Source organism: Carcharhinus amblyrhynchos, chromosome 3 (assembly GCF_965287045.1).
Source record: "Carcharhinus amblyrhynchos chromosome 3, sCarAmb.v2.hapA, whole genome shotgun sequence".
Lineage (NCBI taxonomy): Eukaryota > Metazoa > Chordata > Chondrichthyes > Carcharhiniformes > Carcharhinidae > Carcharhinus > Carcharhinus amblyrhynchos.
This window is the reverse complement of record NC_137326.1, coordinates 44,150,720-44,294,898: the sequence shown is the minus strand read 5'-3', so window position 1 is coordinate 44,294,898 and position 144,179 is coordinate 44,150,720. Positions and strand designations below refer to the sequence as shown.

The 144,179-nt window shown below is 41.2% G+C and overlaps 1 protein-coding gene across 2 annotated transcripts; it reads right to left on the bottom strand.

Annotated features, from left to right (window-relative positions):
- Positions 1-65,586: 65,586 nt before the first annotated feature.
- On the bottom strand, positions 65,587-124,377 carry LOC145339240 (serine/threonine-protein phosphatase 4 regulatory subunit 2-like). Of its 2 annotated transcripts, none has more exons than XM_080183645.1 (9): positions 124,221-124,377; positions 123,999-124,083; positions 100,084-100,254; positions 76,487-76,580; positions 74,636-74,673; positions 74,463-74,543; positions 73,108-73,248; positions 69,061-69,311; positions 65,587-67,430 (listed from the first exon to the last, which is right to left on the bottom strand). In XM_080183645.1, exons 1-9 carry the CDS (start codon positions 124,252-124,254, stop codon positions 67,144-67,146), a joined length of 1,182 nt encoding a protein of 393 aa, XP_080039771.1. In that variant the 5' UTR covers positions 124,255-124,377; the 3' UTR covers positions 65,587-67,143. The 2 variants fall into 2 exon arrangements, with proteins under 2 accessions (XP_080039771.1, XP_080039779.1); XM_080183653.1 differs by having other exon boundaries at positions 123,999-124,080; positions 124,221-124,376.
- Positions 124,378-144,179: the final 19,802 nt, after the last annotated feature.

The following is a 144,179-nucleotide window of genomic DNA, read 5'->3' as shown; positions in this document are numbered from 1 at the left end:
TGTTGATTATTTAGCCAAAGTCCTGACTCACTCGTTACATGAGAACTCTTATTTAAATGAAAAATTCCTGAAGGTAGCAGTGGCTTTAAAAGCTTTTAAGGTTTGTTCTTAAAGCTTCGATTTGTAATTTTAGCTAAGAGTAGAGATATTGGAGAATTGAACTCTAAGGGCAATGCCATGGTACTGTCTTAAACAGATACTGCTATCTATTCAACAATCATACGTCAAGGGGTGCACAATCACATGTTATTAATATTGTGAGTGTTGAACCTTAACTTTCAGAGACAAAAATTGCAGTTTTTACAGACTGGATTTAAAGCTAATCTGCCGACCTAGCTGGGCATGTTGGGATCAGACCCCACTTCATTCCACATCCAACCCATCTTGGGAGAGAGTAAACTTGGGTGGAGAGGTGGGTTGTAATGGGCATTCGATCCAAGTCCACCCAGTTCCCCTGGACAGGTTAGTTCAAAATCAAGACGAGGGGTGGCACGGTGACACAGAGACGCAGTTGCTCTGTTAGCAACTAACTGCAAATTCTTCAGTGTACGGACAATGATTCATTATCAAGAGTTTCTGCAGACATTAGAACAAGACACATTCAAGAACAATGTTGATTTTATGTAACATCCAAAACCAAAAGTTAGTTACTGATTTGAGTTCAAAAGGGTTTTTCTGTAAAATCTAAGTTTGGTAATGGTTATTTCTTGAAGACAAAGCATTTTTGCAGTTAACTGTGACTATTCAGTCTATACTTCTCATCAGCATTTTCACACAAAATTGCACATTTTTCAATATTCTTTACGTGCTGAAACTATAATTATTTACTAAGGAACATGGTCAGTGAAGGTGGCTTGCTGCCGTTTACAATCTCCATCACTGATACTCACAGAGAGTGTGAAGCTAACAAGACCATCCTCAACTATACCTTTCACAAAGGACAATGTCTTCTTCACATCTTTCTGTAGTGGTATAATGGACACAATGCTGCAATCCACATAGCACTTATAAATATTACCTGTGGTGCAATATTCATTTTCCTTGGTCAAAATGAAACCTTGTAAATTGCATTTTTATTAGTGCCCTTTTCAGGATTTACTGCTGGACGCGAGGAACCATTTTCTCCACAAAAGATTTAGAAAACCCTCAATGCAGTAATAAACCAAACCTTTCAAAAGGATTAATAGATTCTGTACAAATGTGCAAAAGGCTGTTTATGGTGTTCTCTTGCTCAGCTCTACTCAAGTGTTGTTTTTTCCATTTCCTATCCGCTGAAGAAAAATCTTCAATGCTGTAGCTAATAAAGACAGCCGGATTGAACACATTTTCAGCTGACACATGATTTGCAAATATAATTCAAATAATTACAGTGAAGAGATGATATCTTCCTTTTCCTGGTGCACAGAACAAATTGCACCTTTACCAAATACAATTGTCTTCTAGACAGACAAGCAGGCCTTGTTATTAAGGCAGATCCAAATTAAAATTGCATTTTCTTTCATACTTCTGACAGTGAATGAGACAGTTTCAAACCCCTTTTTCTATAAAATCTAATTGATTATATTCACTCAATAGACTACCAGACGCTTTGTCAGAGGCAATGTAATGTGGCTATTCTGTCGCTGCATAATTTAATGCGATATCTCTGTAACAGTCCACAGTAAACACAGATTGGAGCAATGCATGAGTCTCCATTTGTTTGTAAATAGCCTCAAGACTATCTCTACGTGAAAATAGAAAACACATGAAAACATCATTACTCGCATATTTCATAACCTCTGGGTACCTGCTGCTCTAGCTCAGTAGAAAACGTAATGAAACGGTTTCCACCAACTTTTTGTTATTTTCTATGCCAAACAATAGAATTGGTTTGATCCACTAAAATGCATAGTGTTAATGCTGAAAGTAATGGAAAGTAGCTGCTTATTGCAAAGATTTAAAACCACATTCAGTGTAATTGAGTGACATATTCAGGAAAGGTATACATGGCTGCCTAATGATGTTTGGCATATTATACAAGTGCAGCATTATCATAAAATTTAAAATGCTCAGATCTAAAAATATCTATGTTTTCCAATTCCATTTCTACTTTCAAGCCCTCACACATCCTGGGAAATTACCTGAATTTTACAGGTTTGATTGATGAGAGGCACAGAAAGTGAGAGACGAGGGGTGCACAGATATGAAGTTCAATTACAGAGCTATAAAAAAACACAGCAGCAGCACGACTTTATTGTCTAAATGCTGGTTCCAATCTCTCGTCTCCACAGCTTCATGGCTCTCAGGGATTCTATTTGCTACTGTTTTTTATCCGATTATTTAGCTTCATACAGAGTGCATACAACCCAGAAACAATTACAGAACATCAATGTCACGTCTTCAGCTGTACTAAGAAAACCCTTTCAATTGATTTCTTTTTTAAAACAAAAACTTAAAGTTTAATTTTAAAAAATCTTCAAAACAATGGAATCTTAAAAAATGCACCTTGCTTTTAAAGAAATGGTGTCCCTTCTGTTATCACATGTGAAAGACATAAAGGCAATCTTCAGCACTCCGAGTTGCGAATGGTGAATCATATTGAATGCTTTACAAAGGCAAAAACGTTCAGCGGCTTAAAGTGGAATTGATCAGTTGCCACATGAGTTTTACTTATACATTTTGTCCTGTGTCAGTAGTGGTGATGCATGAATGCTGTGAACTCCACTTTCAAACACCAGAGCAGCACTGTTAACTGACCACATTTGCAAGACATTGGAACAACACAAGTAATACAGTGTTAAACAAAAGCACAAACATAATTAGCATAATATTCCAGAGAAATCTCATAGGGAACTACTCTGCAATTAGTGATAAAAGGTGATGGAATTGTATAATTGAGACAGTTGATCTATCTCCTAAATCTGTTTTTTGGTACGTGTGCTAAAACAATCTCAGAATTTCTTGTGCATCTCCTCTCCCTTTATCCCTGGTGACCATATTTTCAACTAACTAAGTCAAACTTTCAAAAGTTTACACCTTAAACTTTTCCACCTCATGCTCCTCAAATACTCTCCATAAAACATAACTTTTAAGAATTATTCCTCTTAATCCTTCCTTCTTTCATTCAGCCTCTACTTTTCTTGTGCCACTTTGTAATGCTTTCTTCTTACATTAAAGGTGTTATGGAAATGAAGTGAATGTTGCTGATTACATTCTTGCCAGTTAGTTGATCTTTGGTACAATCATGAAGAGTTCCACATGCTCACTTATTCACTTACTCTCAGAAATAGGAGGCTTCATAACCTTTGCAACCTAGTTAGACTTCAAACTTGAAATGTTACCCGCAGATATCCAAAACATACATGCATCTGTTATTTATTTTGAAATTGTGGATTTGAGTGAGCTACCCACTCAAGTACAATCTAGGAATTCAGATTAATGTATAACTGTCTTGGGCACTGATTTCACATGTTACAAGTAACCAAATCAGGATTCTGTTCAACATTTCAATGTACACCAAACTATGCTAGTTATAATCTTTATGTACATAATACAATTTTCTGTATATGTACGAGTCTAGCATTCCAACTTATTTTTAATTGATCCCAATGGTGACCTGGCTAATAAACTAGTAAATATGAATCACAAGCTAAACATGTAAATCACTCCATCCACTAAAGATAATGCAGCTTTTTCTCAAAACATTCCATGATGTTTCTGATCACTACTATATCCATAAATCTGCTGGAAATTTAATCACTCTTTGCATGAAAGGGAACTTCTTGACACCAGTCCTAAATATCCCCTTCACTCTATCCCCACACAACAATTTTGTTTCCAAGTCATTTTCCAACTCTAGCTTTGAACCTGTGTATTATCTTAAACGCCTCTCTAAGATCACAGCATGAATTTTACTGCCCTGCCCACCACAGGAATCACAGCGGGTGAGGGGGGGGATCAAGGAAAGTTCCGAAGACCTCAGGTGAGATTTTCCGGTTTCAGGACTTGAAACTGGGAGTGTTTCAGGTCCGACTTTTAGACCCATTCTCAGGCGCCCCCATATGCACTCTGCCTGTAAAAATATCAGTGAGTCCGAGTCGCACAACACAAGCCTGTGGGCGGGGATTTCCGATTGGTGCCTCCAACTACGCGCGTGCAGAAAAAAATGATGGCTGCTCCCCTGCCACATCCCTCCTGGGCTGGATAATGCCTCTCCCTGGCCCCCACAGACATTGTCCCATCTCACAACATTACTGACCCCCTTATCTCCCCCAGCCCCTGCACCATCCAGGCCATTTGTGGGCCCCTCCCCCTTTCTCCCCCACCAATCTCAGTAGAATGGCAGCAGACCCCTCGCCCCCACTGATCACAGGCAGAATGGCAGTGAGTGCTCCTTTCCCCCCACTGATCACAAGGAGAGTAAGTAAGTTTATTTATTAATCACAAGCAGGCTTACATTCATACTGCAATGAAGTTACTGTGAAAATCCCCAAATCGCCACACTCCAGCACCTGTTCAGGTATACTGAGGGAGTTTAGCATGGACAATTTACCTAACCTGCACGTCTTTGGACTGTGGGAGGGAACCAGAGCACCCGGAGGAAACCTACACAGACACGGGGAGATTGTGCAAACTCCGCACAGATAGTGACCCAAGGCAGGAATTGAACCCGGGTCCCTGGCACTATGAGGCAGCAGTGCAAACCACTGCACCACTGCACCACCCCGAGTGGCAGCGCTTTCCCCCCACTGATGTCAGGCAGAGTGATAGCAGACTTCCTTCTCCCCCCACCAATCTCAAGCAGAGTGGCAGCAGACCCAGTCCCCCACCCCCCCAACGATCTGAAGCAGAAAGCCATCCGACTCTAGGCATCTACCTCCTCACTAACTGGAACACCCAAATAGGACTCCTGTGGATGTTTTGCGCTGATTCTGGATAGGTGAACGTGATAGTAAAGGGGGAAGTGCCAGTAAAGTTAGGTGGGCAGCCTATTAAGTCAATTTAAATCCATGCAAACGCTGTTAAATGGCGTCATGCCCACTTCGGATGGGATCCTCATCGTAACATTTTCGAGCTTGGTAAAGGGGGAACTGGCATGGAGGCGAGTGTGGATTGTACCACTCGCCTCACGCCCAACTTTACCAAGTTTGCGCCCCTGAAAACGGGTGCAACATATTGTAAAATTGGGCTCTTCATCTCTGGTCAAAATTGCATTTGCAACATGAATGTTTCTGAATAACCTTCCATAAAATTTCAGCCTCACAATTAACTTCTTTCTGTGAGAATGGATTAAATGAATCCTGCAATGATATGTCTCCATGATGTATTAACTGTACATTAATTGAGTGTTTAATTATATTCCAGTGGTGGGCATTAACTGGGCATTCACTTGTGCTCCTTTACATGGGAACAGATTTAAACTGTAGATGTGGGGTTGGGGGTGTACATTTATAACATGTAACTCTTTAAATAAAAACTTTTAGAAACAGATGAGGTGCTGGAACAGAAAGGAGAAATAAAAGCCTTATAAAGTGTTTTAAGACTTGGTTTGACTTCTCACTGCCTGGTTTTCTAGGATAAATCATAAAAGGGGCTAACCTTCAGTATCGGTAGGGAGGTAAATCTGACAAATCAGATTGGCTGCCTAGTATACATCAAAATGACTTTCCCTTCCATTCAATGGGGTGTATAGCAGGCAATTAATCTGACACTACCCATTTTATGTTCATACCCAAAGCTGAAGTACTGTGGATTCATTCATTATAAGCACCAATAAACCATTACGTAGATTCAGTGATAGATTATAAGAAGCTGCGGTCACAACCAAGGGATGTGACCAATCATGCAAAGGTGCTCATGCAGTTTTTTAGATATTTTCAGAAGGCGTTTGACAAGGTACCTCACAAGAGGTTATTGCAGAAGGTCAGGGGGCATGGAGTTGGGGGTAGGGTATTAGCATGGACAGAGGACTGGTTGTCAAATAGGATAAAGTCTGTACGCCAGTCCAACGCCGGCATACCCACATCATGTCAAATAGGAGGCAGAGAGTGGGGGTCAATGGGTGCTATTCGGATTGGCAGATGGTGACTAGTGGAGTGCCCCAGGGGTCGGTGCTGGGGCCTCAGCTATTTACCATTTATATAGATGATCTGGAGGAGGGAACCGAGTGTAGGGTGTCGAAATTTGCTGATGACACCAAGATTGGTGGAAAGGCAAATTGTGCGGAGGGTGTGGAGAGTCTACAGAAGGATCTAGATAGGCTGGGCGAATGGGCCAGGAAATGGCAAATGGAATTTAATGTTGGCAAGTGCGAGGTGGTCCACTTTGGTAGGAATAATGGTAGGAAGGATTATTACTTACGTGGAGAAAAACTGCAGCAGGCGACGGTGCAGAGGGACCTCGGGGTCCTTGTGCATGAGTCGCAAAAACCCAGCTTGCAGGTGCAGCAGGTGGTCAGGAAGGCTAATGGGATGCTGGCCTTCATTGCGAGGGGGATTGAATATAAAAGTAGGGAGGTCTTGCTGCGGCTGTATAGGGCATTGGTGAGGCCGCAGCTGGAGTACTGTGTGCAGTTTTGGGCGCCGTACTTACGCAAGGATATTTTGGCCTTGGAGGGAGTGCAGAGGAGGTTTACTAGGCTGATGCCGGAGTTGAGGGGGTTGAGCTATGAGGAGAGGCTGAATAAATTAGGCTTGTACTCGTTAGAGTTTAGAAGAATGAGGGGAGATCTCATTGAGACGTATAAGATGATGAATGGGATGGATAGGATAGAGGTGGAGAGACTCTTCCCGCTCGGAAAGGATAGTAGGACTAGGGGGCACAGCCTCAAGATAAAGCGGGGGCGGTTTAGAACAGAGTTGAGGAGGAACTTCTTCACTCAAAGGGTGGTGAATCTCTGGAATTCTCTGCCCGTTGAAGTGGTGGAGGCTACCTCGCTAAATATTTTTAAGACGCGGGTTGATGGGTTTTTGATAAGAGAGGGGATTAAGGGTTATGGGGAGAGGGCGGGAATGTGGAACTGAGCCACGACAGATCAGCCATGATCTTACTGAATGGCGGGGCAGGCTCGAAGGGCTAGTTGGCCTACTCCTGCTCCTATTTCTTATGTTCTTATGTTCTAACTTACACCTGTTCACTGCCCCCAAACAAAGAAGATATTGTCCTATCTACTTATTTGTTTGACTTTCCAGCGTGCTGATGAGAAAGCTTTTACTTTAAAAATTAGGTGAGTATTTTGGCTGCTCCAAAGGTCAGTGGTGTGGAAATCAGCTCAGGGCAGGAATTAAACAGTAAATTGACTGTCCTATTGTAACTCATGCACTATTCAACTTCTGTCAGGTTTGATGGGAGACAGAATTCAAATTTCTCCTCCTGTTCCACATGTATAAGAAGATTCCGACTTTTCAGTTTGCCAGCATGATTTTGTATAACAATTTGTTATGGATGAAGTTTAAAGCATAACCATTGCACAATTTAACTTGTAACTTTTACAGAACTAGTAGCTCCATCTAGTGATAATATGAAATATTACTGCACCTTCATAAAAGTTTCATCCATCCAGTAGCATGCAGAATAATGAAGAGTTTTTAATCAAACTGTGCTTAAATGATTATTGATAGCTTATGATAACATACTGGGTTTATTTAGTGTTTACATGAAATGATCTTTACTTGCATCTCTACATCTTACATAGTAAGCTATGATCATTAAGTATTAAAATAATCAGATGGTTCCCAGCCAGTGAGGCATTCTCACATCTCAGCCAGGGAAACAGCAGGAATTCAACAATTAGATCCAGTGCTCCTGGCCTAGTCAGGCAAAGAAAGCAGCCAAGGATGAGCCTCTGATCACTATCCAATAGCAGTCTGCTTGAAAGTCCCTATATGAGGACTTGGCTATAGTACTGCCTCTGGCTGTTCAGTGGTAGTTTGCAAAGCCAAGCAGCCATTTCTCATTGCTGACCACACAAATGTGCTACATGTCTGCAATATTCATTGATTTGTAGGGAAGCTTGTAACCCGATCCCAAAAAAAGGATCTTCCACTGCATTCATCCCTATGGCAAAATATAATACATTAGCCTTGCATCCAGCTAGAAACGCTGATTAGTTATTCTTGATTCCAACTCTCTTTCACCATAGAGGTAAATTGACAGTTTATATTACAACTGTTTACAATCCAATACTTTCAACACCTTTCTGGGGCTTTGATAGATGAGTTTCCATATGTACACACCAAAATACAAACTTGGATAAGGTCACTTGGCCCTTTAAGCCTGCTCCACCATTCAATAAAATCATCATTGATTTGATTGTAACTTCAGCTCCACATTCCCACCTACACCTTCTGCCTTTGCTTATCAATAATCTATCTAAATCTGCCTTAGAATATTCAAAGATTCTGCTTCCACCTTTTGAGAAAGAGTTCTAAAGACACAACCCTCTAGAACAAAAAGATTCTCCTCATCTCTGTCCTAAATGGGTGACCAATTATTTTTAAATGATGTCCCCAAGTACTAGATGCTCCCAAAGAAGAAACATCCTCTTCACATTGACCCTGTCAAGACCCATCAGGATCTTATGCATTTCAATCAAGCCATCTCTTACTCTTCTAACCTCTAGTGCATAGCCTGTCCAACCTTTCCTCATAAGACAACACTCCCAATCCAGGTATTAGTTTAGTAAATCTCTCTGAACTTCTTCCAACTCACTTACATCTTTCCTTAAATAAAGAAACCAATACTATACATAGTACTCCAGATGCGATTCACCATGTTTTACACACAAGCTGCTACCATTGTCTCCATTGAAGGAGCCACAAATGGTACTGAACATGGTGCAATCATTAGCAAACATCCCCACTTCTGACCTTATGATGGAGGGAGAGTCATCGTTGAAGCAGCTGAAGATGGTTGGGCCTAGGACACTATCCTAAGGAACTCCTGCAGGAATATCTTAAGACTGAGATGTTTGGCCTCCAACAACCACAACCATTTTCCTTTGTGCTGGGTATGACTTCCCCTTGATTCCACTGGTTTCAGTTTTGCCAGGGCTTTTTGAAGCCAAATTCAGTCAAATGCTGTGTTGACAGGGCAGTCACTCTCACCCCACCTCACCTCAGTTCTTTTGTCCATTTTGGACCAAAGCTGTAATGAGGCCAGGAGGAGAGGGCCCTGGTGGAACGTCAGGGAGAAGACTGGGTGTCAATTTAATGTCATTTTGAAAGACAACGGGTGAAACGTTTATTTTTGTAGTTTCAAGGTTCGATTCTCAGAGGACCACACTATTGGCGCTGCATGCATGACCCATATCAGTTTCATCATTAAAATCATTGCCAAACAGTGCTTGACTCACACAAATATTGTGTTGTGGCACTGTCTGCCTTCAGGAAATTGGTATGGTTTGTTTAGGCCTATTTGAAGTGGCGCTGCATTAACAAATGTTTCACCAATGTCTGTGACAATAGAACATTCTATCCAAAGTGTCCATATAAATGAAATGCTCAAGTTGTCAGGTTTGAACATCTAACACGGAGGTAAGTGGTCCAGCACTGAGACATGCTCAGCACTTTGGCCAAAATTTCACCACCCCACCTGCCATGGCAAGGGGTGGACCATGGCAAGATCCTTTGACTTTGGGTAGGATTTTATGGTTTTGGGACAAGCGAGGCAGTAAAATCTTATAATTTATTGTACACAGATGCATTTTTTTAAATATAAAATTACCAATTTTATATTTAGTATTACCAAAATGAACCGAACTGTAAAACCTCGGTGATGAAATGTTTCTAGAATCTTCAGGATATTGAAAACAAAATACAATATCACAATTGAGTTACCAGGCATTCATTTCAAAATGTGTTCAAATGATAAAGCTTATGAGGAGAACCCTTGACAAGCAGTTGCTCTTAGCAGAACAGTATAATCGTGCTATCTTCTGAACAAGCAAAGAATAAGCCAATAATTCTATCTTCTTTCCTGTCACCTTATGCTCTGGAAGATGCATAATTTTTGTTCGTTAGTCAGTCATTCAACTCCATGGAGTAATCATTTCCAAGCAATGGTGAGGCAAGCGTGACAGGAAAAATGTGAAGAGTGTGCATACTAGAAAATTTATTCATTTGTCCTTGTCAGTAACTGCACTGATCAACCAAACTCATTTTTTTCCTGGTGATGGAATTATGCAGCCAAGTGTCAACTTGTTTCACTTGGTTGTACTCTTATCCCTGAGTTAAAAACCTAATCCCTAATCCAACATTTGACCGAATATTCTAAATTGACATAAAGTATAATACTGAGGTCATACTGGATTTTCTTTCAGGTGCCTACAAAATACAGGCTGTATTCTAAACTACAGTAATAAATGAACTGGCTGTGAAACCATTTGGGATATCGTAAAGGTTTGCAAGCTCCTTAGAACAAAGAACAACACACAACACAACACAGCACAGCACATGAAACAGGCCCTTCGGCCCAACAAGCCCACGCCGTCATTTCAACATTGTGAGCCCTCTCTTCCACCCATGACCCTTGTCTGCACTTGTGGCATTCCACATTGGAAACCAGATTGAGGGGAGACTAATTTAGGGACAATTTGTTACACCAATCAGTCTAAGAGCACATCTTTGGGGTGAGGGAGGAAACCGGAGCGCCCGGAGGAAACCCATGCTAGCGCAGGGAGAATGCGCAAACTCCCTCAGACACTGGCCCAAATCCATGTATCTGCACAGCAAACAGTGATAGTCACTGAGCTGGCGTGTTGCCCATCAGCTGGTCCAGTTTAAGCACACACTAACGACGTGAAGCACTAGGCAACTCTCGAAACATCCAAGAGCAGCCCTCGCACGACCCACCTCATGTATACCCCTTGTTGGACAACAAGGCGGACCGAAGCACCTGTGGATTAAAAGAGAAAAACATCAATAACATGCACATCTTACCCAAACATTCAAGGGGATCCCCAGAAGCTCAAAAGTAGAACAAGTGAGCCAGAAAATATGTTGGAAGGTCCATAGGAATCAATAGATTCCCAGGGGTGTCCCAAGGCTCTTGATCCTTATTTAAAACAGTCTCCTATATCCCTCCACCTCAATTCCGCTCATGTGCCTATCTAATTATCCCTTAAACAACTCCAGCGTGCTTGCCTCCACCACCTTACTTGGCAGTGCATTCCATACCCCCACAACCCTCTGTGTGAAAAACCTCCCTCTAACATCCGAATTATACCTCGCCCCCCTCACCCTAAGCCCGTGGCCCCTTGTAGTATTTGTTTCCAATCTAGGAAAAAGCTTACCACTGTTTACTCTATCTATACCCTTCATAATCTTCTACACCTCCTTCTTTCTTGTTTTTGAATTCAATTCAATCCAAAATCAGACAGTTCAATCAACTGCCAGCTTTTGGAGCGCTGGCTGCCCCTTCTTTAGGTGAGTGCATTCATCATAAGGTCAGAAGTGGGGATGTTTGCTAATGACTGGTTAGGTGCAGCCAGCACTCTGAAAGCTAGTGGCTTTTGCTACCAAATAAACCCGTTGGACTTTAACCTGGTGTTGTGAGACTTCTTACTGTGTTTACCCCAGTCCAACGCCGGCATCTGCACATCATGGACCCAACTGTTACACAATTAATCACACAAACATTATTTGAGCCTCCATAGTTGAGTCATGTGCCTTAAAATGCTGTACTGATCAGTTTTATTGTGAATAACTGCATTTGATCAAGTCCATTTCCCACAAATAAATGGAAGGACTATTGTTGTTGACTCCCTGAGGAGAAATTGGTAAAGCAAGTTAGTTAATGAATGTTTCTATGGCCATTTATTGAAGATAATGAGTAGAATGGGCTTTGGGGATTTTCTCACTGGGGAATAAGTCAACAATATGTTTAAAAGAGCAGTTTTATGATTTTGCCACATCTAATGCATGTTGAAAACTCTCCTCTGATGGTAAATTTATTTTCTCTCCCAAGGACAGATCATCCTCCTGCATTTTTCTCCAAATGACCCTTACTCAAGCTTGAGCCTTGACAGTATGTTTTAACAGGTCATGGGGGTGATCATGGATGAGTCCAATTGTGTCTCCTCCTGAAGTCCACATACGTGCATTTCCCCTAGAAGGGATTGGATAAAAATTGGGAGCACACTAAATGGGCTGATGGAATCACCTGGGAATTTGAGCTTGAGTTTTTCCAATGAATTGATAGTGCTTTTCACAAACCATTGAAAATGGTGCTGCAGATGAGGGATGCCCTCATAAGGTTGAGATGCTAATGGTTGAAATTTGACCTTAAGAATGCACTTTTAGCATTGAGAATATTGGGCAGCACGATAGCACAGTGGTTAGCACTGCTGCCTCACAGTCCCAGGAATCCGGGTTCAATTCCTGGCTTGGAACACTGTCTGTACAGAATCTGCACATTCTCCGTGTCTGCGTGGGTTTCCTCCACGTGCTCCAGTTTCCTCCCACAGTCCAAAAGACATGCTGGTTAGGTGGATTGGCCATGCTAAATTCTTCTTCAGTGTACCTGTACAGATGCCTGACTGTGGCGACTAGGGGGTTTTCACAGTAACTTCATTGACTAAGAAATGGCGGAGCATCTGGATACATACTTTGGTTCTGTCTTCACAAAAGAGGACACAAATCAAATGGCAGAAATGTTGGAGAATGCAAGATTTAGTGAGCGGGAAGAACTGAGGAAGATCGATATTAGTAGAGAAATGGTGCTGTGAAAATTGGTGGCATTGAAGGCAGATACATCCCCAGGGCCTGAGGATTTAAGGAAGTTTCTCCAAAAATAGTGGATGCACCTTCCAGGATTCTATAAACACTGGAACAATCCCTGCAGATTGGAGGGTAGCTAAAGTCAATGCAATATTCATAAGGGAGGTAGAGAGAAATTATAGACCAGTAAGCTTTAACATTGGCAGTGGGGAAAATTCTCAAATCCATTATTAAGGACTTCATAGCCGAGGTTTTAGAAAGCAGTGGCAGGATCAGACACAGTCAGCATAGATTTATGAAGGGGAAATCATGCTTGACAAATTTGTTGGAATTCTTTGAAGATGTAACTAATAGAATTGACAAGGGGCAACCAGTAGATGTGGTATCTTTGGACTTTCAGAAAATGTTTGACAAAGTCCTGCGCAAGAAATTATCGAGCAAGATTAAAGCGCATGGGATTGGAGGAAGTGTATTGAGATAGATAGAAAATTGGTTGGCAGAGTGGAAACAAAGAGTAGGAATTAATGAGTGCTTTTTCAAATGGCAAGCAGTAACTGGTAGGGTGCCACAGGGATCGGTGCTGGATGCTAGCTATTTAAAATATATATTAATGATTTGGATGAGGGACAAAATGTGACATCTTAATGTTTGCAGATGATACCAGTATGGTGGGAGGGTGAACTGTGACATAGATGCAGAGCTCATTCAGAATGATCTGAACAGGTTGGGTGAGCAGGCAAATCAATGGCAGATGCAGTATGATTTGGATAAATGTGAGGTTATTCACTTTGGAAGCAAAAACAAGAAGGCAGGTTCTATAGCTGTAAATTGGGTGAGGGAGTGTGCAGTGAGACCTGGATGCCCTTGTGCACCAGTCACTGAAAGTAAGCATGCAGGTACTAAAAGAGGCGAATGGCCTGTTGGTCTTCATTGCGAGAGGAGCAAGGATATGTTGTTGCAATTATATGTGGCCTTGGTGAGGCCACACCTAGAGTATTGTGTGCAGTTTTGGTCTCATTTTCTAAGGAAGGATGTTCTTGCTGTCGAGGGAGTGCAACGAAGATTTACCAACTGATTACAAACGGGTATGGCAGGACTGATGTGTGAGGAGAGATTGACTATGTTAGGGTTTTTTTCGCCAGAGTTCAGATAAATGAGGGGGGATCTCATAGAGACTTATAAAATTCTAGACAGGGTAGATGCAGGGAGTATATTCCCAATGGTGGGGGTATTCAGAACCAGGGGTCACAGTCTGAGGATTCGGGGTAGACCATTTAGGACGCAGGTGAGGAGACATTTCTTCACCCAAAGACTGGTGAGCCTGTGGAATTCATTACTACAGGAAGTAGTTGATGCCAAAACATTGAACGTATTCAAGAGGTGGCTGGATACAGCACTTGGAGCGAATGGGATCGAAGGTTATAGGGAGAAAGCAGGATTAGGCTATTGAGTTCGATGATCAGCCATGCTCGTAATAAATGGCAGAGCAGGCTCGAAGGGACACATGGCCCCTTTCTGCTCCTATCTTCTATGTTTCTATTGCAGTATTAATGTAAGCCTATTTGTGACTAATAAATAAACCTTTAGAAAAGCCTCTATTTGTCAGCAGGTACTGCAGAACACTTGCAACAAATAACTGACTTCACTGCTGGGTTTCATCATTTTGAGAAGCAACAAAGATTGTAGATACTTAGCTATAAACACTGAATATTTCACACATGATAAATGATGATTGCACACCAGCAAATGTTCTATTTGTTCTCCATTGTCCTATCAAGGAATTGCCTCCACAGGCACCAGCAGGAAGTTGTGCTCAAATTGCTGCTGTAAATGTGCCCACCTGATCAAGATAAAACTGTGCACAAGTTTCTGCATAAGGTTCAAATTTAAAATTATCCTTAAATCAATGTGACAAACATAAATAGATCAGAATTCATGGATCCTGGTCAATTTTTAGTTTCTTATTTTGAATAGAAATGTTAAAGTTTAATAAAAGCAAAATACTGCGGATGCTGGAATCTGAAACAAAAACAGAAAAAGAACTGACCTAGGGTCATCTAGGCTTAAAACATTGGCTTTATTCTCTCCCCACAGAGGCTGTCAGACCTGCTGAGATTTTCCAGCATTTTCTGCTTTTGTTGAAGTTTAATGTAAGTTTTGCACATTTTTTAAAAAGTTTAAGCCATTGGGTTTTACAAATCATCAAATTAAAAATTTGCGCTTGTACAAAATGAAATTTTGCCGACAAGATGCTTACACGTCATTGTATCTGATCTCATTCTCACTCTATAACACCCCAAAACAGTATGTAGCACTTGATGTGAAACGGTGCTTTAGATCAAAAAAAGGATCTTTGAATTTATTAACTGGAAACCCTGACTGATTATTTTTAAGCCTAAAGCCACATTCCAGTAACTTGGAGTCACAGTCAGAGAAGGTTGCACATTTTTACCACTACACTTTCTACATCCTCAAAATAATTGAAATGCAGACAATTTGTTTGCTAAATTACGCAGGAAGAATGGATGAATGGGGAGCAGGCCAAGGGGAGATCTCATATCCCATTGTCAAAACATTCAGGCAATCACCAGGGTACTCAACCCAGTGGAGACAAATTATTAGACATGGTCACTTGAACAATGGGACCTTCTGAAAAAAGAAACCTCAGCCATGATCCAATCAGGCTAAAGTCCAACAGGTTTGTTTGGCATCACGAGTTTTTGGAGCACTGCTCTTCATCAGGTGAGTGGAGAGATAGGTTCACAAACACAGCATATATAGGCAAAGACACATTTGCAAGATAATTACAGACTGGAATGTGAAGACACTCGCACTGTCTGTACCTGTATAGACTTGATTACATGTAAAGACTTGCACTCCAACCAGTATCTTGCAATTGAGTTTTTGCCTTTTTACTTGCATGTGAACCTACCTCTCCACTCACCTGATGAAGGAGCAGTGCTCTGAAAGCTCGTGATTCCAAATAAACCTGTTGGATTTTAACCTGGTGTTGTGAGACTTCATACTGTGCCTAGCCCAGTCCAATGCTGGCATCACCACATCATGATCCAGTCAAGTTCCACTGGAGTACACAAGCCATATTTGGATCACAGGGCAGTGGGAAAGAGAAACTATTTGGTAAGTAAATCCTTTCTCTGTTTTAACCACCACTTATACTGTAAGATAGGGAAACAACTGAGATGCTAAATGAACAAGACTCTGCCTGAGTTCCACCCAGTGGAAGCAGTTGGGCCACCCAGTGGAATCAGCTGGATCACCCAGTGAACTCAGCTAGACCACTCAGTGGACACAGCTAGACCACCCAGTGAACACAGTAGACCACCCAGTGAGCATAGGTAAACCACCAAGCGAACACAGCTGGATTACCCACTGCACACAGCTAGACAACCCAATGAACACAGCTGGATAACCCAGTGAACACAGCTAGACCTCCCGGTGAAGACAGCTAGTTGATCCAGTGAACACAGCTAAACCACGCAATGAACTCAGCTGGATCACCCAGTGAACACAGTAAGATGTCTCACAACAACAGGTTAAAGTCCAACAGGTTTATTTGGTAGCACAAACTTTTGGAGTGTCGCTCCTTCAGCTCACTCACCTGAAAAAGGAGCGACACTCCGAAAGCTTGTGATACCAAATAAACCTATTGGAATTTAACCTGGTGTTGTGAGACTCCTTACTGTGCTTATCCCAGTCCATCTGCACACCATGTCACTTAGTGAACACAGCTAGACCACCCAGTAAACACACCAGGATCACCCAGTGGAAACAGGTGGATTATCCAGTGGAAGCAGCTGGATTACCCAGTGGAAGCAGCTGGATCACCCAGTGGAAGCAGCTGGATCACCCAGTGGAAGCAGCTGGATCACCCAGTGGAAGCAGCTGGATTGCCCAGTGGAGAGTTGAATTCAGTCAACATGCGAGAGCCATATATTTCTTTAATTGTTGTTGAACTCAAAATTACATCATCTATCCTCCCCGCTTCTCGTTTACATGTGAACACTCACAGAATTAGTAAATATATCCTTTTGTTTAAAAAATCCACCGGCAGTCAAAATAGGAGGAAGAAAAGAGGAGAGCTGTACAACCCCTCACCTGATCATCACAGCGGAGCACAGATCTTGTTGCCAATGATCCATCCGTCATCAGGTTCAGCTTAATTCAAGCATGGAGAGGAATTTCTCACAATGAAGGCACCATGATATTAATATTTATGCTGCCTATTCACATGCTGGATATAGAGATGGGCATTGCAGGCAATCTGCCCATTAACGGAGTAGAATTCCATTTTATTCAGATAGTTCTGTGCATTTTGGAAGGGAGCCCTCACGCATCTTACCAACACTCCAAGTATCTTGGAAAAGCCACTGATCCGATCGAAGGATAGTGCTCTCCACTTTTGCTCCCCTGGTAACACCTCGAATTCCATGATCTCTCCAACACTACAGGACAGGTCATCAGTCACCTGCCAGGCCAGGTCCTCCATAGTTTTCTGGAATGTTCTACACTAACAAGTTAATGATGAATTGGTCTCCTCCAATAGGCATCTGGAATGATCTACAGCCATTGGGAGCCTTTGGCGCCTCTGCACTGCCTCTGCATCTTGGCAATGCTGCTGGAGAAAATTTCACTGCAATTTACACATTTACACAGTGGAATGGCCTGCCTCGACCTCCTCTCCCTTGCCCAATGGCAGCCCCAGGCTTCCAATTCCACCCCCTCCCACCACCAATGGCCCTGACTCTCCCCGGAATCCCAATCCCCTCGGCAGGCCATGCACCCCCCTACCCACCCCAATGTCCAGCACCAATCGCTGGCCTCCCTCCCTTTGTCACTGATCCCAATGCAGAACGACATTGGTCCAGCAGCCCCACTCTGCCCTTTGGCCCACCCCCAAGTATAGATCCCCACTTGCGGGGAGCTGGTGGCCCGACCCTGCTGGAGTGAAGGGGGACCATGGCGGCCCACAAAGAGGTCGGGGGTAAGGGAGCGTTGCTCCCTAGGCATTGCCACTTTGCCCCTTGGACAGTGTCAGGGGGTCATGCTGACACCACCAAGCTGGCAATGCCCCCTTACTCCCGACCTCCATGATCCCTGTCACTCCAGCAGGGTTGGGCCGCTAGCTCTCCACCAGTGAAGAGCTATACTCAACCATGCTGGAGTGAACAACGCTTGGCGGGGTGGGAGAGGCTAATGAGCCATGGAGACTTCAGACCTGGGCCAGCTAATGATACGTTAATTATATTGAAAGCAGCATTTCCATACCAGCTTCGCACCAATTTCTGGCATGGAGTGACGAAACCGGAATTCTGGCAGGCGGAAACATGTGGAGGCCATGGCACCTGGCGGAAAGTTCGCTAAACGGCCTCTGCATGAGCCTCCCAGCCCAATGCGCTGCCCCCCCCATCCTCCCTAATCTCCACCCAGATTATGAATATATCCAGAGTGGTATCAGGAAGAAACTAACTTTGATTTCTTGTGATTTGATTTATTATTGTCACATGTATTCGTATACAATGAAAAGTATTGTTTCTTGCGTACTATACAGACAGAGCATACTGTACATAGAGAAGGAAAGGAGAGGGTGCAGAAAGTGGTGTTACAGTCACAGCTAGGGTGTAGAGAATATGAGGTAGATCCATTCAAAAGTCTAATGGTAGCAGGGAAGAAGCTGTTCTTGTGATTCCGTCAAAATGCTGTTTAAACTATATCACCAATTTACCATTCTATTGCTATTTGCACTCAAGGTTTTCACTTTTAAATACCATGATTTGTCCATCAAAGTCTGATTGAGCAGCATTTATACACACTACAACCATTCAATGTGTAGCTTCAATATTCAAATCACTCAACCATTCATCAGCAGTCCCAGGTGAAGTGGGAGAATCAGAAAATCATTCCTACTCTCAATCTCTCAAACAATCCTGATCTACATGCAAATATAACTGACATTTGGAATACAAAATTAGATGATAAGCATTGTTTTGACTATCCTTAACACGGAAGCACCGACATGCAGAAACAACATGGACCAAGCACTGTTTATTCCAGAGAGGCTGCTTCTGAGCACCTTGTCCAGGCAATTGCTAACATAAGGCTATCCCAGCAAAGACTACACATCTGTTTTATTTTGTGCTAATGTGAATTGGTTTTGTGAGTTTCTTGGGTGCTATAAAAAGGTGCATTGTGGAGCCCGAACATATGTCATCACAGCAGTAAACAGCTTGAAATTTCACACCATAACTTTTATCTATTCTCAATATACCGAGAAGTCACAAAGATATCCTCCCTCTTATTTCTTATTTTGATTCTTTGATTTGATTCTTACTTTGTCACCCGCAACATGATATAACTAACCGTTCAGTTTATATTTGCAAGAACAACTCAATAACCTTAATGCACAAAACAAGGAAATGAAAAGGTGGCAATTTTTTTTTTAAGTTTCACTACAACAATAAATGATGGAAACATTGTCCTGAAGCATAGTGTGGTACTTGGTGCAGACAACAAGGGTCTCGCCCACCCACTGGAAAGTTGGCCAGAAGCCCACATCGTCTCCTTTAGGCAGTGGCGGATTAACTAACACCCGGGCCCTAGGCTGAGCTTTAGTAAGGCCCTCTGACCTTGTCCCCTGCTCTGTGCCCCACCCTTCGTTGAATCGAATAAAGTGACATTAAGTGACGTTAGATAACTTAAACCGTTGTGCTATGTATAATGTACTACATGTGTAATATCATAAAGTTACATGAATCAATTACAGCCCTTTTATTCATTTATTTTTCATTTTCTTTACATTTGTACTTTAAAAAGCTTCTGTGTTTTTTGGTTTACAAAAGTGTCAATAACAGCATGTAAATCAACAGATCGAAGCATGTCAGATTCAATGTGCAGGAGTGCCAGATGACTAAGTTTCTCATCGCTCATTATATGAAAAAAGTATATGCAAAAGTACTGAAATATCATCCAAAATACTCACGTGTACACTCAATTAAACCATTTTTTGTACATTCAATTAATCCTTTGAAGGGTAAAGCGACATAAACGTTGTTTGTCGGTAGGCTGACCATGTCCTGTCCGCAGTGATTGGTGAAACAAGATTTACCAATCACTATTGTTCCAATCAGATGCCTTCTTTCTTCAGCTTCATTATGAAGCAGCAGCATGGTAACACAGTGGTTAGCACGGCTGCTTCACAGCTCCAGGGACCTGGGATTGATTCCTGGCTTGGGTCACTCTCTGTGTGGAGTTTGCACATTCTCCTTGTGTCTATGTGGGTTTCTTCCGGGTGCTCCGGTTTCCTCCCACAGCCCAAAAATATGCGGGTTAGGTTGATTGGCCATGCTAAAATTGCCCTTAGTGTCCTGTGATGTGTAGGTTAGAGGAATTAGTGGGAAATATGTAGGGGTATGGGGCCTGGGTGGGATTATGGTTGGTGCAGACTCAATGGGCCAAATGGCCTCTTTCTGTATGATGTCATACACATGTTATTAATGCATTCTGATAATGAACCTGAACTCTTTGGCTGGTGAGTGGTGACATCGAGTCATTTGTCATGTTGTAAACAATGACAACACAGCAGATGAAAGTCTGTTTTGACGTTTTCACAGGTGGCAAATGCGCTCAACAGTTTTGATGATGGATTATGCAGTGATGATAGTGGGAGTGATTTAGATGCCGAGGATTTTGATGTTGATATTGGTGAATTATCAGATAATGATCATGTAGTAGGAAAATTCACAAAGATGGCTACCTGGCACATAAAATGTTACCGGGGGAGAGACATTAAGAGGCACTGACTTTTAGCGCAGACTGCTATTTGAAACTAAAAACATGCAGGACAGACAGTTATTTAAAGTTAAACATGCAGGAATCAGATACTGCAGGAAGCCAGTAGAGAGCTTGAGGCACTTATAAAATAAGGACAGATCTAGGTCAATAAGGAGATTACCCATAAATGGTAACGGGAATACATAAATGCAGGAAAACCAATTACTGTATTTATAGACCAAAACTAAGTCATTGATAGTCACTGATAGAGGAAATGTATCTATTCTATGAAACAATGCAATGTTAAATGCCAATGTCTGTACATGTCTGGCTGTAACAATGTGTTAAACTATCGCTCCTACTCAACTAATAACAATGTGTTAAATGGCTAATGTCCGGACTATCTGTTGTCTGAATGGTATAAAAATAAACTGCTCCTATTGTATTATTGAGAGAAGGTAGCTGCCCAGTACTGCAGAGTACCAGAGCCTTTTCTCCACAAAGTTTTGTTAAATCAAACTACATTGTTGCACCCCCAGTTTGACTCCAAAGTGGTAATTTCCCACAATAATCATGAACTTGATGATACATTGATAGCACTGGAGGCAGTGGTGACAGTCATCGTGCAGCGATGTGGGGCTATTACTATATAAGGGTGAATGTTGAAAAAGGTACTATGTGTAACTAAGTATCCACTAAACTAAGTATGTACACATGTTATAGCATGACAATAAACTCTTTGTTGCATTTATTTTGTATTTATTTGCATATAGTACAACTCCATAGGTGAAGCTCTTCTATTTATAGGTATTTGTTATATTAATTCACCCACGGGGTATAATTACGAAAATTTATTCACCCTTAATGTTGCCTGGATTTGGTGGCATGCCTTATGAGGATAGGTTGAGAGAGCTTGGTCTTTCTCCTTGGAGAGACGAAGGATGAGAGGTGACCTGATAGAAGTGTATAAGATGTTGAGAGGTATTGATCGAGTGGATTCTCAGAGGCTTTTTCCCAGGGCTGAAATGGTTCTCACAAGAGGACACAGGTTTAAGGTGCTGGGGAGTAGGTACAAAGGAGATGTCAGGGGTAAGTTTTTCACTCAGAGAGTGGTGGGTGCGTGGAATCGGCTGCCGGCAGTGGTGGTGGAGGTGGATTCGATAGGGTCTTTTAAGAGACTTTTGGATAAGTACATGGAACTTAGTAAGATAGAGGGTTATAGGTAAGCCTAGTAGGTAGGGAAATGTTCAGCACAGCTTGTGGGCCGGAGGGCCTGTTTGTGCTGTAGTTTTTCTATGTTTCTATGTTTCTATTAAAAGGCTTAAACAATTTTTTTTTTCTCTCAGGCCCCCCTGCCTCCCAGGCCCCTAGGCTTAAGCCTACTCAGTCCAATGGTTAATCCGCCACTACCTTTAGGATGGATCCACCAGCATTGAAATGGCCAGCTACAGGTCTTCTCTGGGGAGGGTCATGGACCCTGCAGCAGAAAACTTGCCCACTGAGAGCCACCATGGGAGGACAGCTATGAATTGTAGGCAGTGCCACGGGGGCACACAGGTGTAGATTTGAGTAATTCACCCACTGGAGGCTTAGGATTGACAAGGAACCAGGCCACAGGTGAGTGAGGCCAGGATAGTTTTGTGGGAGATGGATGGGGTGGGGGGATGGCATCAATGGCAGGGAGGTGGCACTCAGCAGGTTGCTTATTCTCAATGTCCAGACCCTCAGAAACATAACTAAAAGCAGGAGTAGGCCATTCAGCCCTTTGAGCCTGCTTTGCAAATCATTTTGATCATGGCTGATCATCGAATTCAATATCCTGTTCCCCCTTTTCTCCCATATCCCTTTATCCCTTTAGCCCCAAGAGCTATATCCAATTTCTTCTTGAAATCAGATAACGTTTTGGTCTCAACTACATTCTGTGGTAGTGAATTCCACACATTCACCACCCTCTGAATGAAGAAATTTCCCTTCAATTCAGTTCTGAAAGGTTTACTCCTTATCTCCAAATTATGACACCTAGTTCCAGACTCCCCCACTATCAGGAACATTCTTTCTGAATCTACCCTGTGTGACCCTGTTACAATTTGATAAGTTTCTATGAGATCACTTTTCTAACTCCAATGAGTATAACCCTAACAGACTTAATCTCTCCTCATATGACAGACCTGCCATCCCAGGAATCAGCCTGGTAAAGTGTACTCCCTCTATAGTAAGGACATCCTTCCTTTGATCAGATATTGAGTGCAATTGAAAAAGGGACCTCACCCATCCCCACCCCCCTTCATCATGTTGTTGATGATTGAGAGTAGATTGATGAGTCTGTAATTTTCAAGACTGAATTTGCCTTGTTCTTTATGGATACAACATACCTGGCCAATTTTCCTCTTTGTCACAAGGTATTGTAGCTGTGCTGGAACAACTTAGCTCGAGGCACGACTATTTCTGGAGCATAGGTCTTCAGGTATACAACTTGCAGTACTTCAATTTTGAGCAGGGGCTGTCACTCAAGTCAAGTATTGGTTATTATTTAAAGGATTTTACTAAATTTCTTATTAATTTACTGGGTGTGGGTGTTGCTGGCCAGGCCAGCATTTATTGCCCATTCCTAATTGTCCTTGAGAAGGTGGTGGTGAGCTGCCTTCTTGGACAGCTGCAGTCCCTGTGAAGTAGTATACCCACAGTGTTGATGGTTGGGGGGGTTGCAGTTCCAGGATTTTGACCCAGCGACAATGAAAGATCGGTGGTATATATCCAAGTAAGGATGGTGGTAACTTGGAGGGAACTTCTAGTTCCTATGTCTGCTTCCTTTGTCCTTCTAGATTGTAGTCACCATGGGCTTGGAAGGTGCTGCCTAATGAGCCATGGTGAGTTCTTAAAATGCATCTTGTAGATGGTCCAAACTGTTGCTACTGTTCATCAGTAGCGGAGGAGGTGAATATTTGTGGATGGATGCCAATCAAGTGGGCTGCTTTATCTTGGATGCTGTTGAGCTCCTTGAGTGTTGTTGGAGCTGCACTCATCCAGGTGAGTGGAGAGTATTCCATCACACTCCTGGGTTTTGCCTTGTAGATGGTGGACATGCTTTGGAAAGTCAGGAAGCGAGTTACTCGTCTCAGGATTCCTAGCTTCTCAACTGGTTAAAACCAGTTAATAACCCTTTGATCTGGACTCAAAACATCAGCTCTTTTCTCTCCTTACAGATGTTGCCAAACCTGCTGAGATTTTCCAGCATTTTCTCTTTTGGTTCTTGATCTCAACTTATACCTTTTCAGATACAAAGCTAAGCAGAGACATAAAAACAAAAATAATAAATGATAACTTTCAATGAATACAAGATGAAACACAATTTTGATAACTTCTAGCTTGAATGTCTAGCAATTACTCCCTCAGACTTATAGTAGTTAAATTGGTTGTTTTGCACTCTAATATTTAATGGACAAAAATTATTATCTAACATTTATCTCAACACACATGAAGATTGCAAATGTCCCATTCCAATAATGCCCACATGATGCATTTAATAATCTTGGGTCAGTAAGATGAGTATGAAAATAAAGTGCCCGTCTTGATCATGTTTAGGAACTACCTAATTGCTTGGCATATCAGCTACAACTCCCACCAACTTTTACAGATGCACCATAGAAAGCATTCTTTCTGGTTGCATCACAGCTTGATATGGCTCCTGCTCTGCCCAAGACCACAAGGAACTACAAAAGATCATGAATGTAGCCCAATCGATCTCACAAACCACCCTCCCATCCATTGACTCTGTCTACACTTCCCACTGCCTCAGCAAAACAGCCAGCATAATTAAGGACTCCATGCACCCCAGACATTTTCTCTTCCACCTTCTTCCGTCGAGAAAAAGATACAAAAGACTGAGGTCACATCCCATACCAACTCAAAAAAGGCTTCTTCCCTGCTGCTGTCAGACTTTTGAATGGACTTACCTTGCATAAAGTTGATCTTTCCTAACTATGACAGTAACACTACATTCTGCTCTCTCGTTTCCTTCCCTATGAGCAGTATGCTTTGTCTGTACAGTGCACAAGAAATAATACTTCCCACTGAATGTTAATACATGTGACAATAATAAATCAAATCAAATCAGGTCAAAATCACTCATGAAGAGATAAGCTAAATTGTGAAGTAGACAACCGAGCATTTTATTTCAAGTAGAACTTGATTCAATATATTTCAAATACTTTCAGTATCCACCATCTGATGCTGTTAGAAGATAGCAAGATAGAAGTAACAAATGTCCAAGACAGTGTCTCTGGCCCCCCATTTACAAATGTTACCACATTTAATGGTGTAATGAAGAGAGGAATAATTCTACAAACCAAGGGTTGAATTTCTATTTTCTAATCTATTGAAATATTTGGTAGTTGCAGCAATTCACTGCCACTCCAGCCCGCACTGCCAGCCTCCACTAGACTGCCAGCCGTGTACAGATTTACAACTCATCCAGCCTTCTTATTGTTTCCAGTTAATTGGAAACCACAGTGCATAGGAAAAGCTCTTGCTATATGTTATTGAGGTATCAAACTGAATATCAACATGTCTGTTATTTGCCTGAATTAATGGACACACAACTCTGTCCTACACCAGAAAGGCAATGATAGTGGAAAAAGAGAAATATGATGGTCAAGGTAAGCATGGAAAAAAAAATGGAAAGCTATGAAGAATTGACAGATAAACAAATGATTGATTGTGTAGTTCACTGCAGTGCCATTTAGTTGCTGTTTGAATGATGGAATATAAGTTGATATCCATTGTCCTGTGGCCAGTTCCCCATCTCAGATCATCCAACATAAATATGTGTAAAGCAGAAGCCAGGAGTTTCACTGAAAACAAAAGTACTAAGTTACTTTCTATCACATAATTTCAAAAGCAGCTACAAAGCTGATTTTATAAAAACGAAGAAAAGGATTAGTATCTTCCCTAGGGCTGCTCTGGCATACACTCCCAGAACTAAATTCAGGGTCCCTAAACGTCATAATTTCAAATGGAATAATTCATTTTGGTATGCATTAGTGATATGCACATGTCTACTTGGGCAGAAATGAATTGCTCACTGCACTGAAATCTGATTTGTGACCCTATAGAACACTAATCAGTTTCTAAAGTGGATTTAGCCCGTTGAAAAATTCATTAGGGATTTACAGATTCCAATAATCAATAAGTTAATTCGTACTCAAAATTAAATGACAAGTTTGAAAATTAAACAAATCGTCATAACAAATATTTCTAAAAAGACAATTTATTCATTGCATTCTAGAATAGTTATACATGTCCAATATGGATTATGACAAGTAAATGCAAGGAAATGAAGTAATTTGATGTTCAAATTATTCTATGATTTTACTACTTTCTACATTGAAACATGCCAGGAGCAGTGTTCAATTACAAACTACAATTTTGTGAAGTTATGTGGAAGAAAACATATTACTACGCTGCAAGCAACAAAAGCAATTCAATACTTAGTAGATTAAACAAGATATTATCTGCACTAACAGCAGTTACGGTTACCCAGAGGTGTATCCCCTACAGACAGTCTTAGCGTAATTCTATGGATGGGAAACTTAGTTAATGTGGAAATTATGAGAAAAAATGCAAATTGATGACTACTGTCTCATAAATTCATTTACAAAATTATTTATATTAAATAGGTTGAACCACATAAATGTCTAATGAATCCCCAAAGAACCCTTTCAACCATTGCATTTCTAAATGGGAGAAACAAACCCATACAGGTATTCCGGTCAAACAAAACAGCTTTGAAGATGAATGCTTTATATTTCAGTACAAGCGTGTCAAGCCACGTTTTGCTACATGAAAATGTGTTCAAGGTATCAGTATTTTTAAAACTAAAATTGTATTCTTTTATTCCAGCAGTTTATAAGCTTGATACTTGACACATGCAACATGGCAATTTGAGATAAATATTAAAAAAGAGTATGTCAGCAATTATGTATCTCTGCTTTGCTGACAGCCTGAAACCCCAGTTCAAGGAACTAGCTATTCAAAATACATTTTAAACAGAGTAAGCTTCAACTTACTTTGATCTAGTGCAATGATGGCATTTATAGCTAGAGGAATAGAGTATAAAAGTAAGGAACTGTTGCTGCAACTATACAAGATGTTGGTGACACTGCACCTGGAGTATTGTCTACAGTTTTGATCCCCTTTTTTGAGAAAGGATTTAAGGAAGGAAGCATTAGAGCCAGTTTGGAGGAGATTCCGGGGGTTTGTCTTTTGACAAGAGATTGAGCAATTTAGGTCTACGCTCTCTAGAGTTTAGAAAAATGAGAGGAGATCTAATTGAGGTATATAAGATGATAAAAGATATTGACTGAAGTAGATGTAAAGTGGATGCTTCCTCCTGTGGGACAATCTAGAACGAGAGGGCATAGTTTTAGGATAAGGGGTAGCAGATTTAAACAGAGATGTGGAGAAATTGCTTCTTTCACAGGGTCATGAAGCTATGGAATTTACTACCCCAGAATGCATGGATGCCAGAACATTGAGTAAATTTAAGGAGGAGATAAACAAGTTTTTAATTGGTAACAAGTTGAAGGGCTATGGAAAATGGGCAGGAAAGTGGAGTTGAGGCTAAGAGATCAGCCATGGGAATAGAGGGATACAAAACGAATGGTCTAGTTGGACCAATAAGCGGCGCAGCTTATTGAAGGGCCTATTTCCTGTGCCGTATCGTTCTTTGTTCTTCGTTCTTTGTTCTATGATTGTATTGAATGGTGAAGCAGGCTCGAGGGGTGAATTGCCTACCCCTGCTCCTAGTTCTTATGTTCTTAATGCTGTAATGATTTCCTGTATAATTGCTTACTGGCAAAGAGTAAAGGGTTTAGTCATGTTCAATAACCTCTTGTGCAATTGTAATGAAGGTATGCAGCTTCATGCTGGCAAGGAAGAGAATATTGCAATCAATAGTCTGGTCATTAACACTACATTGCAGACTACAAACTCAGGGCATTAGTGCAGTATGCAAGAGTATGCTAGATGACAAGCATCCATGACAATGTCAACATAATACCCGTTCTAATTCAAGGCCTCTTTAACACATCGCAGGATAGGCTGCCTTCGCCTTCCAGCTGGGAGATGCTGGATGGTGGGAATATAGTTTTGAATGGCAGGAGGCTGACACAGTCTTGAGGGAATGGTCCCCAGTGGCGAGGAGAGAGGAGGAAGGGAGAAACCAGAGATCGTCAAGGATAGGGGTAGGTGAGGTAAATGCCATCAAATCTCAACAGTGTGGAAAGAAGCCATTCAGCCCATTGAGTCTGCACTGACTCTCTGAAAGAGGATCCCACCTAGGTCCTCCCCATTGCCATACCCTTGTAACCCCATGCATTTACCATGGCTAATCCTCCTGGCTTGCACATCTGCAGGAGGAAACTGGAGCACCTGAAGGAAACCCACGCAGCCATTGGGAAAATGTATAAACTCCATACAGACAGTCACCTAAAGCCGGAATCAAACCTGGGTCCTTGGAGCTGAGGCAGCAGTGATAACCACTGTGACACTCGTGATAGGGGCGAGCAATTTGGGGCCCAGGAAGCAATGCAACCTGAGTGACTTGTAGCCCTGACTCTACTTGCTGTCAACTTTCACTGCAGCTCCAGCACAACTTGCATGATTAATTTGGAATTCAAATTATTTAATCGGACTCAGTCAAAAACTCATCAGCTAAATGCTGATGGGTGTGAATATGTCAGGAACACGTGGGATTCCCATTTTAGCCACCTGCCCATGTTGTTCTTGCTGAATGGTCAGGTTAGGTGACATCCCTCAGCTGTTTGCTGGGATTGAACTTTACCAATCATATGGCGATGGTTTGGGAGGACATAAGGCTGGTGATGTGGTGGGGGAAGGCAAGAAGTGAGCTCAGTGTGTCTTCCCAATGCCATGACATATTATGAATGGCAGGGACCTCAATGGTGTGGCCACTGCAGGGCAACTAAATAAGGTCACTTCCCACCCACGATTGGCATCGTGTCCATGCCAGGAGGCCTGCTGCTGCTTGGAGAGACCACTAGGTAACCCCTAATGGCCTGCAACAAGGTTCCCAGGGAGGTGGGGGCCTGGGTAGGGTAAAGATCCTTCTAATTGTTGCTCCATGGTACATGGATGAGCTCCCAGCTTCAGCACCATGTCTGAACTATAAACACCATCCCTGATCACCAGCGTCTGCCTACCTGGTTCCAGCTGACTGAAAAAAAATTCACCTCATCTTTGAAAGTGTCTTGGCGTAGACACACAATCTTCCTCATCTGCAGTGGCTGAATTAACAGTGGCACTGCCAAGGCTGCTGAGCTGCCAGTGCTCTCACTGGGCTAGCAGCTCTGGGCAGCAGTGCTAACCACTGCGGTGGCAAGGTGGCACAGTGGTTAGCATTGCTGGTTCACAGTGCCAGGGACCAGCTTTGGGTCATTGTCCGTGTGAAGTTTGCACATTCTCCCCATGTCTGCATGGGTTTCCTCCGGGTGCTCTGGTTTCCTCCCACAGTCCAAAGATGTGCGGGTTAGGTTAATTGGCCATGCTAAATTTATCCTTGTGTCGGGGGGATGAGCAAGGTAAATATGTGGGTTTACGGGAATAGGGCCTGGGAGGGATTGTGATCGGTACCGACTCAATGGACCGAATGGCTTCCTCTGCGCCGTAGGATTCTATGGTTCTATGATTCTCTGGGAGACAGTCTTAGCAACAACCTCGGAATTGGCAAAATATTTTCCTGGAGCCTGTGGTGTACGATCAGCTTCTGCTTTCAGTCCCTTCGGCAGAATGTCTCAACCTTTGGCAAAATTCAGCCCTAGGAATGAACAGAGCAGTAGGCCAGGAACTGGGAGATTGTGAAAGATTTGGACTGAATGAATGAATGTCCTGAAATTGGGAGGAAGTGAAGAGATGTGTGCTGGACCCACAGGATATATATATTGCAGTGTATGACAACGTATGATCACATGATTATAAAATGCTGACTGATAATTCTACATGAAGCCTCATGTTAAATCGATAATATTTCATATAAGTTTGAGCTTACCATAACCTCATCCCCAGCAGTCTATCAATCCTAACTAAGGACAACCGTAGCTAAGACCCACAATGATGATAACTGATATATGTTTACAGAAGACATACCTGGAAAGTGAAGCATGGGAAATCTAGTCGAAGTTCTAGTGGCCCAGGAACTCAGCATGACAAAACCAAATTGCCAAGTAAAATGATTTTGCACTATTCCACAAGCTTGAACTGAGCTTCACTTGAACAGTGCAGGAAGCCAAGGACATGGAATTGGAGTGGGACAAGGAATTGAAAGTGCAAAATAAACAGAAGGCTGGGGTCCCAGTTACAAACTGAGCCAAGGTTTTCAGCAAAGAGATCGCCCAATCAGCATTTGGTCTCCCAGTGTAGAGGAAACCATAACTGGAAGAAACATCATAAATGACTTTTAGTTGTTAGGAATGGTCTCAGGTCTGGGTGGTGTTATGTGAGAAGGGGAAAGAAGAGGCATTGACTCTCCTGCAATTGCCAAAGATAGCAAGGATTCAGGGAGAGAAGAGCAGGTGTGAGAGGTGATGAAAGGCTTGGAATGATCCCTTTTGGGATGCTGTTCAGAGAAGGAAAGATGTATTTGGTGGTGAGATCATGATGGAGTGGCAGAAAATGATCCATTGAATGTGAAGGCTAGTGGATTGAAAAGTGAGGATAAATACAACCCTCTGATTCCAGATTGGAAGGGAACAATTGAAGCTTAAAGCACAGGAAATGGGATTGACACTGTCAAGGAAGGGCCTGTCTATCACAATTGAGTATAACTCCTGGCTGTGGAAAAATTGGAATTTGGGTTGTGGAAGTGACTTTTTTTTCACAACAGACTTTCTTACTTAACTACTGACACTGCTTTCAAGATTGCTGTGGGTGTAGAACTTGCAGTTGTCTGAGAAGATAGTCCTCTAAAGCTACTACAAGACAATATGTAATAGCATTTATAACAGCAATTCGAAATTGTGTCTCAATGTCAGAAAGAACAGTTAATACTACATGGATAATTGCATTGTGCATCTTATCAGAAGGATAAACAGAATAAATATTAGGCCAAAGTTTGTTTTTTTCTGAGAGTCTCCAGCCTGTGGAAATAGTGCTGTCTGAGCTCTTTTCTTTTAACATAGAAGTTGAAATACACCAGCCTCAGTGTAATGACAACATGACCCAAATCACTGTAGAGGAATCAGTTTGTAATAGGATTGAATGGTGAACAGGGTATGGGTTGGATGAGCAATACAATTATATTCCTTCTCTACATAATGAGTCTGAGCAATAGCCCTGACTATCATGCTTTGTCTACATTCTGGTTTCAGCATTTCCTCCAGAATTCTAGTTCATAAAATGGCCATTTAATTTTAATATAACAGACACAATTTACTCAATTACTGTTATTTGATATTTTAAATGTCTTTGACATTCTTTTTGAACTGAACCACATTATCTCTCTGATTTTTGGTTTGACCTTCACTATTTGAGGGATGCTGTATGTAAAGTTAACAAAGATTGTGAACCTGAACCCAATCAAATTAGATTCCTTATCTTAAATACAAGAGTAAATCCACTGAGTCAATAGGGAAAAATAATTAATTCTAACCAGTCGTGTAGTGCTGCCGGAGTGGATCAGATCCCTGCTCCAGCACCTTTGATTTTAAGCAGTCTTTTAAACTCAACGCAATCCACCAAACCTGGACATTCAAGTGACTGAGACTTCAATAATGCTGTAATCTGCTCAGATCCAGCCATAGGCTGCTTCCTCCCCACATTGGCTTGCAATTAGCAACAAATCAAAGAGAAATCAGCCTGCGATTGGATGAACAACAATGAATGAGAAGGTAAGTATTGAAAGTATGTTTTAGGGCCTGGAGAGTAAGGCAGCTGGAGTGGCAGTGTGAGGCCCAGGTGAGGACGTGGAGCAGCAGTGCGGTCCAGGTGAGGCAGCTGGAGTGGCAGTGTGAGGCCCAGGTGAGGACGTGGAGCAGCAGTGTGGCCCAGGCGAGGCAGCTGGAGTGGCAGTGTGAGGCCCAGGTGAGTAAGTGGAGCAGCAGTGTGGCCCAGGCGAGGCAGCTGGAGTGGCAGTGTGAGGCCCAGGTGAGTAAGTGGAGCAGCAGTGTGGCCCAGGCGAGGCAGCTGGAGTGGCAGTGTGAGGCCCAGGTGAGGACGTGGAGCAGCAGTGTGGCCCAGGCGAGGCAGCTGGAGTGGCAGTGTGAGGCCCAGGTGAGGAAGTGGAGCAGCAGTGTGGCCCAGGTGAGGCAGCTGGAGTGGCAGTGTGAGGCCCAGGTGAGTAAGTGGAGCAGCAGTGTGGCCCAGGCGAGGCAGCTGGAGTGGCAGTGTGAGGCCCAGGTGAGTAAGTGGAGCAGCAGTGCAGCCCAGGTGAGGCAGCTGGATGGCAGTGTGAGGCCCAGGTGAGGCAGCTGGAGTGGCAGTGTGAGGCCCAGATGCCAGGTCCATATGAGGAAGTGGAGCAGCGATGCAGGTCTTGTGTATGGGGCCCAGGCAAGGCTGCTGGAGTGGCAGTGTGAGGTCCAGGTGAGACAGATGGAGTGCCAGTGTGAGGCCCAGTGTTGGGTCCAGGTGAGGAAGTCGAGCAGCAGTGCGGGTCTTGGGTGTGAGGCCCAGTCGAGGTAGCTGGAATGGCGCTGCCAGGACCCAGGTGAGGTAGCTGGAGTGGCAGTGCGGGGCCTAGGTGAGGCAGCTGGGGCAAGAGGAGCCCATTGGCATGTGAGCGAGTGATTGGAGACTGTGTGTGAGAGAGAGAGAGAGAGAAAGCGAGGTATCAGGGAAGAGGGTGAGTGTGAGGTGGGAATGTGTAGGGGGTTAATTGTGGGGCAAAGAGAAACTGATTCATAAATTGTTGGCTGTGATGGCCTGAGTATATGGGATGTGTTATTGTGTTTGTATTCCCTGTTGGCAGCCTCACATGGAATGTACAGCATAGAAATAGGCCATTTGGCCCACCCCATCTATGTTGGTGTTTAAGTTCCACACTAGCCTCCTACTCTTCTTGTTCACAGTATTAGAGTAACCTTCAGCTTCTTTCTGCCTCTTGTATTTATTAAATTATTTGAATGTATCTATATTATAACCATCGAATGGTTACAGTACAGAAGGAGGCCATTCAGCTCATTGTCTTTGTGACAGTTCACCATGACAGCAGCTCAGCTACTTCCACTCCTCCACCTTTTCCTTGTTGCCTGAAAGACATGCTGGTTAAATGCATTGGCCATGCTAAATTTTCCCTCCGTGTAGCTGAATAGGTGCTGGAGTGTGCTAACTAGAGGATTTTCACAGTAACTTCATTGCAATGTTAATGTAAGCCTACTTGTGACACTAATAAATAAAATTTAAGTTAAATATTTTCTTTTAAGACTGAGTTCCCTTTTGAAAACTACAATTGAATCTATCTCCACCACAAGCTTAGGCAGTGCATTTCAGATCCAAACCAATTGTTGCATGAAGAGGTTTTTCCTTATGTCACCTCTGGTTCTTAGGATTCTGTACCTTTTGCTGATTCTCCCTGTTTGCACTATCCAAACCCTTCATGATTTTGAACACATCTAACAAATCTTCTCTCAACCTTCTCTTCTCTAAAGAAAATAGTCCCAATTATGTCGATCTATCCATATAAACAAAATCTCTCATCGTTGGAACAATTCTTTGAAATCTTTTCTGCACTCTTTCTGAAAAATTCACATCCTCCCTGTTGAGGCTGAAGCAGTGTTTTTTATAAAGGTCCATAACTTGCTTCATAACTATGCCCCTGTGTATAAAATCCAGGGTCAGTAAAATTTATTAATTGCTTTCCCAACATGTTCCCAACCAAAATCACTTTCAATGATTTATTCACATGTACACCCAGACCCCTCTGCACCTGCATTTCCTTTAGAATTGTATCCTTTACTTGATGTCACCTCTGCGTTCTTCTAACCAAAATTAATCCCTTCACAATTCTCGACCTTAAATTTTATCTGCCATGTGTCTGTCCGTTCCACCAGTCTGTCTATATCCTCTCTAAGTCTATCTCTGTCCTATCCGCAGTTCACAATATTTCCGAGTCTTGCATCAACTTCAAATTTTGAAACTGTGCCTGTGTACACCTAGGACTAAGTTATAAATATAAATCAAAAAAAGCAGTGCTGCCTCCATATAAATCCCCCAGTTAAAAATAAGCTTTCTGCTATTTGTGTGTTTAATGGGATTGAATTAAAATGTTGCATAATGAAATTCCACCTATGCTAAAGACTAATGGCTAAAATGGTCCAGTTCTGTTGGAGTCAGTTTAAGTTTTTTTTTAAGTTTATTTATTAGTATCACAAGTGGGCTTACATTAATGCTGCAATGAAGTTACTGTGAAAATCCCCAAGTCACCACACTCTGGTGCCTGTTCAGTTACACTGAGGGAGAATTTAGCATGGCCAATTCACCTAACCAGTGCGCCTTTCAGACTATGGGAGGAAACCAGAGCACCGGGAGGAAATCAACGCAGGCAAGGGGAGAATGTGTAGGCTCTGCACAGACAGTGACCCAAGCCGGGAATCAAACCTGGGTATCTGGTGCTGTGAGGTAGCAGTGCTAACCATTCTGACACCATGTCGTCAGTGGTAACTGACAAAGCTGGCCTGTCCCATTGCTGGCGAACCCATGGAAGATCCTGCCAAATGTTTCAAAATATCACATAGTTCAAAACAAAATACTTACTGGCACTAATATTTTTCCCTTAAAAAGCATAGTTTTATTGATATCTGGGGGCTCAAATGATTACTACAGAGGAAAGCAATGTCATGGCAGATTTAGAAATGATGTGGCCAACACTTTTTCTTAGAGTTCCTATATCTCACGTTTTCCCACTACATCACTGGTTCTAACTTGTATTTTGGGATCTGTACAGCTAATGGAACCTTTCTGCACTGATTTTTAGGATGTGAAATGGGAGTGCTTGACATTAAGTGCACATTCCCTGTGACTTTGTTCCTGAATTGGGTAATGATTTGAAGTAAAGTACAAGCGCTGGTTGCAGGGAGCATTTTACTGCAATAGCAGGCTCAACATTAAAGTTAGAAAAACTCCAGAGACTAAACAATATCGATGTTTAGGACAAGCAGTGTGGAGAGAAAGAGTTATTGGAAGTAGTTGTTTTTTTAATGAAACTGGCTGACTAATGGTCATATTAGTCACAATTTTAATCAGTAAGGAAATCAAGAGTGATGGGGATAAGGCAGAAAGTGGAGTTAAGTATTTTATCACATCAGATTAGTCATGATCTCATCGATTGGAAGAACAGAGGCGATGGGCTACTTCTGCTCCTTATGGTCTTATTTGTACTGTAGCCCTATCTTTTTATTTCTTATCTGCCTTTCTGGGAATTGGGAGGACAAAAAAAGTACATAGAATTATCGAATCCCCACAGTGCAGAAGTTGGCCATTTGGCTCATTGTGCCTGCACCAACTCTCTGACAGACTATCTCATCCAGACCCCTTCCCCTAACCTCACACACTTATCATGACTAATCCATCTAGCCTTTGGACTGTGGGAGGAAACCCACGCAGACATGGGGAGAAGGTGCAAACTCCATGTGGTCACCCAAATCCAGAATTGAACCTGGGTCCCTGGCACTGGGAGGCAACAGTACTATGCCACCATGTCATCCTGGATCACAATTGTTGTTGGATGTGTTATTGTCAAGATACTAATCTGCCTGGCTGAAAGGTGCAAAAATACAATTTAAGGCCATTCAGATTTCTTTCATCATTCAGGTTAGGGATTTTGCTCGACACTTATTTTCGTGGCAATATTCAGTTTGACTATATAATCCCCTACTTTAATTTGCCTTTGTTTTCAACTAACCAAAACAGACCACAGGCATGGAGGGGCGGGGAGGTGGAGGATTGGGGGTGTGTAATTTAGTTTCCCTGGGTCTGACAGAGGTTAAATGGTTAAATTGAATATTTTTCACCATTAATCAAACATAAAATTGCTCATTGTAAAACATTATTTCATTTCTGTTGCACTTTTTATGTCCTCAGCACAGAATAGGTGATTCATAACCAGTAAAGTTATTTTTAAGACAAATAACAGATAAATTTTGCACAGCAGGGTCCCACAAAGGGGAATGAGGCAGAATCAATTAATCTTTATTTGTTGATGCCTATAACGGTGATGTTGTGACTACACTGTGATGACTCCCAGCTGTCCTTTTAATAGTGCTGTGCAATCTTTTACACTTACTGGAACAAGCCGATGAAAAAATCAGTTTAATGCCTCATCCAAAAAATAATGGCCTGAATTTTTTAAGCGGGTGAAATACAAAGCATTGGTAAGGAATACATCGTCACTGATTCCAGGGCAAGGGGAGTGATTGGGATAGGCTGTAGGAGTGGGATGGAGATCCAGAAATTAATCCATCTATCCTCTGAACGTGTGGCCAACGAAAACACCGCCTGTTTCTGAACTCGGAACAAATTCAGTTCTCCAATTAAACCCTATGCTCACTGACCTGCATTGGCTCCCCATCAAGAAACATCTTGATTTTAAAATCTCATCCTTGTTTCCAAAACCCTCTATGACCTTGTCTCTGTAATCTCCTCCAGTCCCACAACCCTCAGAAATGCCTGACCTCCTCTAATTAAGCCTTGTGTGTATCAGCAATTATAATTGTCGCACCATAGCTAGCTATACCTTCAGTTGCCTTGGCTCCAAGCACTGGAACACTGTCCCCTACACCACTCTACCTCGCTTTCTTACTTAAAGACACTCTTTAATCTATTACCTTGACCAAGCTTTTGGTTATCTGATCTAATCTTTTTGAATGTGGTTTGGTGTCATACTTCATTTTATAATGCTCCTGTGAATTACCTTGGGATGTTACATACCATTAACGGTGATATGCAAATCTAATCAAGTCTGGCTCCATAGAGATTGTAGCACTGTTTTTTGAAAGGACGCCTCAATTTCAAGTTGAAGTTAAAGAGCCCCTTCCTTCATCATTGCCTTCACTGAGGCATCAGAATCTCATCACTCCTGCCCCCCCGCCCACATAATGGGTGGGTTCCCTAAAAGCCCTTTGAGATCACCCCTGGCACCCTGGCAGTGCCTGGTTGGCAGTTCCAGGTTGACACTGCCATCGTGTCGGGCGCAGTTAGTTGTTTCCCTCAGCAGTTGGGGGCTATACTCACGTACATTGTCCAGACCTCCCACAATGACATCATTTTTTTATAATTACGGCAAAGTTGACCAGAAAGTTGTTTAAACATTCTAATTGGAAATCTTTAAGAAGATACTGCTGTGTGTATTGGCAAAACATCACTATCGACTGACAGACCCAGCATTAATGCCCAACAGTTTTATTAAAGAAAAGGAAAGCCGTGCAAATTACAGTCCTGAAACTTATCACATATTACATTCACATTACAACAGCTCCAGAGACTGCAATAAAGTCACTTTTGCTTTTGGAAGCTGGCCAGTCAATTAACTGTACACTTCATAATACAGAATTTGATTGAGGGGCTGATCCTGTGGGAGAACTGAAACAAAAATGTTCAAACTCAGAGATTCAAACAATGGGCATATTAAGATTAATTTGGAGACACTGTTTTCAATTAATCTGTAAATATGCATTCATTGATTCTTGTGTGAAAAACATTCCCGGCAGATGGAAGATGTATTGTTATCAATCCATTCTGTTACAAAGGAATGGCAATATTAGAATATTTTCCACAACAAATGTATGTGCCCATGCAATATTTAACTCTTTTCCACCATTATGCACAGGACAGAGACAGGCTAAAGGTACTTATTACCTCTCCCACTTGTCCATAAGCAGAATAAAGGCAAATTACTGTGGATGCTGGAATCTGAAACCAAAAGAGAAAATGCTGGAAAATCTCAGCAGGTCTGGCAGCATCTGAGGGGAAAAGAGCTGGCATTTTGAGTCTAGATGATCCTTTGTCAAAGTCCATAAGTAGAAAGTGTTTTGAATTACTTTTAAAAGTACATGGTGGCATGTTTTCCCAAACACTCAGTTTGTGTGATCCATTTTATTAATAACCTGCAGCAAACTCACATGATTAACTCAAATGGTTAGTTCATTTTACATTCAAAACCCAGCGGCAGAGAACTCACAATTTCCTATTCCAATACGCACATGCACGCATAACACATCCAGTAAAAATGGTATAGAGAAAGGAATTTTATATCTATGGATAGTAATAGTACAAGCACAACATAAGTAGATACTTGACTTCCAAAGTCCTGAATTGGAGTCCAATGTGGAATTCTTTCACGTGGGATCTCAATTATATCTTTAACATTTCAAAAATGTCAAACTTTTAATCAGAATTTACTGAGTGGGAACAGTTAAAGATAACTTCTGAGCTTGAAAGAGACACAATATATTAGGAAGCAGATGTGTTCCAAGAAGCTCTTATTAGTTTACGTTAGCTATGTGCACCTGTCTGAGGTCATTACTGCTGAACAGCAGTCTGTGCATAATATTACATTTTCAAGGAGAACTGGTTAAAAATAAAAATTACTCAATAACAAGAGAATAAATATTTACCACTGCAGTTTCCTTCCTCTTGAACTAAGGATAAAGCTTGAATGGATTTTTTTTTTTTGCTGCAACCCGGCAAATCTATCTGGAGACAAGACAAGATCTGGCAGTTTTACACTCAACTTAGATTTTGCTCCAAATTCTGCCTGAGTTAAAGGAGGGTGTAACATGTGCCCATCCCTAACAAGACTGCTATGATGTGGAGATGCCGGTGTTGGACTGGGGTGGGCACAGTAAGAAATCTCAAGTCCAATGGGTTTATTTGGTATCACAAGCTTTCAGAGTGCTGTTCCTTCATCAAGTGAGTGGAGCGTTAGGTTCACAAACACGGCATATATAGGCACAGATTCAATTGCAAGATAATGGTTGGAATGCGTGATCTGTAGTCCTTTCAGGATTTTGTCTGCTTTCTTGCATCTTTGTAGAAACTTGATGTCTGTGTCGATATGCTTGATCTGTGAGAATCCCCTAGTTGCCACACTCCAGCGCCTGTTTGAGCAAACTGAGGGAGAATTTAGCATTGCCAATCCACCTAACCAGCACATCTTTCAGACTGTGGGAGGAAACTGGAGCACCCAGAGGAAACCCACGCAGACATGGGGAGAATGTATGAACTCCACACAGACAATGACCCAAGCCCAGTATTGAACCTGGATCTCTGGTGTTGTGAGGCAACAGTACTACCCACTGTGCCACCAGGTGAACAGGTGAATTTTTTTTGGTTATCCCTGCAATGCAAGGTTTAACTACAAGCTCATCTTTTCTCTCTAACTCTTCTCTATTGCTTCCAGCTCATGTTGAGAGAGAAAAAGATAATAATGTAGTAAATTTGCTGCTATTGATTTTCCTCCCTTATGAGTGTCAGATTGTTTTTTAGCCTTTTAACATTAACACTTGTTCTGCATGAACTGGTTTAGGTGCAGACTTCTCAATTCCTCATCCTTTATTATCTCTGCTAAGTGGGATCCCTGTATCTCAAATGCCTCTTCCTTCTGCTGGGCTGGTGGGTAAATATTACTTGTTACTTGTAGCTTCTTGTATTTGCCATTTATTCTTACACAGAAATAGAATGTTACTTTCAGGTGCAGACTAGTTTATTTGACAACTATCAGAGAGCCTAAAGTAAAGTTAAAGCTTATGTTTTAATCACAAGTAGGCTTATGTTAACATTGCAATGAAGTTACTGTAAAAATCCCCCAGTTGCCACATTCTGGCACCTGTTTGGGTACACTGAGGGAGAATTTAGCACAGCCAATGCACCTAACCAGCATGTCTTTGTGGATTGTGGAAGGACACTGGAGCACCTGAGGAAACCCAAACAGACATGGGGAGAACATGCAGACTGCACACAGTGACTACAATGCTTCTCTTACAGAATTTCCATAGGAATAATAATATTCTGAAGAACATACATAACTTGCAGAATTTTCCAGCGATAATATTTCAATTGTTCCCTTTTAAGGAGTTTGTACAGTTCATTTAGCTCACTGGATTATACTATTAAGTTTGTATTGATTGAAAAGAGAGAATGATACAAAAATATCTAATTTCATGGCTTGTTTATTTTAGGAGTATAACTTTTAGTTTGGGGATTGAATTGTTAAAAGTAAGATATATGAAAACCCTCTGGTCAGGACCTGAAATAATTCCATTCAAAAGATGGCCTGTGCTTATTAAATAATGTCAGATTTGGAAATGGAAAAACATTAGACAATAAGTGGCTCTTTTCTGAGTCTATGTGGAAATAAGATGACTATAGATGCCTTCATAAGGGGTTCAAAGTAGGACCATAGAATACCTACAGTGCAAGAGGAGGCCATTCAGCCTACTGGGTCTGCACCGATTCTCTGAAAGAGCATCTTACCCACGCCGTCCTCTCTGCCCTATCACCGTAAATCTATGCATTTTCCAAGGCTAATCCCCCTAACTTGCATGTCTTTGCAGTGTGGGAGGAAGCTAGAGTACCCAGGGGAAACCCAAGCAGACTAGGGAAGAATGTGCAAGCTCCAGACAGTCACCCAAGACCAGGATAAAATCTGGGTCCCTGGTGCAGTGAGGTAGCAGTGCTAACCACTGTGCCACCCAATTTCACAATGGTCCCCAGAACAAATAGGAGGTTTGGGAAGTTTCAATCTCTGTCTGGGACTTCCTAGTTTGCCATATTTCTGTGGGGATTGGGTTACAGGGAGGAGTTTTATCTCAGTTTTGGGTTTTATCTATGCAATTTCTCACAGAAGTAGTAAGTTGGAGCTTGGGGACAGTTTTAAGCAGAATGGAGTGTGTCTGTCAGAAACCCTGGGCCAAAAACAAAAGGCTATCAGGAATCAAGAGTGTTTTCTGAGTCTGGAGTCACTGAATAAGAAAGCAGTGAGGCCCATGCCTGAGCTGAGCTGTCCATAATGGTGAAGTACTTCTGAGGAATGGGAGGGATGCCCTGCCAAATGTTAGTAGAAGAACCACAGGAAATCTCCCATGTTGGAGAATAGCAGGAACACAGCGGAGAGTCAGAGTGAAATGCTCAAAGGTGAAACGCACCTTGGCTTGTTCCCAGGAGAAGTTAAAGAACTCAATATAATGTACAGGGGAACTCTTGGGTGGAACTAAAAGTAGAATGGGGATCATCCCAGTGACATTTTTCGGGTTCAATGTATCATCGTTCATGAAAGATAGCATTATGTTACTCATACAGATGCATTGGCTCAAATCAGGTTATCAGAACTGAACATTTCTTTAAGCTGCCATACGTGAATTTAGTTATTTATTAGATAAATAAATGAGTTAATATTGGATAAGTAAATTAACGTACCAGCCTATTCAGCCGCACTGGGGCATTAACTAGTTATTAGCTTTGCGTGCCTGCCTTTTCCTGCTCTCCAAGTCACTTGCTAATCGGAGAGGCAATGGCCTAGTGTTATTATCACTAGATATTAATCCAGTAAGTCAACAAATGTCCTGGGGACCTGGATTCGAATTCCACCACGGCAGATGGTGGAATTTGAACTCAATAAAAAATATCTAGAATTAAGAATCTACTGATGACCATGAAACCAATGTTAATTTTTGGAAAAACCCATCTGGTTCACTAATGTTCTTTAGGGAAGGAAATCTGGCCTACATGTTACTCCAGAGCCACAGCAATGTAGTTGACTCTCAACTGCTCACAGGCAACTAGGAATGGACAATAAAGGCTAGCCAGCCAGCAATGCCCATGTCCCATGAACGAGCAAAAGAAAAATGGTCTGAGAAACCTTTGATATCACCCAATTGCCCAACCCAAGAAATGGAAAGATCCAGAATTCGGTACAGACTGAGGCTGCTGGTTTTGGTACAGCGAGTGGAATTTTCAATACTGGAATTATCCGGCTAAAAGTCTTGGCCAGACCACTGAACGTTCTGCTGCTGGTCCCACCATGATGGGGCTGGAAAATTATGGCCTGTATCTGTACTTGTTTTGCTTATCTCCTGTCCTGTCTTTTGGTTAGAACATGGAACTTGATGACACGATTCTTTCAGTGAATAACTGGGAGTTTAAATTTCTTTTTAAAATTTGTCACTCTCCTCTCCCTGGAGATCATAACCAGAGATTGGTCACGGGATTTTTCCATTTCTAAATCCATCTCGGCCATTCTGATCTCTATCAGAATTAATTCAATCAAGATGCAAAACTCCACACAGTGGCCAATGTCGTATGTCCTGCCACCACTGTCAGTGAGAATGGAGAATTCGGCACTCAGCCAAATCTCCATTCACTGCAGGGGCATTGGAGAATCCCAGCCACGGGTGAGGCTGGAGAATTCTGACCAGTGAGTGAGATATTAGAAAGGCTTAAACAAAACATTTTACACACACATACGAATATTCTGGATCCTAAATTCACAATTGTAGCTGTCAGGTAAAAGTTGGAACTAATTACATAAGCTGAACATCATTTTCCAATACTTGTAATCTAAATCATTTAATTATATATGCTGATTTGATTTATTATTGTCACATCTATTAACATAGAGTGAAAAGTATTGCTTCTTGTACACTATACAAACAAACCATACTGTTCATAGAGAAGGAAATGAAAGAGTGCAGAATGTAGTGTTAAAGTTATAGCTAAGGTGTAGAGAAAGGACAGCTTAGTATGAGGTAGGTCCATTCAAAAGTCTGATGGCAGCAGGGAAGAAACTGTTCTTGAGTCAGATGGTATGTGATCTCAAACTTTTGTATCTTTTTCATCTTTTTCCCAACAGAAGAAAGTGGAAGAGAGAATGTCTGGGGTGCGTGGGGTCCTTAATTATGCTGGCTGCTTTGCCGAGACAGCAGGAAGTGTAGACAGAATCAATGGATGGGAGGCTGGTTTGTGTGATGGATTGGGCTACATTCATGACCTTTGCAGTTCCTTGTGGTCTTGGGCAGAGCAGGAGCCATATCAAGCTGTGATACAACCAGAAAGAATGCTTTCTATGGTGCATCTGTAAAAGTTGGTGAGCTGACATGCCATATTTCCTTAGTCTTCTGAGAAAGTGGAGATGATCTGTTTCGGAATCTTATGACTTGTATCATTATATGGAGTATAATTAAGCAGTTAATATGTGAAATGCTGCTGAATCAAACCAACCATGTACAGGGATGACAAGAAATGAGTCAGTGCTACTGAATAGAGATGTTTAGAGTGTTCATGTGGAGAAACATGGTACTGAGTGTGAACCACAGGCTGCGGGGAAAACAGTGGCTGGCAAAATGTTAAATCTCTAATGAGATATCTGTAATGATGGCTGGATCTGAAACACAGCAGGATAGAATTTCAGTTGAAATCCACGTGGAATAAGTTGGAGCCGGAGACATTTGCTGAGGAAGGAAATCTGGCAGCGAAAGCAGGTCTGGGTGGATACCTGAACAAACACAAGAGAGGAAATAGAAAGCAATGAAGTTGAACAAGGTAAAAGAGACACGTGGAAATCCTGTCAGAGAGAAGTGCAGAACTTATTCAAGGTGGTGGGCATCACTGGGAGACATGCAGGAGTGAATTAAACACTCATCCAAAAGCTAAATACTGCGGATGCTGTAAATCTGAAATTAAAACAGAAAATGCTGGGAACACTCAACAGTTCTGGCAGCATCTGTGGAAAAAGAAACCGAGTTAACATTTCAGCCTTTCATCCTGATTTTACTTTTAACTGGCAATCTGTTGGTACAATCCATGGCATGCACCAAGTTCTAAGACAGTCAGACCACAGTTGCAATGTTGTCCTGAAAATGTGGCAGGGACTTCCTTGGAAAATAAACATTCAGGCAGCAATTAGCTAACAGATTGGAATGGAATGTAGCCTACAAATTCAGCCCTAGCTGTCTTACCAGACATGCCCCAGAACAAAAAAACTCTAAATGTCAAATTCATGTAAAAGGTAGAGTGGGATTTTCAGGATGAATCTCCCACACTGTGAGCACTGCAGAGTACCCTAGCAAGATTTATGATGAAAATCCGACGGGGACAGGGTCTATTCCCGCTGGAGGGCCCAGCGGCATAGCGCTGAGCGGGTCAGCGAGTACGTATGAATCGCTGGCCAGAACAACAACGCTCTATCGCTGGACTCCTGAACATATCTGAGCCAGCCCTGACTCCACCCCACCATCTCACTCACCCCCTGTCACCCGGCAGTCTTGTTCTCCCCTTTTATTTTCCCCTGGCCCTCCAATGAATAGCTGCAATCACTGTCCCTCCTCCCTCTGGCACTGATCCCACCTGCAGAGTGGCAGTGAGTCCCCCCCACTACCTCCACATATGCTCTGCCCCCTTGGCACTGCTTGATGCCCAGTGGACAGTGCTAAAGTACCCCTTGGGCAATGCCACTTTGCTCCTTGGGCTGTGCCCGGGAAGCATCCTCCTTACTCCCAATCTCCTGGTGGGGCCTGCCTTTACTCCAGCAGGGTCGGGCCACCAGCTCCTTATTAGTGGGGAGCTGTTGTAAACCCCACTGGAGTGAAACACTGCTGGAGGAGTGTAGACGCTCACAAGCCCAGAGGCTTCAGTCCTGGGCCTACAAATGATTTTAAAATCAGGATTTAAATATTTAAGGTAGCTCTGTGCTGATTTCCGGTATGGAACTGATGCTGCTGGAAATCCAGGGCCTGGAGATGCGCAGAGGTCATGGCATCCAGTGGGGAACACGCTAAACGGCCTTCAATTATGTCTCTATGCTTGGGCAGCGCAGCAGGCTAGGACATTTTATCTGAATAACTCTGAAAAATACTATTCCTTTCAATGGAAGAGATTTAAGCTATTTATTTTATTAAAGTGCTACATTCTTGCATTTAGAAATTAGAGTAGATTCATTTGAAATTGTTTGTAAATGTTGGTTTCTGAATAGGTTAGATTCTCAATTATATGAGCAGATATACTTTGTGGAAATAAAAACACAATTTGCATAATCTTTTCAATAACCCCTTTAAATATTGCATGGTCATCATTGGATAAACTATAGCCATAAACTTCCCTTCAAGGAATTCACAGGGAGAAAGGGAAACACATATTTCATACACAGTGGGATTGCATCAGACAGTCGCAATGCATATAAATCAACATAAGCAATCATAAAACCCAGAATTTCTTGTACAAGGCATGACCCAACCATCCCCACAGAATTAAAGATATTGCTTCTGCTGTTCTTTACTAGGTCAAACAAAGAATGAATGTGCTAGTCAACTGCTTGCCATTAACAGAGTATTTATGACTTGGTGAAGAAAGAGAATTCCACTAAAAGGCATTATCAGCAGAGCTCCATGCCATCAGCTTTAAAACACATCAATGTTGATGGATAGACTTTTATTGAGTAAAGGATATCAAGGGATGTTGTACCAGGGGACGTAAATGGAGTTGTGATACGGATCAGCCATGAGCTCACCGAATGGTGAAAGTAGTCCGAACGGTCGAATTGTTTGCTCCTATTTTAACTCACTGAACTCTTGGAAAAGGCATCATTCTATGTTTAATATTTGATCAAAAACAAGCAGTGCTATCAGAGGCGTGCACTGTGAATAAGCTTCATTTAAAGGCTGATTTCAGTGAAGAGGACCCCGCAATAATATGACTGCTACACTTAAACAGTGACCAGTAGACTCAGGCCAGAATTTGACGATGCTTGGGTGGGCGCGAGCCTGACCCGGGAACATGAGAAGATATTAGGCGTGTGTCGAATATCAACATGCATTCAAAGAATGTTTCAGTCGGTGTGCACGCGCAAGAGTCAGAAGGGCGCCCGCTGACAATCAAACAGGCAGTTCAGCCCATCAAGGGGCCAATTGAACACAATTTTATGTAGCCCATTTGCTCTTATGGTTAGTGGGCGGGCTGATTGGCCAGGTAGACTCGAACATTTTAGCTTCAACCTTGACCCAGGGAGGAATGAACTGTTGGGGCTAAAATAAAATGTTAAAAGTTGGTTGGGGACTGAGGTTCGTGTTTGAAAGTGCTGCCTAAGACACTCTTCGCATAGTTTTTCCATTACAAGTTATTTTTCACAGGTCTGCAGCTTCCTGAGATGGCTCTGCACAGGCTGTCCCCTGAGGGAGCATGTTAGACATGCCAGCCTGTTTGGCACTTCTTGGCACCCTTTTCTCGGCACCTGCTCACGACCTACCCTCCCTGGCAGCATTCAGCCTTTCCCAATGAGTGTTTCGGGTTGGGTGCCAATTCAGTGACTGGCCAGCATGAAATGGCATTCTGAGGCCAAGCACAGTCAGAAACATATATCAGGCCCGCTGGTTCACTGAGTGTGCGTGCCCAACTGTGAAAAATTCAAATCTAAATGTCCACGTAGAATGGGCGCTGTAACTTTCAATTTCGATCTTACTGATAAAATTACCACTAGGTGTAGGACCAGGAAAGTGGAATGAAGCTCAAGATATAGAAAGTGTGAAGACAGTTTAAATGTAACTAATTTAGCCAGAGACTGGAAACAAATGAAATGGACTGTCCAGGGAGACCATGTAAATAGCTGGTGTGGCTTTTCATTCGCTCCCACTAGCCAGCTACCAAACTCTATTTGAAATAGCTGAGCAGCTGATCAGTAATATTAGATGAGGTCCAGCAGTTAAAATCTGTCAGGTTTCTGGTTCAAATTCAGTGGAGTTCAAATTCTCCATTTAGTTCATGAAGTAGGTGTGTTTAGTGGCCTTGCTCTAATGCCAGCTTTAAAGAAAGTGTGTCTCGGGTGTCCTCCCTCTTCTTAGCGGTTCAGCAAGTGGAACGAGCAAGTAACGTGAGTTCTTTTATCTTGTACTCCCTTTGGGGATGGAGATGACTCGAACACCTTATACAGTCTGGTTCCATGGTGTGTGTCCCCGATACAAAGGCTGTGTAACATATTTATATCCTTTGGTTAGCATATTTCACTAAATGAGCAGAATTATACAGATTGTTGCTGTTCTCTTCATCTGATTGGGAGACAGCTCAGGTCTGTGAGTCATACTTTTGCTTACCCATCCTGCAAAAGTCATTAAGTTTGTGACTGTTACGTTCTCGCACCATCATGCTGACAAAGACACTGCAATTAAACTACTGTGAAAATCCTCTCGATGCCAACACCTATCTGGGTACACTAAGGGAGAATTTAGCATGGTCAATGCACCTAATCAGCACATCTTTTGGGCTGTGGGAGGAAAACCACATAGTCATGGGGAGAACATGCAGACTCTGCACAGACACTGACCCAAACCGGGAATCAAACCCGTGTCCCTGGTGCTGTGAGGCAGCAGTGCTAACCACTGTGCCACCATGTTGCTGCAATCAGAAAGGAACAGGCTGTTATGGGTGATTAAGGAATGAACTAGACTGTTATGGAGGAAATAGTCCCTGTGGAATGCTAAAAGAAGAAGGGACAGGATTAAGTGTTTGGTGATGGCATCACGCTGGAGGTGGTGGAAATGCTGGAGGATGAGCTATTGAACATATGGGCTGGTAAGGTGAGGGCAAGGGGAACCCTTATGTGATTTTGAGTGGGGGTCAGGGAGGGAAAGAGAACAGATGTATAAGAAATAGAATGGATAACCAAGCTTGGCGGAGCCTTAGTTGTGAAGGATGGAAGTCATATCAGTTGGAATGGAAGATGACATCATCAGAAAATCTCATTCCCAGTTTCTCAATGAGACACCTATAAATTTACTCTCTCCCTTTTAGATCGTTGTTAAATGATCACAAAGTGTGAACTGGATCTGTACACTCACAGCTAAAGTTTAATAGCTGAGAATGAATCATAGAATCATAGAAACCCCACAGTGCAGAAAGAGGCCATCTGACCCTTCGAGTCTACAACAACCACAATCCCACCCAGGCCCTACCCCCATATCCCCACACATTTACCTGCTAATCCCTCTAACCTACGCATCTCAGGAGAGTAAGAGGCAATTTTAGCATCTTTGGACTGTGGGAGGAAACCGGAGCACCTGGAGGAAACCCACGGAACTAAATTCATGGAAAAGCCTGATACCCAAGCAGAGGGCAGAACAGATTCTAATTTCTTTAGCCCGATTACTGTGCAGCAGTCCACACAGTTACAGACATTTACCTGATACCTCCATCCTTCTTTGTCAACTCCAGGCAGCCAACCTTCGAACTGGAATATGGGACAAGATTGAGGAACGGCAGAAGTCAAGATTCCCCATGGGAAAGAGTCAAACAGGGCCACAAGCGCAGAGAGATGTTTCACTATCCAACAGGACTGCTGTTTAAAAAGCAAGCCAATCACAGGCTGATTCCCCCTTAGTGAGCCTATCAGCAGCAAATACAGGATGGGTCAGCCTATGATTGGTTGAATAGCTTCATTACAATTATCCAACAGCAGAGCAGTCAGTCAGTCAGAGTGACTGTCTGGGAAAGGCTGGAATGTCAGTTTAATTTGACACTCAGAGACGTCATGTCCTTTTGCTGATATTTGCAGTCAGATTCAGGAGAAGGAAATTCTTGTTTGGTTCTAAAAATCAACAGGAGGAAATGTTTAGAAACTCATTCTTTTTGTACCCACCCACCAACCCCTCCGGCCACTCAGGAGTCCTGTGCACAGTCTGTTTCATTGTAAATCCGCACCTGGCAACACCTGTCCATTTTACCTCCTCCCTTCTCGCTTTCCAAGACCCCAAACCACACCTTCCAGCTAAAACAACAATTAAACTGTGCTTCTTTCAATTTAGTATACAATATTCACTGCTCATTATATGTTCTCCACTACACTGGTGAGGCTTGTTCCACTGTTACCAACTTGAAACCTTCAACCTGCCTCAGTGGGATTTTACGGCCTCACTCGGGCGAAACCGGAAATTCCCACCGAGGTCAACGGGGATTTCCATTGTCGGCCCCTCACCCGCTCCAATTCCTTGGCAGGTGAAGCAATAGACTTCCGGCTTAATTCTATTTTTCTCGCTGCAGATGCAGAGTATTGCAAGCCTTTTTTATCTTTATTTCAGAAAGACTTTGGCTACATTCTACCCACTTACCATTGTCCTTCAACAATATTCATTTACTACACTGAATTGTTGCTCAGCATTCATTTACATATGGGGTCAAACAATCAGCAATTCATGTTGACCTCTCCGTTAGATGAATGTTAAGCATTGAAGAACATTGTAAAACAGTGGTACTTTCCGGAAGGTGCCAGAATACCTTTCCCATGTCATTTTATGAAGGTGGATTGGAAACCATACGTCATTTTGAACAATATTACTATCTATACTGTGCATGAAGCTGAACACATTTATTAGACTTTGCAAACTGCTTATTTGAATGCTACAACAAATAAATAATGTATTATTGCTATATATCTACTGGAATAGATTGCAACTACAACAGAGGCATTACAACAGATGTTTCCCCTGGAGAAATTGGTTTATCTATTACCATGCAACAAATATTGAAGTTGAAAAGAATGGAGAAATAATATGCCTGCTACAGTTCTGTGATTCACAACATTTTGATTATGAACTCCATTTTTTTATACCAAGGTTTAAGTTAGAGGAAACATGCAGTCTTGTACTTCAAAAGGTAAACCACATGATTTTGCTCTCCTTGGTGTTCACTTCCTACAATTCTGAACCCTTTGCAATCAGAAACATGCTATGATAATTAAGGCAAAAATTTATTGATAAATTGTTTATTAAACTTGTACTCAAAAGTATTAATCTAACACACACACACAAGTTATGCATTCCCTTTCATCTGATTGTACATTGGCCCTTTGCAAATGTTAATGACACTGATGCTACTTGGTGATTTTGATACTAAGACCTATCTGAGCTTTTTAATGTTCTTTCTTCTGGCTAAAATTATTCTCAACTGAATGGGGCTTTTTCTTTTAAGTTTATTAGTGTCACAAGTAGGCTTATATTAACACTGCAAAGAAGTTACTGTGAAAATCCCGTATTCGCCACACTCCGGCTACCTGTTCAGGTACACTGAATGAGAATTTAGTTTGGCCAATCCACCTAACCAGCACGTCTTTTGCTCTGTGGGAGGAAACCAGGGCACCCAGAGGAAACTCATGCAGACATGGAGAGTAGATGACGACTCCGCACAGACAGTGACCCAAGCTGGGGATTGAACCCAGGTCCCTGGCACTGTGGGGCAGCAGTGCTTGCCACCATGCCGCCCAATGTATTGATTTAACATAAGAACATAAGAAATAGGAGCAGGAGTAGGCCATCTAGCCCTTCGAGCCTGCATGGCTGATCTGTCGTGGCTCAGTTCCACTTTCCCGCCCTCTCCCCATAACCCTTAATCCCCTCTCTTATCAAAAACCCATCAACCCGCGTCTTAAAAATATTTAGCGAGGCAGCCTCCACCACTTCAACGGGCAGAGAATTCCAGAGATTCACCACCCTTTGAGTGAAGAAGTTCCTCCTCAACTCCGTTCTAAACCGCCCCACCTTTATCTTGAGGCTGTGCCCCCTAGTCCTATTGTCTTTTTTGAGCGGGAAGAGTCTTTCCACCTCTATCCTATCCATCCCATTCATCATCTTATACGTCTCAATGAGATCTCCCCTCATTCTTCTAAACTCTAACGAGTACAAGCCTAGTTTATTCAGCCTCTCCTCATAGCTCAACCCCCTCAACTCCGGTATCAGCCTAGTAAACCTCCTCTGCACTCCCGCCAAGGCTAAAATATCTTTGCGCAAGTGCGGCACCCAAAACTGCACACAGTACTCCAGCTGCGGCCTCACCAATGCCCTATACAGCTGCAGCAAGACCTCCCTACTTTTATATTCAATCCCCCTCGCTATGAAGGCCAGCATCCCATTCGCCTTCCTGACCACCTGCTGCACCTGCGAGCTGGGTTTACAATGTACATTACTGTTTAAAATGCATCTTCTGTGTAATGTACAGAAATATGGCTGTTATAACATTTGCTGAGTGACTGGAATCCTGTACACTATCAAAATACTAATTTCAGAAAAACAGATCTATTTCTCAAGTTTACTAACAAATTTGTAGAACTTGTATACATTCCTAAAGCTGTAAATATCCATTTTTAAGTTAAACTGTAAAATTTCACACAACAGCAATAATTTATATTTATATATCTTCTTTAACATAATGAAAAGTCCCAAGGTATCATAAGAGTACAATAAAACAAAACAGTGGGCCACATAATGAACCACACAAATCAGGTCAGATGACCAAGAGGTTGGTCAAAAAGATATGTTTTGAGGATCTTGCTATAGATAAATATAAGAAATTAAGGTAGAGAGAATGAGATGTGTTTGGAGGAAATTCCAGGCCTTAGGGTCTAAGCAACTGAAAGTTTAGCAAAAAATGATGGAACAATTAAAATCAGGGATGCTCAAGAGGCCAGAATTAGATGAGCATAGATATCACAGTGGGTTGGAGGGCTGAGGGAGATTACAGAGGTAGGGAGAGGTGAGATGATGGAGATGAAAAACAAGGATGAAGATTTTAGAATCAAGATGTCGCTTGACCAGGATCCATGTAGGTCAGTGAACACAGTGGTGAAAAGTGAACAATACTTGGTACAAGTGAAGGCGCAGGCAAGAGTTTTGGATGACTTCAAGTTTATGAAAGGTTGAATGGGGCAGACAAGCCAGAACTGCATTGGGGTAGTCAGGTCCAGAGGTGACAAAGGCGTAAAGCTTGAAAGTATCCATTTTAAACAGCTTAGACACCTCAGTGCAGTATCTTATCATGGAAGTAAGTATTACCATGAAAAGGATTTAATGCCATTTAATTCGGTAGCATTTTATATAATAATTGGATGATGTTACTTTTTGAGGTATTTTGTGTTTAAACCAAATGCCATTGTTAATGGTAATTTAGATCTATACTGTGCCAAAGATGATCCCCGGTTATAATACAAGTTCATACTACACATATTTCCAATCAACATAATCACAAACAGATTGTCTGATCAGCACACAGGTCTTTATGGGAGTTTTCTCTGCAAACTGACTGCCACATTATAGCAGTAAGTACACTCAAATGTTCTTCATTGATTGTAAATCACAATGTTGGGTAATAAAAGGTGCTATATAAATGCAAGTCTTTTTCTCTTTCTTCCCTTAACCAAACAGCATGATGGAAATTTTCAGTCATTTTCTGGAGTTAATCAGATCTTGGTAAACTTATCCCTAAAAGAATACAAAAATAAGGTTATGGTCATATATTTGAAATCTTCCTTTGCACTGAGAACAATGCTTTTTTTGTGTGCCATAATTTTGAACTGGGGCAGCCTTTGTTAATACACCTCTTTCTACCTCCATCACCATGCACCCTCCCCGCCCCCCCAAAATCAATGAAAATCCAAATGACACAATCCAAACTGAAAACTGGCATGTATAGGAAATCACTGTCAGACATACATTATACACAAAAATGGCAATAAAATAAAAATTTGGAAAGATGTTTGTTGATTTTGATCCTATAAGGGAATGGGAACAGCTATAATGTAAAATTAATTTATACAATTACATAAGCCATATTTTTCAGCAAATATTCAGAATTGTATCCTGTGTACAAGAGCAGGCTGAAAAATGATTTTTCAGGTACGCTAAATGCAATTAAAATGTTATTGAAGAATGAGACCACTTTACATTGCCAACCTTTTGCAATATGACCAGCAGAGCAGATTTTCACTAAAACACCTGAGACCTTATGTTGAAATCCCAGATGCAGACAAACTCACAAAGTCAGCCACATTTTACGCAATAAATGTAAGTCAGTTCTCAGCTGCTTGGCGAATGAGGGAGGGTATGCTCACTGTGGGGAGAAAAAAACTTATCCTGTCCATCAAATACTGACAAGCTTGTCTCACCCTAGATGAACCTCATGTTTTGTAGGCTAATCAACAACCTTTCCAAGTTACAAGTCAGGGCTAAAGTTTAAAGTTTATTTATTAGAATCATAAATCAGCTTACATTAACATTGCAATGAATTTATCATGAAAATCCCCTTGTTGCCACACTCGCCTGATTGGATACACTGAGGGAGAATTTAGCACGGCCAAGGCATCTAACCAGCACATCTTCAGAGCACCCAGAGGGAACCCATGCAGACACGGGGAGAATGTGCAGACTCCACACAGACGATGACCCAAGCCAGGAGGCAGCACTGTTAACCACTGTGCCATCGTGCCACCTAAAGAACAGCAAAGGGATAGGGCCTCCCCAGAGAAAGTAATTGATATGAAAAATGACAGATTACACTCAGAAGCAACAGATACTTATTTCAAGTTTTTCTATAAAAGTCTAGATGTATAATGCAGAGTACTACTTTTGGCAAGGCAGTTGGTCAGTTTCCAGAAAACACTTAAAAGTCATTCATTATGGGGCTCAGAACTTCACATTCCCCTTCTCACACTTGCAGTTTGATAATTGAAACTGCTGTTTAAAAGCTAAGCTATTGCACTTGACATCTGTACCAGGACAATTAGTTAGCAGCCCTACAATATACCATTAACTGTTCTTGTATGAATAATGTAATGGTCACAAATTCTAAAATACCTGTTGCTCGTCCTACCATACACATTAATTCCCAAATATTTTCAACTGAACTTCCTGCATAGTCATTAAATACAACCCAATTATTATCAGAAGAACTTGCAGCTTCCCTTTTGTTACATGCACAATGAAATTGTTGAGTGTCTGGAAACAATGAATAACAATGACCTAATCTGTGATATTTAACCAGATTAAGGTTGCAGAGTCCTAAATGAAATGTTCTCAATTCACTGGACATGTTACCTGGACCAGCAATATTACCACGAATAGGCTCTCCAATAACAGGAAGGAACAAGATATCTTCATAAAATAAGGCAAACCACAAGATGGTGGTGAGAGCTTGGTGCTAGTCACTAAAAATACAGCCCTGGTGTATCAATCTTGCCCACGTACGGCCGTTTTTTTTAAAGGAATGTTTAAATAGTTTCCACAATACACTGCAAAAACTTTCTGGAACCGTGAAAATAAAAAGTGGCTGGCTTGGAAACTGAACTTGTGGATCATCGCTTAAAAAAAAACAAATTTTAGTAAACAATTCCAACAGCTCTGGATCAGAAAGGGCAGTAAGTGCATTAGCATGCCTATATTAACATAATTATTTGTTCACTCAACCTTTGGTACGTCATTCTGTCTTTGTCACAAAATGCTTACCCCTTTGTACACGAGCTAAAGGTCACAACAGCCTTCTTTGTCTTGACATCCCAGATGCCAACTGCTTGTCCCGGAATTGTTCATGGGCCGGGTAAAGTACAGAGAAGGGGGGCAGGTGGAGGGGGTGCACCCAGCATCCTACTCTGTGTGTGTGTGTGTGTGTGAATGAACATCAATTTCACAGAAACTTCATTGCAGTAATAATGGAAGCTTTGCTTGTGACTAATAAATAAACTTTACTTTCCTAATCTGTGTGTGTGAGAATGAACATCCTACTCTCTTTGCGGGCGAATGGACACCCTAATCTGTATGTATGAATGAATACCCTAATATGTGTGTAGTGAATGAACATCCGAATCTGTGTGTGTGTGAATGGACACCCTAACCTGAGTGTGTTTGAACGAACAGTCCAATCTGTGTGTGTGTGTGAATGGACACCCGAATCTCTATGCGTGTGAATGAAAACGCTAACTGTGCGTGTATGTGTGTGAATGAATACCCTAATGTGTGTGTATGTGTGTGAATGAATACCCTAATGTGTGTGTCTGCGCGTGAATTAACACTCTCATCTGTATATGCGTGTAAATGAACACCCTAATGTGTGTGTTTGTGTGTGAATGAACACCCTACTCTGTGTCTGTGTGAATGGAAATCAGGATGCATAAGCAACTTCCAGAACAACCATCCTGAACCTTCCTGAGCGCCATTCATTTATACAGACATTGGCGTTTTTAAACAACACGGCGGGTGCATAGCTGACCGAGTTCCGAAAATCTATCAGCAAGTTTTGCTACATAAAACACAGACAGAGCAGACTTCCCATAAAAAATGAAACAAAAATATATTTGAAGACTGGTTACACATATAATTTATGGCGTTGTAAAAATGAACAATTTTGTTTAATAAGCGAAAATACTTATGACGAAGTACTAATCTGAACTGAAAACAGTTTTTCTGAAATCAAGGTTTATGTTCAAATTTATTTCCTGTCAGACTGCAATAAGAAGATAGCTCAGAGGAGAGCCGTCCCTGGCTCTCACTGTCATCGTGTGCTTGAATTTGAATCTCATTGGTATGTAAAGTGCAAACCTTTAATAACTTTGGACATTTATTTACACATATTAAATTACTAGTTACCATAGAACACAGAGCAGATGATCACTAGTGGCCGCACTTTATTTCCTTAGAGACTAATGTTCAAAGTCTGTAGTTAAATGGCTAGCAATGGCACATCGCATTACAAATAATACCTGTAACTTTGATTTATTTCCTAGGAGACCGTGAGCAAATTCCAATATAAATTAAAGAAATAACGCTAATCGCCCTGATTATGTGTAGAACGTAGTAAGACTAAAACCAAACACCAGTTCTCACTATTATTGCATCAATAACGCTCACACGATATAACACTTAGACCCTTAATTATTTACAAGTTTCTCTCTAGAGGTTTGCTCATGAAATATGTAAGCTCGGGAGCTCATAAAAACTACACTATCCCGCGCAGCGTAGATTAAAACAATAAAACAGAACATTAAGGCTTATAGTCCGAGAGGCTTCCTGCTTATTTCTACTGATACACACTGAAAACTTTTGGAAACCCACGGTAATTATTTCATGTATTAATTGTATACTTTTTTGTTCCCGGTGAGATTTGCCCCCTCTGGGTGTCCCCCTCCGCTGGGAGGTAAAACATCCAACAGGACTTTGTCCAAAAAAACAATGGCGTTATCCCTAGTGTCTCGGTCAACATTTATCCCTCAAACAACATGGGTAAAAAGAACAACCCAGATGATCTGCTCGGAATCACATTGCTGTTTGTGAGAATTTACTGGGTACAAATTAGCAATCAGGATTCCCAAATTACAAGTGTCTTTGTTTCCAAACCTTTCCGGGCGCTCTGTCACTTTGCAAGTTGTTTTATAAATGCAAGTCTTTCTTTATCTGAACTTCCACCATGTTTATAAATATAAAACTATTTGTTAGCCTTGAGTAATATAGTAATTGCCTTTTTTTTGTTTTGGGGTGTTCTGGGTTGTCTAATATGCATTGTAACTTGCCAACGATCCATGCTGAGCGATTCTCAACAGCAGTACATCACGCTATTATATGAAAAAGCAAGGAGATTGCTCAGAGGTAGGACCCAAACAATTAAATATAAAACAATCCTGTTCGCACAAGATTTTGACTGGAGCAGATTTAGAATCTTGTTCAGTTTTAGTCCCATCACAATAGACAATAGAAAATCCCGAAGAAGGTTCACAGGAGAGCCACTGGATCGAAGCGTGGTTTTAAGACTTGTAATTATCATATTAGGTTGTGTATTATTTTGCTCCAGTAGATTTGATCATTTTTTAATAGTGAAAGAATTACATTCAGTCCATGTGAATATGCTAGTTCAATTAAATAAGTTATTGAAGACGCCACTATAAGCTGCGTAAACACAGTTAGGTTAGATGTCAGTCAATATTACTTTTCACTGACTCTGTAACCTTTGCACCAAATTGCCAGCTCATGCAGTAGTGAGGATTCAGAACAAAGATTCGCGGCTGTTGTCAACCACATAGAATCATAGAATCCCTACTGTGCAGGAGGCCACTCAGTTCATCGAATCTGCACCAACCATAACTCTCCACCGAGGCCCTATTCCTGCAACCCCACATATTTACTCTGCTAACCCTCATGACGCTAAGAGTCAATTTAGCATAGCCAAACTACCTAACCCACACATCTTTGGACTGTGGGAGGACACCAGAGCACCTGGAAGAAACTCACGCAGACACGGGGAAAACTGAAAATTCCACACAATGACTCAAGGCCAGAATTAACAGTGCCGACATCATATAGAGAGAAGGTCGTTGAGATGGTGATGGATGTATTTCAATGGTGCTTTTTCGGCGCTTATTTGTTGCCTTCCAAGGTCAGTGGGGAATTTTATTTTTGTTTTCCCCCACTTGGTCTAGTGGTTTTCCTTCTATATTGTTGTTCACAGGAAACAGTGTGGTTGGCTGAGTGAGGAGGATAGATGGGACATGTATAAATTCACAAGACTTTGGGACAGGTGTGATGGACTAGTTGCCAATCTCTGTTTATTTTATAAACATTTGAAAACTATTAATGTCATTGGGTGGGATATAGGGATATAGGATATAGAGTAAGTAGGAACCCCAAGAATATAGAATACTAGTGTCTGACAATAATATTTACTAGATTACCAGTCACCGTGGAGTCAAATGGACTCAAAAGAATTTCCCTTACAACCTGTTCTTCCGACATTGACATTTTCTGCATTCATTCTTCCTTTTGGTCAAAGCAAATTACTGCAGATGTTGGAATTTGAAACAAAAACAGAAAATACTGGAAAATCTCAGCAGATCTGACAGCATCAGTAGAATGAGAATAGAGCCAACGTTGAGTCTAGGGGACCCTTGTTAGCTCTTTTCTCTCTTCACTGATGCTGTCAGGCCTGCTGAGATTTTCCAGCATTTTCTGTTTTTGCTTATTTTAGGTCAGATGTATATAAACCTTCATTCCCATATTCCGGAATTCTCTAAGCTCCTGTAATTACCTTGTCTCTCCCCCTCTCTTGTGACCTCCCCAATGCTCATCTCTGACCAAACATCAGACCACATCCTAACTGCTTGATGGCTATTTATTTCTCATTGTGCCTCTGAAGAGACTTGTACACTTTACATCAAAAGCAACAAATAAAAATGTTGCTGTTGAATAGAAGGGAGTTCTTTTTAGCAGTTTTAAAATTGACCATGCTGTGATTTTTATGAAAGAGTATTTTATACAATGCCAGGCTTAAGCAAACATTAATCACATACAATGTTGTCATATTCTGTGGTGTGAGATATGATAGAGGCAATCCACCACATTCTAACTCACACGATATTCAGGGGTATGATCAAAACAATTTATAGTGATTCTGCATACTCATAAGATGCTTTTCCTTTGATTATTTCCATTTTGATTTTAGCATTGTAAATTCTATGAGTATATTTAGGATCCACATTTATTTTTGTAATCCTTGATGCAATCAATTCCCAGTTTATGTACAACACGAGGTATTCCATACATATTAGAAGGGAAAAACCAAACTACTTTGGCTGTCAATTACTGGTGCAAGATTAGAAATATTTATTGCACCTTTTGTCTGTATACAATCCTACACATTTGTTTACAGGTTGCTATGCTGGTGGTACTGAGGGATTGCTGCACTTCTAGAGGCTCTACCGTTGGTCATGTGCCTACTGATGGTGGAAAAGATCCCTAGCACAATTCAAAGTTGTGAGCAAGAGCTTGTTGGTCTATGTTACTGCCATACGGCCATTCCTCTCATTGCTGCACAAGGTTAGCAGTGCTGCCTCACAGCGCCATAGACCCAGGTTCGATTCCTAGCTTGAGTCACTGTCTATGCAGAGTTTCCACGTTCTTCCTGTGTCTGGGTGGGTTTCCTCTGGATGCTCCGGTTTCCTCCCACAGTCCAAAAGACGGGCTGGTTAGGTGCATTGGCTATGTTAAATTCTCCTTCAATGACATCCAACAGGCACCGGCGCGTGGCAATTAGGGAATTTTCACAGAAACCTCAATGCAGTGTTAAAATAAGCCCTACTTATGACTAATATGTAAATATGTTAAAAAGTGTTATTCTCACATTAGTTGTCGTGTTGGAGTGTTTCATTAGCAGTGATATTCCGTAACACTGAGACTTGAGGGTTAGGATACGGATAGTGGCGTTTTCTGATTAACTTCAGTTTATGGGAGTTATCAAAATTCTTTGAATTATATTCTGCCCTGAGAGGAAAGATGTTTTGAGTGCAAAAATAAACTTAGCATCATCATTGAGTGTCCCAAAACTACAATATAGCCAGTTTTAGTAGTTTAATCTTTGTGTTCCTTTAATATGACCAGAACTAGAGGGCACAGCCTCAAAATTAGGCAGGGGGTGGTGGTGGGAGGTGGCAGTCTAGAACAGAGTTGAGGAGGAAATTTTTCTCTCAGAGGGTGGTGAATCTCTGGAATTCTCTGCCCATTGAAGCGGTGGAGGCTACCTCATTGAATATGTTTAAGTCACAGGTAGATAGATTTCTGATAGATAAGGGAATTAAGGATTATGGGGAGCAGGCAGGAAAGTGGAACTGATCCACTGCATCACTGTACCCAATGAATGTTACAGCATATCCAAATATCTGTTAGAATTTAGCAGTATTAATAATCAGCATTCCAATACAAGACAGTATATAATTCAAAGAATTTTGATGACTCCCATTAACTGAAGTTAATCAGAAAACACCACTGTCCAAATCCTAACCTTATCAAGTCTCAATCACACACCACCCCCATGCTTGCTGACCTACTTTGGCACCCCTTTTAAGCATAATTTTAACATTGAGTCACAGAACTCTAATTCGCTCTCCACAGATGCTGTCGGACTGGATGAGTTTTTCCATACCTTCTGTTTTTATTTAAAATTCTCAACATTGTTTTAAATCCCTCCATGTTCTCATCCCTCCCTACCTCTGTAACTTCCTGCAGTCTATAACTGTTCCAATTCTCCCCCATTTCAATTGTTCACCATTGGCAGGTGCACATTCAGTTGCCAAAACTCAGACCTGATTCTGCCATTCTTTCTACTTTTAAAGCAGTTCCTGGAGCATAACTCTGTCTCCAAACTTTCAGCTTGTATGACTATAAAATGTTGTTTGATAACGTTCTTGTGAAGCACCTTAGGGCATTTTACTATGTTAAAGGTAGTATATAAAATTTGAAGGTATTAATAGCATCAACTATTAGCATTTCTGGTTCCCTTGCACTGAGAAATATCACACTTTTACTAACATTTAAGTGATTCGCATATCACAAAATGAGATTCAACATTTAGATTATTTTAGATCAGGAATTTTCCCATGGTATAGGCACAAATACAGGTATATTTGGGGACCTAGAGCGTTGTCTCACATTTACTGTTACTTTAGCCCACTGGACAGTGCTTTGTACAAAAGTCTTAGTTACGTTGTGGTGATCCAGGGTAAATCTGGGAGGCAGAGAGGGGACTGGGGGTGGGTGGGGTACATATACAATAACTGAACAGTAGACAACAGGTATGTCAGAGGTTTTACTGGGACATGAAGGAAGCGGGGATTGGGGGGTGAGGGAGTGCAAAGGACAAGTGTAAGGGTGTAGGATTCTCCCAGTTACAACATTCATTTCATGATTATTTGAATTTATGTCCGTGATTTACATTCAGGAGCAAAGTTAATCAGTCAAAGTTGCAGCTGAAACCAAAATTAGAATTGAACCACAGGAGATAGCTCAGAAATAAATAAACTAGATAATTGGGCAAAACAGCACTTAAAATGCAACAGAAACTACATATAGGAAAGGTCGTGACCAATTCATATGGTCCCATGAACTGTGTTAGAATAACAAAAGTATGTTGGAAAAGATGGTGGAGCCTGAGGCTAAAGGCTCAACCATTGGGATGGAGCAAAGACAAACGTGTTTTATTTATTCTTTCATATAATTTGGGCAGCACTGACCAAGCTAATACTTATTGCCCCATCCTTAATTGCAGTTGTGGTGGTGAGCTGCCTTCTTGAACTGCTGCAGTTAACGTGTAGAAGGTAGCAGGATAGGTGGATAAAGTCTGTTGATGTAAGGGAGTTCCTGCAAGAGTGACTGACATAATGAAATGGTCACACACAAAGTAGTGGAGGCAAAAACCCTGGAATATTTAAGAATCAACTGGATGCTGTAATGGAGGGACTTCTAGTGTTTTTAGAATTCAAATCTAATCATCTACCATGGTGGGATTCAAACCAGAATCCTCAGAGCTCTAGGTTTGTGGTTTACCAGTTCCATGATCTATACCACTAGGCCAAAGGAGGAACTTCTAGATGGGTGAGGCAAAGAATCACAATCTTAAATTACCTGGTCATTATGCTTTTCTTACTGCAGAGGTGACTTGGCATAAAATAAGTACCTTATAGATATATAAAAATCACAACACGTCATTTACAACATGATAAGAGCAGCTTATGGGTCATAGAAATCACAGCATTAAAAGGAGGCTTGTCAATCCATTACAACCACGCTAACATTGGCTCTCCAACTGGAGCTATCCTATTTCTCCATGCTTTTCCCAATCTTTTTATATCTTCCCTTTCCAAACATTTAACCGATTCCCTATCATGGTTTCAGTTCTAGTGGCCAGACATTATAAATCATGTCCAATTGCAATTGTAAAAATAGTCACTTGGTAACACAAAACTCAAATTTTGCCAAAACAAAGTTTTTTGAAGTGGTGGAGGCTGCCTCGCTAAATATTTTTAAGACGCGGGTTGATGGGTTTTTGATAGGAGAGGGGATTAAGGGTTATGGGGAGAGGGCGGGAAAGTGGAACTGAGCAGCGACAGATCAGCCATGATCTTATTGAATGGCGGGGCAGGCTCGAAGGGCTGGATGGCCTACTCCTGCTCCTATTTCTTATGTTCTTATGTCCTTGCATAAGAATATATTATAGCAAGCATAAGTGAGCCACATTGAGCCAGTCTGATGATCTTAAATTGGTTGTGTGCAATTTTTAGCACACACTGAATTGTTCAGCATACACAGAAACATACATAGAAAATAGAAATAGGCCATTTAACCCTTGGAGCCTACTCCACCATTCATTTTGCCCATGGCAGTCCAATCAAGGAATTGACAGTTTGCAAGAAGCGGAGTACAGACAATACTCGACCAGTATGCGCTTGCAAAACTCAGAACATAAGTGTCCAACTTTAACTGTCATTCTGCGATTCAATGGCATTTGCTGAATAACCTTGTGTGCAAAGAACTACACCAACAACAATTCAAGATCAGCAGTCAATGTGGCTTGCACACACTGGCTAGAAGCTAAATATATTCAGAGAGACCTCTGCAGCGAGGAGGAACATGTCTCTGCATTGCGTCTTTTTTTGAATTAAACAAATGTGAAGACAAAAGGCCCCTGGTGTATTGGCTACAATACAATGCCTTAACGGGAGTCAATTTGCCAACCAATCAATATCCACTTCTCATGCAGTCTAACTTGTTGCTCTTTGAAATTTGGCATTCTTGCATCTGTCCTGATGAGTGCTTCAACAACTTCATTTTTCAGCAATACTCAACTATAGAAATCCTTCAAAACTTTCCATTTATTTTTGTAATTGTAGGTACAGCCAGATGATTTTTTCCAGTGTTTTTTATTTATGTTCATGTTCTCAAACAGTAACTATCATGTGAATTTATGGACTCAAAATTTTCCATTATGTTGAAAGGGTCTTTTTCTGGAGAATCAATCATTCAAGACTTTCTCCCCAAGTATAACTTCTTATTGCTCATAATTCTAGTGAAAATCATTTCTCCCCTACTTCTTAGCTGAAACCCTTTTCTTTTCTATTCACATCAATAACGGGCCAAAAATATTCCCTTTTACTTCCAACGGAGTTGTATCCTTGCTTAAATCAATGCAATACTTTCCAGGAATATTCTTCTTTTGTTACGTCAGCTACCATACTAAGGCTAACATTTGACATTGCATTGAAAATCTTCAAACACCACTCTTTTCCCACAACATAAACATGAGATTCCCATGAGGAATACAAAACTTTCCTCATATCAAATACCATTAAGTTAAAACTTTAATTAATTGTTTGAACAGTATAATTGCAAAAGGTTAATGTTTGATGTTTCCTCACCCCAAGTTCCTGAATATGACCATGACAGCTGAAAGTCTCAAATGTGGAACTCCAAGAATGAAGCTATTTTTAGGAATTTAGATCAAATGACATATCTGCCATCCTAGCATTAATTGAGCAGCATTAAAACCCACTGCACCCACTTCTAACACACACACACCACCCTCTGAACTTGTTCATAAAAAGTTAAAATAGGACAACTGCTGGAAATCAAACAAAATCAGAAAATGTTATTCAGACAGCACCTGCAGGGAAAGACAACTCAGTATCATAGGTGTGCACCCTTTGTTATTTCTCTCCTCAGATGACAGTGCATATTTGCACTATTTTGTGTTTCCTTTGCAGGACAGCACTGATATTTTCCCACCTCTACCCCTTGAGTCACTCACTGTTCAGTATTGACAATGATAATCAATGATATGTTAGGAACTTCAGCCATTTTTGCCTGTGATGTAGCCCGAGGCAAGTTGCATTTCAGGCACATCAAAAGATCGAAAAAAAATCACGAGTAAATATGACTTCAAGGACCAGTGCTATAACATCAGCACTTGCCAATTCTAGCATAACATTCAGAAGTCAATGTCATTCAATTAAATTTATGTTTAAAATTTTGAAAATAAGTCAAATTTGCTTTAACAGGAGATGCAATCTATGATAATTTTAATGGCAACAAATGGTGAAAGTTTAAACGTGATCTTTGTTCCTGTTTAAATTCAAAGGAGTTGGAGAAAAAAAATAAAAATTACTTGGGAAAATAAACAGTCCTTTTTAACTATCAGATTTAGCATCATATTCAACCAATCTTCTCACGTTCCTGGTCAACAGAAAACTCTAATGGAGTTTTGGGAAAGTGGGAGGAAATCATTCTACACAGCTGTGTAATGGAGTTATAGGAGGGATCTTGAAATGAAGACTTCAAATTTAGTTAGAACCTTTTCTCAAAAGAAACAACATTACTTATTAAACTGAAGCCAAGGAAGGAATATTCAACCCAAGGAATTGAGATTGGTAATCTCTAAATACAACTCTAGTGCAAGTTAACTTTTAAGATAATTCCTTTGTGATGGGTTTAAGTATTTAACCACCCTGACAGAAAAATGCCCAATTTAAAATTACTTTTGCAATTTACCTAGTTATTTGAGAGGCAATATCTGCTCCAAGATATGAACGAACAGGTGTGATATTCAAAATCCCTCTAATTTTGTAATTCACAGGTAAGAGTTGAAGCAAACCAATCCAATATGCCTGATCTATGCAGCATCTATTGTTTCACAATCTGCTTCAACGATGTGCTCAAATATATTTCCCTGTTTGTTGATCCCAACCCTATTTACCATGAGTTGCTTTTTTTTATTCATTCATGGATATGGACATCACTGACTAAGTCATTATTTATTGCCAATTCCTAAATGTCTTTGAGAATATTGTGGTGAGCTGCCTTCTTGAACTGCTGCAGTACAGTTACATCCATAGTGCTGTTAGGGAGAGAGTTCATGGATTTAGACCCAGTGACAGAGATGTGACTTGGAGTGGAATTTCCAGGTGGTGGTGTTCCTATTTGTCAGTTGCTCTTGTCCTTTGAGATGGTAGTGGGTATAGAAGGAGCTAAGGAGACTTGGTGACTTCCTGCAGTGCATTAATTGGTGAGAAGGTTCAATTCCATCGTGCTAAAATGTATATTTCCCTCCTATCCTTCAGAGTAGATTAAATACCCGGGTGACATGCCATTCTTCACTCTGCATTATCAGACTTTGTTGTCACAGTGCAAACCAAGTTCAAAATACAAAGGCAAAATACATGAATGCTTGAGTAATTCCCTCACCCAAATTTAATGTTCCCAAATTCACTGATACTTCAATATGCCATTTTGAAAGCAAAGTAAGTTTGGCTGGATCAGATCACATAACCAGCCTCATAATTAAAAGTCTGATAACTTTTCCAGCATCCAGTTGTGTAAGCAAAAACTGGAAAGAACACAACAAAACTGAACTTAACGAAAACTTGATTGTAGGCTAGTCATGGAAAATTTATTCTTACAAAGAGCAAAAAAACAAAAAGGCAAAATACTGCGGATGCTGAAATCTGAAACAAAAAACAGAAAATGCTCAGCAGGACTGACAGCATGTGGAGGGAGAACAGACCCAACATTTTGGGGAGAATTATCCCATTCCACCCACCAAGAAAATTGTAGCAAGGGGTGGACCATGGAAAAGTCTGTTGACCTCAGCTGGGATTTTCCAGTTTCAGGGCAAGCGTAGCTGGAAAATCCCACCCTTTCAGTCAGGATGACCTGTCGTCAGAAGTTGGTAATATGGATTAACCAGTCCAAAAATGGCAGAGGGTAAACTGAGGCTAAATAATCTAGCGGTCACACAAAAACAACTTGGATTCATTAAGCCTTACAGATGCAGTAGGTGGAAACAGAGTTGAACAGGTTTTAAAAAGGGCAAAAATCTCAAAAGGGAAAATGTAGAATTGGATTGGAAAGCAGGAAATGGGACTAAGTGGAGAGATCTGAGTGCTAGCACAGATATGAGGTTATAAAATTTTGAAATTTAAATTAACACTATACCTCTGAGTTATTACTTAAAGAAAATTTTCGTTTAGAATCTTTTTGAACAATCTCAGGCAGGAACATTACTGTTTCTAGAAATTTAATTTCTTCCTTGAAAGCAGAAAAGGCAAACTTTCAGGTGGAGCAAGAGGAAGGAGATAAACTTCATTTCAACCATTATCCAGCTCTCTTCAGCCAACTTCTATACATTGTGTGATTGCATTTACAATCTGAGAATACAACCAACTTCTGAGCCCACGTTTGCCAGTCAACTGGATTGCAAGAAAACAGCTTATTAAAAGCTAGGTTGTGGAATAAGGACTTCAAGTATATAACAGATGAAGAGCTAGGTTGCAAGTCACACTGGTGCAATAAAAACAAAAAAAAATGCCCTGCTGCCTTTCTTATACCCAAGTACAGCAGTGCAAAAAAACCTGAACTTGGCTGTTAGAACCAGAATTAATGGATACTTTGGAAAGGGGAAAAAATTCAAGTCACTGATACCACTAGTTCTGCCCACGACACTGACAACAAGATTAAGATTCAAAAACATTTTTGCTGATCAGATTGTTAAAAACTTGTGAAAACTATTGTTTAATTAGCAATGTAAGATGCATATTCTTCCCAACCACAGCACTGAAGAGAAACAATGTTACAGCGCTTAGGCATCCTGTAAAAACTTTACATTCTGGTTAGGATGAAGACTCAGTTCTCTCAAAATGAATTTTAAGATCCCACAAAACTATATCTTTAGAATATTCACTTTAACAAGTGCAAAATACTACATTCACAGGAAAGACAAAACTGTCAATCTTGCAGATTGTCAGTTACGTGCAGTCATTATGGCCTCTGGCAACCCTGTGCAAATTTTATCAAAGGGAACTGGAGTGTATCTCCAGACTCTGTGTCCAGATATAACATTTATTGCTTTATATGAATACTGTATTGAAAGCCAAAGCATTCAGTTTACACACAAATTATACAATTATATAACGTTTCACAAAGGCAGTGAACAATTACATCTACAATTAATCTACAAAATCTACTTACAGAAATTTAAAAATTCTAAATATCAAAAAGTACAGTTGCCAGAAACAAGTACAAACAAATTTTGACAGCCAGTAATTGTTGCTGAACAGTTAAAGGTTTTGAATTTACAAGCTGGATATCAGAAAACATCAGAAGTACAGATTAAGATTTGTGCTTTGAGTTCTCATCTCCAAAAAAAATGTACAACCACTGGCTGTCAAAATGTAGTAGCATGTTCAAAAATATTTCATTCACTTCAAAATTTTGTACAAATCATGGTGGTTCAATGCACCCCCTAAAATTGCATCACCAGTACATAAGATCTGGCACAAGACTAAATTAACAAGGTAATTGCAGTAGCTCTTCAATGCAGTCAGTGGTGTATGTGTAACAATGCTGTCTGCATGCTACCTAAAATGTTAACTGAAAGGAACTTGCTCAAATATTCACAATGTTCTAACCACTGAGCATAAATTGAGTGATTACCTCCCAACTTTTTCTGCTTGAACAATGAATCAAAAAAAGCATTTATTCTGCAACCAAAACAAACTGATCTTGAAACAAGTCCTAAACTTTGCTGTTTCACATTAATGTGAACCACACACACACACTTTTCATTAATGAATACAGGATCAGAAGTAAATGAAAGTGATGTATCATTTTTGTTTTTTTTCCTGGAATGTGTCTTAACCTGTTGTTTCAGCAATGTTTAATGTATTAAATGTTGAAACAATGACCATGTGGGAAATGAAATTTTGCTGAAGAGATTTAAAAACGAGACAAAAAACTATGGTAAATGGCCTAGTCCAATGAATTGGAAAACAACTTGACAATTATAGTTTTACTTTCCAGTTTAAAAACGTTCTCTAATTAGAAAATCTATACACAAAACCACTGATTTGACCAAACAAAAAAAGCGGGAGCAGTAGATGAGACCTGAAGGAGCTGGTTTCACAGTTCTCATCTTGTACAGCTCTTCCAGGTATTTCTTGGAGAAGGTTTGTCCCTCCTTCTCCTGGAAACAAAGGTCCACTTTATTACATAAAACTTTATACAGTGTAAAATCAACACCTCATGGAAAATACTGCAGAGTATCTCAACATTTAGTCCTGTTCCATTGGTTCCTCTGTGGCATCTGCGCTGTTCTCCATTGGGCTCTCAGAAGGCATCTCTGGAGTTTCGGGAGGTGTATCTGGTTTTTCTGTATCGCTGTAGTCCACACTGTTACTAACTGCGTCAGTATTTTCACTGATTTCACTTGCCTTAGAAGTTAATGTCTTGGTTGGCTCAGATTGGTCCATTTGGTTTTCTTCTGAAGTTTTGACATTTTCAGACGAAACTTCAACTTTCTCAGATTCAAACATGGCTTTTACTTGTATGCTTGAAGGCTCTGGAAATACACAAAATCAGATGTCACCTTTTCTCTAGTACTGTGCAGCTGCAAACTTGCAGAAAAAGGTATATTGAAGCATTTACAATTAGGGAAACATTGCAAGTGAAAAATAAATTGATTTGCAAGAAGTTCCATATTTAAGAATTAATTTCAGACTATCCAATAGATCAGCTTATTTATATATTTGTAACATTTGATAGTAGTACTTATAGGGAATAAGGAACATGAAATAAATTAATTCACAAAATTCATGTAACAGCCAGCAGAAGCACGCAGGAACATCGTAGATTTATTTGTTCCATCAACACAATATGAATTGAGAGTTTACATAATGGGTGACCTTGGAATCTAGTCAATTCCTTGCTTCTCTCAATGGCTTAAGTATTAAAAGGCACAAATGAAGGCCTGAGTGTTAATATATGGAATTTTTTTGTGTTGTATTTAGTGGATTTTAAGGTTAGTGAATCCAGACACCAAAAAGGCAAGGCACCTCTCAATATTCAACTGCAATGAGAAAAAGGAATGCAATGCCTGAAAGAATGTTAGATTTTGTATTTCTAAACTGAATTTGATATATATTTGAAAAAACTGCAGGTCTATGGGGAAAAGTGTGGGATTGTTGGTTAATGGATAGCTCTTTCAAAGAGCTGGCACAAGAACAATGGGCCAAATTGCCTTCTGTGCTGTAGGAAGTGGAGATTCCTAGAAACCCACATGTATTGCATACAAGGAAACAGTAATCAAATGGATACTTAAATCACTATGGAAACCAAAGCAACATGAAACAAACATCAGAAGGTATTAAAACTTTGATGATTTCAGGGATTGAAATAAAAGCAGATAAAATTGTTTGAATATTACTGTTCTAATTTCACAAGAAACTATAAAATGCAGCCATTAAGTAAATTGTATTAAGACTGTGTATTGGGCAAGTGGAGATGATACACAAGGACACAGGAAATACAGGGAGCTAGATTAAATAACCAATTAAAAAGTACAAGTGAGCCAAATTTGCGTTCAAGACTATTATACTACAAATACCACTCCTAGGCCAACATTTTTCAAGTGCAGTGCATGGCCACACCCAACTGATGGCCAGACTGAAAAGGAATTTCTTAATTATTTTACCTCCTAGGAAATTACTACAGTGGGAAGAATTGTTTATCATGGTGTTGGACAAGCTAAATGAACCAGCTGGGTTTTTTTTGCCTGTCATTTCTGAACGTTCATATTTTGTGCAAGCAAACATGGAGAACTTTGCATTCTAATCTATTAGATTAAAATGGGAGAACACATGGGCTTAACATTAACATTTCTTAAATACAAATGTAACAATTTTTTTTTACTTGGCTACTTATTAAAATCACTACAACCACAACTTAATGTAAAGCCCAAGTGAAACAAGTTTAACCTGTACTTACAAGATGTAATTCCAGTTTTCACATCTCACTTGGTTTTACTGCATGCTGCTGAAACAGCTTTTGCTCCACCAAGCTGCAGTGTGACTTTGTCGACCAGTAGAACGATACAGAAAACATACTCATTAAAAGGTGATTCTAGCTGGCTACTGTACTACTTTATACACAGTAAAAAGTCTGACAACACCATTCAGGAAGGTATCCAGTACCTTGTTTATCTGTATTAACCGGATCAGTCCATTCGTTCTCATCTTTGGCTTCTTCCTGCTTTTCTGTGTTTTCAGTTTCTTCAGGCATTTCTGAAGAACTCTCAGAATGTACAGGCTCCTCTTCCTCCTCATTTTCTGTGTCAAATTTCAGTCGTTTTACCTCAGGTGCCTCAGCTTCCATCGTGTCCTCTAAATGTTTATTTTTCGAACAGTTACTATGAATATCTTCTCCATGGGATGTAGGTGAATCACTGTTTAAAAACAATAAAACGTGCAGTCAATGTCACAATTTGTACACAGGTCAAAGACAGCTTGAATAAAGTCAAAAGCTTAGGAACATAATCAATTTTAATAGTACAGACCTGCCCCTTCATTCTGCTCCAAACCCAGAAGCATAACTCTCAAAACAGATTTACTATTATCTTTAGGTCAGTAAAATCTTACACACATTGTTGTTCAACTGTGATTGTCACAATTGGATGGTTAATGCCACTTCTATTCACACAATCGGGTTCAAAAGTAGAAGAGCTAAACTACTGCTGCTCAGTTTTATAATATTAATTTTATGCATTGTAACACACACATTATTCTGCTTCCCCTTTTTGCATTATTTTGTAAAAAAAGACAAGTTTTACTGCTGGTAGCTTGGACAATACTTATTCTTCAATCATGAGAAGGTTGATCATCTGGTCATTATTGCATTGCTGTTTGAGAGAGTTTGCTGTGCTTTAACTAGCTACTACATTTCCTACATGACAATAGTGACTACACTTCAAAAATATGCTTTGGGGTGGCCTGCAGTCATTAAGGTACCATGTAAATGCAAACTTCCTTTTTCTTATAAATATTTGAGTCAGCTAGCTGTAGGCATAATATTAATACAATAAAAATACTTCTCAAGGTGTGGTGAATCTCTGGAATTTGCTGCCCCAAAGGGGAGTAGAGTCAGGATCATTAGAACCTTGAAGAGTATAGGGGGTATAAGAGTAAAGTTGAGAGAGAAATCGGGAGGGCAAAAAGGGGACACAAGATTGGCAGGTAAGGCAAAGGAGAATCCAAAGAGCTTCTACAAATACATAAAGGGCAAAAGACTAAAAAGGGAGAGAGTAGGGCTTCTTAATAATCAACAAGGTCATCTATGTGTGGATCCACAAGGGATGGGTGAGATCCTAAATGAATATTTCTCATCAGTATTTACTGTTGAGAAAAGCAGAGATGGTAGGAAACTTGGAGAAATAAATAGTGAAGTCTTGAGGAGTGTACATATTACAGAGAAAGATGTGCTTGAAGTCTTAAAGCGCATCAAGGTAGATAAATCCCGGGACCTGATGAAATGTATCCCAGGACATTGTGGGAGGCTAGGGAGGAAATTGCTTGTCCCCTAGCTAAAATATTTGAATCATCAATAGTCACGGATGAGGTGCCCGAAGATTGGAGAGTGGCTAATGTTGTGCCTTTGTTTAAAAAGGGCTGCAGGGAAAAGCCTGGGAACTACAGGCCAGTGAGCCTCACACCGGTGGTGGATAAGTTGTTGGAAGGTATTTTGAGAGACAGGATCTACAGGCATTTAGAGACGCAAAGACTGCATAGGGACAATCAGCATGGCTTTGTGTGTGGAAAATCATGTCTCACAAATTTGATTGAGTTTTTTGAAGGGTTAACCAAGAAGATAGATGAGGGCAGTGCAGTTGATGTTGTCTACATGGACTTTAGCAAGGCCTTTGACAAGGTACCACATGGCAGAAGGTTAAATCTCACAGGATCCAGAGTGAAGTATCTGAATGGATAGAAAGTTGGCTTCTTAATAGATTAAGAAGTCTCACAACACCAGGTTAAAGTCCAACAAGTTTATTTGATAGTAAACCCAGAAGCTTTCGGGGTTTGCCCCTTCATCAGGTGAGTGGAGAGTTCTGGTCTCAAACAGAGCACATAAAGGCACCCACAGTTTACAGAATACTGATTAGAATGCAAGTCTTTACAGCTAATCAATTCTTAAAGGTGCAGACAATGTGAGCGGAAACAGCATTAAGCATAGGTTAAAGAGATGTGTATTGTCTCCAGACAGGACAGTAAGTGAGATGTTGCAAGCCCAGGCAACTCATAGGGGTTACAGATAGTGTGACATGAACCCAAAATCCCAAAAAGGCCATCCTCATGTGTGCGGAACTTGGCTATCAGTTTCTGCTCAGCGAAGCTGCTCTTTTGTATGTCGTGAAGGTCGCCTTGGAGAATGTTTACCCGTGTGCCTTTATATGTTCTGTTTGAGACCAGAACGCTCCACTCACCTGATGAAGAGGCAAACCCTGAAAGCTTGTGGGTTTACTATCAAATAAACTTGTTGGACTTTAACCTGGTGTTGAGAGACTTCTTACTGCGTTTAACCCAGTCCAACGCCGGCATCTCCACTTCTTGACAGAAGCCAGAGGGCGGTTATAGAAGGCTGTTTTTCAAACTGGAGGCTTGTGACCAGCAGTGTGCCTCAGGGATCAGTGTTGGGTCCACTGTTATTTATCGTTTATATTAATGATTTGGATGAGAATATAGGAGGCATGGTTAGTAAGTTTGCAGATGACATCGAGTTTGGTGGCATAGTGGACAGTGAAGAAAGTTATCTCCGATTGCAATGAGATCTTGATCAATTGGGCCAACGGGTTGACAAATGGCAAAGGGAGTTTAATTTAGACAAATGCAAGACGATACATTTTGGTAGATTGAACCAGGGCAGGGCTTACTCAGTTAACAGTAGGGTGTTGGGGAGAGTTACCGAACAAAGAGATCTAGAGGTACATGTTCATAGCTCCTTGGAAGTGAAGTCACACGTGGACACAGTGAAGAAAGCATTTGGCATGCTTGGTTTCATCAGTCAAAACATGAATACAGGAGTTGGGACACCTTGCTGAAATTGTGCAAGACATTGGTACGGCCACACTTGGAATACTGGGTACCCTATTACAGAAAGGATATTAAACTACAAAGAGTGCAGAAAAGATTTACTAGGATGCTATTGGGACTTGATGGTTTAAGTTATAAGGAGAGACTGGATAGTCTGGGACTTTTTGTTCTGGAGCGTAGGAGGCTGAGGGGTGATCTTATAGAAGTCTATAAAGTAATGAGGGGCATAGATCAGCTAGATAGTCAATATCTTTTCCCAAAGGTAGGGGAGTCTAAAACTAGAGGGCATAGGTTTAAGGTGAGAGGGGAGAGATACTGAAGTGTCCAGAAGGGCAATTTTTTCACACAGAGGGTGGTAAGTATCTGTAACAAGCTGCCAGAGGTAGTAGTACAGACATGTACAATTGTCTTTTAAGAAGCATTTAGACAGTTACGTGGGTAAGATGGTTAGAGAGGGATATGGGCCAAATGTGGGCAATTGGGATTAGTTTAGGGGTATATAAAAAAAAGGGCAGCATGGAAAAGTTAGGCCGAAAGGCCTGTTTCCATCTGTAAACCTCTATGACTCTATGCATTTAAAATGGAGATGGATAAATATTTGATAGATCAAGGAACAGGGAGAAAAACAATACAGAAAAGGAGTTGAGGCTGGCATAGATCAGTCATGATCATATTGAATGGTAGAGCAGGCTTGAAGGGCCTCCTGGCCTACTTCTGCCTCTATTTTGTCTTGTGTACAGTAGCTGTTTATTTTTTCATTGTTGCCCATTACAATCTAACACATTTCAATCAAATCTGTTTCATGCTTTTCTATGGTGCTGGAATATGGTAAATATAATATTTCCGTTGTCTGCTGAGGATTACATGGATTCTTTTGGAAACTTAGTGCAATGTAGCATTTTACATGAAGTACACTAATATTTCAAAGATGAATGTAGTGGCCAATTTTCGAATGTTTATGCGACTGCTCAAAATATATGTGTATATGTGTCTTGCAGCTAGTATATTTATTGTATTAATATTTCCAACAGAAATTACTAATTTATATTGGTCCTCAACAAGGTTAAAAAAAACTTCTACATTCTACCACAAGCAAAGAACTATTTTACGTGTTTTAAAGGTTACCAAATCCGTTCAAGGATTTAGAAAATATACCTGTGAGATTTGTCTTCCGTTGGTTGCACATTTATTTCTCTATCAGAGCTGTCCGGCAAACCATTTGTTGTTAAGGGGCTTGATAGTGAAACCTTTGATCGGCTCAGAGGTCTTGGTGTACCAGGACCATTTATATTAGATCTGTGAGAAAAGCAAGTACTTCAAAATTTAGATTCCACTGAACTACATGAGATAAACACACAAGATAGTCATCTGATCCAATAAGACAAAGCAATGGCTCATCAAAGTATGTTGGTACAAATTTTGAATATTCAAGACAATTTTGAGCATTGCCTTTTTTTTAAGCTTGTGAACTAAATGATGCTCCACATTTAGCTACGTGCTTAAAGAAACTGAATCCAGTTAATTATGCTTTAAAAAAAACTGTCCAAGCATCTCAGTCATGTCCTATACCAAACTAAGGTGAATTCAGATCACCAATCTGCATTACCACCAGAGGGCATATATTTTGATTTTCTTCCTGGAATTCTTTTACAGCACCAACATATTAAACCACTCACTAAGTGAATAAAATTAAACCCTGTGGCTCAAAGAAAATTAAAACCTATTTAACTTTTAACATGTGCAACTTATTTTTAGGCTCAGAGGAACAATGCAAATTTCACTTCAAGGATTAACCTATGGCATGACACAACACCCTGCACAATCACTGGCACTATGAAATAATCAGATTTTACGTACAAATGAGAGCATTTCGCAGCTAAAACCATACCTGTTCTATACTTGAAATTTCCTACTCTCACTGAAAATTACATGATGTCTCACATTCACTGCTACTTTAGTATGTTTACATTTCCTTTCCTCTCTTGCCTGTTGATAACAGCTGTAGAGGAAGTGTGCAGGAAAGATCTACAGGTATGAATTAAGTCCACCCCAATTTCTTGTTCAGTAACAGCTTAGATGTTAAGCGCCCACAAGAGTTCTACAGTAATTGGACAACAAGAAGATACTTTTCACAAATGCCCCAACAGTTGTTAAACAGAAAACAAACCTGGAATTTAATGTACAGCAAGGTATAAAATGTAACAGCCATTTCCAAAGTATTCACAGTTCAAATAGTCAAGCAATCAAATTAAAAAAAACGTGCAAGGTTCACTTTGTAGAGCGAATAGTAGACAATAACTTATCTTGGAGCTACAAGCTTCAATTATCTATCAATGCTATCTGCCACATTTGGAATCAAGTCTGGCCTTGTAAGCATGCTTTTAAGGAAAGTACCAAGGAATGACACAAGTTGTTTTCGGCCTGGGCCACCTACTATTTCAGCTGAGGGAATTAAAAAAGCCAATCCCTTGGAAACAACTGAAACATCACAAAAAAACACAATGGCTCACCTGTCTGTATAACCAGTGTGGCTTCCTGATAGCATGATGCCATTCACTCGATTCAAACTATTTGAGCCAAAGTTGTACTTCCTGAAGAAATTATCCAAAATGTTAAAACTTTGAAATATTAAATGATTCTTGAATAAAAAGCATGCACCATAAATTATTGAAATTTTACTTACTCTGTAGAGGGGTACACACAGCTGACAACCATAACATTCTGTAAATTTACAAAAAGAGCATATATGACTAAAGAAAATAAATGTTTGCATTTAAAATCATTAATTTTAAAACATTTCAACAACAAAGTCTTAGAGGTAGTATTCCCAGATATTCAAGTTGAGATCAAGAGCAGTCATGATGGAAGACTTCTCCCCAAGATATATCCAGATAAAGTGCCTTCTTGATACCCTTCATGACTAACTAAAAAGGAGCAAGGAGGCGGCAATGGGCCACAATCACATTCGATTGACCGAACAGGAGTATCACTGAAAACAACAGTGAAAGAAAAGCTTTAAAATTGCTATTTGACAACAGGATAGATATGGCTAGCAATCGACAACTCCGATTTGAGGAGGACAATCAACTGGTGGATAGGGAAGCGTTCAAATAAGGCTTCTGAGAAAGTTCTGCATAACAGATTGTATAAATGAAAATACATGACATTGAGGATGATCCTGGAACATGGATCAATAATTATTTGGGAGATACAGTTGAAAGGAATGTAGAGAAAAAAGTGTGCCCCAGCAATCTTTACCACATATGACTTAGATGAAATCTAATTTACAAATGCAAAAGTTAGGAGGCACTGTAAATTGTAAGGCTGAGAACAGGAAGTGGACAAAAGTCCAGCAGATGACTTCAACTAGGAAGGGTCGGGGGGGGGGAAATCATCCACTCTAGGCCTGATGAAGTCAGACTGAAGAGACCAGGAGTTGAAGAGTTGCAATGGGATTTGAGCGTTCATGCACATCAATCACCTAAAGCTATTGGATGTGCACAAAATCAAAGAAGTGAGGAGAGGATGGCCGAATTGCAAAGGACCTGAGTTAGCTCTTTTCTGGTAAATGGCATTGAACTGGGGGCACCACACTTCTGTAGGGGCATTTTGACCCAGGGAGTGGTGACATTGCAGATTCATCAGAATCACATTAGTGTTTAAAGGAATAAATTACAAGAAACTTGACAGGCATTTCCTTAAGCTTGGAGACTTAAAGTATTTAAAATGATTAGATGCAGACAGAGCATTTTCTCTGATAGAAGAGCTAAAACAATGGAGCATGTTAAAATTAGACTTTTCAGGAATGAGATCAGTCACCACTTCCTCATGCAGAGGTTACTGGAAATCCTTTCCCCCAAAAAGGCTCTGGATATTGGGTGAACGGAAATGTTCATCACACTGATAGATCTTTCTTTGGTAAAAAAGTAAATGGAGTCAAGGTATAGTTCAAGCATTAAACAGCACAGCAGGCTTAGGGGACTGAATGGCCACTGCTAAGCCCATGTTCTGATAATTTCAAAACCAACATTGTCAGCACAAATCAACCCTGCTTACATTTTTTTTAAATACAAAAAAGTTAGTGATCATTTAAAGCTTTTTCTGGTTATGAGTAGCTTTCCTTTATGGGCAAAAGGCCATATTTCTTTGCAAGGAAATCAGTGGTACGTTTGGTTTTAAATGTTATTATTTCAGATTCAATGGTAAACCCTCCAGTGGCATTAAGCAGAGCTGGAATTCAGATGCAAGTATTTGTATTTATTGCAAACTTAAAAAGGGTAAATAAAAGGCAATCTCTGAGCAATTTCGTGAAGCTAATGTACACAACAAGATAGGCAATCAAATTAAATTGCTGAAGAGTCAACAATTTCCTGACAATAGTTGGGGGAAGAACAACTTGGAAGAAACAGAACTCTTAATTGGAGTCTCAATGTTATTTCACTTATCACCCTGAATCTTTTGATAACTTGACAGAACTTCAACTGGTAAAACCTAGGCTTAGTGATAAAAAGGACAGATCTCAATCCTTGGTTACCTTTTCAACTCCCCTGAGAAATTTGTCTGTCCCAGTGTAATTCTTCTTAGGATCTGTAAGCAGCTCACATAAACGCTGGATAGTGAAGGGAATACTGCAGATACAAACAAGTATGTTATGCATTAACCAGAACATGCAACAAAAGAACGGGGAACAAATGGTGTATTCGGAAGGCATAGCAGGAATTTCAAAACAGTTACATTTTAAGTTTGTGTGGAAATATGTTAAGATTATTTATAATAGTATGTATCAACACTGAAGTTTATTAAAACCTTGAACCCAAATCCTCAGATTCTCATTTTAAAATTTGCTCCCATCTCTCACTGATCTAGACCACAGCTTGCATAACAACTATGGCAAGCAGACAAAATCCCCAACAGACTCAGTGGAGAAAAGAAAGGCCAACAGAAAGTGAGAGCAGAGCAAGGGGGTGTGGGGGAGAGAAGAAGTGAGGGGGACAGATCAGGGGAGGGGAGGGGAGGAATGAGGGAGCAGGCCAGTGAGGAGGGGAGAAACAAGGGAGGGGAGGAAGGGGCAAGAGAGGGGACGCAACAAGGGAGTGCAGACAAGAAGAGGGGAGGGAAAAGAGGGAAGGCACCAGGAAGGGGTAGGGGGAAAACAAGGGAGCACACCAGGAAGTGTGGGGGTAGGGGGGAAGGAGTGCACCGAGAGGGGGGAGCGGTCTTGGAAGGGGAGCCAGGCCGTGAAGTGGGATGAGGTGGTGGGCATGGAGGGGGAAGAGAAGAGGCAGGCACAGAGTAGAGAGATGGGTGCACAGGAGTGGGTACAAAAGACAGTTGGCAGGAATGGAGGTGGAGGCAGAGGGAAAAAACAGAGGGAGACTCCTGCTCTTATGTTCTTATGTGTTCTTATGAGAGAAACAGTGGGAAAGTAAGAGACAAAACTGAAAAGAGAAAGAGTCGCAATGGAAAAAAGAAACGATGGAAAAACAAAGAGTGAGGCAGAGAGTAGGAAAAATAGTGAGGCAGAGTGGGCAAGGGAGGCAGAGAAAGTGCGAAGGCTGAGAGGGAGAGAGAGATTGGGCAAAGTGAGGGAGCCTGGGAGAAGGAAATGGATTTGAATTTAAGAACATAAGAAATAGGAGCAGGAGTAGGCCATCCAGCCCTTCGAGCCTGCCCCGCCATTCAATAAGATCATGGCTGATCTGTCGTGGCTCAGTTCCACATTCCTGCCCTCTCCCCACAACCCTTAATCCCCTCTCTTATCAAAAATCCATCAACCCACGTCTTAAAAATATTTAGCGAGATAGCCTCCGCCACTTCAACGGGCAGAGAATTCCAGAGATTCACCACCCTTTGAGTGAAGAAGTTCCTCCTCAACTCTGTTCTAAACCGCCCCCCCCCTTTATCTTGAGGCTGTGCCCCCTAGTCCTACTGTCCTTTCTGAGCGGGAAGAGTCTCTCCACCTCTATCCTATCCATCCCATTCATCATCTTATACATCTCAATGAGATCTCCCCTCATTCTTCTAAACTCTAATGAGTACAAGCCTAGTTTATTCAGCCTCTCCTCATAGCTCAACCCCGTCAACTCCAGCATCAGCCTAGTAAACCTCCTCTGCACTCCCTCCAAGGCCAAAATATCCTTGCCTAAGTACGGCGCCCAAAACTGCACACAGTACTCCAGCTGCGGCCTCACCAATGCCCTATACAGCCGCAGCAAGACCTCCCTACTTTTATATTCAATCCCCCTCGCGATGAAGGCCAGCATCCCATTTGCCTTCCTGACCACCTGCTGCACCTGCAAGCTGGGGTTTTGCGACTCATGCACAAGGACCCCGAGGTCCCTCTGCACCGTCGCCTGCTGCAGTTTTTCTCCACGTAAATAATAATCCTTCCTACCATTATTCCTACCAAAGTGGACCACCTCGCACTTGCCAACATTAATTTATACGGTATTTCTGTTACATGTGGTCATTTATTTTAGTTATTCCAACCAGGAATGCTGCATATGCACAATATCGTGTTTCAACTTGAAGATTGTTCTTTTGGTCAAGAAATGTTTGAAGGAACCCAAATCTAACTATGGGAAGCTATGATTGACCAAGTTGTTTCACTTATTGGGAATGCTACCACAACTTTAAGTGGGGACTTATTGTAATTAGGATCTTTTGAAAGCTCCCCCAGTATCCTGGTTAATATTACCCTCAATCAACAACAGAAAAAAACATTAGCAAATCATTCATCTCACACTGTTTGTAGGACCTTCTTATGTCCAAATTGACTGACATCTTCCTTAATATTAAACAACGATTACATTTTAGAGGTAACACATTAGCTGAGAAGGGCTCTGGAGAACTTCACGGCATGAAAGGCACAAAATAGCAGCAAGATTTTTTTCTTAAACATTTTAATGACTGACAGTTTTGGAAGAATTTTGGGAAAAAACACAAATCCCATAGTCACTAAATCACAATTTAACAAACCACTCCAGAAAAATACACAAAACTGTTGTCGTAAAAAGGGGTTTAATTTCAAATTTCCACAAAAAAAGTGCTCTTTTTGCTACATTGTCCATTAGAATATCCCCACCTCCCAAAAGCTAAAAAATTACACCCCAAGCAATGTAGCAATGGCTTGTCAGGCGCATGGCTGAATTAATCAATATTTGCAACTATTTATACGGACCAGGGATAAAGTTTCACTGATTCTGACATCAGCAACCGAGAAAGGGGCCGAAATAATCAATTTTATTTCAAGCAACAGAAACAAATTCACATGAACAGGAAAAGGCAGATTTGCTTCAATGGACTACAATTTTTATACTAAATTAGAAAGAAAAAAAATGCTTGCTTTAACATGTCAGCTTTCACAACCTCAAGACATCACAAAGCACTTAATGACCAAGGAAGTATAGTCACTGTTGTAACACAGCAAACATAGTAGTCAATTTGTGCATTGTAAGCTCCAACAAACTGCAGTAATAATGATCAGATGTTTAAGAAGTGACCTTGATTGAGGGGTCATATGGGCCAGGACAACCTCTGCTCTCCTTCAAAACAGTATGCAAATATCCACTTGAGGCAGGTGACAGGGCCTTAACCGGAAGATGGTACCTCCCTCAGTACTGTATTTGAGTCAGGCCTAGACATTTATGTGCTAGAATCACTACAACAGGACTTGAACCCATAACTCGACTCAGAAACCAGTGCCACCAACTAAACTTGAAAGAGCAATGGTGATAAAAACAACCGATTTTGGAAAATATTCAAAGCATTACATGTTATTTTATACAGTGTTCAATATAAGCATTAAAGTTATTACAATATTGCTTTGAAGGTATGAGTAAATTGAAGTGGAACCATTTCTGATACATTCGTATATTTGATTCTAGACTAGTGTTGCAAAGTTATTACAATATTCAACTATTTTAACATTGAAGAAAGCATTGTGGAATACTGATTCAATTAAAGCCCCAGTCTATATTTATAGAAACTTTTGTTTCTGTCGTGTGGAATATACGTAGAGAACAAAGCATCCCAACTAACTTAAATTGCACTTCCGCAAGAAGAAAATCACTAAAGTAAGTCCAAATAAAACAAATCTTTAAAAAAACCCTTGGTATTTGGCACCCATGACCATTTGCCATCTTTCCTCTTTTCATCATTTTTACCTTTCCCTCAAGAGTATTTGTGTTAAATTGTGTTAAACACTAGTTGTGTGTTAAATGGCTACTGGATTTCCAACATTTCAAGCGATTATGCTTCAGAAGTACTTCATTGGCTGGAAAAGCACATTGAGACATTCGATGGTCATGAAAAGTCCTGCATAAATGCAAGTCCCTTTCTTTTAACATTGTTCATGGGTAAAAGTAACCAAGCCATATTGTACACAGTTCCCAGCATACACACTTGCAAAGGAAATTCAGTATGACATGGCAGCATGAACCTTTGCTGAAATCTGATCAAAGGTTAAAAGGAAGAAATTAACACAGATAAACAAGATCAAATTCTCTAGTACACGCCATATCTACTGAAGGGCACAAGTTAACAAAAGTCATACAATTAAGAATGTTTGCAACTCCATTAAATGCACTTTAGAACAGCAATGCAATGTCTCTCCAGGGAAATATATTAAAAACAAATATGCCAAGCAAAAGCATACCAATCAGCTGGTCGCACAGCAGAACTGCTCCCCAAATTAAATCTTAAAACTAAGTAAATTCTGTTACCCCAGACAGGAAAAAAAATTTGAGACAACATCTTCAAGAAAGACCAGTTGCAGTTCTGTCCATTTCTTCAAATTTGCTTCCTTTCTCAAATTTCCTACAAGTACTCCCATTTCTGTTCATGATATGTTACACATTAGCTGAAAAAGTAAGCAATTCTCTTGTCTCTTCTTAGCCACAAGTAAGCATACCAATATACTTTTCTCCATCTGGGGAAAGTAGTAGCATTTCTAACGTAACAAAGAAAATTGACAATCTTAGAGAAATACTCCAATTAAGCAAATTTAAATTACTTTACAATTGAAAATAACTGAAGCCGTCCGAATTTTTGGCCATGTTTCAGTTGATGAACAATTTAAACTTCATTTTCACCGAGTGTAAATTTTAGGTGCACAAATTTAACATGACTGGTTAAGCAATTAAACTTAATTTAATCTAAGTTGTTACAATATGTTCAATCTAACAGATCTCAAAACTAAAGCAACAACTATCATTGGGTGACAACAAATTATAGTTGCAGAGATGAACATTTTTATCATCCTGTAATTTTGAATCATTAAGATTTAATCTCTAAAAGTAAAGCTACATATAATTAAATCAGACTGACAATTACATTTTCCCTCCCACCTCCTGCATTTGTTTGTTAACCAAGGGATGCAAAAATTCTAAGCGCTAAAATGACAAATGATACCAATTAATATATTAAAGTTGATGGGGTCAATTTTTAATGGAATTTAATTTCAAACACCATCACTGGCCTCTCCAATCTACACAGTAGCATTGATAGAGAAACGCTGACATGATGCACAAATAACATCATTGAAAAAGCAGCTGAATCTATTTGCTAATAACTGAAAATAATGCCAACTTTCCCAACAGAAAACTATTAAGCGCTTGTTCAGCCTTCTGAGAATTGGAAAGTGGCTGTTGTTTCCAGAAACATAAAGCAAATTACTGCCATATCTGTGCAAGGGAAAGCATTTAGACAGCATTTTTGGACTACACAAAAATGATGGTGATTAAAACAGTTTATGCAAGAAATCGTAGACAAATTTTGATATGATGTCAATTCATTTTGATTAGGCCAAAACAACGAAGTACATTAAACAAAAATGTATCAGTGCATTGTTTCATAAGTTCACTGATGTTCCAATTTAATACTGTACAACAACTAACTGACACCTGCAGGTGCTCAGGTTAAAAAGCTGATTGAAGCTTCACATCAGCCTGCATAATCAGTATTATTCATTCGGCCAAACGGACAAAGTTGTTGAAACTGTTGCGTACTATATATGTCAAGAAATACATGCTAAACGCAAAGCACTACTTCAATCTCGCTATCTGAACTGTTACTGAAATACAACACAATAGATTAAGTACGTCAGTCACAGCAATAATGCTTGTCATACCAAAACTAAAGATACCTGCCAGCTCTCATGCACAAATTGTCCCAACATAGTGAATGACCGGATCCCTTCAATATGGGACTGAATGTTAATTATACTGTATGGAATCAAAGATGTCATGCAAGACAAATGGGATGTACGTCACTGAACATTTACAACAAAAAAATAAACTTGTCAACACAACACTGATTACACCATAACTCCAGGAAGGATGACTAATTAACACCAACGATGAACACCTCTGAAGATCAACTTTTTAGATATGCTTTGCATAAAGTAGCTCTGTAGGCTCTGCCTAGGGCAAATCTAAAATTAAAGTTTTCAAAACTGCCAACACTTGGACTGGGACTATTTTATTTACATGTGACATGCATCACATGTAAATTATTTACATGAATAATTTACATGTGACGCAATATCATATTATACAATGAAACAGACACAGTCCACCTTCACCAGCCTTTGGCGTTCCGCAATGCCCTGGAGATTTTATGCTAGTATGAAGGCAAATTTCAAACAGAGTTTCAAAGTTTCTGCCCATTACAAGAAATGTGAGTTATCCTAACAGTCAAACATTGAAATCTAATCCAGTGGAACTAAAAGCTAAAACTGAAGATTTAAATAACAGAAATTAGACATCAAATGTCAATTTTAATTTAATAATTCTGGTCAGTGCAGTTAATTAGATTACACAGGTAGATAGACAATTTTATTTCTCACTTGTATTGAATGCATGTGCTTACAACACATTTAACAGACTTGACTTGCAATGCTACCACTGAAAGGACTTCAATGTAAATTAGGCAGTAGAAACACTTTCACGAACGCCAATGTTTTGCATCCACACATTTCTCCCAGAAACAAATTCCAGCTGGGAAGAAGTGGTAAAGGAGGTGAAAGGTCAGTGTTTGGCATTATTAATCCTCTGAAACCTACGGCAACTTTAGGAATCTGCATCTGTGCAGTTCAACACAGAAATTTAGAAGTTGTTGTCAGTGATTCTTTGTTTCTCCATAAGGTGTGCTGTTGAGGTTCTCCTGGCTCTAATCAATGGAAAATCTTTGAACTGATGAAAACTTGCACACAAAACCCTCAGTGTCGCTGTAAAAACCCTCGAGAAAGTTACAACTTGATGAAAGAGATGCAAGTGGATTTTTATTACATTCCACTGCAGGGAAAAGATGAAACATCTATGGTTAATGTGCCATTAGTGACAAATGGAATAAAAGTTGTCATAAACTTCAGTTTTCTTTTATGTCAGGAGCAAGTTTTAGGAAATAACCAGGAAAATGGCAAGTACAAGAAAGAATTGAAAACATTAATGACGGATAAAGAGCTTAGAGAAAAGGTTAACAGGCAACATTATATCGCACCCAATAACATTTCATAAGCATATGAAATGTAAAGGATTAACAAGGAAAACATCTGGCCGATTAACAACTTAAAGATAGGCTGAGGACATGGTTAAAGAATTAAATAAATACTTTGCATTGATCTTCACATATATCTAAATTCACAAAAGAACACAACAGGTTATGGCTGATCTTGAGTTTCAATTCAGTTTTCCCGCTAGTTCACCCAATCCCTCAATTCACTGAGGCCCCAAAAAATCTGTCTCTCATACTTAAATGCATTCAACAGTTCAATTTCCTCAACTCTCTGTAGTAGAGAATTCCAAAGATTCACAACCTGTTTCAGTGAAGAAATTTCTTCTCATCTTAATCCTAAATGAGCAGCCCCTTATCATGAGACTGTGCTTGCTGTGTTTTCGATTCCCTGACCAATGGAAACAATCCACCCTATCAAATCTCTTCAGAATGTTGTGGCTTTCAAGGAGATTGTCTCATTCTTCTAAACTCCACAGAATATACGCCCAATTTACTGTCTCTCTCATCCCAGGGACAATCTAGTGAACGTTTGCTGTGCTACCTCCAAAGCAAGAATATATCCTAATTGCTAAATGTGGAAACCAAAACTGCACACAGTACTGCAGATGTGATTCACCAAAACCCTATACAACTGCAGCGAGACATTACTCTTATATTCCAATCCTCTTGCAACATCCTGTACAGTAGGAGCAGAAATTTTGAGTTGAGAATTGTTGAGGTTCAGAATGCTCTTTTAATGGGCCAGCTAAGATGTAACAATCAGAATGGCCTCCTCCTGTAAATTTTTCCTACTCGACTACGAGATGCCCACCGCTTGCTGTTGGGCTACCATCTTTAATGGTGCAAAACCGGACTGAATTGTATGAGTCAGCAATAGAATTTTGAAATTTTGAATTGTAGGACCAATCTGAATTATCAGTAAAGATTTGAAACCAAAATGCTTAAGTTATCTTTTCGTTTTAGCATAATAAAAACTAAACTTCCCAGGGTTTTCCCCATGTTAAACCCGACCCAGAGTACTGCACACGTGAACAAAGTCAGAAAGCAATAAACAGTAGTACAGCAGTAGGCCCTTCAGCCATCAGTACTTGTTTCTTTGCAGCTCATTGGTCAATCTTTCAGTTCCAACATAGAGTCCATGACTTGAAACGTTAACCATGTTTCTCCCAATAGATGCCAACAGAACTGCTCAGTTTTTCCAGCTTCCTCTGTTCTTTCACCCACTTCATTTATTGCCTGCTTGTTGAACGGTTCTCGTGGATGCCTCAGGGTCCAAAGCAACTTTGGTAATTAACGTGAAAGTGCTAACCGAGCAAGGCTGGCTATACGAGTGGATGAACACCCAGGTCACTGAGGCCAAGTGTAAATGAATGAGCAGTGATCAGAGATGGACTTGGTGTGAGCCAGGAAGCAGGATCAGAGTGTGGCCACCATGTGTGCAGCACAGAATAGGCTAACTATGTCATCAAGGAGGGGAGTGCAAAGTGGGTACCAGCTGGACCTATAGTTACCAAGGCTGGTAAATGGCCAGGTGAATTTAGCCTTAGTCAAGAGAGGAAATTTTTTAAAAATTAACTACATCATATTTAAAATCAAAACAAGGGCATGAAAATACAAGTTCTGATCCCGTCTGAAAGTAGAGATTGACTATTATTGCCAAAGGAGACAAGACTCTGCAGTGAAAGGTACGACCGGTACACTCATCACACTGACAACTAAGCAAATACTTGCTTCATAAGAACATAAGAACATAAGAAATAGGAGCAGGAGTAGGCCATCTGGCCCTTCGAGCCTGCCCCGCCATTCAATAAGATCATGGCTGATCTGTCGTGGCTCAGTTCCACTTTCCCGCCCTCTCCCCATAACCCTTAATCCCCTCTCTTATCAAAAACCCATCAACCCGCTTCTTAAAAATATTTAGCGAGGCAGCCTCCACCACTTCAACGGGCAGAGAATTCCAGAGATTCACCACCCTTTGAGTGAAGAAGTTCCTCCTCAACTCCGTTCTGAACTGCCCCCCCTTTATCTTGAGGCTGTGCCCCCTAGTCCTACTGTCTTTTTTGAGCGGGAAGAGTCTTTCCACCTCTATCCTATCCATCCCATTCATCATCTTATACGTCTCAATGAGATCTCCCCTCATTCTTCTAAACTCTAACGAGTACAAGCCTAGTTTATTCAGCCTCTCCTCATAGCTCAACCCCCTCAACTCCGGTATCAGCCTAGTAAACCTCCTCTGCACTCCCTCCAAGGCCAAACCTTGAAATCATTCTGACACTATTTACTTGTAGCACTTTTCATTAGTATTCATTAGTATAATTCAGATCAGCAAGAATCCATGATCACCAGCTCATTTGAAGAGAGTTCCTTCAATCAAAAAGATTTCAGAACCATGGCATTTGCACTTTGCAGAAGCTCCAGAAAATAGGCCTTTGTCAACAATTGATACAAAAAATCCAGAGATTTATGAAAAAACTTATTTAAAAATGTCAGCTTCGGATTCATACGGCAAAAATACTTAGAGTAAGCCAAGGTAAAGCACATTAAATACATTTCTGATTTACATTAAAGATAATAAATTATTCAAATAGAGCTCTCTAGTGGCAAGATCTAGATATCAGATTACTGTTCAACATTTCTGACCACAGTCAGGAGGGTGGCCAGTTGCCGGGCTGTAATACTGCTTCAGAACAATACGATGATTTACAGGATCAGCAATCTTTTACAATTACTGGGCAGAAGGGTCCAGGTAAGAACAGGGCAGAGTGAGTGTGGAGGTAAGTACAATTTTGGAATTTACTCTCACCATTTTTAAATGATCATTGTTTGGATTAGGAAATATAGCCATGAGTGATCTGCTGCTGGGAATTCATGGTTTTAGAAAAGCCTGTGCCTGCCAATCTCAATATCATTTACATACAGGATCCCAGTTACTCAGGCATTACAATCACAAAGCTCTGTAACTTTTTTTTACTGCTCCAGCTGTAGTAGGGAACTGTTGTGTTCCAGCTCCTCATGCTTTCTAACATCTGCTGGGGTGCACTGTTTTTTGCCAAATATTTTCAGTGCAATCAACATGTTAGCACACACACCGACATACAGACTTCAGTTCTTGCTTCAAACTATGAGCATCTGTAAGAATAAGTGGAAATGCATATGTTACATCTTAGTCTGGGTACCTCTGACAGTGAGCCCAATGATACTTCGTCCCTTGATCAGCTCCTGGATTGACACCCCTCCACACTGTTTCCAATCCTGGACATTGATTTGAACAGTACTCCACGCTGTTTCCCCACTCTATTGAGCTACAACTTCAAAACTGAACTTTGAAATCTCTTATGCTATCTCTTCCCAGTCCTCTGTTTACAACTAAACCAACTCTCCTGACGTTCATTGTTCCCGAGTAATATTAACATCGCTTGTCTATTTATATGCACGTATTGGCGATTGCTCGAAACACACGCCTATTAGTTGCAGTGTATGCCAATGCTTTAAGGAATACTTATTATTGTCACATGGACTTCTTGAGCCAAATGGCTGTTCTGTCGCTGTAGGCACTATGCAATATTAAATGTAAAATAATGTATTGTATACCATTGGTCTTGGCACTTTTAAAACATAAACAGAAGTTTTCATTCTACAATTGCTCTTCAGTGTTACCAAAGGCTCAGATCTTAAGGTTTACTTATGCTAACTACATAACCCATCACTAAAACAAAAAAACTGTACAACTGGCTTTTTTCTTTAAACCAGTTTCTATCAATAGGATGAAATTCTGTTCAGCTTATAGCATTGAAAATGTGCTTTCTAAAATTATCTATCGAGTACAGTCCAGCTGTTACTATGTTACTGTAATGTTTTGTTAAAGTTAAAGTTAAAGTCTATTTATGAGTCACAAGTAAAGCTTACATTAACACTGCAATGAAGCTACTGTGAAATTCCCCTAGTCGCCACATTCCGGCTCTTGTTCGGGTCAATGCAACGAACCAGCGCATCTTTCAGAATGTGGGAGGAAACCAGAGCACCCGAAGGAAACCCAAGAAGACAGGGGAGAACATGCAAACTTCACACTGACAGTGACACAAGCCAGGAATCAAACCACTGTGCCACCCCACAGTTTTGTTAGCATTATTTCCTTTTGTTGAATTAATTGCCTCAGTTGTAACACTGTTAATCTTAAAATCTGATATATGAAAAAATAATGGGTCATTAGTAATGAAATGCTAAATGTCTTACATTAGCACCAGAATTCCTTATTTTGCTAACCAAACTGCTCTCACAAAGCTATGATAGTGGCACCCACTTGATAATGAAGGAGATTCCCAGTATGCCTACGCAATGAAGAAAACAGAATATACCTAGTTCAGCCTGTTATTACATATCAGCATATCCCCAATGGATTTGAAGGAGCTGTCAATAGTATCGAGTGATATCACCTACTCACTATTAGTGAGGACAAATGCTCTCAATAGCAGGAATGACACCAAATATGCAGCAAACAGCCTTAGGTACTAGTGACATAGACTTTCAGGGCAGTGTTTGGTGAGCTTGGCAAAGTAAGCAAAATTTAATAAGGCAAGTGGAAGGAAAAGAAAATACTAAAATGAATACTGACATCATTGAAAACTAATGTGAGCAAGAATCCTCAACTAAAAAATACTAACGTAAATAGTATTGAATTCAAGCATTTCTATAAAAGCACCAATAAATAGTCCTACTCAAGTATGGTCCCAGAAAATCTCAAAACAACATCATTATATCTGGGTTGAATAATGAAGATTGAGGACTTTAAAATTATGAATGGGTTGGGCAGAGAATGTTTCCTCATGTCAGAATCTAAAATTAGGGTCGATGAATAAACAAAAGTCATTAATAAATCCAATTAGAAAATAGATTTTTTTTAACTCAGTGGTTGGAATATAATTGGAAGTGATTGAGACAAATAGTTAAATGAACATGAACATAAGAAATGGGAGCAGGAGTAGGCCATCTAGCCCTTCGAGCCTGCCCCGCCATTCAATAAGATCATGGCTGATCTGAAGTGGATCAGTTCCACTTTCCCGCTTTCTCCCCATGACCTTTAATTCCCTTGTCTATCAAAAACCTATCTACCCATGACTTAAATATATTTAGCAAGGTAGCCTCCACCACTTCAACGGGCAGAGAATTCCAAAGACTCACCATCCTTTGAGTGAAGAAGTTCTTCCTCAACTCTGATCTAAACTGCACTCCCCCCCTCCTTATCTTGAGGCTGTGTCCGCTACTACTGCTATCCTTTCTAAGCAGGAAGAATCTCTCTACCTCTACCCTATCCATCCCCTTCATGATCTGATACGTCTCTAAGATCCCCCCCTCATCCTTCTTATCTCCAAGTACAGACCCAGTCTATTTAGTCTCTCTTCATAGGCCAACCCCCTCATCTCTGATATCAGCCTAGTGAACCTCCTCTGCACTCCCTCCAAGGCCAATATATCCTTGCGCAAGTGTGGCGACCAAAACTGCACACAGTACTCCAGCTGCGGCCTCACCAGTACCCGGTACAATTGCAGCAAGACCTCCCTACTTTTATATTCTATCCCCCTCACCATAAAGGCCAACATTCCATTCGCCTTCTTGATCACCTGTTGCACCTGCAGGCTCGGTTTTTGCGACTCGTGCACAAGGACCCCCAGGTCCCTCTGCACCGTAGCATGCTGCAGCTTTTCGCCTTTTAAGTAATAATTCCTCCTACTATTATTTCTGCCAAAATGCATAACCTCACACTTGCAAACGTTATACTCCATCTGCCAGGTCCTCGCCCACTCGCTCAGCCTATCCAGATCCCTCTGCAGACTTTCTACACCCTCCACGCAATTTGCTTTTCCACTCACCTTCGTGTTATCAGCAAATTTCGTCACCCTGCACTCAGCCCCCTCCTCCAGATCATCTATATAAATGATAAATAGTTGAGGCCCCAGCACCGATCCCTGCAGCACTCCATTAGTCACCAACCGCCAACCAGAAAAGCACCCATTGATACCAACTCTCTGCTTCCTATTAGACAGCCAATCCTCTATCCACGCTAAATGCTCTGAAAAGTAAACCATATGAACACATGGAAGAAAAGAAAATGGAAAAATATGATGAAAAACTGACAGGCAGTTGTGATGGAAGGAGACTCCAGACAGAGATTAATTAAGCCACCTTACCTGGTTCTATACTGTACAATTTTGTTTAAACCTGATAAAACAATGTGCACCATTTATAAGGCACATACACAAAAAGCAAGAAGGGTGAACTCAAGCCATGTTAGGGTACATGCTTGGCAATATTACCATCAGCAGCACAGAAATAATTGAGACAGCAATATCCAGTGAAAGCAACTCCTAAGGCACTAGGATTCACATACGAGGCCAGTTTATATCTAGTATCGGAAGAGAATTTGCCAGTGGAGTCAACAGTCAATTACTACTGGCAATTCGACTTCCAGATTTCCAGTTCAAAATAAAGTAGCAACTCTCAATCACAGCTTCATGTATAAAAGTTGAATGTATCCAAATTTGTCAGCTACGCCAATGCTATGATGTCTATCCACAAGATAAATGAGATGGATGAATGGATTCAGAAGCAAGCCTTCCTGGTAATGTAAAAATGACCTGCCTACTCGGTAGTTAAACGGTCAACTACAGCAAGCATGAAATTGCACAAATTGCACATGCATTTGCCTGAACTGTATAGCTTCAGAAATTTTAAGGTATACTTCAGTAACCTTCTTGCCAACCTGATGAATAAAAACAAGTAAATCACCTTATCTTAATTTTCATAGCTTAAGATGGATTAATCAATTACTCGATGAGAATGCAGTATCATCCCACAGATGGAAAATAAGGAAAACAATTTAAAATTCTATCTTTTAAAGGGAAAAAGTTAGAAAACATTGACCTCGTTGTTTGCAATAACAACAGTGAGGGTATTAGCACTCACCGTTACCAAGCAATGAACAGAGAACCTGGTGGCAGTGTACCAGTGTGGCCAAGCTTGTGGAGGAGCAAGGCAACTTGGGCAGCAACTTTCCTCAGCTGGACATTTGCAGTTAAAGATAAATTAAAACATAGCTGTCCAAGTTACTCTATTCTTCCACAAGCTTCAGTATCCTCTTACCTCATGACAGGCTCAGCATCCACATACATGACACCCTCTCAGAAATGGTTAGGTTTAAACAAAATTTCCAATTTAAGCAAATTATTAACATAGTATTATAACAAGTATTATTCCAAGCAAAGCGTGGAGTCTCATTACTGCAGATGTTTAATTATTTAAAATCTTTCAAAAAGTATGCAATTTTTTTAAACTTTGTCTCCATCTCTCTTTCTTGCCCCTATTTCACTTACTATACGTAATTTTTTACTTTGAGTCAACTATCTTAACTTACACTTCCTTGTTTTCTATTTCTCAGCAAGAAATGCTCATGCTGATTGTTGGTAATTCCCAGTTTCATTGTAGAAGGCACTGCCCTGTTTCAGCTCCCTTAATTACTGCAAATTACAGTGCCAAGGCCCCAAAGTATGGGGGCAAGTGCCATGAATGGTCGAGTTCAGTCTACTCTTGCAGCAAAACTCAAGTTATGACATTATTTTATCTCCACAGAGCAAAATGATGTTCAGTAAAAGGTTAAAAATAGTGAACAGAACACAAAACAAGACTAAGGTAAGGACCCTACACACCCCGTACATACTCTCTTCCACCTTCTTCCGTAGGAAAAGGATACAAAAGTCTGACATCATGTATCAACTGACTCAAAAACAGCTTTTTCCCTGCTGCCATCAGATTTTTGAATGGACTTGCATCGCATTAAGTTGATCTTTGTTTACAGTCTTGCTATGACCGTAACACTACATTCTGCACTCTCTCCTTTCCTCCCTACGTACGGTATGCTTTGTCTGCAAAGCGCGTAAGAAACTGTAAACTAATACATATGACAATAATAAATCAAACCAAAGGTTTATGTTGCTTGCACCTTACTTATATCATCTTAATAAAGCCTTTCCTGATTAATCATATTTATTTTCCAACCCACAGTTGCAAAGTGGACAGATTCCGATGCAAAATAGACTCTATTGCTGATTTGACAGATAATATGTTAGCTCGAGTTTTGCTGCAAGAGTAGACGGAACTCAACCATTCATGGCACTTGCGCTGCCCCCACATTTTGGGGCCTTTGCACTACAATTGTGGGCTGGAAAATAAAGTTTTCTTGCACCTATCTAATTTCTAATCCCACCTTCCTGCACCTAACCCATTGTGCAGTAGCTTACAGCATTGAAAGGTGCAGATACAAACTTTCTTGTATCTATCTTCTGTTTACCAGTTCAAAAAAATAGCATCAGATCTAATCACAAACACCAATATTTTTCAATGTCGAATCAACCTACAAAATAAACAGAAATCTTATTGAATCAAAAACAAAGTGCTGGAAAATCTCAGCAGGTCTGACAGCATCGCTGGAGAGAGAATAGAGCCAACATTTTGAGTCTGGATGACACTTCTCTTTTCCTTTTATAAAAGTGGTAAAGTACATTACAACATGACTTCATGGGAAGTTAACAGTACTTCAGCACCTTGTCCAAATAATTCCACTCTACATGTTGCCTTGGACGGGGATTTGTAGAGGGCCACTCGAACACCAGGACCACCAAAACAGAACTCAACAGTCCACAGCCACAAACATGCATTTCCATGCAATCAGCTGTGGGATTTCTCAACCATTTATCTTATCTTGACCCAAGGAGACCCAAAATCATAATGTCTAATCCTAATAATGTCAAACAAGAAGGGAACAACTACATTAAGATTGCAAACATGATTTCACTGCGGCTGCAATTTCACTTATGAACAGAAGAGGGAGCAATGAAATAGTGGTGTGCTGTAAGAAACTTGCCAGCAATCCATACAGGCTAGCACTCCACCAAAAGGCGAGTGCTCGATATACATTTTAGTAAAGCAAGCTTTGCTCCCTCGCCATTTCTATAGTGAAATTTTAAAAAAAGAATTCAGCCTGCAGCCCCTGTATTGATGCACATGAAATAGCACTTTCTCAGGTTCAACATCGCTGTGCTGAATTTCCTCTCAACCAGTGCAACGATACTATCGTTTGCATCAGTACTTCAGTCAGTAAGCTAGGCGTGATCCAAACCTTTCAGTTTGTCCTCAACTAACATTACCACTGGGTTTATTTATATTCTTGCATTTAAACCGGCATGTTTGAAGAGTGCAAAATACTCAAAATTCATCTTTTTAAATTGTTCCCATTATTTCCAGTGATTAGGGGGAGATGTCTTGCAGTTTATTATAGACCATAGAAAAGTTACAGCACAGATGAGGCCATTCAGGCCATCTTGTCCATGCTGGCCCAAGGACACTCAGGTGCGTTTTCTAATCCCACCTTCCTACATTCGACCCATTGCCCTGTAGCTTACAGCATTTAAGGGTACAGATCCAGGTACTTCAGAGTTTCGGGTCTCTGCCTCTGCCACCACCTCAGGCAGCCAATTCCAGACACTCATTACCCTCTGCGCGAAAAAGTTCTTCCTTATGTCCCTCTACACCTTCTGTGACTTATTTTGAATCTATGTCCTCTGGTTCTGGAATTCTCCACCAAGGGAACAATTTTATCCTGGCCACTCTATCTCTCCCACTCGTAATTTTGTGCACATTTAACAAGTCCTCTCTCAACCTTCTTTGTTCCAAAGAAAATAACCTCAACCTATCCAATGTCTCCTCATAGCTGCACTTTTAAAGCCCTGGGAAAATTCTTGTAAATCTCCTCTGCACTCTCTCTAAAGGAGTTATGTCTTTCCTGTAACGTAGTGACTAGGACTACACAGATACTCCAGTTGTGGCGTCACCAGCGTTTAATACAATTCCGACATTATATCCTTACTTTTGTATTCTATACTTCTACCAGTGAAGGAGAACATTCTATATACCCTTACAATTTTGTCTGCTTGCACTGCTGGCTTTAGGGGCCTGCGTATTTGTACTCCAAGATCTCACATTTCATCTACGCTGAGTATATTGCCATTTATTGTATATGCCTTACAACCTGTTTGACCTCCATAAATGCATTATATGGCTCAAGATACTTTCCAAACAACCTAAATTGGGGAAGATAAAATCAAATTGAAATCCTGGGTGTTTTGCATGAATAATTTAAATATCCAATATTTTAAGCACTGCTAAAAAAAGGGTACCACAGGCTCTTGCACAGGCCTGAAAATGCTAAAGAAGAAACTAGTGTCAACTATCTGGGATATTGATTTCCATTGCCGACCAACTCACAGCTTAAAATGTTGAAAGTTTAAAACAAAATGAAAAATGTTATTTTGAAATGTTGACAATGTCAAGAGGTAGACGTGGAGTTGTTTGACAGGCTTTGGAAAACAAGAGGTTTTAATTGAAGTTGGAGTGACAAGAAGGACAAGTCACAGAAGTAGGGAGAGAATACTATAAACCTGACAGCAAATGACAGCAAAGCAATGCCAGAAAGAGACTGAGGAGGAGAAAAAGGAATGTCAGACTGGAACTGGCAGAGAAATGCACAATAGCAACAGCAAATCCACAAACTGAGTTTACTGCACTTGCTCACATATTTTAAACCTCTACTAAGGCGTTCGAATCATCAGATCACCACAAGTTGGACTGAAGCACGTGGACCAGTCTGCATTTTATCACAATCAGCAGTGAGGTTGTAAAATGCCCTGTTCTAAATGCATGCAATTTGACACCAAAAGTATACAGGTAGAAACTTGTGAAATGAAGGAAAATAGTGATTAGTATAAAAACACATTAAAGATGTAGGTGCACTTCCATCAAAAAGTGAAAGTTTAATCATCTCAAAAGGAATTAACCACCTAATGTAAAAGAACCAGGTTCTAGAAATAATTGCAGAGAGTTTAGGTATTTGGCAGTAAAGCAACTAAGTAAACGTATCAAGCAACTTATGATCCCACAAGCATAAAGGAGCTGTTAATAGGTGGGAGACCAAATGCTTCACACCTTTCCACAGATGAACCATTTGGTGAGCCAGCTGCTCAGCCTATAAGTAAATCTGGATCAAGGGAGCCAAACAGAATTGTAAAGGCTGAAGATAATTCAATCATGTATGCTAAGTGTAGACAGAAAGGTCGCAAGGTAATCCCTGCCCACCATTTAGAAATGAAATTACATTGGAAACGCTGAGATGGTTTGTTACATGGTAACTGTAGGAATGGACAAGTTGACACATGATTGGGTGAAAGTTGTGAGTTGATCAGATGAAAGCTGCTGGCTTCATGAATGGAAATCTTAACATCCGTTTGGCATACAGGGCAAAAGGGCAAAGATACCCCATCCAGGAATTTCAGTAAACCAGTGATATATATGACTTAAAATAAAAACAGAAAATGCTGGAAATACTCAGCATGTCAGGCAGTGGAGAAAGTAACAGAGTGAATGGTTCAGGTCAGTGATCTTTCATTAGAACAGGAGAGGGTTAGAAATGCAATTAGTTTTAAGCAAATAAAAGGGGCAGGCTAGAAAAAGAACAAAAGGGAAGGTAGGAAAGATTAAATGATAAAGGAGTTGGCGGTGCAGGGTCAAAGGGAGCATGAATGGGACATGAAATAAGAGACGTGTCGAGGATGTGAGAACTGTAGAATGATTAACAGTTGGCATTTGAAAGGAAAATCAGAAGCTGTAAAGACCTATACTACCCAAATTAGCAAGGGTATTTCAGTACAACAACTGACAGAACCTGAATGTCTATCTTTCCAAGTCACTTGAGGTATTGAGAAGAGCACAGACATCAAAAGGGGTTACTGACAAGCGGCTCAAAACAACATCAGTCAAAGTGACACAAATCTCATTGGCTCATCAGAAAGGCATATAGTGAGGGGGATACATGGGAAACAAAGGGGCAGCACCTCGTTGCAATCATAGATTAAAAAAGATTAAAGATGGCTTGTTCACAGGAATTTCGAAAACAACTCAGACAAATGGCCAGAGCTGACAGGGGCTCTTCTGCATAAGACTGCTGAAATAAGCAAGCAGACACACCAGCAGCACATCTCTCTGGTAGTATTCCACATAGCTCATGGAACCAGGGGATCCAGGATGACATTCGTAGTGATGTGGCAACAAGCTGTACAGCCTTCCTGAGCTGGATGAATTCACATGACACCTATCATAGGGTAAAGAAGGTGAGGTGAAAAGAGAAAAAGAGGAGAAAGTTACATTATATTTTGTATGTTTCACCAATGAGGAATGAACAGAATTATATGGAATATATAGTACAGACATAGTCCAATTGATCCAACCAGTCCTTCTGGCATTCGTGCACCAATTGCACTTCATCCCATCATTATTCATTTAATCATTTGCACAACACTTGATCCAATTACTCCCAAATACTTCTCCAACTTCCATTTATGTACTATGACCCCCAACAATCCACGTGGCAGAGATTTCTATCTTCTCACAATTCCTTTGGCAGTAGGCACCTGATTCTCACTACTCCCTGTTGCAATGAATTCCACATTGTGGCAGTGAGGGCCACATTCTCACTACGCCCCGTGGCAGTGAGGGCCACATTCTCACTACGCCCCGTGGCAGTGAGGGCCACATTCTCACTACGCCCCGTGGCAGTGAGGGCCACATTCTCACTACGCCCCGTGGCAGTGAGGGCCACATTCTCACTACGCCCCGTGGCAGTGAGGGCCACATTCTCACTACGCCCCGTGGCAGTGAGGGCCACATTCTCACTACGCCCCGTGACATTCCACATTCCAGAGTGTATTCCTAAATTAGCTGAACAACTGAAAAAAATTGTGGATAAACGATGTTGTGAATCTGTATAGTGAACAGTACGAGATCAGCAATGTGTGCGGGCTCAAAACTCCAAACAGAACTTATGAAAAGAAGAAATTCACAGCCATTTGAGCGAATAACTTCGCAATTACAAATATTATACTCCATCTGCCATCTTGTTGCCTACTCACTTAACCTGTCCATATCTCTTTGTTGCTTCATTCTGTGTTCTTCATTGCTTACATTCCCATCTAGCCATGTATTGTCAGCATGAATTTTTGTCAGAGACGTTAATATAACTAGTAAATAGCTGTGGCCCTCGCACTGATTCTTGTGGTACCCAGCCTAACAATGTTAAAGTGCCCCGCTTATCCCCATTTCTGCTCTCTGCCCTTCAACCAACTCTCTATCAACGTTAACACATTATTAATTCCATGAGATCTCATCTTGCACATTAACTTGTTGCGTGGCACCTCATGGAGTGGTTTTTGGAAATCAAATATACTCCCATCTACTGATTCCTGTTTATTTATCTACTCACTATATGCTCAAAAATTAATTTTTTAAAGCACAATTTCCTTTTTCTCAAACCACAGTGATCTTGTTTGATTATGCTGTGATCCAAGTGCATTTTTAGAATGCACAAATAGAGATAAATGCTTTAGATGTAATCACCATTGGAGAGACATAGTTACAGACTGACCAAGGTTGTGATAGAGTGGACATCAGAGACTATTTCCTCAGGTGGACGTAGCTGTTACTAGGGGGCATAACTATAAGTTCATGGTGGGAAATATAGGGCGGATGTCCGAGGTAGGTTCTTTACTCAGAGTGGTTGGGGTGTGGAATGGACTGCCTGCTGTGACAGTGGAGTTGGACACTTTAGGAACTTTCAAGTGGTTATTGGACAGGCAGATGGAGCACACCAGAATGACAGGGAGTGGGACAGCTTGATCTCGTTTTCAGACAAAGCTCGGCACAACACTGAGGGCCAAAGGGCCTGTTCTGTGCTGTACTGTTCTATGTTCTAAATATTTTGCATATTTAAATTAAAATCCTGGAATTTAACCACTATTATTTGCATGGATCCTATTTGCTGCATTATCAACAGTAAACTCCCTATCCCTTTCTGTTCCACTCTACTCTCATCTTTATTCAAATCCCTGTACTGCTTTATTATCTTGACTTTCTTCTTCAGATGTCAAAAGTTCCCTTCAATTGAATCCCACCACCTCCGCCACCCAACCTTTTTAGCTTAAAGCCACAGCCCTGGTTACGTGATTCAAAAAGACAGTGATCCCAACTAGGCTTAAATGCAACCCATCCAAATGGAATAGCATCCTCTTTTCTGAGCACTGCTGATCCTTTTTTCCTATGACAAGTTTGATCTAATGCCCAATTAGCACATAATTCAGGTAACAATCTAGAGATTAGCAGTTTTGAGGTTCCACATCTTAACTTTGACTGGACTCTAACTCCTCAAACAGAATATAATTCCTAGTTCCAACTATGCCTTGGTTTCCTACACAGCAACAACTGAATTCTTTCCTTCCCACTCCAAATTAATCTTCACCATGAGATGTCCTTTATTCTGGCACCAGACAGGGAAGACATCTTCCAAATGCCTAGACATGGCTGCAGAGAACAGTACCTAGTTCCCCGACTATAATCTCTGTCACTACCACATTCTTTTTCAACCCCACCCTCAACAACTTGAAAATGGAATGGCACCCAGCCCCCATACAGCAATGATTAGTTTGCTCATCCACCACATATTCCTTGTTCTCATCCCACATATATAGCAAGAACCTGACAAAAGCTGAGGCTTCTTCATCACTATATGTTAGACACCCAAATCTGTCAGACTTGTCGTCATGCTCCATGTTCCTGACCACTGACTAAGCCTATTTATCCCAAGGAATGTGACTACATCCTGGAACAAGTGCCCAGGTAATTCTCCTTCTCATTGATGTCTGGCAGTGTCTGCAGCTGTAACTCCCACTCAGTAACTGACCAAAGTTTCTCAGATCTGCAGTCATGAAGTGTAGGCATAGGTAAAATATTGCAGATGCTAAAATCTGAAACAAAACAGAGCTCTGAAGAAGGGTAATTCAGGTTGGCTCTATTCACTCCCCACAGCTGCTGTCAGACCCGAGTTTCTCCAGCATTTTCTGTTTTTATTTCTTTCGGTAGTTTTGGTTGCCTGGGACTGTAATGCAGTCCATAAACTCTCAAATTGGCACAACACCTGCCCTGCCTACCAGATGTTAATTTATTTGATCACTTAATTAAATAGTTACTGAAAGTTACAGCAAGTTACAGTGTCCTCGCTTGGAGGTAAAGCACTCACCAGCTACGCAAGGAAAACAAAACAAAAAGTAACACTTCCTTCTCTTTCTGCGTCAAATTCTCACTTGTACCAAATTCTCAACTTTACCCTTTGCTCTCAAAGCGCTCTATATTCCACAATGTCTGTATTTAAAATCACCTACTACATATAGTGATATTATGACTTTCAACCAAGTTACAACTGCTAAATCAACTTTGTTACAGTAATTAACATATTTAAGCGACAACCTTCAGTTGATTGATAGATAACTGCCATTACCAGGCAAAACTAACTTGTAGATTCAAATTTCTAAATCAGATCTATCTGTTAAAATTACATCTTGAGAAATACTTACCAGAAAGAGCTCATTTACACCAAATTCCCAACTTAGCACCCGGTTCAAAAGGTACTCTGCTCTCAAAGTTTCCTCAAACTCCAAAGCATTGCTTCTGTTCTTACTACTGAACAACCTGACCTGTCCGGCAAACAACTGAGTTCTGATCTCTAACTTTTAACGCTAAAAAATTTATCATTTCAACTTCAGATATTTTTAGAACAGCTAAATAAATATTTCACACAATATAGAAGTCTTATCTCATAGAAGCCCTTTGCACGTATACTAGCTCTTGCAATGCGAATCCAAAAGCCGCATATTCTTCCTATTGATCTTCATCTTCCTCTTTCAAATATTTATTTACTTTTCTCTTAAGATTTAACTGTTTCTGTCAACTATACCCTTTGAGAAAACATTTAATGTACCCAAAACTTCATCTACAGCCTCCTTCCCCACCGAGCTAATAATTTAACCCTGAACGCCAAATACTGACCCCGTGAAAACCATTGATATTTGAAAACCCTCAAATCTTCTGAGCATTTTCTGATCCATTAATTCAAGTCTTTTCCTCATAATGCCTGCTGTTCATTTCTAGTCATTTCTGATTTGACAAAAGACAAGAAAATGTGTCATCATAGCACGGAGATGATTGCAGCTATGGGAAAACAGATGCACCATTTGCACAGGTAAAGCTGTCTTCAGGCCTGCTGAGCTGCTGCTGACAGTATCTGCAATTAGAGTGGAGTTGCAAACCAATAGGAAGCAGTTGTCCAAGAAATTGCCATCGTTGGACCTTTTCAACAGCAAGTGGCTGTCAACAAAATTTGACATTTCGTAGCCTAAAAATTGGTTACCTTCAACATTCCGTTCTATGGACATACAATGAAAGAAAAATGCAATAAATTTTAAAATAGCACTGAGCTGTTTCAATATAAGTAATTACACAACTGAAAAAATCCGAGAACAATTAATTTGGCTGCAGATATTAAAGGAATCAGAGATAGTAATATTTTTGAATTAACAAAATTGGTAGTATTACTGATTCATTAAGCAAGTATTTCTATAACTTTCATTTTGTTTCTGCAGTTTAGTGCAAATGAATTAATAGTGGAAATTTTTAAAGTGATCAACTTACCCCGTAAACCCATTAACAATTTTAAGAATTCGGTTCTTCATTTCTTCATAAGGAACATATTCCACGTTTGGATTGGGTGGAGCTCTGGGTTCAGGGGCCGAGGCTCTGAAGTCGTCCATGACTTTTTCCAATTTAAATACGAAGTAGCTTTTAAATTGAGACCAAGGAATCCTGAAATTACAACCCAGGGATAAATTAATGCTAAAAAAAAAAACACATGGGCTAGATTAAGAATATCTTAAATCAGACTAGACAACAGGGTACTTTCAGACATACTCTTCAAGACTAAATCAGCACAGGGCTACAGTGGGAGAGGGCTTGTGTTACAAAACTGGTAATCTCGAGGATTGGACCAGTAATTGAGAGTTCAAACCCACCAGAGTAGCTAGAGAAATTTAAATTCAGCCAAGTGAATACATGTGGAATAAAAAGCTGTCAGTGAACGTGAAACACCTGGATTGTCACAAAGTCCCATTTGATTCACTTTCTTTTGAACAGAAGGAAATCTGCCACCCTTATGTAGCCTGACCTAGATGTTAACCCAGTCCCACAACAATGTCGTTGACCCATATCAGTCTACAGTGAAACAACCCTGCAAGCTACTCAGTTATATCAAGCCACGAGGAAAAATGAACATAATCTATAGGCCACCCAATATCCAGCCAAGACAACTGTGCAAACTCATTACCAACACCAGCTGATTTGTGGCAGAACTTGTCTGATATAGTCACCGGCACATAATTATACCTTCCAGCTGATGGCCTTTTGCTCAAGTGTGGCCCACGGATTTTTCATCAATTTTTACCACATCAAGTTTCATACTCTAAGGAAATCTCTTGCTGATTCTACCTACTTTATGTTCGGCATCACTCGAAAGGGCATAATGTAGAAGACTTTAACATGTGTCACCAGGAGCTCAGTAACACTGCCAGTGACTGAGCTTGCTGAATACGGAAAGGCGAAGCTGTCAGACTGGGCCTTCTACATTTAATGAGAAAAGCATCATAAGGCAAAAACTGACTGGAACCCCCCTTGTCTTCATAAATCTGCTTGTCACAGATGCATCTGTCCATAACAGATGTGGCATTATCACTTTAAAGTCCCATCTTTACCCTGAGGACACAGTCCATCATGTTTGTGTGGCACGACTACCACGCTAAATGGGACAAATTAGAACAGATCTAGCAGTACAGAAGTGTATACCCAAGAGGTAGCTATGGGCAAAAGTAGAGCTATTTTTCACCACAATCAGCAACTTCATGACCTGGTATATCCCTCACTCTGCCATCATCTGCTAGGATGCCAACCCTGCTTCAATGAGGAGCGCAGAAGAGCATACCAAAAACAGCCCCATGAATCAAGCCAGTATTTGATGGAATGGACCACCAAAGAGAACTAGTACAACTGAAGTCAATGAGTACTGGGGACGCGGTGGAGGGGAGCCCTCCACTGGCTGGAGTCATAGCTAGCACAGATGTACTGATGGGGCTAATCATTTCAGACTCAATGTTCTGAGCCCAATCATCTTCAGCTGCCTCACCAAAGAATTTCCTATTATCCCAAGATCAGAAGTTGGGATGTTTGCCCATGGTTGCATTGTGCTCAATTTCATTTGCAACTCGTCAGATAATGTTGCAGTTCTTGCACATACGCAACACAAAATTGGACAACATTCAGGTGTGGGGGAATAAGTGGTAGGTAACATTTTCATTACTCAACTACCAGGCAATGACTATCTCCAACAGGATAGTCTAACCATCTACTCCTGATACTCAGTGGCTTTACTATCACTGAATTCGCCATCATCATCTTTATGGTCACCATTCATCAGAAATTTAACTGGACCAGCCATATAAATACTTCGGCGACAAGAAGGGAACAGTGGCTCAATATTCTGTGGGCAGGTGATTAATCTTCTGACTTCCCATGCCCACCATCTGCAAGCCACGAGACAGAAGTGTGAATGTGATGGATACACTTGACTAGCCTGGTAAAGTGCAGCTCCAACAACACTCAAGAAGTCTGACAAAGTAGCTAACTCAGCTGGCATTATTTCCACTACAAACACTCTGTTGCTATAGAGCTTACTGCCGTCGAGATGCACAGCACCAACTCACTATGGCTTCTTAGACACTACCTCTCAATCACATAACCTCCACGACCTGGAGAGGAGAGATGAGGACAGCACGTGCATGGGAATATCACCATCTGCAAGATCCCCTCTAAGGCCGCATCATCCTGACTTGAAAATAAATCAGCATTTCTTCTTCATTGCTCAGTTCCTTAAACTTGTTTCCTAACAACACTTTGGAAGCAATATGGATTGCAGCAGTTGAAGACGATGGTTCATCATCTCCTTCTCAAGGGCAATTAGGTATGGGCAATAAATACTCAAGCAATGTTCAATAAATGCTCAAGCAATGACTCATCCTATAAATAAACCAAGTATTCTCAGTAGATCTCACCTGCAAGCCCCATATGAAAACTGAACCAAAAATCAAAATATACATAAATTCAAGCTAAATATTTTCAACTCAAAATCTATTCAAACACTTCTGTTCACTTCTCAATTGGCACACTACTTTGCAATCTTTTTGTTTTAAGATTGATACTTTAAAGAGTAGCCTGAGAAACAGCAAACAACAAATACAATTTTTGTCAAGTAACCTGACATACCACTTGTATTAAAAAATCTTGCCTACATTCACACTATTTCGTGAATTGATTTTGTTTTGCATTGCTTGTCATCCAGCCTCCCATTATAAATTTCCATGGTCACAATAATAGTAACTACTTATAGAAATTTGCCACGCTCTAATTACACCCATGTGCAAATGGTGACACAACAGAAATTGACCATTGTACTCCACCTGTCTCCACCACTCTTTCACTCAGTGTAGAAGAAACACCGAATTTCCAACCAATTAAAGTTTGTGCCAAATTTTGTTCTGAATACCACCAAATCCAGTACTTATAACATGGGCAGATGTTTTGACCTTTAAGCGGAGACTGAATTACTTGGTGTCTCCAGTTCAATTATGACAGCCCCATCATCCTGTTGCAACTAAAATCTATATTTGTGCATGAAAGGCACGATCATCACAGGATTTCTTCAAATGATGGATTAAGAGCTGTTTTTATTGAGAAAATGGCTGTAATTCCTAATAAAGAGCTGCATGTTCAGATTACATACGAAGATTTGAACTGGAAAAGATATTGTACAAAGTCTCACCTCAAACTGCATTTCAGTGGCTATTTACATTAACTATTGGGTTTTCTCATCTCACAATGCTGTCATTGGAACAAAATAAAATCAGAGTCACCCACGTTCTTATCTTAACTGGGCTGTTTGAGCAAGGATCTGAGAACTCGTACTGAAAGCTTTTGCCAACAAACAGGAGATCCAAGTTAGCACAGATTCTGCTGAAGCAAACCCAATACAGGTGATTACCCACAAAGACAACAGATGCTAACAAAGGCGACCTAATTGCTGGGGATATTAGCTTGACCACCTGCCCATGTGTTAACAGGATAAAAAGACAGGCGATAGTTTCCATGCCAGTAAGCCTGCAGCAGTTGCATTCAAATTCCAAAGTTCATTCTGCTGCACAACCCCAGAATAAGATCAAGCTAATACAAATGCACGGGTACAATTAAACAAGATGGTGTAGTTTCACTGTAAAACCAAAAACTCCCAGCAAATCATCCTGCATAACAAATCTTACATATAAAATAAAAACCAGAAGTGTGTAACTTTGCCATTAACTCATGGAACATAATTCATGCAGTTGTCAAAATGCCACCGAGAAATAAGTACATGAAAAATAGCAGTATAATCTCTGCGCTTGGAAATTATATGGCACTGGCACAGCTCAAGTCTGTAAATTGATGTTTTGCAAGGTTCCAGTTAATTAAAGCTTCCTTGCTGTTCCAGGTTATTTCTGGCCTGTTGCACAATGCTACTGGGAGTAAAATTCTGCCATTTGGAAGGAAAGCAAGTGTGATCGAAGCACCTCCCTAACTCCTTGATAAATGTCAGTCTGCCATGGCAATAGGTTTGTGACAGAAAACGCAGCTGTATTTTCATTCAGGAAAGACGCAGAGAACTGGTGTTTTGTTTTAAAGCTTCCTATAGGAGGGAAAATCAAATTGATGCAATTTCACTGAATTCACCATTTTAATTCATCATTACAATTCTTCCACAACACTTTGCTCTAGTCTTCAAAAAGGTTTCTGCAGCTGCTGTTTACAAGAACAGATTTAATCAATTTCAAACAAAACCCACACGTCTGGTGGCTTTTATTTATTTTCAAATAACTGCATTCCTGCTGCTTGATATTGGCAAGCTGTAAGGGCTGAATTAGCAGCAAAGCAAAACAGAACTAGACTGCCTGCTTCTGCTATTATCCTGCTGCTCCCTTCCAAAACTGTACTTGAGTCTTTGCAAATGGTTATGCTGAGATCAAATTTATTTAAAGGCAGAGTTACAAATGCAAGATGGTTATGTTTGACACTGTATTTTAATTTAAAGTAAAAGAGGAATGGTCTGTAGTACTGGACTCTGCTCAGCAACAGGTTAGCTGATAGCGGGCCCAGGTCAACATTTACTGAAACCCAAGTGCACTGGACCCAGAGAAAAGCTCTGCTTGCCTTGTATAGATTTACAGAAAAGCCCTGGACATAGAGACGAGGGGTGCAAAGGATGTGAATTCTCGAGAGACACAGGGAGCAGTTTAGAATAGTAGTTGTCTCCTAAGTAAAGTTTAATCAATGTTGATTTTAGTAGTTTGCTGTAAAAGTTCTAAAACTTTAAATCTTGCTAGGTGAATTCTTTGAAGTTAGTGACTGAAAATCCGAATCTCTCTTTAAGTTACCTGCCTCTAAGGAGATTATAACACTTACTGATCTCTCTTTTTTGAGATTAAGTGGCATTTCTAGACAGACAGTTGTGGGATTTCATTCGTAAGGTCACAAATTGCATTTGATTAGTTTAAAAAAATGCACAATCTGCACCTCAAGAGCTCATAAAACATCCCAGCAACTCAGTTTAATAGGGAAGTAACAAGATTTTACTCAGAAGGAAAGAAACAATGTAGAAGTTAATTAGGCTGTGGGTATGGGCTCATCTTACCAAAGATTGGAAATATTGACCTCGAGGAAGTGATGCTAAAATGATTCCAAAATCAGAGGTACAGTCACTTGATGAAGGAACAGTGCTCCAAAAGCTTGTGCTATCAAATAAACCTGTTGGACTTCAACCTGGTGTTGTGAGTCTACTTACTGTGCCCACCCGAGTCCAACGCTGGCAACTCCACGTCATAGTTAATTCTTAACACCATGCTAACGTGGCCTGGTTGTGCTAAATGGTTGGCACCAAATTCTGAAACTTGGAAGTGCTTCTATGGTCCAACTGAAGTTCTATCATGACATCCATGTTAAAGTGAAAGGAAAATATAGCCAGCCCTTACAAATAAATTACAATAACCGTTCAAAATATTTTGTACATTAGCAGTCCCCTCTGTTGGGAAAATGTCAATATCCTTCATGGCTGCCTGCAGTTGAGCATGCCTTCCTTGGTGCAATACACAATATAACAGTTTGTACAACAATTCTTGGCACTAACCAGGATGTACAAGCAATTGTATTGCATTCCAAGTAACTCTTGTCAGTGCTTTCCCACTGAAAATGATTTTATCTGGGAAACATCTCAAATATTAGAAAATGTCGAAAGCATAGTTTCTGGCATCAATTAATTTTCTCACACTGAATTAAAAATGCACATCAATTTATTACACTTAGCAGCAAAGAAAGGCAGCAAAATGGCTACAGTTTCCATTAATTCTCATACGTCTATCTGCAGTGGCAAGCAAAAGTGAATGGGTAAGACCAATTTAAAGTTTACTTATTAGTGTCACAAGTAGGTTTACATTAACAGTACAAGTAAGTTACTGTGAAAATTCCCTGGTCAGTGGCCTGTAAGGTCTTTTGCCCACAAATGATAACTTGAGAACCACAGTCCTTTTGAACAAGACATATCTTTGCCGACTGCTTTCTCTGCTGGAGATAATAAAATGACTTCTCTAGCCAAGGTGTTCTCTCAAGTTGAGAGCAACATCCTGCCCAATCTGAAAATCAAACAGTCAATTACCAAGATTGCTCATTTCAAAATCTGAATTATCAAATCACCTCCAGATATCCTCCTCACTACTGGTATAAAAGTTAGCCATGCTGTCATCCTCCATGTAGATACACAGAAAAATGGATCAATGAAAAGACAGCAATAGCATAATTCAGAGAAGCATTGAGAGCGAAAGATAGCAAGAAACAGGGAAAGATGAGAAACAAAAATTGAAACGCTGATGTTGGTATTGCATATGTCACATATCCTTCATCCAATATTCTTCATGCCTACATATCTTCTCATGCCTAATTTTCACTTGGCCTTGGAAAGGAATTCAAACACAAATCTCTCCTTCAGTCATGGGTGACCATTTTATTATTCTGGTGAAAAACTATAAACCTGAAACATTAACTCAACAGGTGTTGCCTTACGTAGGTATTTGCAGCATTTTCTGGTCTTTACTATTTTACAATGCTATATTTGAACCATCTGAATTCGTCTCACAATTGTAGCATTTTACATACTACTTTCAACTGATGAGACATTAATTACTCTTTTGTTATGATTCATTTCAGAATTAAAACGTTCAATTATCTCACTAGGAAGAGGAAAAAATTAATAATTGAAGATTGAGCTCTTTAAAGTCTTGATCCAATTTTTTGAACAATTCTTAATACCAAATGTCAACAAAATACTTTATAAAAATAAAGTTTTCTAGACTCTAGTCACCATATTGCGCATAATTACCTGCACCCCTACATGCATAGTTTCAAATTTCACTCTGAAAATCAAATTTCTGGCTGGTAGAGATCACAGCCAACTACTATTGTTCTTGTACACCCAATACCTCATCAGTATATATTGCTTTGCGAGGTCTCAACAAGTCGTGTGTAGGAGTGGGAATCAATATCAAGGATTTGACCAACATTTTCAAAGCAAGCTTGGAAGTGCATATTTCAGATGCGAATGTTCAGAAAATGTATGCATTACAAGCTAGCTCATTATAAGTTTTTCAGTGACTTGGCACACTAGTTGATGTGGTACTATCCTCAGTCCATGTAAATTTAGCTGATCTCAACCAAAATTGCAATTGGCTCATAAGAATAGGACTCAACCCACTGGGTTAGGAGAAATCTAATGAGTTCAAGTTCGTATTCCTGACCATGACCTGAGGAATTTTGCTGGGAACTTGCTTCCACAATCCAACAACCTGTCACTACTAGGAATAAGTATTTAAATTTGGCACCAGAGAGAAGTCTGTGCACTGACAGAGCAATACTCCAGTGAGTCAACTGCTTAAGAAAAACAAAAATGTCAATATTATGATATCAAATTGCTTGTCAATGGGAGATTTCTTAATAAAAAATGGGAACTGTCATATGATCTAACACAACTTTAAAAGAAACTCATTTGCTTAAATTGTAGTAAAACTTAATTACAATCCCAAAATTGTCTTATCAGAAAAATGCTCAGTCTTCCTCAGAATCTTGAAATTAACATCCTCAGAATGGCATCCTTGGTATGGTGCTAATTTATATTTCCAACAACAAGGTTTTGGACAAAGTAGTTAGTGATTGAGAAGCAAAGGAGTAATAATCATTAAAAATTCAATAATTTCTTTAATATCTATTATTGATTTGTCTGTATTCGTCTGTTACAGACAATGCCCATTTTCACCATTTTGAATATACTTATGAAAAGTTCTGCTAGCTTTAATAATCCTTGAAAATCTATTTTCATTATGAATTTTTCACTCCGTGGGCAAGGTTATTTTTCAGCTTGATTTGGTGACAATGGCACTTAACTGCTCAAATTAGGGCTTTGTCTTTTTAGGGAATGTTCTGGTTTTGTTCTGTGTCAAATATTTTGGTGAATACTTCCCATTATTTGCTAAGAGACTTACTCATTAACAGTTCACTTGTAGCTCAATGTGCGTAATTCCACTTAGCAGTGGGAAGGCAGGGCAGGTGAAAATATTACGAGCACGTGAAGACGGCACTCAGCAAACAGCATACCTCCACCAAGCCGTGTTACCCCAACTATAATAGAATTATGTGACTCTTCCTCGAGACATTTCCCTGCCTGGTTGATGTTTACAAATTACACAGCTGAAACAATAAATCTTTTTATTTAGGGCTTCCAGTGCAAAGTGGCAGCTTCAGGCCAATGCAAATCCAACAATCTGTTCTAAAAGCTCTGCTCACAATTTGACAGCTGTGACAAAGTACAGTAAAAGTGGCTACAGCTGCGTCTCTGAGAAAAAGAGAGCAGGAGGGACAGTGAATGAATGAGCCTGACAGAGAGAAAGAAAGAGAGAGAGAGGAAGTGTGCAAGCGAGAGAGAAGACTGGAAGGAAAAAAAAATGACACTGAGGAAGGAGAGGGGAAAAAACCTCAGTGAGAGAGTGGTGACAGACAGCATTGTTCACATTCGCATCTCTAGCTTACTTTACTTATTTGCATCTTGACTTCCAACTCTTTTTTAAAAATATCTTTTTCTCTTCTTAAAGCTTCTTCTCGGGCCTGGCTTTGAAGTTTGCAAACTACTGCTGGAGCAATAAGAACCAAACAAATAATAATGAGGTTAAACCCTTTCCAATGACTTTCTTCCTCTTTAACATTTGTCCAATAAGCTATTTTTGGACTAAAGCTTAAAGTACAGAAATCTATGTAGACGGTAAAAATATTGAGAGAGAAAAAAGCATTGTAGGGAAATACAATTCTTTTTTCTGTTCCCCTTCGATTTTTCTTCTAATATCTCTCCTAAATTTGTGTCCATCTGTATACAACGAAGGAAGACCTCGACCTGACAGTGACCCAGTGGACCCCAATACACAGACTCAACCACCGGGTCATTCGCGACTGCGATCCCAGGGCATCATTCACTTACCGACCTTCGACCCATCCATGCCGGAGCGTGGTCTGGATATCCACTGAATGCTGAAACCAAACCACAGCCTGACAGCAATCCAGAACGCCCAACCAGACTCATCCACTGACACAGGAACTGCAAGCAAGGCAACAAATCCTCCATCTGCACACCAACTGGAGTGAAGAACCTCACTGGACTCAATCATACCCTTAACATCGCAAACCACTCTCACCGTCTCCCAGGCTCGAAAAGAAGCAGTCACTTCAGGAAGTGTGGAAAGCATGCAGACCTGCATGAAACAACGTGGTCCCAAGGTCCACCTCCCCAGCTTACTCCTGGCAAAATGTCCAGTCTCAGGAAAACAAGCAAGACGAACTTAGAGCCAGACTCACTTTCCAAAGGGAATTGAAAGACTGCTGTGTACTCTGTTTCACTGAGACCTGGTTCACTCCTGCTTCACCAGTGCCCTGCAACCAGACAGCTTCTCAATCCATCGAATGGACCATACAGCGACCTCAGGCAAGGCGAGGGGAAGTGGGGTCTGCTTCCTAATAACACCTCGTTGTGCCTAGACATACCAACACTGGCAATTTTCTGCTCAGTAAGAAGTCTGACAACACCAGGTTTAAGTCCAACCAATTTATTTGATAGTAAACTCACAAGCTTTCGAGGTTAACCTCTTCATCAGGTGAATGGAGAGTTCTGGCCTCAGACAGAGCATATAAAGCACAGACAGTTTACAGATTACTGATTAGAATGCGAATCTTTACAACTAACCTGCTATTCAAGTCTTAAAGTGGCCGACAATGTGAGTGAAAGGAACACTGGTGAACACTTCAGTGGTCACGGGCATTCGGCCTGTGACCTTCAGGTAAGCATTCTCCTAGGCAGCCTTCATGACACACGATAGCGCAGAGTCGCTGAGCAGAGACTGATAGCCATGTTTCGCACACGAGAACGGTCTCAACAGGGATCCTGGGTTCATGTCACACTATTTGTAACCTCCGTGACTTGCCTGGGTTTGCAAAACCTCACTTACTGTACTGTCTGGAGACAATACATATCTCTTTAACCTGAGATCAGTGCTCCTTCCACTCACATGGTTGGCCACTTTAAGACTTCAATAGCAGGTTAGGTGTAAAGATTCGCATTCTAATCAGTAATCTGTAAACTGTCTGTGCTGTTATATGCTCCGTCTGAGGCCAGAACTCTCCATTCACCTGACAAAGAGGTTAACCTCGAAAGCTTGTGAGTTTACTATCAAATAAATCGGTTGGACTTAAACCTGGTGTTATCAGACTTCTGACTGTGTTTACCCCAGTCCAATGCTGGCATCTCCACATGAAAACTTTCTGCTCCTCAGACCAAGAATTCCTGACACTAAAATGCCACCCTTACTACCTTCCGCGGGAGTTCACCTCTGTTATCCTGATGGCAGTTTACATCCCATCCCATGCGAACATGAAGATCACACTGGATGAAATACACACCACTACGAATAGCCTGGAGACAAAACAGTCTAAGGACTTGTTCATCGTGGCCGGGGACTTCAATCAGGCCAAGCTCAAGAGTGTACTATCAAGTTACCACCAACACATCTTCTGCTCCACCAGAGGCACAAACATCTTCGACCACTGCTACACAAACATCAAACATGTTCATCGCTCAATTGCCCACCCACACTTTGGCAAATCAGACCTCAAGGCTGTGATCCTGCTCCCAGCTTACAAGCAAAAGCTAAAGAGGGAGAATCCATCAAAGAAAGTCATGTAATGTTGGTCTGAGGAATTGGATGATCTCCTACGGGACTGCTTGGAGTCAGTGAACTGGTCAGTATTTAAAAACTCTGCTAACAGCCTGAGCAAGTACACTACAACAGTATCTGACTTCATGAGTAAGTGTGCAGAAGACTGTGTCCCAAAGAAGCAAATCCATGTGTTCTCCAACCGGGAATCATGGATGAACAGGGATATCTACTGCTTGAAGTCCAGGTTTGAGGCGTTCAAGTCTAGCAACACTGACCTATACAAGAAAGCCAGATACAATCAAAGGAGATCCATCAAAAAAGCCAAAAGTGGACCAAGCTAGAGTCCCAGGCGAGCCACATCGACTCCGCTGACAAATGCAAGATCTGTAAGACATAACAGGCTACAAGATGAAGGCATGTAAAGTCGCTAGTTCCAACGCACCCATTCCTGATGAGTTCAATGCATTCTACGCCTGCTTTGAGCAAGAGATCAGTGAGAGCATGTCCTCCACCTTGGAAGCTCTGGGTGAACCTGTATCTGGGGCCACCATTGCAAATGTCAGAGCAGCTTTCTTGAAGGTCAATCCACAGGAAGCAACTGGCCCAGATGGGGTACCCGGACAAGCACTCAGATCTTGCACACATCAGATGGCAGAGGTATTTGTAGACATCTTCAATCTCTGTTTACAACAATCTGAGGTCCCTATCTGTTTCAAGAAACGACCATCATCCCGGTACCTAAGAAAAACCAAGCAGCGTTCCCTAATGACTATCGACCGGTGACTCTGACATGCATCATAATAAAATGCTTCAAAGGTTAGTCATGGCACAAATCAATTCCAGCGTCCCAGACTACCTGGACCCACTACAATCTGCTTCCCGCCGCAACAGGTCCACAGTGGGCGACATTTCCCTGGCCCTGCACTCAACCCTGGAACACCTAGATAACAAAGACACATATGTCAGACTCCTATTTATTGACTACAGCTCAGCCTTCAACACCATTATTTCCACAAAACTCATCTTCAAACTCCGTGGCCTGGGCCTCAGCACCTCCTTCCGTGACGGGATCCTGAACTTCCTAACTCACAGACCACAATCAATAAGGAAAGACAACAACACCTCCTCCATGATCATCTTCAACACCAGTGCCCCACAAGGCTGTGTTCTCAGCCCCCTACTATACTTGTTATACACTTAGGACTGTGTGGCCAAATTCCCCTCCAATTCGATTTCGAAGTTTGCTGACGACACCACTGTATTGGGCTGGATCTCAAACAATGACGAGGCAGGATACAGGAATGAGATAGAGAATCTGGTGAACTAGTGCAGCAACAATCTCTCCCTCAACGTCAACATCAATAGGGACAAAGCAGAAGTCAAGAGTTTAAAGTTTTAGGTGTCCAGATCACCAACAACCTGTCCTGGTCCTCCCATGCCGACACTATAGTTAAGAAAGCCCACAAACACCTCTACTTTCACAGAAGACTCAGGAAATTTGGCATGTCAACTACAACTCTCACCCACTTTTACAGATGCACCATAGAAAACATTCTTTCTGATTGTATCACAGCTTGATATGGCTCCTGCTCTGCCCAAGACCACAAGGAACTACAAAAGATTGTGAATGTAGCCCAATCCATCACGCAAACCAGCCTCCCATCCACTGACACCGTCTACACTTCCCACTGCCTCAGCAAAGCAGCCAGCATAATTAAGGGCCCCATGCACCCCGGTCATTCTCTCTTCCACCTTCTTCTGTTGGGAAAAAGATACAAAAATCTGAGGTCACGTACCAACCGGTTCAAGAACAGCTTCTTCCTGCTGTTGTCAGACTTTTGAATGGACTTACTTTGCATTAAGTTGATTATTCTGTACACCCTAGCTATGACTGTAACAGTACATTCTGTACTCTCTCGTTTTCTTTTCTATGAACAGTATGCTTTGTCTGTATAGCACCCAAGAAATAATACTTTTCACTGTATGTTAATACATGTGACAATAATAAATCAAATTAAATCAAGTGATTCTGGCCATTTACATGCATTCTTTTAAAGTGGCTTTTTGTCTGGTGTCGGAAAAGTTAGGAGTCCATTCAATCCAGAAGAGCTTTCAGGCCTCGAGTTTGCTTTAACATCATTCCCTGGAAGTGGATGTGGGCGATGCGAATCAATGAAAATGGATCAAGTGTTGGATTCTTGGCCTCCTGCCCGGCACCAAGTCTCTTTAATAAACTCTAATGGAAGTGTCAAATGAGTTTACAAATTCCTGCTTCGAGAACAGTTTGGTTTCTAACTTAAATATTTAGATTTTTGGGGCCCCTGAAAACCACAAGGTAGTGCCCAAAGATAATTATTTTGACCCTGCGCCAAAACCTAATCAGTTCTTCCTTGAGCCATACCCAATCTGTGTACCAGGTTTTAGAATCATCATAGAATCATCATTATAGAATCCCTGCAGTGCAGAAAGAGGCTGAAATTGTTGGAATATGCCCATTAGTTTGATACATTGTTAACAAATTAACAAACAAGTCAAAAACATGACTTCTGCCCACGTTCGATTAAATTTATTCCAGTATGTTCTGTTCACAGCTCAACACTTTCCTCTTCGACAACTATTGGTTCACTTCTTCGTAAAATATGTATGCTCTGCAGAAGGCTAATGATGGCGTCCTGTTTCTATTTGGGGAAGAATCAAGATTAATTACAGTGAAGTGTTAACCTAATGGCTGAGATCTCCCAAGCAGTGGTAATAACTGGACTGCCACTTCGCTCCAAAATTCACCCAAGGAAATGCTACTGCACATTTCTAATGGGAACACCCAAGCCTGGCATCAAAAGAAATTGCAGCACAGCACCATTCAAAGAATTCAGTGGAACAGAACAGTCAGGGGGAGACATTACACACCCCATTTTTGTGGTGCTTGATGCCATATGGTAAGGTTAAAGGTACAATCTTTGAATGAATGAGCAAGGGAGTTGGATTGATAAGTGGGGGGGATGGAGTAGGGAGGGCGTGTTCCAGTGTTTGTGTTGGTTGACAGGTCAGGGTCAGATTGGGGGTCATTGGGTTTAGTCAGGGATGGGCTCTCTTGTGTATTTGCCCAGATGTCAAACTAGGTTTTAATCTGTCTCACATTTCCTGGCTAACTAACAAGGTAGGTAAGTCTCCGACTCGAAGGCGAAGCGAGAAGCATTCATCCGGGATCTCAGGAACTGTCCACTGGAAGGTAAAACTTAGCCAGCAATTCCCACAAAGATCAGTGCATCAGGACTTCCATAGTAAATGGAGTACATATATTCAGTCAGACGTCCAAGTCTCCAACAAACCAGAGGCTGAAGATTTGGTCCAATATTTCTGAATGTTACAAATATGAAGTTTATAAATATGAAGTCTCTAATTCAAGGCAAAATGAAAGAACTAAGAGGATCTTGCCACCTGACTGAATTCTGCCCAAGCTGTCTGGATAGCTTCTTGCTCTGGAGATAAGAGGAGCCCAAACCAAGAGACTTGTTGACAAATTGCAAGATGTTGCCACATGATAGCTAATTAGCAGCTTGATTTGAAAACCAGGCTCGTGTGATTCCTTTTGCCATGGAGATGGAATTTGAGGGGGGAAAATGATATGATTGGGCAGAGTCAACATGGATTTATGAGATGGAAATCATGTTTGAAAAATCTGAGGTTTTTTGAGGATACTATAAAAGAAATAGTGTTGAGGTGTATTTAGATTTTTAGAAGACTTCTTATATAGAGCCACAAAGGAGGTTAGTAAACAAGATTCGAGCATGTGGGATCGGGGATACAGATTAAGGATTTGTTAACAGACAGAAGGCAGCGAGTAGGAATGAATCGAAAAAAGGATATACTTGTCAAGGAGGGAGTGCAACACAATTTCAACAGACTAATCCCTGAAATGCAATCATTGTTTTATGTGGCGAGAATGAGGAGACTGGGCCAGTATTCTCGGATTTCAAAAAAATGAGATGATCTCTGAAGCGTACAAAATTCTTACAGGGCGTGACAGAGTAGATGTTGATAGGGACCGGAACGCTCCATTCTTGCCTGTGGCTGGGGTTCTCTGGTCCCATGAGTGAACAGATATATGGCCAACCACCAAATTCTCTGGTCTCATTGGCAGCAGTGGCAGGGCATGTAAGACCACGGAATTTCACACAGAATATTTCCCTGTGGTTGGCAAGTCTGGAACCAGGGGGCAGTATCAGAATAAGATGTAGATCATATAAGGCTGAAATGAAAAAGAATTTCTCCACGCAAAGTGGTAAATCTTTGGAACTGCCTACCCCAGAGGATTATGAAAGTTCAATCATTGAGCATGTTCAAAATTAAGGTCAACAGTGTTCTGGATGCTAATGGCATCAAAGAATAATAAGGAAAATTGACACAGAGACAGGTGATCAACCATTATCTGTTTGAGTGGTGGAGCAGACTCGACAAGCCAAGTAGTCTACTCCTGCTTTTAATTTCATTGTGGTGAGGAGGCCAGGAATCGCAAGGGATGCAAGTGAGGCAAGCATAATGCCCAGGGGTTGTGAGCATCATCGGGGGTTGCTGGAGCTGGCTGAGCTGTGACAGTGGGGAGGGAAGCCTTCTCTGGAATGGGATTTTGGAAGCGAGGAAAAAAACCGAATGAAGCCATGGACATTTTAAATCTTGCAAGTCAAATAAATGGCAGACAGGCCTCAAGGGGCGTGTCTTCAGTTTACAATGAGAAAGGAGGAATGGCATTGCTGCAGTTGTGCTTCACCAATACCCCATTCTTCTCATCGCTGGATTCAAGGTGGAAACAGAACTGTAAAGTCCCAATGTTGCAGGAGGCAAATGGTCTAGTTTCAGACTCGGTCAGCAGCATGTTATCTCAATCTGCCACTGACCAGAAGATCTGGGACATTGCCATCACAGCAGCAGATTAACTGCAGCTTAGCTTCACCTTGAGTTTACATCAAAAACTTGGGCATATACAGACATCAATTGTTGCATCACTGATACATAAACCATATTCGTTCAAACAGACCATGTTTAAAAGGCAAAACTCTAAAATCCAGCTCCAAACATCAGCTTATTTTCAAACTCAGGAAAACACATCCGTACTTACTGAGAGAAATTATCAGCAACATTTGTCATCAGATTTCACCTACTTCGACATTCTCAGAGGAAAATTATAGCCAGTCTGGGGGAGTCTTACAGCAGAAGCATTAAAGAGAATTATATTCCATTTTGCTCTCAGGGTGGAAAGAAGAAACATCACAATTAACTTCATACATGCAACTGTTAGATTTTGTCTTTTCAGTAAACAGCTCATAATAGGCTAAAAAATGGTGCAACAATCAACTGCACTGAGTAAAACAACCTGTACTTTGAAACAGATCATCGAAGAGACATGCTGAGGTGAACTTCTGTTGGAAGCTACAGTGGTCAGCGCATAGAAGAGGCCTCGCTAGTGTCTAATAACTCCATTGCCAGTCAGATACCCAGCGGTCCAGTGAGCCTAAGGGAAGTAATCTATCAAATAGTTCAAACAAAGTAAATATATTTCAAATATTCTTGAATGATTCACATCCTATTCTGAGAACTGCAGATCTCGACCAGATCCAGAGGTTATGCTGATAACGCAATTTGCTTCAGTGCTAGTCTAAAGATTGCACAGCTAGCACAAATCATTACAGTTGGGTGTAGATCACAGAACAAGAATGCCATCATTGAAATTTTCAGTAATAAGACAATACAAATCATTTACCTGCCTGTGGCAGAAAAATTGCAATAGGAAACGGAACTCACTTGGATACTTAGGTACAGCAATAACAGAATAGTCAGAAATCCCAACTCCAAACAAACGGCAGACTAAATTACACAACATGAGTTTACTGGACCAATGTGACCATTAAGCAATATTGGTGTCAAGCTAAATATCTAAAAGGCCAATATTATAAAAAGCTAGTTTTATGGCTGATACAAAACATATTACCTGGAATGTAAATACGTCATGTCCTCTAAAATACATTTTGCTAGAATTTATCATTTGTTTGTGTATGCACATCCCAGAGTTGACACAGTAGCAGCTTGGATATATATTTCACTAAGGGCTGAAAATCAAAATAGTAGGGGAGAAACATTGCTTTTGTTAGATTGGAGGGAAGTATATAACAGACAACACAATGAGTCAAGGGAAGTACATAATTGTTGGTATTAAGATCACTGCTCTTAATATATGAATGAGTTTGACTTGGGTATGCAAACTTGGGTTAAATCATTTCAAAGTTGGAAGCTGAATAAACAGCAGGGAGGATAGCAACAGATTTCAAGAGGGCTAGCTAATGAAATGAGCAGACACATAGCAAATGAAAATTAACGGTTTGAAAAGATGCATTTTGGTACAAAGAATGAAGAGATGCATTTTGGTACAAAGAGCAAAGAGAGAAAATATGACCAAAATGGTATAATTTTAAAGCGCATACAGGAACTGAGACTTAGGACGTATGGGGAAAAATGGGCAAATTAGAAATTTGGCATGTCAGCTACGACTCTCACCAATGTTTATAGATGCACCATAGAAAGCATTCTTTCTGGTTGTATCACAGCTTGGTATGGCTCCTGCTCTGCCCAAGACCACAAGGAACTACAAGGGAACCGAGTGTATGGTGTCAAAATTTGCTGATGACACCAAGATTGGTGGAACGGCAAATTGTGCGGAGGGTGTGGAAAGTCTGCAGAAGGATCTAGATAGGCTGGGCGAATGGGCCAGGAACTGGCAAATGGAATTTAATGTTGGCAAGTGTGAAGTTGTCCACTTTGGTAGGAATAATGGTAGGAAGGACTATTACTTACATGGCGAAAAACTGCAGCATGCAACGGTGCAGAGGGACCTCGGGGTCCTTGTGCATGAGTCGCAAAAACCCAGCCTGCAGATGCAGCAGGTGGTCAGGAAGGCGAATGGGATGCTGGCCTTCATAGCAAGGGGGACTGAATATAAAAGTAGGGAGGTCTTGCTGTAACTGTACAGGGCACTGGTGAGGCTGCAGCCGGAGTACTGTGTGCAGTTTTGGTCGCCGCACTTACTCAAGGATATTTTGGCCTTGGAGGGAGTGCAGAGGAGATTTACTCGGCTGATACCGGAGTTGAGGGGGTTGAGCTATGAGGAGAGGCTGAATAAACTAGGCTTGTACTCGTTAGAGTTTAGAAGAATGAGGGGAGATCTCATTGAGACATATAAGATGATGAATGGGATGGATAGGATAGAGGAGGAGAGGCTCTTCCCGCTCAGAAAGGACAGTAGGGCTAGAGGGCACAGAGTTGAGAAGGAACTTCTTCACTCAAAGGGTGGTGAATCTCTGGAATTCTCTGCCCATTGAAGTGGTGGAGGCTGCCTCGCTAAATATATTTAAGACGCGGGTAGATAGGTTTTTGATAGGCAAGGGAATTAAGGGTTATGGGGAGAAGGCAGGAAAGTGGAACTGAGCCACGACAGATCAGCAATGATCTTATTGAATGGTGGGGCAGGCTCGAAGGGCTAGATGGTCTACTCCTGCTCCTATTTCTTATGTTCTTATTATGTACAAAAGGTCATAAATGTAGCTCAATCCATCATACAAACCAGTTTCCCATCCACTGACTGTCTATATTTCCCGCTGCCTCAGCGAAGCAGCCAGCATAATTAAGGACCCCTTGCACCCCACACATTCTTTCTTCTACCTTCTTCCTTTGGGAAAAAGATACAAATGTCTGAGGTCACGTACAAACCGACTCAAGAACAGCGTCTTCCGTGCTGTTGTTAGACTTTTGAATGGACTTACCTTGCATCAAATTGATCTTTCTGTATATCCTAGTTACATTCTGCACTCTCTCGTTTCCTTCTCTACGAGTGGTATGTTTTGTCTGTATAGCGCGCAAGAAACAGTAATTTTCACTATGTAAATACATGTGATTGTAATAATTCAAATCAAAAATGGAGACCACAGGAAAAGCTTAACAGACAAATTGAGTACAAAAGCAAGGAAGCTATGCTAAACAAGAGACTGAATTCCCTGTCCCCCATGAGGGAACTGCGTCAATTCTGGGCACCAAACTAAGAAGAGTGTGGAAAGATATACCAGAATATGATAAGGGTTGAAGCACTTGATTACATGCAGAGATGGTAGAAACTTTTTTTTTTGTGGAGTGAGGGATGATCATCATGGATTTAATGGAAAGGTCTAAAAATCACAACTAGTTTTGGTAAAGGAGAAATTGTTTCCAGAGAAGAGTTGATAATTTGAGGACACCGGTTTAAGGTAATTGGTAAAAGAATCAGAGGTGACGTAGGGAAACTTTTCAGCAGATTCAACAACGATATCCATAAAAGACTGGATAAATACTTGAAAGGAAAAGCATAATTGGACTATTTGGAAGGAGCAAAAGAATGGGATTAAATTGAAAGTTCTAGCGAATGACACAAGGGCAATCAGCAAAACGGTCATATCCTGTCCTCCAATTCTGGGAAACAGCACTATATTAATGAAGAATTATAACTGCTCAGCTGCAAAACAAACACTCATGAGGCATGTGATCATTTGGGAATACCTGAATATAGGTGTTTATTATTTTCAGAACAATGCATTTAGCTATTGTACAGGAACTCGCAAATATTTAAATTGAGCAATGTGGCAGTTGCTGACTGTTTCTAGTCACTAGTACGGATCTTGTCTTTATGCAATAAACACATTTTGTCTGATAGCTTTCTGAAGAGTGATTAGGAGTGAGGTTCCACGCTGGATTTTTCTCCACTGCAGTCTAGCAGCACTGAAGCTGGCTGTAGCACTTCAACCGATGCCTTGGCTGAAATCAGCAAAGTCAGAGATCAGGAATGACATCTCTTACTGTGATACAACTGGTCTACTTTGGTCAAAAGAAAATGTTTGACCACGAAACACATAATTCACTGCTCTTCCTTCAAGTGTCGTAGGGATCCTTAATGCCAGACTGGTGTAATTCTTACACTTAATTTAAAGCACATAAACTAAGCCAATATTAAAGGCAAGAATGGGCTTTCAACTTGCAGTATTTATCATAGAATCTACAGTGCAGGAGACGGCCATTTGGCCCATCGAGCCTGCACCAACAACACTCCCACCCAGGTCCCATTCCCGTAACCCCACATATTTACCCTCCCAGTTCCCTGACACTAGGGGGCAATTTATCACTGCCAATCAACTTAACCCGCACATCCTTGGACTGTGGGAGGAAACTGGAGCACCAGAGGAAACCCACACAGACACAGTGAGAATGTGCGAACTCCACACACTCAGTAACCCGAGGCTGGAATTGAACCCAAGTCCCTGGCGCTCTGATGCAACAATGCTAACCACTGTGACACCGTGCTGCCCAAGAGGCCATTCGCATTCCAACTGCAAGTACATAACCCTAATAAAGGCAGGCAATATTAACTAGGCTTGCTCCATGCATGATTTTAATAAAATCCAAAGCAAATCGAGCATGTGATGTTACAGGAAGCCTAACAAGTTTCCAAGCTCTGAATTGAGCTGAACCCACATTCACTCTGGGTCACAGGCACCAATCAGCTTTCAGTCCTGATCAGAAAACAAGGTTATGGATAAAACACAAATATCTAATAAATGAATGGTGCCCTTCAGTCAGTTTACCTTTCATCACAATGAATTTTCCTCACCTAAACAAACAAAAGCAACTGGAGCATGAATCAGCTGTTGTAAGGCAGCAGAGTAATAAATTCCTCCATGAAGCAGTTGCCATGTGTTATCATGCACACGGTGTTGCAACCAGTCGAAAAGCCAGGCCCATGAGCTGGACAACGTGAAAGACAAATTACAAATAGATTGTTCTGATCAAATGAAAAGAGCTCCCATTTGAATTGACGATCTTACACTATTTCAGCAATCTCTCCAGTGCTAATGCATTTTTAAAACTAAGGCAACAGAAAGCTAACTTAAATTTAAACAATTACTGGCAGAACATAAGAAATAGGAGCAGGAGTAGGCCATCTAGCCCTTCGAGCCTGCCCCGCCATTCAATAAGATCATGGCTGATTTGTCGTGGCTCAGTTCCACATTCCTGCCCTCTCCCCATAACCCTTAATCCCCTCACTTATCAAAAACCCATCAACCCGCGTCTTAAAAATATTTAGCGAGGTAGCCTCCACCACTTCAACGGGCAGAGAATTCCAGAGATTCACCGCCCTTTGAGTGAAGAAGTTCCTCCTCAACTCCGTTCTAAACCGCCCCCCCTTTATCTTGAGGCTGTGCCTCCTAGTCCTACTGTCCTTTCTGAGCAGGAAGAGTCTCTCCACCTCTATCCTATCCATCCCATTCATCATCTTATACGTCTCAATGAGATCTCCCCTCATTCTTCTAAACTCTAATGAGTACAAGCCTAGTTTATTCAGCCTCTCCTCATAGCTCAACCCCCTCAACTCCAGTATCAGCCTAGTAAATCTCCTCTGCACTCCCTCCAAGGCCAAAATATCCTTGCGTAAGTGCGGCGCCCAAAACTGCACACAGTACTCCAGCTGCGGCCTCACCAATGCCCTATACAGCTGCAGCAAGACCTCCCTACTTTTATATTCAATCCCCCTCACTATGAAGGCCAGCATCCCATTCGCCTTCCTGACCACCTGCTGCACCTGCAGGCTGGGTTTTTGCGACTCATGCACAAGGACCCCGAGGTCCCTCTGCACCGTCGCCTGCTGCAGTTTTTCGCCCCGTAAGTAATAGTCCTCCCTACCATTATTCCTACCAAAGTGGACAACTTCACACTTGCCAACATTAAATTCCATTTGCCAGTTCCTGGCCATTCGCCCAGCCTATCTAGATCCTTCTGCAGACTTTCCACACCCTCCGCACAATTTGCCGTTCCACCAATCTTGGTGTCATCAGCAAATTTCGACACCATACACTCGGTTCCCTCCTCCAGATCATCTATATAAATGGTAAATAGCTGAGGCCCCAGCACCGACCCCTGGGGCACTCCACTAGTCACCAACTGCCAATCCGAATAGCACCCATTAACCCCCACTCTCTGCCTCCTATTTGACAACCAATCCTCTATCCACGCTAACACCCTTAAGATTTCCTGCAATGGCCAAATCAGTCCGAAAGCTCTCAAAATCCTTAAACAATAATACAAACTGAAGCTTCGACTCAAAACAGTCAATGCCAAAAAAATAAGCTACTTCATTGTTTCAGTGGAACTGCGAAAATTACTCAAATCCCAGATTTGATGCAAATCTACAACATAGAGCATTTGTGCAAATATTTAAAGCAGTAAGGCCAACTTTTGGCCATACCCAAGGAGGAGTGTGTTTGAGATGCTGTCAGTGAAGGAGGTAGGGACACTGAACATCTGACTTAGCAAGTTACCAACTGTGGTGCCACCTGAAGCTTACCACAGTGCAGCCAGCTTTTCGTGGATTTGAGAATGAAGAGTGCAGCGCAATGCAATCCCATCCCAAAGCAATGCAAGTTGACAGCTGGGCCTGAACTGCAGACGGAGGCTAGAAGTTCAGGCTGAGCTTCAGCTCTAGTCAAAACAAATGCTTTTCCAGTTACACAGCCTTTGGAATGGGGGCAGAAGGGGGGGAAAGAGAGATGGGCGGGGGGCAAGCAAATGATGGGGGGAAAAAGAGAGGGATAAGGAAGTGAGCAGGGGAAGAGAGAGGGGCAAGCTAGTGGAGGAGGAGCTTGGGAGAATTTTTTGTTTCTTCCCATCTACCTGATCCACGATGTCCAGCCGCAGTCCAAAGCATGTGAAGCCTAGGGAACCCCCAGGAAAATCATGTTCGGGCTGGACATCAAATCCCAAGCCACTGACTGAGGGCCTGAGATGGTTGAAGTATCATAAAGCCAAGGATCAAGCTTGTTTTACTGGCTTCCTTAAACTTCTCAATCTGGGAGGAGACAGAAAGTTGAAGAGCATCTGTTGACCTCCATTCCTGTCAGACTCCGAAACGTGAACAGACCCAATCTCAATTTATCAAAACAAAGAGCAAGAAGCTCCCATTCCTGCTTTAAAACGAACAGAAGTTGGGCCTGAACTTATTTCCATTGTTGATCTTTTGGTGGGGGAGAATTAACTCTTTCCCCCACCAAAAGATCAACAATGCAACTCTTTGTTTCAAAACGCAACGTTTTGCTTTTTTGTGCATCAATCAGGCATCTCTCAACTCTGGAAAGCCTGTCCCTCTGCCTCCTGTTGACAATGCAAGTGTTTCAACATATTTTGTCACACACCAAGGTTGATCCGTTTTTATGGAGATGGAGCAGAAAAAGGGAATTTACCTTCACTTTAAACACAAATTGCAGCCATTTGGACAATAATTGTTCTTCCTACGGTGTGTCAATCAGAAGGGCTGAAGTTTGGCATTAAAGTAAGAGCCAACACCAGCCCCTTTATCTAATCCCAGTCTCGATGTTGGGTTCGCAAGAATGGTCTTTCCATTCACTCCCAGAGACCAGCTATCCCTCCGTCCCTTCCCTCTTGCCATTGGTCCAACTGTCCACTCTCTCAGACTGTCTACCCCTTCCCCAGACCGCCGTCCCCTCCGTCCACTGGCCCAGACCGCCGTCCCCTCCATCCACTGGCCCAGACCGCCGTCCCCTCCATCCACTGGCCCAGACCGCCGTCCCCTCCATCCACTGGCCCAGACCGCCGTCCCCTCCATCCACTGGCCCAGACCGCCGTCCCCTCCATCCACTGGCCCAGACCGCCGTCCCCTCCATCCACTGGCCCAGACCGCCGTCCCCTCCATCCACTGGCCCAGACCGCCGTCCCCTCCATCCACTGGCCCAGACCGCCGTCCTCTCCGTCCACTGGCCCAGACCGCCATCCCCTCCGTCCACTGGCCCAGACCCTCCTGTGTGCCCTCGACCCTACCCTCCCGCCCTCCTCCCCCCAACTGTGCCCACGTTAAGTACCTGGGAAACGTGATTTCAAACTCGGGAACTGATCTTAAAGTAATGCGGCCGCTTCCCTCCTCTCCCCTCCCCCCCCCCCTCCACCCAAGTAACTACCCCCTCCTTCAGTTCAGGGTAAAATGCTGGACCGGCTGAAGTACGATTCTGTAGCGATTCAACTGGCCCGCCACCCCCCGGGCTGAGAGTTGGCCTCAGTTCCCCGCCTCCCCCCGGCAGGCCCTACGCTCTCACTCACAGGGTTTCTCCCGTCTTTGCGACATGACAAAGGAACTGGTCCAACAGCGACGACACTTCCTTTTTGGATTTCTTCTCGAAATCTGCTGGTGGGAAAGAGACAGAGTGCTGGTTATCAAGGGGAAGGAAAGGGAAGTTGAGGCTTCCCAACCCGGTGTCAGCGATAGATTCCTGCCCACTGGAGACAGGAATCACCGACAAACAGCGCTCGGCGGCCACTGACCTGCCACAGCTTCCAAAAGGCTTTCAGGCTCCATCTTGGAGGTGCAACTAAAACCGATTCCCCCCGCACCAGTTACCGGGAACCAGAGTACCGCCAAATAAAGTTTCCCCCCTCCACCTCCCTCCCTTCCTTCCTTCAGCAGTCAGTAGCCCCGGCACAGAGTGAGACACACAACATGGCGCCGCCCGCTGACGTCATGCCGCACGGCGCCGCGCCAACGTCAAGACGCCCGCTCCGTTGCGATGACGTCATGGCGTCCGCCGGAGTGACGTCGTGCCGCCCGCCCGCCAGACTTTCGGCGAGGCGGGCAGTGCCGCGCATGCGGACATACCCAACACACGCACACGCAAACACACACACACGCGCTCCTGGTAAAAAGAGTGGAGTTCAATGTAACCAAATTGAAGCTGTATCCTGGTCAGAAAAATAGCGACACACACCCACTAACCTGCGTTTTGACAGACTGGTCATCATTAGAAAATTGATCTAATTTATCTTATCTGCATCTCAAAATGATAAAAATGCAGCCAGAAAAATGCTAATGTCTTCTTGCATAATTATAGTGGAGGCTTATGCTAATGAGCATGAGTTAGAAGCCTGTTGAAGCATGGGTTAATATAACTTAATATGGGTTAATTATTATAATGTGGGTTACATTAGTGTGAATTTTAGGCTTTGATCCTGGGCAAAAAGTCTCCGAGAAATTCTGCCAAGCCACAGGGCTGGCACAGGGCAGAGTAATATTGCAACCCTGGTTGCTCCCATCTCTCACCCGTCTATCAGCCTGGTACAATACCACAGAGGTCCAGGCAAGGAGTTTCACACACAAACTTCACCACTGCTGTTCTAACCCGACTCACTGGATTCAAAAAACGAATTCATGATCAGCTGCCACACATCCCGACTTGCCAGCAGCGATCTGGATTGTCTGCGTTAAGTGATGAATGTGGCTCTGCTCCAGTCGTGATTTTGCGCATCACACTTTCCAATGTTAACTGAAAAAGCCATTCATTTCTATTGATCTGCGTGACTTTGCAATGTACTGAGTCGTGTGTTTTTGTTGATACCATAACAAATATAGGCTTATGCAAAATTAGCAGACATATCTTTCTTACTTTAAAATGTAACATCAAAGCCCAGTGTTAATTGAACCATCGCTTGCACTGCACATCATACAAGTTAATGCAGATCCACATAATTACCATTATAATTACCATGCAAAAATGAGCAATGCTTGCACATATATTTATACAATTTCAATAACATTTATTTATCCAATACCTTTGATGTAATGAAACATCCCAAGGCGCTCCACAGGAACATTACATAGAAACACAGAAACATACATGGAAACATAGAAGATAGGAGCAGGAGGAGGCCATTTGCCCCTTCAAGCCTGCTCCACCATTTATTAAGATCATGGCTGATCATCCAGCTTAATAGCCTAATCCTACTTTTTCCCCATAACCTTTGATTCCATTTACCCCAAGTGCTTTATCCAGCCATCTCTTGAATATATTCAATGTTTTAGCATCAACTACTTCCTGTGATAATGAATTCCACAGGCTCACCACTCTTTGGATGAAGAAACGTCTCCTCACCTCCATCCTAAATTGTCCACCCTGAATCCTCAAACTGTGATCCCTGGTTCTGGACACCCCCACCATTGGGAACATCCTCCCTGCATCTATCCTGTCTAGAGTTGTTAGAATTTTATAAGTCTCGATGAGATCCCCCCTCATTTGTCTGAACTCCAGCGAAAACAATCCTAACCGAGTCAATCTCTCCTCATACATCAGTCCTGCCATCCCCGGAATCAACTTGGTAAACGTTTGTTGCATTCCCTTGAGAGCAAGAATATTCAACCTCAGAAAAGGAGACCAAAACTGTACATAATACTCAAGGTATGGCCTCACCAAGGCAACAACATATCTGTGTTCCTGTACTCAAAACCTCTCACAATGAAGATCAACGTGCCATTTGCCTTCTTTACCGCCTGCTGCACCTGCATGCTTACCTTCAGAGACTGGTACACAAGGATACCCAGGTCCCATTCTTCCAAAGTGAATAATCTTTCAGTCGTCCAAATTATACTGCATCTGCCATTGATTAGCCCACTCACCCAACCTGTCCAGGATCTCTGCACCCTCGTCACAGTTCACCCTCCCACCCAACTTGGTATCATCTGCAAACTTTAAGATGTCGCATCTTGTCCCTCATCCAAATCATTAACATATATTATAAATAGCTGGTGTCCCAGCACCGATCCCTGTGGCACCCTACTAGTTACTGCCTGCCAATTTGAAAAGCACTCATTAATTCCTACCCTTTGCTTCCACTCTGCCAACCAATTTTCTATCCATCTCAACACACTTCCTCCTATTCCATGCGCTTTACTCTTGCATGATAAACTCTTGTACAGACTTTGTCAAACACTTTCTGAAAGTCCAAAGGCACCACATCTGCTGGTTCCCCTTGTCAATTCTACTAGTTACATCTTCAAAGAATTCCAACAGATATGTCAAGCATGATTTCCCCTTCATAAATCCATGCTGACTCTGTCTGATCCTGCCACTGCTTTCTAAATCCTCTGCTATAAAGCCCTTGATAATGGATTTGAGAATTTTCCCCACTGCCGATGTTAAGCTTACTGGTCTATAATTCCCTGTTTTCTCTCTACCTCCTTTTTTGAATGTTGGAGTAACATTAGCTACCCTCCAATCTGCAGGGACTGTTCCAGAGTCTATAGAATCCTGGAAGGTAACCACCAATGCATCCACTATTTCTAGAGTCACTTTGTACTAAGTACTCTGGGATGTAGGCTATCAGGCCCTGGGGATGTATTCACCTGCATTCCCATAAACTTTCCCAGTACCATTTCTCTACTAATATTGATCTCCCTCAGTTCTTCCCTCTCACTAAATCTTGCATTTTCCAATATTTCTGGCTTCTGATTTGTGTCGCCTTTTGTGAAGACAGAACCAAAGTGTATATTCAGTTGCTAGGCCATTTCTTTGTCCCCTATGATACATTCCCCTGTTTCTGTCTGCAGGGGACCTACATTTGTCTTCACCAACTTCTTTCTCTTCACATTTCTATAAAAACTCTTAGTGTCATTCTTTATGTTCCCTGCAAGCTTACTTTCATACTGTATTTTCCCCTTCTTAATCAATCCCTTGGTCCTTCTTTGCTGAATTTTAAACTAGTCCCAATCCTCAGACCAATTATTTCTCTTGGCCAATCTATACGCTTCTACCTTAGATCAGATACTCTCTCTAATTTCCTCTGTAAGCCATTTTAAAAGGAAATATAATTCCTAGCCAGAAGGAAATATTATGCAGGTAAACCAAATGCTTTGTGAAAGAGATACATCTTAAAGAGGGTTTTAAAAGATAGAAAGGTGAGGAGGTTTTGAGAGGGAATTCCAGAACTTTAGGGCCTAGGCAGTTAAAGGCATGACCACCATTGGTGTAGTGACCATAATCACAGCTGTTCATAGTAGTACTAACTGCATTCTCTGCAGTGAGACATTGGAGAGAACAGCAAGGTGACATGGCATTTGTAAGTCTTTCACCACCATTGACTATGGAAGATCTGGTCAACTGAAGTTGGCAACATATGTCCTTTTCCTCCTGATCATATGTCATGTCAGAGTAGCAATACAGTGAACACCACCAGGCGGAAGAAGGAGACAATGCAGCCAAAGAAAACCTGGTGAATTACATTTAGGTAGAACCTTCAAGAGCAGGATACCACCTGCGTGCAAAAGAGATTGTGATGGACCAGGGCCAATAATGGAGTCTTGCTGTCCATTGTCCAACATGGGACCACAGGAACTAAATCTAAATCTACATCAAGAGGTCGGAATTATTATATATATATGTAAAAAATATATATATATATTAGCAATCTCAGAGAATTGTGGTGGCAGATGAGATTACAGAGATAAGAAGGGATGAGACCATGGAGAGATTAAGCACAAGGATGAAAATTTTAAAATCCAGGCATTGCTTAATCAGGAGCCAGTAGGTCAGCAAGTACTGAGATGATAGGTGATTGGGATTTAGTGCTAGTTAGGACATAAGCAGTAGAGATGATCTCAACCTTACAGAGGATAGTTTATGGAAATCCAGCAGGTCCGTGTTAAGTCTACAGGTAGTAAAGACACAAATGAGTCCTTAAGTATACATGGGGAGGTAGTAAATTGGCTCAATGGAAGAAGCCAGAGGGTAGTTGTGGAGGATTGCTTCTGGGTGGAGGCCTGTGATTAGTGGTGTTCCGCAGGGATCGGTGTTGGGTCCATTGTAGTTTGTCACCATCGATGATCTGGATGATAATGTGGTAAATTGGATCAGCAAATTTGCTGATGATACAAAGATTGGAGGTGTAGTGGACAGTGAGGAAGGTTTTCAAAGCTTGCAGAGGGATTGGACCAACTAGAAAAATGGGCTGAAAAATGGCAAATGGAATTTAACGCAGACAAGTGTGAGGTATTGTACTTTGGAAGGACGAACCAAAGTAGAATGTACAGGCTAAATGGTAGGACTCTGAAGAGCGCAGTTGAACAGAGGGATCTGGGAATACAGGTACAGAATTCCCTAAAAGTGACATCACAGGTGGATAGGGTCGTAAAGAGTGCTTTTGGTACGTTGGCCTTTATAAATCGGAGCATCGAGTGTAAAAGTTGGAGTGTTATGGTAAGGTTGTATGAGGCATTGGTGAGGCCGAATCTAGAGTATTGTGTACAGTTTTGGTCACCTAGTTACAGGAAGGATGTAGATAAGGTTGAAAGAGTGTTGAGAAAGTTCACAAGGATGTTGGCGGGACTTGGGAAGCTGAGTTAGAGAGATTGAATAGGTTAGGACTTTATTCCCTGGAGCACAGAAGAATGAGGGGAGATTTGATAGAGGTGTATAAGATTTTGAGGGGTGTAGATACAGTGAATGCAAGCACGCTTTTTCCACTGAGGCGAGGGGAGAAAAAAACCAGAGGGCTAAGGGTGAAAGGAGAAAAGTTTAAAGGGAATATTAGGAGGGGTTTCTTCACACAGAGAGTGTTGGGAGTGTGGAATGAGCTGCTGGGTAAAGTGGTAAATGCGGGGTCACTTTTAACATTTAAGAAAAACTTGGACGGGTTCATGCATGAGAGGGGTGTGGACGGATATGGTTCAAGTGCAGGTCAGTGGGACTAGGCAAAAAATGGTTCGGCACAGCCAAGAAGGGCCAAAAGGCCTGTTTCTGAGCTGTAATTTTCTATGGTTTCTGTGAGGTTTTCAGCAGCAGGTAATCTGGGAAGGATGGAGTTGGGCCATAATACAGAGTTGCACTCCGTGTCCATATTAGAACAGAATCATAGAATCTCTATAGTGCAGAAGGAGGCCATTCTGCCCATCAAATCTGCACCGACCATAATCCCACCCAGACACTATCCCCATAACCCCACATATTTACTCTGCTAATTTCCTGACACTAAGGTCAATTTAGCATGGCCAATCAACCTAACCTGCACATCTTTGGACTGTGGCAGGAAACCGGAGCACCTGGAAGAAACCACACAGACACAGGGAGAATGTGCAAACTCCACACAGGCAGTGACCCAAGGCCAGAATTGAACCTGGGTCCCTGGTGCTGTGAGACGGAGGTGCTAACCATTGTTTTACTGTGCTACTCGACCTGGACAACATTCAAGTTTGGACTGACAAGTGGCAAGTAACTTTCGTGCCACACAAGTGTTAGGCAAAACCATCCTCAACAGGAGAGAATCCAACCATCTCTCCTTGAGGTTCAATGGCATTACTATCCCTGAATTTTATCACGATCCTGGAAGTTACCATTGACCAGAAACTGAGCTGGATCAACCATATAAATGCTGTGGCTACAAGCGTAGGTCAGAGGCTTGTAATTCACCTTCTGATTCCCCAAATCCTGTCCACCATCTATCAGGCACAAGTCAGGAGATTGATGGAATATTTTCCACTTGCCTGGATGAGTGCAGTTCGAACAGCACTCAAGAAGCTCAACACCATCCAGGACCAAGCAGCCTGCTTGACTGGCCTCTCATCTACCTCCTTTAACGTTCACTCCCTCTACCACAAATGCACAGTGGTAGGAGTTTGTAGCAGCAATTCACCAAGGCTTCTTCAACAGCATCTTCCAAACCCACAATCTCTACCACTTAGAGGGACAAGGGCGCAGACACATGGGAAGACCACCTGCAAATTCCCCTCCAAGTCACTTACCCTCCTGATTTGAAAATATATCACAGTTGTTTCACTGTCAAAATCAGTCAAAATCCTGGATCTTCATTCCTAACAGCAACTGTGGATGTAACTACACCTCATGGACTGCAGTAGTTCAAAAAGGGGATTCATGTCCATCTTCTCAAAAGTAATTCGGGATGGGAAATAAATGCTGGCTTAGTCAGTGATGAACACATCCCACGAATGAATAAAGAAAGGTGAACTTAACGATGGCATGAAAATGAGCTTGGAAGCTGACCTCAGGGTCAAATATTACATCACTGTTGCAAAAGGCCTGGTTCTGCCTCAGACAATTGCCACAGAGAATGGATGGAGTTGGTGGTCAGAGGATAAAGGTGTTATTATTATGCATTGAGCCATGAAATAGCAGAATGATTAAATTAGATTAATAAAATGCTTCACAGAAGCATTGTCAAAAAAACTTGACACTGGGCTATGTAAGGAAATATTAGACAGACGATCAAAGGTTTGTTCATGAATTGAGGTTTTAAAGAACATCTTAAAAGAGGGGCAAGAAATAGAGACCAAAAGATTTAGGGCAGAAATTTTAGAACTCAGGACCTATGCAAGTGAAGATGCAGCCCAACAACAGCAAAATAATAAAAATCAGAGATTTACAAGCGGTTGGAAGGATAGAATTCTTAGAGGATTTTGGGGCTGGAAGAGGTTATAGAGCTGTTAAAGGATTTTAACAACAAGGATGAGAATTTTAAAATTGCAGGTGGTTGCAGGACAAGGATGGAGAGCACAGAGGTGATGGATGAACAGGACCTGGTGAGCTTTAAGATACAGATGGCACAGTTTTGAATGAATTAATATTTACTGAACTGGCCAGGAAAGCTTTGAAACAGCTGAGCAAACAACACCACCAAGGAGAATATCAGCAGCATATGAGTTGAGGCAGGAGCAACTCATGGGAAATGGAAATACCCAGTCCTGGGAATGGGAGGTTATAGGGCCAGACATTCAGTTCAGGGTGTATCAGTATATCAAGTTTTCAAAGCACTGTTTCAGCAACAAAATATCCAAGGAGAGAAGATTTACAGATCCAAATATTATTTTGCTCTTTGTTTCTTCAGACCTTGATTTATGTTTTGAGAAAACATTTGTTATTTTATAATAAAACATAACTTATTTGATGCTTGAGGGAGAGATGTAATTCCTTGTACATAATATTTTCAGTGAATCTGCCTTTATCACTGACAGCTTTGACCTCATCTGAAAACAGATTCATATCTAACAAGAAATTGGTATCAAATGCTGATTAAATAGGCATTTATCCTTTATCTCACAACAGGTAACTGAAGCTTAACAGCAGGGATAGTTTTAACTTTCTTCTACGCGAACAACATTAATCAAAAAGAAAACAGGGTGAGGTCAGACAAGTATGCCAACTCAGTTTTATTTCAATTAAACGCAATGAAAATTTGTATACAAATAAAGCAGTTGTTTCCACCAAATATTATTCTCCTGCCACTGTTGGTGCTTTAATGCCTCAGTTTTACTTCTTCCCACTCCTCAATTTTCTTCTCCATTTCCCAGAGATTGTTCAGATACAGGGCTCAGCATCAGTACAACAGAAAAGTTATAAACAGAAGGAATGAGGGTGAAGGCCCTTTTCTCAGATCTAGATATCGCAGCAGATTTCTAGGTTGGAGGAGCAATAATAGCGAATGAACCCCTGGATTGCCTGGAAACGGTTAGCAGGTATTTCAGATGTGACTCAGAATAACATGAAGCGCTGAACTGCCAAAAGTACAAACGCAGGGCTTTGAAATGAAGTATGACACAGCATTCAGGAGATATGGTCATGGTTGGACAGAGGAAATTTATTAGTTGCAAGAACCTTTTGTCAGGTAATTAATGTAATAATTGTGGATTACTTTAATTATGTTATGTTAGATAGTGTTTTCCCTTTGACAGTACATGGAACAAATTGATTAAAATGTTATTTAGAATCACTCAGTAGTAAGATCAGGGAGGATTAAAATTCAACTTGATTCAGGTTGATGGCAACACATTGAGATCACGAAAAAGACTGGAGAGTACATGCAAAATAGCTGGAGTAAGCCACTTTATTAATAATGATATCATTTCTCGTGTGATATCCTTGCTGTTGAGCAAACCTCCCATTAAAAAGGCAAGAATGAAACCGGACGTGGAATATAATAAAACAACTGTTTTCAGACAAATTAGATCCATTGACTTTCCAGTCAGGGTATGATTGCATCTCCTTAATAAAGCCTGAGATTTCTCACCTGATGTTAAAGAATTGATTTGTTATTGTCACATATATTGGAATACAGTGAAAACTACTGTTTCTTGTGAGCTACACAGATAAACATACTGTTCATAGAGTACATAAGGGAGAAGGAGAGGATAGAATGCAGAATATAATTTAGCAGTTACCGACAGGGATTTGAGAGTTTAAAATAGTTGGAGTACAGTTTTGAGAGCATTGAACAAGAGTAAAAGATATTATTAGGGGGTGTGCTGGGGTAGCTTGCAAGATGTTGCCACGCCCTGGCATCATCTTGAATGGTAATAAGGAAGTGTGAATTGAATCAGGCAATTAAAATCCGAGTGGAAGATAAAGCAAGTTGTTTTAAAGTTACACAATTTGCTCATCCTTGTTGCAAATTAAAAATCTCACCAAAAGATAGAAGTGTGGTTGATGATGGGTATTCAACATCATCATTGAATTAAAGCAAAATGTAACAAATATAAAAAGTATCAGCGGCCATTGCGAGACTCAATTGTAAGTCTTCCATTGGCAAGACACTTTAATTAAGTAGTAACCATAGATCTAAAGGCCCAAAGAAACATTTTAATCTTACTTTTTATAGGCTGAATTTGGTTGCCATGTGTTTCTACAGTAATATGTGGCAAGGACAAAAGGGTGCTTGTAGATAAAGACATGCAAAAAATGGGTAGGATCCGGACTTGGTGCACCGCCTAAATTTCTGACCGACAACTAGGGGTTGAATATGCTAAAGATGAGTTGAGAGACATGTGAAAATATGAATGTTGTAGCCAAGAACACTGCAGCTGAAAGTCCTTTGGAATCTGAAAGCAATCACACAGTGATCAATGAAATGTTTAATAAGATCTTAGTCGATAAACAAAAGTGCAAGTTAAAACTGCACCAGCATGAGCAGTTCAAGCAAATAGTTCACTTCAGATGATTGGATATATAGTCCTTTATGGACTAGGTTGATGAAAGGAATCCCAGCCTAACTTCTGTTCCATGTGATAGTCCTCCTGCTCTAGAAAGTACCACAATTAATTCCACTTTTTCTGCAATGCGAATACTTTATATATAGCAAGAAGAACATTCATCAAGGCTGAAAATGTCACAGAGAAAATCTGGAGAACGCTAAGCCATTGTATAAGATTGTCCATGATGAACTTTAACGCCAGGGACTTAGTGTACATAAAAGAGAAAGCCATGAAGAGTGGAAAGCTCTGGGTTAGGTGATAGTGTCTGATGATAAGACCAGTAGCTAAACTATTTAAGATCCAGTTATCATTTGTAGTTGGGATTGATTAGAAACTTTCCAAATCTGAGCAATTAATAGAATATAATGACATATCCTGTAGCTGACATAATCATAGGTTTAACAGTTACTAAAAATCTAATGATACAAGTGTAAAAGACAGGGTTATTGTGCCCAAAGGACAACTGCACAGATTGGTACACAGGGTGACATACATACCATAAGGGTCCAGTGAATGGAGGCATGTGTGACTATTGTAGGGAAAACAAGGAAAGTTACTGGAAAGTTCAAATATTGGCTAAATGTCCAAGATAATGGACGGGATCTATAGACTTGTAGAATGGGGTGAAAGAGTGAAAAGTGAGAAAAGGCTATGCAAGTTCTCACAGTCAGTCTGGGACTGAATCTTGCACTGGAAGATAATAACATGCCGTTGATGGAAACTCTTATCGTTGGAAGACAACATCCTGGAATAATAGTCCAGACTGACATCAAAGTGCAACAAGAGGCTGTGGCTCAACTAAGTTAGGCAACAGGACAAGGACTATAGAACAATCTAGAAACGTTACTAGAAGATGAAGGCCTTATGATCGGGATATGCCAACAAATTAAAGACAAAAAGAGTTGGAGAGCTGGAAGGAAATCGATGACTACTCTGAAGTACCAGATAGGAGATTACAGCCTAATCACTGAGTAGTCCACAAAATGGCCCTCCCATATGGAACTAATAGCATAAAAGCAGAACTAGTGGCTCAGGATCTCAAAGGGCAACTTGGAGGTCAAAATATTAGAATGGATTCCCCAATAGTGGAAAAAAGTAATCCGGAAAATTTTTGTAGCTCTGTTGGCCATACTTGTGGGAATGCTGGTTGTTCAATATAAAAACCACACTTTTATCATGAGAAAAATTTAAGAGAAACATATTTTTGAAATGGCTAAAGAGGCAGGTGATACAGAAGGAAAGCTAAACAAATGTGTTTATGGATGAAATGATGCAGCTAGGATATGGTATTTCTCAGTTAGATCAGTTTTGCTGAATGTAAACTTTAGTCAACTGAAAGCAGATGTAGCAATCTTCTATTGGTACCACAAAACAAAACTCCCAGGCATCTTTATGATGCATGTCAGTGATTTTCTATGAGGAGTTCTGTGCAATTTGATCAATTTGTTACAGATAAGACAAAAGATTGGAAGCCCTATTTCAGAACTTTTAAATATATAGGTTTGGACATTAAGACCAAATTTGGAGTAATCTTGGATCAACAATCTCATCTTGAAAGTAGCCCAATAAATCATGCTTGGTCATTGGCGACACAGTGGCACAACACCAGAGACCTGAGTTTGATTCCATCCTTGGGCGATTGTGTGGAGTTTGTACGTTCTCCCTGTGTCCGCATGGGTTTCCTTTGGGTGCTCCAGTTTCCTCCCACAGTCCAAAGATGTTCAGGTTAGTTGGATTGGTCATGCTAAATTGTGCCTTAGTGTCCCAAGATGTGTAGGTTACATGGATTAGCCAAGGGAAATGTGTGGGATTACAGGGATAGGGCAGGGAAGAGGGCTTGGAAATTACAGTCATGGTTCGATTTGTCAAACATTTTCAGGAGATTATACACAAAGAGTGTCCTGAGAATAGTTGCCATTGAATGTTACAGAGATAATCATTCACTGTGGGATAACATAGATTGGCACAAAATGTGACTGAAAAAGATTTAAGTACTGACCTTCTTGCGTAAAAGTGCTGCTAAAAATAAAATAAATGGTCGTATCACAGATTGGTATGGTTTCTGCTCTGTCTAAGACCGCAAGAAACTACAAAGAGTCGTGAACAAAACCCAGTCCATCATGCAAACCAGCCTCCCGTCTGCTGGCTATGTTTACACTTCCCGCTGCCTCGGAAAAGCAGCCAACATAATCAAGGACCCCTCACACCTCAGACATACTCTCTTCACCTTCTTCCATTGGGAAAAAGATGCAAAATCTGAGGTCAGAAATCTGGGTTGGCTTCCCTTAATTAATCCACATTTGTCCATGTGACTGATCATTTTATCCCTGATTCTGAATTGTAAAAGCTTTCCCGCCGCAGAGGTTAAAGTGACTGGTTTGTAGTTGTGAGAGTTGATCCTTGTAAACTTTCTACTTTAGAAGAATGTGCAATTCTCCAGTCCTCTGGTTCATCGCCCTCCCTTCGGAACATAGGAAAATAATAGCCAACTCTCTCCACAATTTCTGTCCTCACTTCCCACAATAACCTTGAATGCATCCCATGCAGTCCTAATGACTTATCAACTTTTAAGTATAACAAGCTTTTCTAATATCTTTTATAGCTCACCCAGTATTTCAACTATCTTCTTATTCAATCTGACTGTAATCGCATATTAGTGAAGGCTGCTGAAAAATACTAATTTGGTTCTTCAATCATTCCCATGCTGCATGCATAGCTTCCATTTCTTGCCCTGAATCAAGCTCGACCCCAACCCCTTCACTGCTCTTTTGCTATTTATATGTCTGTTGAAGACTTTTGGATTCCTTTTTGTTAGCTGCCGATCTCTTTTCATCCTCCTAGTATTTGTTATTCCTTTTTTCACTTGCACTCTGAACCTTTGATACTCAGCCTAGTTCTCATTTGTATTACTAATCTGACATCTATCAGTACCTGTTTCTTCTTACTCAGTATCTGTGCCTCACCCAGGGAACTCTGGTTTTTCTTTTTCTACCTTTACATGAAACCTCAAATGTATCCAGACCACCTTCTCTCAAAAGGCAGCCCTATCTAGATTAGTATTTCTAATCTAGATAACAAAACAGCATCGAAAGCAGGCAGCCCATTTTCTCCCAATGTTTATTTGCTTTGAAATCAGTGGTTTCCAACTGTGTCTCTGTAAAGTACCTCGGGATATTTTTGTACGTTTAATTCACAGTATAAATACATGCTGTTGTTATATTATGTACAATGAGAATTTAACTCTCAGTTTATTTCGCTGTTACTGAGCTCTCCAAAGCTCAGATTCAGGTGCCAGTTTAGATTCTGGAACTGTGTTGAGTTAGCTGATCTCTGTGCAGATGGTGGTAAAAGGAGAATTATGGTGCAACTGGCATTCCTCCTCCTGGATTATAGTGAAGACACCTCCCTCTGCTCCAACTGCACTGAAATAATTGGTCTATAAACCACATATTTTGGGCAGCTTCACATCTGCTGATGAATCATGAGAAATAGGAATAGAAACAAAATCAAATTGAAACACTTTTGAGTATGCTTACAAAGATACATTAATATCTCTGCATCACAGGAGTCATCCAACAGAGGTCTTTAAAATAATGAGGGGCATAGATTGACTAGATAGTCAACATCTTTCCCCAAAGGTAGGGGAGTCTAAAACTAGACGGCATAGATTTAAGATGAGAGGAGAGAGATACAAAAGGGTACAGAGGAGCAATTTTTTTCCCACAGAAGGTGCTGAGTGTCTGGAACGAGCTACCGGAGGTAGCAATAGAGATGGGTACAATTTTGTCTTTTGAAAAGCATTTACACAGTAACATGGGTAAAATGGGTAAAGAGGAATATGGGCCAAATGCGAGCAATTGGGACCAGCTTAGTGGTAAAAAAGGCAGCATAGACAAGTTGGGCTGAAGAGTCTGTTTCCATGCTGTAAACCTCTGTGACTCTGTAATTCTGCACCACAACGCTTATCTCACTGTGTTTCCTCTGCTCTAACCACTGGTGTTTAGTGAATGAGCTGTAACTGTAGCCCAGTAAGAAGGCAATACTCACACACTCACACATTATAATCCAATCAAATATGAAAATTGTATTAGAAGCTCACGTAGCCAATGAATTTGGGGACTTATCACTTTACAGATAGATGCATTATGCAGGCACACATCCCAACAGGAATAATTAACTGAATTTATCTTTGACTTTGAACCACTTACGGATCTATGAAAAAAACCCTTATCAAATTTCCATGCAAAGTCGTATAACAATGGGATCCAAAAATAGCAAATGACATCCTGGTTGCCTGTAGAAAACAGCAGACATTATGTAATGATGATTCCAAGGCTCTCCTTGACAGTTTCTGCAAATGAAATAGTTTTTATGTAACTCATAAATGGATTTATCCAGTGGCTTTCCCCACAATTAGACATAGGAAAAGGTGAATCCAGGCTGACAGAGATGATAGGGACAAATCTGGAATAACAACAATTACAGAGAAACTATTAGCCATTGATTTCAATGTTCTTCAAATATAAATATTACTAAATGAAAGATACTCTTCTAGCTGATTAGTTTTAAAACCAAGGCCTAGAAATTACTATTGGGGATATGAACAGTTGGTTTGAAGACTCAGGATTTTCCCCACATAACACAAAGTATTGTAACAGGCATGAAAATCTGGGTTCTACCCTCTGGCCATAATAGTGGATTTTCGTTTCATATCATCTGCTCCTCAGCTCATTGATTATCCACGTATGTGAAGTATGTTGTGTCGCTGGTGAGCGGCCTCTCCAATGTCCAATGTCAACTCACTGCTTCCTCACTCCAGCCACCATATTTAAGGTGCAGCTGCACACAACCTTCCTGCACCCAAGGACTGCACCACTGAAGGCATGGCCCTGAAACTGAGGAAAATGACAGCCCCCAAATTCAGTGATGCCTTACTGGAGTGGTTGCTGGATGCAGTTCAGGCCCACTGCAATGTCTTCTCACTCCATTCTGGAAGCAGGAGATCCAGCAAGATCAATCCGACTTTGGAGGCAGTGGCCAGTCTGGTCAGTGCCAACACAGTACAAAAGGCAGTGGCAGTGGTAGTCAGTGCCAATGCAGTAGACAAGAGGTCAGCCATCCAGGAAGAGGATGAATACTCTGATCTGTGCCACTCGGGTAAGTCAATCATCTCATCATTCTCAATTCAAGGGACATCAGTGCTAACTCTCTCACACACCCTCAGATCCCTATCTCGGCTCATCTGCTCTGGAAGTCACATTCTCTCCTGTCCATTGCTTCCCTTGCCAGCCACGCATGCCAGGCGCTTTTATCATCTGTTCGAGCATGTAGCTTTCTCACGCTATCCCTACCTGTCTCTCTGTAGAACAAGCTCGCACACAATAAAAGGGAGAGGTCCCAGACGAGGGGGTAGAATGCTCAATGTCAAGGTCCTCACAGAGTTCAAGGATCAAGCCGTTGAGTTGGCCAGAGAGAACATCAATCATGCTTGTGCCAATAGTGAGATGGTAGTCATGATGTGGAGATGCTGGTGTTGGACTGGTGTAAACACAGTAAGAAGTCTGACAACACCAGGTTTAAATCCAACCGATTTATTTGATAGTAATCTCGCAAGCTTTCGGGGTTTGCCCCTTCGTCAGGTGAGTGGAGAGTTCTGGCCTCAGACAGAACATATAACAGCACAGATAGTTTACAGATTACTGATTAGAATGCAAATCTTTACACCTAACCTGCTATTCAAGTCTTAAAGATGCCGACAGTGTGAGTGGAAAGAGCATGAGGCACAGGTTAGAGAGATGTGTATTGTCTCCAGACAGCACAGTGAGTGAGGTTTTGCAAACCCAGGCAAGTCACAGGGGTTACAGATAGTGCGACATGAACCCAAGATCCCTGTTCAGACCGTCCTCATGTGTGCGGAACTTGGCTATCAGTCTCTGCTCAGCGACTCTGCGCTGTCGTGTATCTTGAAGGCCGCCTTGGAGAATGCTTACCCGAAGGTCAGAGGCTGAATGCCCGTGACCACTGAAGTGTTCGCCAACAGGAAGGGAACAGTCTTGCCTGGTGATTGTCGAGCGATGTTCATTCATCCGTTGTCATAGCGTCTGCACGGTCTCCCCAATGCACCATGCTTTGGGACATCCTTTCCTGCAGCGTATCAGGTAGACAATGTTGGCCGAGTTGCAAGAGTATTTACCATGTACCTGGTGGATGGTGTTCTCACGTGTGATGATGGTATCCATGTCGATGATCCGGCATGTCTTGCAGAGGTTGCTGTGGCAGGGTTGTGTGGTATTGTGGTCACTGTTCTCCTGAAGGCTGGGTAGTTTGCTGCAAACAATGGTCTGTTTGAAGTTGTGCAGTTGTCTGAAGGCAAGAAGTGGGGGTGTGGGGATGGCCCTGGCAAGATGTTTGTCTTCATCAATGACATGTTGAAGACTCCGGGACTGTCAGACACCCATAGGGAGGAGGACTAGCAGCTTGACAACCTGGGTCCTCTACTAGGTGATCCCAATCCCCACTTCCAGCTACACCCCTACATCCCTACTTCCAGCTACATCCCTACATCCCTACACCTCCAGCTCCACAGGCCTAGGACAGTACACCTGCCTCACAGCAGGACACACAAAGTAGACTGGGGCCCATCAGGTCTTGGCCTTCCAGAAAATACCCACCAAGGCCATCATAGAGAACAGAGTGTCTCAATGTTAAATGTCCCTATGGAATGAACCTTGTTCACATGCTTTGCAAGGTTAAGTCAATTTTATTCTTGGCAGTAAAAGACTGAAGCAGAGGTGTTCTCCTAACACATCTGCAATCTTGAAATTTGCGGGTACAGTGTCTAAGGAAACATGTGTTCATACATGGAGGAGGGTCATATATTATGCAAATCCATGTGCTCCCTATTTCTCAGCAAAGTGTTAATGCCATGATTTGTGATGTTAGTATTCCTTTACAAGATTTTTTTAAAATCATGATCTCTGCAGTTCTCACAGTCAGTGTTCCTCAGCTCATGGCCTTAGATGATATCATTGATGGGAGGAGCAATAAAAAACTGTGCAGCTCAGGTGTCAAGGGTTGTCTCTAGTTTAATTATGGCTACAATGTTAGAAACAGAACTGAAAGATGTCTCTGTTTTTATTTTGAAAGTTTTACCATTTAGCTGAAAGCACATCTTGTTTGCCATTCTGCAGTAAAAAGTCATTCTGGTGTTTTGGGAAGCAGTCTTGTCTTCAAACTGTTCTGAGTCTCAAGAGCATTGGACTGCAGAATTCAAATAATGACCTCAATTCCAGTGTCATGTGAGCATTAATCTGTGCTGTGTTAAAACTGTTTAAAGTGTTTTGTTTACTGGATATTTGTTTTGATTGGGGCAGCTGATATATATTAATTAAGGGTTATACATTATCATGACTGTTTGTTTCATGTTTGTAATTGATAAAAGTTCTTGCTTATTTACTTACTATACATGTTAACTATATTCTTAAATGAACGTTGTTTAATAAAAGCTTCCTAGTGGGTCACTTGAATCATACCCAAGATGAAACATCTCATGCTTATCCCAGGCAAATTCAAAATGCAAAACTTATGATTCAGGCAAGGTTCATAAAACACTTTGAAGTTTTTGACCTGAACCATTTCAGAGTTCATGCTCAGAGCTTTTATACATTGTGGTCCTCTACCTGTCAATGACTTGCCTGTGAATATGGCTTCAAAGTCTTTCTTCCTGTGTGTGAGAGTACTCACCCTTGAAATGATGACCAATGCAGGGTTCGCATCAAGGTTTTGCCCCGTCTTTGCCTTCAAACACTCCGACCCTCCATCATCCCACCTCCAAACACTCCTAGACAGCCCACCCCAAACAGTCTACTACGTTGAGCATGTTTCTCCCTCCCTCACTTATCCAGAGATTTGAGCAGGTACTTTGACCTCCGGATGAAATAAAAACGGCTCAAGCAAATGCTGCAGAGCATAAACAAGGGAAAATCACGGACAGCAGTGAACCTTTTCCCGCAAAGTCTTCACCTCTCCACACCTTTAGAAAATGTATCTGTTCAAACAAGATTCTAATCACCCCATCACAATTTCTCCTTTCTTGGCTTGATGTCGATTTCTTCACCTTCCACAAATTTACATCTCTCCAAGGGCCCTTTTTATGTTAAAGACACTGAACTACATGAAAGTTGGGATATCAGCCATTGCTCAGGTGGGAGCACTCACACCTTTCAGCCAGTAGAATGTGGGTTGAAGTTCTATTCGAGAGGAGAGAGAGCACAAAATCGGAACTGAAACTCCAGTGCAGTACTGGGGGAGATCCGTACTGTTCGGTTAGTTGTGCTGAGTTTGGTATGAAATGTTCATCATATGTTCCATCAGCCTGTTCAAGTGAATGGGAAAGATTCCATTGCGTGACTTATGACTTGACTCATATTTTCCTCCAAATCCCTAAGACAGATTATTTGGTCATTATTACATTTCCTTTTTGTGGGATTTTGCTGTGTGCAATTTGGTTATCTCCTACATGACAACAATAACTGCGACTGAAAGGTAGCTAATTAGTTGTCATGTACTGTAGAAAGTGATGAGCTTGTGTATCTTTCTTTGCAATCATTTATAATCTTCATTTTCACCAGCACTGTGCAAACAAATCTGAATCGCCGCATTGGAGGTCCAGGCATCATGAGTATGGTGTAGGCTTGGTAGAGCAGCTGGTATTTTCCTGCCCATCAATTTTATACTTATGAAGGAATAGGAAGCTAAAATCATCATTTAACCTATTTCTTAAACATTAACTCCAGGATCAAATAAACAAAGAATGTACAATGTTCTCAATGCTAGTTCTTTGTAGAACTTGAAGAACTATGGCACAAACATACAAACAACTATTCAGACATTAAAAATTTGACTGACATTTCCAGTAGTATCTAGAAATAAATAATAAGCATGATTTTACCACCTTGCTGTGCCTGTCTATCAGTGTGGTAAACTGGGAAAATAGCATGAGATGTGAACATTCAGGCAGGAAACGGTTTTCAAGCTTCCCAGCCCTTTTCACTGGTGCAAACCCCTTCGTGCCTAAAATGGGTGCAAAGCTTATTGGCATCAATTTGAATGGATTTCAGTACCATTAGTGAGGTTGCCATGCTCCCCCTCCCGCCACACCCCCTCTCAGCCCCGAATGCTTCCCATCTCTTCGGCATGAAGTCACACTGGGGTTAATCACTACTGCTCTATAGAAGAATGGTTCAGGTGCAGCAGTAGTGAAGGGCAGCTAAGAGATGAGTGCCATTGAGCATCGACCCTGGGTTACTGGGGTGGGGGAGGGGTTATCTACCACTGCCATGGTGCAGGGTGGGGTGGGGGGGCTTCCATGGGTGTGGGGGTTTGGGGGGTTTATGCCGATATAGGAGTCCTCATGTCAAGAGTTACCACTGGCTTGGGGGTTCACATTGAGTGCATTTCCCCTAACCACTGAACAACCCTCCGAGGGATTGCTTATGAGTTCAACTCCCAACTCCACTAATGTCACAATGATTATCCTGCCATCTGTCTGCTGGACTAGCTCTGTGGCTGACTGCTCACATTCCATCCCTGGCCTCACTAACAGAAACAAGAACCAGGTCTGGCAGCTGATGCCTCAAGCAAGGGAGCTCACCACGCTGCATGGACTCTGCAGTGCTTCCTACAACGTGAACCCATCTTGTGATAGTCACAAGAATTTCGTCATCATTGCTGGAATGCCAATGTGCAGGGGACTATAAATGGAATACACATTGCCCTTTGTGCCCCATATGATCAGAGGTGTCATTCAGCAACAGAAGGGGATTCCACTATCTTAATATTCAAGTTGTGTGTGACCATCTTCTGAACACCTTACAGATCACACCACCCAAGGAGCACGCACGACAGCTACATCCTGCATAGCTTGGACATTGCTGTGGTCATCAAGGACTAGCCCCAGTTGCCAGGATGGTTCATGGAGGACAAGGACTACCCGCTGAGATCATAGCTGGCTCCAGGCCGAAGTGGAGACTTGCGACAATGAGGCCCAGGCTGCCACAAGATCTGTCAGCTGAAGATGCCTGCATGTGTGTGCACCTGTGTAATAACCTCAACGAGGCCCATGAGGTTGGCCTCTTGGAGTATGAGCTCTTTGATTAACATAATTATTGCCTGCCCAATCAGAAATCACAGCTATATAAATATTGAGGACTGTCAGGGTTGCTGACACTCTGGGTTCTGAGTTGAACCTGAAGCACTCTTAGGAGTAGCGGTAAAATTGTAAAGAAAGGAGACGGGGTTTTACGGGCTCACTTATCCCAAAACCGTAAAATTCTGCCCAAGGTCAAGGTCGTCCGCCCCCTGCCCATTCTGATTCCCATGGCGGGCAGTGAGGTAAAATTCCGGCCAGGGAATCTGGAGAAAAGACATTAGCTTCTGAGGAGTTATTTCAACCTGTCTGCACCTGTGTGTCTGTGTGTGTG

What these genes read in the sequence shown, in the direction of transcription:
- LOC145339240 (XM_080183645.1), bottom strand. Translation starts at nt 124,254, where the DNA reads ATGGAGCCTGAAAGCCTTTTGGAAGCTGTGGCAG. An exon ending in TTCTCAGGGGAGTTGAAAAG is followed by an intron (nt 74,674 to 76,486) that starts GTAACCAAGGAT and finishes GTAAATTTACAG; the next exon opens with AATGTTATGGTTGTCAGCTG. An exon ending in TGTGTGTACCCCTCTACAGA is followed by an intron (nt 74,544 to 74,635) that starts GTAAGTAAAATT and finishes TAATTTCTTCAG; the next exon opens with GAAGTACAACTTTGGCTCAA.